At 40.4% G+C, this 142,486-nt stretch overlaps 8 protein-coding genes and 1 pseudogene across 13 annotated transcripts; 7 read left to right on the top strand and 2 right to left on the bottom strand.

Moving 5' to 3' along the window:
- Positions 1-179: 179 nt before the first annotated feature.
- On the bottom strand, positions 180-6,662 carry errfi1a (ERBB receptor feedback inhibitor 1a). The gene is made up of 4 exons (XM_030730485.1): positions 6,494-6,662; positions 3,533-3,738; positions 3,319-3,398; positions 180-3,091 (listed from the first exon to the last, which is right to left on the bottom strand). Exons 2-4 carry the CDS (start codon positions 3,682-3,684, stop codon positions 2,058-2,060), a joined length of 1,266 nt encoding a protein of 421 aa, XP_030586345.1. The 5' UTR covers positions 3,685-3,738; positions 6,494-6,662; the 3' UTR covers positions 180-2,057.
- A 30,698-nt stretch (positions 6,663-37,360) lies between these two features.
- On the top strand, positions 37,361-53,850 carry LOC115779954 (taste receptor type 1 member 3-like; annotated as a pseudogene).
- Positions 53,851-66,838: 12,988 nt separating this feature from the next.
- Positions 66,839-76,083, top strand: LOC115780785 (taste receptor type 1 member 3-like). Its single transcript, XM_030730186.1, has 8 exons — positions 66,839-67,041; positions 69,325-69,625; positions 69,843-70,199; positions 70,298-70,720; positions 70,838-71,041; positions 73,570-73,690; positions 73,862-74,232; positions 75,359-76,083. Exons 1-8 carry the CDS (start codon positions 66,839-66,841, stop codon positions 75,959-75,961), a joined length of 2,583 nt encoding a protein of 860 aa, XP_030586046.1. The 3' UTR covers positions 75,962-76,083.
- Positions 76,084-78,324: 2,241 nt separating this feature from the next.
- LOC115780818 (taste receptor type 1 member 3-like) lies at positions 78,325-86,027 on the top strand. The gene is made up of 8 exons (XM_030730234.1): positions 78,325-78,527; positions 81,517-81,817; positions 82,227-82,583; positions 82,682-83,104; positions 83,191-83,394; positions 83,765-83,885; positions 84,341-84,711; positions 85,425-86,027. The coding sequence occupies exons 1-8, from the start codon at positions 78,325-78,327 to the stop codon at positions 86,025-86,027; spliced, it is 2,583 nt and encodes an 860-aa protein (XP_030586094.1).
- A 7,273-nt stretch (positions 86,028-93,300) lies between these two features.
- LOC115780839 (taste receptor type 1 member 3-like) lies at positions 93,301-100,721 on the top strand. The gene is made up of 8 exons (XM_030730257.1): positions 93,301-93,503; positions 93,605-93,905; positions 94,187-94,543; positions 94,638-95,060; positions 96,464-96,667; positions 96,767-96,887; positions 97,552-97,922; positions 100,224-100,721. Exons 1-8 carry the CDS (start codon positions 93,301-93,303, stop codon positions 100,719-100,721), a joined length of 2,478 nt encoding a protein of 825 aa, XP_030586117.1.
- A 1,602-nt stretch (positions 100,722-102,323) lies between these two features.
- On the top strand, positions 102,324-108,777 carry odad1 (outer dynein arm docking complex subunit 1). 4 transcript variants are annotated; one of them, XR_004019987.1, is made up of 15 exons: positions 102,324-102,408; positions 102,931-103,022; positions 103,123-103,216; positions 103,310-103,499; positions 103,582-103,707; positions 103,818-103,931; positions 104,102-104,169; positions 104,257-104,444; positions 105,911-106,045; positions 106,198-106,280; positions 106,850-107,018; positions 107,349-107,512; positions 107,627-107,730; positions 107,940-108,071; positions 108,175-108,308. XR_004019987.1 is itself a non-coding variant. In XM_030730129.1 (15 exons), the coding sequence occupies exons 2-15, from the start codon at positions 102,956-102,958 to the stop codon at positions 108,296-108,298; spliced, it is 1,713 nt and encodes a 570-aa protein (XP_030585989.1). In that variant the 5' UTR covers positions 102,324-102,408; positions 102,931-102,955; the 3' UTR covers positions 108,299-108,777. The 4 variants fall into 4 exon arrangements, 3 of the variants coding, with proteins under 3 accessions (XP_030585989.1, XP_030585991.1, XP_030585990.1); XM_030730129.1 differs by having other exon boundaries at positions 107,981-108,067; positions 108,175-108,777; XM_030730131.1 differs by having other exon boundaries at positions 107,981-108,071; positions 108,175-108,777.
- A 9,206-nt stretch (positions 108,778-117,983) lies between these two features.
- On the bottom strand, positions 117,984-130,666 carry slc45a1 (solute carrier family 45 member 1). 3 transcript variants are annotated; one of them, XM_030729801.1, is made up of 10 exons: positions 130,525-130,666; positions 129,439-129,879; positions 129,231-129,323; positions 128,120-128,344; positions 127,103-127,995; positions 126,854-127,007; positions 126,558-126,734; positions 126,238-126,443; positions 124,641-124,866; positions 117,984-118,194 (listed from the first exon to the last, which is right to left on the bottom strand). In XM_030729801.1, exons 2-10 carry the CDS (start codon positions 129,857-129,859, stop codon positions 118,139-118,141), a joined length of 2,451 nt encoding a protein of 816 aa, XP_030585661.1. In that variant the 5' UTR covers positions 129,860-129,879; positions 130,525-130,666; the 3' UTR covers positions 117,984-118,138. The 3 variants fall into 3 exon arrangements, with proteins under 3 accessions (XP_030585661.1, XP_030585663.1, XP_030585662.1); XM_030729803.1 differs by lacking the exon at positions 117,984-118,194 and adding an exon at positions 122,732-123,440 and having other exon boundaries at positions 130,525-130,665; XM_030729802.1 differs by lacking the exon at positions 117,984-118,194 and having other exon boundaries at positions 122,732-124,866.
- Positions 119,718-122,420, top strand: LOC115780550 (prothymosin alpha-A). Its single transcript, XM_030729804.1, has 5 exons — positions 119,718-119,924; positions 120,515-120,586; positions 121,015-121,078; positions 121,304-121,377; positions 121,484-122,420. The coding sequence occupies exons 1-5, from the start codon at positions 119,874-119,876 to the stop codon at positions 121,553-121,555; spliced, it is 333 nt and encodes a 110-aa protein (XP_030585664.1). The 5' UTR covers positions 119,718-119,873; the 3' UTR covers positions 121,556-122,420.
- A 2,061-nt stretch (positions 130,667-132,727) lies between the features above and the next one.
- On the top strand, positions 132,728-138,942 carry prxl2b (peroxiredoxin like 2B). The gene is made up of 7 exons (XM_030729848.1): positions 132,728-132,945; positions 133,266-133,470; positions 133,721-133,772; positions 134,153-134,216; positions 134,288-134,363; positions 135,382-135,500; positions 138,770-138,942. Exons 1-7 carry the CDS (start codon positions 132,883-132,885, stop codon positions 138,794-138,796), a joined length of 606 nt encoding a protein of 201 aa, XP_030585708.1. The 5' UTR covers positions 132,728-132,882; the 3' UTR covers positions 138,797-138,942.
- Positions 138,943-142,486: the final 3,544 nt, after the last annotated feature.

Here is a 142,486-nt window from a genome sequence, read left to right as displayed (position 1 = left end):
CCAGGAAGAGGAAGGCATTCTACTGTACACCTGTCACTCTTCTTTCTCTGGATCGAGGCCAGTCACAATAAAGCACACCATGAGGGTGTGTGGGTGATAAAACAGGCCAAACAGCTGAGTTGAGAGTTCACTCGACAGATTCAAGACACAGAACGAAGCAAGCTCATAAATAAGTCACTTTATTATTGCTTTCTTTTAAAACACTATATACTTATAAACTATTCATAATAACAAATGAAGTTGTTAAATACTGTACACAGCATACTGAACTCTCCCAGTGCATGTTTTCACCACAGCAGTGTTATTTCTTGAGAAACTTGTCTTCATTCAGTTTTAATATTTCTAATAAGACATATGAATACCTTAAGATTAAATAGTTTTTTTTCGCATATGATGTAAACATTTTTCCAAACATTTAAGTCAAAAGCAACATTGTGTTGGTAAGATTTGTGAACAGGAGGAAGAGGAAAAGCATACTTCAATGACCGATTGACCTTAGCAGTTATTTGTTTCCCAAACTGAACACCGTGTTTGATACCAAGGGATACTTCAATACCTGTGCTACATTTTCTATATCATCATGACGCCACGTGAATAATGTACAACAATAAAATTCATACATTTTGTAGGCTGCCAGCAGCCAAAGTCTTTCAGACCACACCTACTGCAATCATGTAAAGCAGGAATGCATGTGCAGAACAGGAAAGTCTGTGTCGGGTAGGTAAACCCTGCACTGTCTTTGTAATGCATTTGTATTAACAGATTAGTCAAACATCTCTCATCAAAGATCTGTTTCATCTAAAATCTCCATATTAGGCTATCTGGTTAGAATGGACTTCGTTTTAATTCATTGTTTATGTGTTTGATCACATATGCGGCTGTTACCTCATCTTTTGTGGATTATAATTTAAAATAACAGGGCGCTTATAAAAATATAAAAATTAATATCAAAGTGAGGTAGTACTTGAGGCAAATTTGTTTCAAGCAATGACTCACAGCTTGACCAAAAATAAGCTTCAATTGGAAGAACAGCACACATTGACAGTCAACAGACCAATTCCTGTGCAACAAAACAGATCTGGAGACTGACAGAAATAAATCAAATGTGTGCACTTCTTAGAGGGCTGTACTAAGAAGCAGGCACTGCAAACAAGTGTTGCACAGTAACAAGCATTGCTGGCAATTCTTTCCTAATTGAAGACTTTTCTAACTGCTGTTCGCATGCACATATGCACAAACGCATCACCGCACATCCACACACAAATACACGCAGATGTTACACCAAAATCAGCTGCACTAGACATTCCAAAATAAACACGGTTAGCTACCAGTAATGAACTCACCTACTAGTACATGTACCATGACAATGTGCCATATGGGAAAAAGTTTTTTTTAAAAATCCCCACAAATTTACATTGATGTAGTTGGCCTGAACAAGACTAAAACTACATCAAGACAGGAAACCCATATCACTGTTGATATATAATAGCAAACAAAATCATGCTAGAATCCTTCATTTTCTTGTAAATTCAAATCGGGCTTATATTTAGACTTCATATATTAAGTGATACATGGTTTCATTACTGACCTTTTTGCCCCTCATGAAATGCACGAGCAGCGTCAAAAAGCCCCAGTGTATCTCACAAAATATCCACACTGTTTCAGACACGAAACACTGAGCACACAAGGTACAAGACCTGCTTGTACCTTCTGTACCGTCTGATTGTACCACATCATTACTAAAGAGAGCAAAATATTGAATGACAGAAAACAAAAATATATAAAAAATAAGCTAGACTGTTGAACTTTGCCCACAATGTTTAGTCAGATACAGTTTTCACAGAAAGTATCTTGGTTGTGACAGCTGTTTCAACATTACCAGTAACTGTATACAGTGCACAAATACCCCATGTGTTCAAAATGCATAAGGGTTTAAAAAAAAAAAAAAAAAAAGTAAAAGCAGCAGTTTAAAGATTCTTAGCGTCCAGTTTCACCATTTTGTCAAGTGGTTTTTGCTCATGTACAGTAGAGTCCTCTACTTCTTCCACAAAAACGTTTCAAACAAAATCCACCTGTGTTTTCTTTCCGGTGTGGCAGTCACAAGGCGAGCCTGCAAAAGGCAGAAGGTAGTAATGTGTGGTGCTGGCCTTCCTGCCGTTCTCCATAATAGGAAGGATGCATGGGGAGCCCTCACTGTTCTGTCTCTGTAAACTCCGACCGCTTACATAATTAGGATTTGGTGCAAAGCTTTGGGTTGGAGGCATGACACCATTACTGTATGTTGGGAGGCTCTTGGGGCTGGGAGTACGGGAGCTACCTCTGGACAAAGGGTCCCTTGGGGGCACTTTGGGTGGTTTGTCCTCATCACTGTAAGCCCCAGATGAGACCTCTGCTGACCAGCGCCTGCAGTCTCCTGTCTTGAGTGTACGTGGAGGTATAGGAGGGGGAACCTCTGGTTTATCCATACCATTGGGGTGCCTTCTCTGGCATGTGAATCGCAGCAGTGAGGGCTTGTGTAAAGATCCAGCTGGTCCAGAATGAGAGCGTCTTAGCTTCCTCTGAGCCTTGTCCTGCAGTCTCTGACAGGCCACTGGCTCAGGTTGTTCCTGTTGCTGCTGCTGCTGCTCATACTGTTCCTGTTCTTCCTGTGGAGGATTTGCTTGATGGTGCTGTTGGGGCTGCTGTGGGCTTTGTGGTCCTACTGGCCCTTCATAATAAGCATAGTTAATCTGCCCACAGTCCCTGAAGCTCCTTCTGCTTAAATTATTTCGAACAGATGATTTAGAATAGGGTTCAGGCACCAGGCAGCAGCTGTCATCTGAACTTGTAAAATATTCTACCTCACTGTCCATAGCCTGCTCATGGGAGATATCTGTCCGTGTGGGAAGAGGGGGAAGAGGCTTAGAACATCTGCTAGGTGTCTGTGGTGGGCTGTTCCCCTCTTGGAATGACAATTTCTTGAACGAGGGGACCACCTGGTCTTTGTCAGCAGAACTTGGGGTGCTAGGTTCAATGTTGTAGGACAGGGAAAGGTTGAAGGGCCAGGGTTTCTTTGGGGGTAATCTCTGTGAGTTGGGACTGTGTTTATGTCCTGCCAGAGAAATACATTTAAAAAATAACCATTAAATGAATGTTACAATTCAAGTTAATTAATGGCAATAAAAATCTAATGCTACAATACCACACTAACACAGATATTCTGATTACAACATTGTGTCCACTATGTGAAATAACAGATACTTCAAAGACAACTGATGCAATGCAGCATTTGTGTATTTCAGGACGCACATACTGTACAAAAAAAGGCAATGAACTCACTCTCATAACTCGGAGGTGGCCCCTTTTGCTGGGCACGATAGCTGTGATCTGAATTTGGAGCGTCCATACTGAAGTAGCAGCTGATAAAGAAGAAAAATTACATTTTAGATTAGTGGAACTTCAAATAAGCAATGTGACATTTCAATATTAACCAAATATGAAAAATCATTCTTTTTAAAAGTCTTCCTCTAATGAAATGCACCACAACACTCACTTGTCCAGCACATGGCGTTCACTCCAGGATGGTTTAGATCCAGCCATGCTGTAACAGTAGCTGCCCCGGAGAAAGGGGTTTTCTATGGGAAAAGAAATCTCCTGGGCAGTCAGGCCCACTGTGGACATACTCCAGGCACCCTCGGGTCGCATCAAAGCCAGGAAACACTCAGATCATCCGGCTGGCTGCCCCTGCTTCTGGTGTACCTATACAAAAAAAACAAAAAAAAAAACAGCCATGAACGACTTTTGGAAAAAGGCTAAAATCAAAAGCAGGGGAAGAGAAACAAAACATTATGTAGAACACACACACACACACACACACACACACACACACACACACACACACACACACACACACACACACACACACACACACACACACACACACACACACATACACACACACACAAAATTAAAAAGCAGAGCTAGCATCCTTTAGTGAACTGCAGAAAAAAAAAGAAAATCAGAATTATCATCTTTCTTGATGCTCAACGGGACAGATATTTTGTGATGGTTTTTGGGTGACAACAATTTCCTTTGGTAGTCCTTTAGCACACTGGTGTCCCAGCATACCTGGAGAACATGCCTTTCAAAATATTCTGTTCACAGTATTCTTCAATAAAAGCAATAGACTAGAGTGGTGAAAAAGGTCACTTCTGCTCATGTCTGCTTTTGTAGACCTGAGGTAACTAGGATGTAAACACACTAGCTATGGGTTTTTAGACTCAATGAAGACCCCCCCGGACACACACAAAAAAAAAAGATAAATTGAAATTGAAGGTAAACACAGGTGTTAACAAATGCTTTACCCTATTTGATCCTATTACTATTACCCTCCGTTTTTAAGAACATATACATGAGTTTTAAATGTGTTATTACAAAGGTGTAGATGTTTCAACTGAAAACAAAAAATACACCCATTGCTTTTTTCTGTAGACAAGTGACTGAGCTTTACATTTCACCTGTAGCTTGCAATCTCCAGGAGCCTGACTTCAGCATTGCATTCATGGGTGTGAACTCTGTAACCAACTTTCGAATTTCAATTTCTACAGACTGTGTCACTTAATAAGTTTGGTTTATTTTAAAACTTGACTGTGCTGCCTGGCCATGTTGCAATCCTGCTCATCTTGAATGGGAACGTAAGGGGCTTCTCCTGTTACCACAGATATACCTGATGTTGCAAGAACTTCCTACATCAAATGACTCGAATGTTCGTGTCATGTCGAGTATGCGTCAGGGCTGTGTAAACAATGTGTACATTATTCAAAGGGGGAGAAACCTGGCAGCAAATTTCTGGGTCAGACATACACTAAAAGCAAAATCTGATCTTACTTTGACCTCAAACTGAGTTTATATGTTAACTGTGTTGCAACCTTAGGAGGAGAACGCTCAGAAAGTCACACAAAAAATGTATAATAAATAAATAGATGACCCTTTACTTTAAAACAAGTGTAACATGGGTAAGTGCAGTTGCCTTTGTTGCACGTCTGAATTCACTTAGACACCATCTTATTGCATTACTGAAGCAAATTTTCAGACAGTAGTCTTTACAATTGAGCCTAGTTTTCAGAATTCACTCAAATACATGCAGGCATCATCCTCCAGATCATCTCTTCTTGAGATCACTAAAGAGGTGCATGCACAGCTAGAGACACACTGTCCTCCTGACAATGTAGGAGTGAGGACTGAAAAGAACACAACTCCCTCATTCCTGGTCTCTTATGAGCCATATTTATGTGCTGCCCTGACAGCTGGTGAGAAACAAAGCAGTAAAACAACAGGAAGCCTGAGCCATCAGTCTGAGCCAAACTGCCCAACAAGGCATGCAATCCCCCCGGCCAGGGTCATTGATTTGGTTCGGCGGGGACGGGAAGCAACATGATCCTTGCTAATGAACCCCCAGGGGCTTGTGCTTCCTCTTGCAACAGGTGCAAAGACAGTTCATCCTGGCAGTTAACCATATTAGCATTTACAGGCAACAGGATTAAACAAATGATGTAGTCATGCAGATCTTTAAGTCAGCTAATTCAGATAATCTGATCAGAGAATGTGGGCCTTTTTATGGTCAAATGTGACTTCTCTGTTTATACAATAAGAGCAGAGGCTCAGGGTGAGTGGGGGAGACAACTTAATGGCAGTGGGCTCTGGAAAGGAGGTCAGCTGAGGTTTCTAGTGATGTAGAACACCATCGGCTTGCCTTTAATTTGAGCTTGTAGTAATCACACTCAGACCTTGACAGAAGGAGTTCACACCCCGCTCATGACACCCCTGCAGCGGTTTCCGAGCAACCATACCCGCTCTACCTGTGCGGCAAGCAAACAGCGCGCACACCCCCTCACTTTACCGGATTGACATAATAATGGTTAAAAGCCCTCCAGCAGGCAGGTGACTCACGCCACAACACACAAGTCAGCTATTTGATGATATACAGTGAATTGTAGTTCCCTTTGTTGAAGAGGAAAAGACATATATTAATGCTGCAGCCCAAGAATTAAACCAGATTATAGGCGTGCAATAAGTCAAAAGTTATATAAGGGATAAAAAATATAAATTTTTTTTTTTTTAATTATCAATATAGACAGACATATATAGCTATTGATTCATACGTTTTCCCCCATTTTTTAAAAAAGATTATTACATACGAAGTTTTTCTTTGTTTTTGGGGGGTTTTTTTTGTTTTTTTTATATATCTTGCTTTGGACTAAAATGCACGTTGCTCCTCTTAGTGGCTCTGTCAGTCCAAAAAAAAAAACAAACAAACAAAATTAATAAAACAAAAAAAAAAAAAAAAAACAAAACAAAACTATACGACATAGAAATCAAAAATAACCCAAATAAGATCTGAAGTTGCACCAACCATTGGTGTCTGTAGTGCTGGCACCAACATACAAAACAACAGACAGACAAGGGTCCATACAGTTGCTCTAAACAGAAATTTCAATTTACTTTCTCAACTCACCTAAATCGCTTCGTAATTTTCTCCGCTGACGGACCCCTAAAGTCCTCTTTGGTAAAATACAGCGCCTCAATTTCTTTTAGGGCCTGATTTGATTCTGTAATCTTCAGATATCAGTTGCATCAGGAACAGGACGCCAGAGATTTGGCGACACGTAGGGATTACTGTGACACTTCTAGATAAGTCTACTAGTCTATTGTAGTGAGCTATGTCTTATAGGCTCTCTGCACTAGCTCCGCCTTGCGCACTTGTACTTAAAGGCACAGGCTTCCTTTTCACCAGTCTGCAGTGTGCATGAAGCACAGAAAACGGAGCGCATATGGAATGCAGTGCCAACCTTGAACGTGTTCAAAAGGCTTAATATAAGTTAACTTGTGTGATGTAATGAAAATCTGCAGGGCTCCATATATCTCTGGATAGAGCAGGTTTGAATTCAAGGACACAGTCAGCTGATAAATTGCACCACTGGGACACATATACATTCTGTTTCATAAACAGTAGACTGCAACAAAAGCAAGCAGTGCAAATCTGCAGGGAGACAGAGGCAGTAACAGGGATAGCTTAAGAGCAGATGACACAAACAGCAGGCAAAGAAACACAGGCAGAGCCCCTCTTATCTCTGCAGCACTCTGCTGCCAACTGAATGGAGCTCAGATGGTTTCGCTGTTCATTTATCAGATCACTCTGGGCATTTTCGTTTAGCAGGACCTGTTCTCTGTTTACCCGAGATTATGCTCACTTAACATGGAGTCACTGAGGAAAGGCAACAAGTTCAGTATACCAGTGTTTTTCTTATTATGGAAATGCATGAGTAATATGGAATATGCAGTCCCTCACACCTTCCATTAGCCTATTTAGACCTTAGGTGGCATTGCATTTACTGTATGACCTAACCTAACTAGGCTAAACAAAACCATGCACACTAACCAAACACAATGATACAATAGCTACAAACAACTTGCAAGTTGAGTTAATATGTGAGAGAAGCAGAGGTGTGTGCGTGCGTGCGTGTCAGGAGAGAGAACAGATTGTTCTTTTGCTTGGAATTGTGAATCCTTTACAGCTTGCTCTCAACCCGAGAGGCCCAAAAGGCTTATCATTACAGATTTGGCCCCTATATTGGATCAGAGCCTCCCTAATCCCCCTTTCAGAATTTTAGGCACATTTTTGGGATTCCACTGGGCCAGTTGTGGCCAGCAGGGCAAAGAGAAGATTTTGCAAAGTGAATAAAAGACCTAAGTGTCAGAGTTTGGATTAAAAGATCTAAATAACAAACTATAATTTTATAGATGATGTTGGAAATACTCATATGGAAAGATAAAACTAAAAATGAATACTTGAAAGATGTATAAATATAATCAAAGTTCAAAGGGTCTGCAAGTAATTCAGCTTGAATGCACTCAATCTCTCACCGCAAGTCTTTCCATGTTCCACAAAAGAGACACATTCACTGGGATAAATAGACTTCACCCAAAACTTCTCTCCTCCCACTTCAGCGCTCCTTCCTCGCTCTGCCTGTGAGCCACATCACGATGCCATCACTCACAGGAAGTTCCATATAAAGTTATAGAGGGAGCAGGGGGGGGGGGGGGGGGGGGGGGGGGGGGGGGGAATATAAGCCAGGGTGGAAGATAAGCAGGCAGAAGCAGCCCTGATGAGAGTTTGAGATGGCAGATGAAAGAACTTGTGTCATAGAGGATATACTTCCCAGGAAATATTACACCTCTTTTTCTTCAGTTCGGTCTCATGACTCACACTGAGTTCAATCCACGAAAATCAGTAATCTCCCCTTGCTTGTGGAAAGGAAAGGAATTTCCCTTTGTGCTTTGTCCAACACTAAGGAATACTTTAAAAATCAGTTATGATCCCTCAGCTGATTGCAGTGGCTCTCTCACCAACAGTAAGAGTGAAGTGTGGTTGGAGACAAGGCAAAAAAAAAAAAAAAAGCATGATTACTGTAAATGATTTATTCAGCATGGAGGTCACAGCATTGATTGCCCCTGCCTTCTGAGGTAATTCAATTATGTCTATATTCAGACTGAGTCCAAAGTTCACACTGATATATACACAGCAGCAAAAAGGTTTATTGTTGCAGTGACATCAACCTTGTAAACCTGTAGTAGATTCCAGGTTTTGCTCTAGACTGAAATTCAAAGTTGAACAAGCATTTAAAGCAGAGGCAACTTTTGACTTCTATGAAAACATTATTTGAGCCTTTAAAGCAAGACAGTTAAAGCAGATTACAGAGGTATTATTTTTTTGTCTTCTTGTTATTTTGTGTGTGTATGAGTTTGCCTATCCAGTCTACATGTGTTTTGTGGACTTGGAGAAAGCATTCGACCGGATTCCTCAGGGTATCCTGTGGGAGGTGCTGCGGGAGAATGGGGTGTCTGGCCCGTTGTTGCGGGCTATTCAGTCCCTGTACAACCGCAATGAGAGCTTGGTCCGTATTACCGGCAATGAATCAGATTCATTTCCTGTGGGTGTTGGACTTCGCCAGGGCTGCCCTTTGTCACTGATTCTGTTCAGAATTTATATGGACAGAATTTCTAGGCGTAGCCAAGTGGCGGAGGGCTTCCGTCTTGGGGGCCTCAGAATCTCATCTCTGCTCTTTGAGGATAATGCGGTCCTGTTCGCCTCATAAGGTGGTGCCTCCAACTCGCAGTGGAACGGTTCGCAGCCGAGTGTGAAGCGGCTGGCATGAGAATTAGCACCTCCAAGTCTGAGGTCATGGTCCTCAGCCGGAAAAGGGTGGAGTGCCCACTCCAACTCAGGGACGAGTTGCTGCCCCAGGTGGAGGAGTTCAAGTATCTCGGGGTCTTGTTCACAAGTGACGGGAGAAGGGAACGGGAGATTGACAGACGGGTTGGGGCTGCATCTGCACTGATGCGGACACTGCACCGGTCTGTCGTAGTGAAGAGGGAGCTGAGCGTGAAAGCGAAGCTGACGATTTTCCGGTCAATCTACGTCCCTACCCTCACCTATGGTCATGAGCTTTGGGTAGTGACCGAAAGAATGAGATCGCGAATACAAGCGGCAGAAAGGAGCTTCCTCTGAAGGGTGGCTGGCCTCTTACTTAGAGACAGGGTGAGGAGCGCAGCCAATTGAGAGGGGTTCAAAGTAGGGCTGCTGCTCTTCCACATCGAAAGGAGCCAGCTGAGGTGGTTCAGGCATCTGACTAGGATGCCTCCTGTGCGCCTCTTGGGTGAAGTGTTCCGGGCAGGTCCTACCGGGAGAGGGCCCCAAGGCACACCTGGGAGCACCTTGGGGTCCTCCCTGATGAGCTGGTAGAGGTGGCTGGGGAAAGGGAGGTTTGGGTTTCTCTGCTTAGGCTGCTGCCCTTGCGACCCGGCCTGGATAAGTGGAAGAAAATGGATGGATGATGGATGGATGGATGGGATATATATTTGTTTCATCTAATAAGATCGCTATCTCTATAGCTGACCACATGTCCCCAATACAGTTGAGATGCACTAATTTTGGTGCTCTAGTCACTCAAAGATGGCATTAAAAAACTAAACAGAACTGTGTAGTTCCAGACATGATAGATTACTGACATGTTTGTCAGAAAAAAAAAGAGCTTTTAGGTTTTGCATGGCTCTCATGGTCACATTTTTCAATGGAGATGGAGGCTTTAGCTTATTTCAGAATAACCAAAAGGAGTGAATTAAATGTTCTGGTGGTTCGTTTTGTTGCTGCCAACAAGCCTGTTTTTGCTTATTTTAATGAGATAAGTTAATGCTTAATTGTACACAAAGGAACAGAGTGCAAGGCCACTGGAAAAAAATGCACTTTTAATTTCAGCCTGACTGCATTCTCCCCTCACTCTTTACACTGGAGATGAGAAGTGCCTCCCGTCAGTGCAGCTGTGAGCACCACAGCCAAAGCTCATGGCTGACACATCACTGTGTATACTGCTGGATCGTAGTTTGGTCTGGCAGACTCACACACACTTGGCTCATGCCGTGGAAACAAAACACAAATCCCCAGGCAACGGACTGTCATTTCTCACTACAATGTAAATACCACCATATTATAGCACTTCTTCTTACTAACTGTACCAAACTTTGGAGAGTCATCCAGCTGCTTGAATTATTAATCACTTCCTGTATTGGTAATTCTGGGAAATAGAGGGATTTTAGTGTCAACTGAGTCACTCACAGGTATTTTCTATTTCAGAGAGCAGCGTAATCTAAAGCAGCAATAACAAGTCATCATTGCCTCACTCCTCAACATTGTTATGTTGAGTGGTTCAAGTGCACCCACAGCCTGCTGTTACTAATGGGTGGAGCGAGCCAGTCCGCCTCCTTGATGATGACAGGGTGTGTTTAGTCTCCAGGATTCAAGGATCAATTTAGACAGAGACTGGGGGAGTTACTGGCGAGCTCATCCTATGACTGAATCAAAGTCATGTTAGTAATTATTATTGTGGTAAATATACATACTGGGCAGTATGTGGGAACATACTTCGACTGCTTTCACACATAATCCCATTTGCAGAAACCCACACAAACAGCCTGATTTGTGTCTGATGTTCTGGGGAGAAGCTGTGAAAGCGACAGCTGTGGAGTGATGGAGGACGTCACGCTAGTTTGACTCGCTCTCCAGACGCTGAATCAAAGCCAACTTTTCTCACAGTCAGCTCCACTGGAATTTAATAGGACTGACTGACACAGATGGAAAGTGGCTTCTAATATGCCCCATTTTGTGTCTCACAACCAATATTCACTGTGCATCACCATTTCATTTTCTGTTCTGGCTGTAGTGGGCAATCTTTAAGGGCCTCATAAAAAATACATTACCAGTTTTGTGCAATCTAACACCTGTACTGTCTTTCAAACAGAAGTTTCTGGCATTAGGCCGACGAGTATCCCAGGTTTCCGGTGTTTCTGTAGAAAAGAATAAGTTTAAGCTTCACTTGGTATAGCAATCTATTAATCTTAAGTAATGACTGATAGCTGGGGGAGTTTTCTCTTTCCATGATTTCCTGCTTCAGCTTCACCCATGGGAGATATCGAAGCGCAGGACACAGTGGGACCTGAGGCTCCCTGATCTTCTGATAAAGATTTCAGATGTTGTCCACCAAGGAGATCAGAAGGCTTGCCATGAAGGTGGTGGGAAGGGGAGCGCACATCTAAGAGACATAAATCAATAGCCACTGGGTTAAGAAAGCGTTGCTCTCTAGGTATACCAAGAAGACAGAAAAACACATGTGTAATGAAGGACGCAGTCCACACATGAGCTACAGTCAGTGAACTCAACAAATCCTGTTTTCTCATTTGTGTGTGTGTCAGTGATTGTGTATGAATGTGTGCATAGCAGAGCTGGATGACAGGGACTGAGTCATCCAGGGCAGAGTATGTTCTTTGTGAGAGTGCCTTTTGTTCCATTCACATGTGGATTTAGGGTGCCTGATGAAATCAGCCAGACTACCTGAGCTGCTGTGGGCAGCAGCCGCATTAATTCCTCACAACAGCAAAGCTCTGGATCACTGCTCACACAAGCCTCTTAATGATTGGGTTCAGGAGAATAAAGTTGAGTTCAATGTCCCATTTTCCATACATTATAAGCTGGTTGGCTGTGCAGACGCATATGTTAGGGGCCAAATGTAGTGCTTCAGGGAGAGAACCCTGCCTGGTCCTTTGCTAAACTCAACAGTAAGGGCACAACAACAGCCTTGAGGCTACAAGGTGAAAACTAAGCCAAATTAATAACTAAACTGCTGTCTAATTTTAAGCACAGATTCAGTTGTTCCAGGATTACATTGGAAAATATTGGATTCTGGTCAGGTACAGCTTCATCGACACATTTTAACAGCTTCGTTAGGGTGCGTGAGAAATGGTCTACAAATGCTTCTTTTTCTATATTTTTACTATACAGTATATAAAATATATGTTTAGCAACCACAAGACAGCAGTGTCTGTCCCCTCTGGAAAAATGTGTTTTGCATGTTGTTTTGCTTTGTTTTCACTCACTATATGGCTGTTTAGTCACCAGAACTTGATTACATTAAAGGGAGCCTGTTATTCTTATTTCCAGTTCTATGTTTTTTTTTTAACTGGACTCTACCAGAGTAGTTTTGCATGATTCACATTTCAAATTTTTCTTATTTACCTTATACTGGGAATAAGAGAGCCATTTTAGCTCCTTTTCTGTTAAAGATACCATCCCTTTAAGCCAGCTTGCTTCTGATTGGCTGCCCCTCATAAAAAATAGGTTTGAACAGCAGGTGGAAGGAGCTACTATATATATATATATATGGAAGAAAACAAGGAAAGGTATAATAGCCCCCCTTTAAGGAAAAGAGTAGGGTTTGATTTAAAAAACAAACAAACTGCTTTGCACATTGAAGATTGATGCCTTGCACTGCATTTAAATGTAACACAAGGGGTTTCTTGCAAGAATCCTGTGATGAATTGAGTGTAAGAGCCTTCATACTATTACATATCACTTGACCAAAGAATACCTTGTGCATATAGAACAATCACAAAAACATATTTATTAAATGGCAGTCTGACATATTTCTGGGTCTGTGACAAAAGGCCAGTGATGCAATGAGGGAGTATAGAAATGCAAAACATTAAACAGTGACTGAGATGTGATGAATAAATGAAGGAAAATTGCAAATACAGCAGATTTTGTTTATATTCAGCCCATGTTAGTATGACACTGTATAGCATTATCATTATGTTTAATGTGAATATATTGACTTAACTAAATCTAGCATCTAGCTTTCACACATCCATATTATTTAAGTGTGTTTAATTAGTGTGTTTTTCCATACTGTACAGTAAAACCTGCTACATTGAAGTTGATACACCAAGTGTTATATCACTGTTCATGTCTTCATATTGAATATATACTCACTCCAAAAGCAATAAAAACAATGGAAAATAGGCTATTGTCCTCTATGATCCTAAGACTAATGCAAAATAAAGTCAAAATAGAGGCTTCAGTGGAGCCTCTTCACTGTGTTGCATATTTAACTCTGAATGAAAAGAACATTCAAAGCCAAGTTTAAATAAAGGCTGTAATTATCTCAGAGCCAGCCGATTATTATCAGCTCTGCAGAAAAATAATAGGTTATCCCTGCTGAACAACTTATTTTTAAATCATGTAACAAGTTAAACTGAAGTTTCTTGAAGTTGCCACAGCAGTGTAATAACAACCAGACTGATTTTGAGTCTCAAACATAGATGCTTTGTCCTGCAGTATTCCTGCATATAGTAGTCGAGTCACTAAAGCAGACAGCTTCTGTTTGAAGTGGGGCTGAAGTGTGAAATTAACGGTTGTTATGCCTTAACATTCAACAAAATCGTTTATGTCTTCTTTCTGCCTTCCGGCTAACCCTGGAGACGCCATCCTCCACGCACTGCTGTGGTCCCTGACAGGAAGTAAATCAGCCAAGAGTGGCCTCAGACCAAACACTGAAAAGGCCTCTGGAGCCTGAAGGCGTGTGGGAGGTGTGCGCCGAGCTCATGGGGCACACTGTGCTTGTTACTTCCTTGTGAAGAGAGTAAAAAAACAGATTTTGCTGTACGCACAGATGTAGACATAAACTCGCATTGACTCATGCATAAAAAATTATGCATAGATAGATATCTGCGCACACCCAAGTTTACACTTGGGCAACAGACATGCAGAAAGACACATTCTCATTTGGTGATTAACCAAAACATTTTCATATTTTTTCCATGCTCCAAACAAAACCTTGAGAGCAGCAATCTTTACTTGACACGCTTTACTGACAAATCTTCCACTAAAACTGTATTTACTGAGAAGCTCCTGACATGATTACGCCATCATTTGGAGTCCATCTTCTCTGAATTATCTTTACTGAGGTAAATGTTATGAAAGGTCCACAACACAGGAAGGTGGTATCATTTTACAGTTCTCTAAAGGATATCACAGTAAAAGATGTGTCCCTTTTGTCCTCAGACTGCCTTTGTTGAAGGACCTGCTTTAAATGGGGCCAGGTTAAAGTGGTTAAGACACATTGTGAGTATCTGCTTGTGTTAAAAAGTCTCATTCAGGCCCTTAATTTTTCTTTAGAAGTAATTTTTAATGATTTAATTTCTTTAGTTTTCTAAAAAAAAAAAAAAAAATTCTATTAGTTAATACATTATTTAAGTACACTTCTATGTGTTTGATCAGAGAGAGACTGTGAAAGCATCCTAAGCTCATACAAAGTTTCCATTGTGTGCTTCCTGCGGATTGGCTTTATTCAGTATGTCTCTCTATGACTAAATACAGCCTGATAATTAGTCTTCCCTAATTAAAAGCCTTTAATAACCTGTAATAACTCAGAATACGCTTGAGCAAAGAGCTTTAGACTACAATGTGCATAGTTTTCCATGAGCATGTGTGGCTTTGACTTCAGTGACATGAATCCCTGTGTCCTTCATTTGTAGGTGACAGCATCTGACCATCTAATTGACAGTCATGTTTCCTTGACAAGAATAAGCTCAGCTATTCTGGCTACCAGTGTCAGCCACGAAACCCTTTTCTCCTGAGCTCATTATTTATTTGTGTATAGTTCAGTAACCTTGTCTGCTGACAGGATGAGGAGGAAGAGGAGCTTAACGTTGACATTAGTCTCACAACAAACTTATGATTGTGTTTTTCCAAAGAATTGAGCCTCTATGGCCACTGTGGTGTAGTAAACAAGTAAGAAAAAAACATGCAGCGAGTAAAAAGCTAGACAGATGGGGAGACAGCTTGTCTTTATGTGATTACTCAGATTTGGGTTTGAATTGAAAGCTAGCATCCCAAAAATGGTTGTCATTGCTAACAAGTGATTATCTACTTTATGTTATCATAGTTTATATGAAAAAGCATGAACTTTAAAGCAGATAAAGACTATAGAAAATTACAGACTCATGTTTGTATAAAACAGCATGCGGCTGTACAATAAGAGTCCGCTTTGAGCTTATCCTTCATGAGTGCAGTATTTTTTGATGTGGGCTTGCAAAGAGTTCCCACCAGGACCCACTAATTAAGTTCATGCTCATTAAAGTGCTGAAAGTAGCTCCTTTGAAGACTGCCTGGAATGCTGCAAAGACCAAACAAATCCCAATTAAATCTTTCAGTCCATGTCTTTTCAGATTAAGAGTCAAACAAGTACTGGTTTAAATAAGTGTCTATAGTGTGTATGGTGAGAAAGTAGGACTGAATTCAGGATGTAAAGGTGTTTTCATGTGAGAGTCCAGTGAAGTGCAGCTATCTGTATATTTACTATTTGTACTAGAGAGGGGAAACACATTCTCCAAAACTCTTCTCAGCTCTGACTAGTGAATGCATACCAAACTCAGGCCAGATAAGATTGTGAGTCATTGAAACTGGGCCAAAACACCCAGCTCTTCCTCCCCTGTTCCAACAACTCCTTTCAGGGATATCTCTACTTGGCCTCTATCAGAACAGGAAGCACCCGGCTGAGAGAGACAAGAACAGCTCAGCTTCCTCCGGCTTTTTCCCGTGTTGGGAAACTTAGCTAAGAGGAAGTTAGGAAAATTTATAAATGTTGACTTTGTGTTTATGAGTTTTCACATGCGGGTACAGTATGTTCACATGGATTTGTCTTTGTTTCAGTGTAAGCAGACGAGTTGGACAAATAAAGTCATCATGGTATGAAGAGCAGAGCTCAGAGCACAGGCTGTTGGCACTCACCGTGAGAAGAAGCAGAAGTGACACTAGATGTGTTTTCCTAGTCCCCAGTTGACTGTTACTCACATCGACAACAGACACAGAAAAGGAATGGATTTTGTAATGGGAATGACTGAAGTCTGGTGGACCTACTGAACACCACTCCTTGCTGTCTGCTGGTCTTTTCTGTTTGCACAGGCATGTATCCACATGACATAATGCAGATCTCTCATATGGCACAGAAACAAGTTGTCAAACAGTGCTTGTGTCATGTTTTTCCAAAACTGATGTAGTATTAGTGATATTTGCACCTTGGTCATGGTCAGGAAGTGAAGTGGAATTTGTGGGGCTAAAATTCATCATCTCCATCCTAGGCTGGCTGGATGAATCATGCAGAAAGAGGGAGTTGCAGAGGAAGAGTGTGTGAGGGAGTATGAGAAAGATGGGTCAGGGAGTAGTCACAGGAGAGAAGCCACCCACACTTACCACAAAGTCTTGACTCATGAGGTTCCTTGGGCACACGGCTGTGTGACAGGGACCGGATCTCCTCGACAAGATGTCCTGCCTGACCCTGAGCCAGAGCAGAAGAGCACACTGGAACATCCAGATCTCTGACCTTGGAGCCATAGTAACTATTGACTGATTAGAGAACACAAAACTGTCTTTAATTATAACACATGACCCTGCAAAGACCATAATGCTACTCCAGTGAATATGTGCTCTGCAATACTTCTATTTCTAATCATTTTTGGATGCATCCTGCATCTAAAATGTGCCTTTAATATGAAAAAGGAATAAAAAAGGGACGAGTAATAAGATGTGCCTTTTTGTACAAAAAAGTTGGGGCAATATGTAAAATCTAAATAAAAGCAGAATGCAATGATTAATTGATTAATGATGATTAATAATTAATTAAAATAAATAAAAATAAGGTTATTTTGAAACTGACAGCAGCAACACGTTTCAAAAAAGTTGGGATATTCGCCACTTTGTAGCATCCTCTCTTCTTTTACCAACAGTCTGTAAATGTCTGGGAACTAAAGAGACCAGATGCTGGACATTTTGGGAGATGAATGTTGTCCCAAATATTGTCTGATATAGGATTCTGGCTGCTCAACAGTCCTAGTCCTAGATCTTCTTTGTTGTACTTTTTGTTTCATGATGTGCCCAATGTTTTCAGCTGGTAAAAGGTCTGGACTGCAGGCAGGCCCGTTCAGCAAACAAAATGGATGGTCCCTATCCTCTTTACTCCAAAGGTCCCAGCATTCATGTTTCCCAAAGAGAATTTCAAATTTTGATTGGTCTGACCACAGAGCAGTTTTGCACTTTGCTTCAGTCCATTTTAAATGAGTTTGGGCCCATAGAAGACATCTGTATTTCTGAATCATGTTGACATATGGTTTCTTCTTTGCATGATAGAGCTTTAACCTGCATTTGTGGATGTGATTTCCTTGACAGAATTATGTGAGTTTTTAATCTAGTGCTGCCTGAGGGCCGGAAGATCATCATGGGTATCCTAATATTGACTTTTGGCTTTGTCCCTTACACACAGAGATTTATTAGGGAATCTTTTGATGATTATATTATATACTGTATATGATAAGATATTCAAAGTTTGCACAATTTTACACTGAGGAACATTATTCTGAAATTGTCCTGCAATTTGCAGAAGCAGCTTTGTGCAGACTGGTGAACCTCTGTCCATCTTTGCTTCTGAAAAACTCTGCATCTCTAAGATGCTCTTTTTATACCCAGTCATGTTACTAGCCTGTTGCCAATTAATCTAATTAGTTGCAAAATGTTCCTCCAGCTGTTTCTCTTTCGTACCACTTACTTGTCCAACCTTCTCTCACCCCCCATCCCAACTTTTTTGAGCAGTGTTGCTGTCATCAATTTCCACATGAGACATCATGAAATCGCAAAATGTCTGCGTTTAAACATTTGGGCCCAGTTTCCCGTACAGGGATTATGTCTAATCCTGGACTAAATACATTTTTCCTATTGTGGTCTTCATTGACTTTTTCCTTTTAGTCTAGGACCATGCTTAATCCATGACTGGGAAACCGGCTGATGATGTTCTCTATGTTCTGTTTTGAAACGGTTTATGAAATTTTCAAATCATTGCATTCTGTATTTATTTACATTTTACATGACATCCCAACTATTTTGCAATTGGGGTTGTACTCTAGTTATATTGTAGTTGTATGCAGCTACTGCATAGTTTGTTTGGCACAATGTGTGCTTCTTATTATTCTTTTCCTGCAATCTCTCATTTTCATGTTGCATAACAGGGTCATTCATTTCGATGTGGTGGAAAAAAAAAGAGGGAGAGAGAAACATTCTTCCAGAAAGGGATATCACTTTTTTTCAAGGGCCAAGACTTCCGAGAGAGGATTTGAGCAAACTGTGGTGCAATCACAACGTGATGAGCCAACGTGACTGGTTGTGATCATACAGTACACAACACCTGATGTTTGATTTGTTTTTTCTAGCACCTGGCCTCTCTGTCCTGTTTTCATGTCACTGTGTCCCTGGGCATTCAGTGCACACTCTATCTCCCTCCAGTTTGTATTTCCAAGCTGATAAAACCCTCCCTCCTCTGTGAGATAAGAGCCAGTGATAATGACAGGTAGAATACTTACTCTGCACTCTTTATGTACATAACAGTGGTACGTGTAAACCTGTTATTACCGGCTCTCCTGGGCCTTAAGGGCGCTTCTTGATTTGATGTGGTCATTTTTGTTTATTTTTTGCCAAAGGAAGCCACACTGTGTCTCTGAGTGTAAAAACTTTCCTGGACTGCAGGCTGTTTGACACGATTTCTCAACAGCCTGGAGCTCAGCTGATGTTTGTCACCACGATATTGGAATAAGAGCAGATAAACGCTTTAGTATTCAGTTAGTTGGCCAGATTCCAGAAACTATAAAATCAACAAAAACTGTGCAGGAGGGTAATTTCACTTTAAACACCCATGCAAAACACTCCAAAGAATGGAAAGTTAAGACAGTTACTCTAATATCGTACAGATTTTATAATGCCAGGTCATTGTTCTGTGCCCCAAAAGCCTGGGAAAAGTTAAACATTTCAGAGCCAGCTCATCCTAGAGTCCAATCAGCTCCCCTTTGGAACGACCTCAGTGAGCAATGGATCTGAGCGTGCTGGCTTGTTGGAATAATGTTGTGGCAAACCCATGTGTTTACAGAGCTTCCCATTGTGGTAAACATGAATTTAAAAAAAAAAGTCAGACAGCTTTTAAACTCCCACCACCCACACTGTCTCATAAAGTCAGGACGTGGTTGAAAATACAGCTTGAGCAGGGCGCAGACCTTCTTCTGTTCCCACTAACTCCATTTTGTGTGGCTGACTGATCTGAGTCTAGTATTTCATACACATACAAAACCCACACATTGTTTGTTTTACTTGTTACCCTGGTGATAGTGGCATCTCTCAATAGTTGGCCTGAATAGATGCTGTGGGGGCAGCGTGGGGCACAGCTTTATTCACTTTGCTTCTGTAAACTTACGAGAATATGAATTAATCAGATATGTAGTCTGCTATAGAGATAAATTATGCTGGGTTTGTTTACTTTTGGAAGCCTAAGTGTACAGTGTCATCTTTGTTAAGCTTTACTGGCAGCTGCACATATACACTTTCAGAGCTGCTGTTGACAAAGCTTTATCTCCAGCAAGACCTTTCCCATAATTAAGGTCAAAATTAGGTCACTGTCAGTGCTGAGTGTTTCATTGGTAACTCTACCCAGTGTTGAGTGGATTATGGGAGCCTGTCTAACTAAAACACATAATTCTTGGCCAAATGGGGAGGGTGGTTACTAAATGCTGTTTGTTTCTCTTTCTCCTACATATGTGTGTATATGTATATATACATATATATATATATATATATATATATATATATATATATATATATATATATATATAATCCTATTTGATAGGTGGAGGGATATGGTACTGCCATATAATTGCTTTACAACCCACTGGCACCAGACCGTCTGCATCAGGTAAGATCCGCACCTGTGTGTTCAACAAGGCTGGCAGGACACAAGCACTAACTGCACACAGGTCTGGAGACAGTCTCCTAAGCTTCAAAGCTGTGTCTTCTGAGTCAGAGTAGCCAGGTACTTTATGAGTAAGTGCAAAGTGGGGGAACTGACTTCATCCAGACAATGCAGTCTCACCTTTAAAACAACTATAAGCTTGCTGATGAACATAAAGATTTGCAATGAAGTTAATTAAGAAATTATTATAATTAAATGTTCATTTTGAATTCTTAAACAATGACTCATGAATTCATCAGTCATGAAGTCATCTTATTACAGACTAATGAATCTAATTTGATTAAATTAAAACAAAATGAAGCCCTTGGACTGAAAAAAAAAATGTTAGTTGCATATCATGAAATCAAAGAGAATGACTCTTGCAGAGAAGTCAAACACTTTGCCAGATAATCGTGGAGCAACACTTCAGAAGGTTTGCCATCTGTGACTGGTTAGACCTGATCTGTCGCATGTATCTCTGTCCTCTTGTTGAGCAAAGAGGGTGGGGTTTACCCCTGGCCTGTCTGTGTAGAGGAGTTAAAAAAAGCAATTGCACTAAGCACCTCTGTCCATATAGTTGAAAAGTTTCTCTGCTTTTTCTGTCAAAGTAAATTGTTTTAAAAATAGATTAAGTTACTTAGATTCAGTGACCTAATCTACTCATACAGACTAACCAGTGAAATTATTTAGCTTCATATTTCATATGTCAATTGGCTGACTGTTCCCGTGATGCTTTGACAATACAGTGTTTAGTTTATTAAAAGTATCAGATGTATTTCTAATAGCTGTGGTACACTTTTTCTTTGCCATCTTTGATGCATGACTTCCCTACTGCACGCACTCACTGGAGGAAGAAAAAAACAGGTCAGCATATTGTGCAATCATTTGGCACCGAGACTGCTGTGTGTCGTGTCATGTAAGCAGTTGTGTGCAGAACCATGTGTAAAGAAATTGCACAGTGTATGCATGTACAGTTTGTGCATAACTGTTATGTCTTCACATATGTAAGATGTTTCACGTTTGTTTTTAGTGCAGATTTTGGAAAATGTATTAATGAGTCAAACTTGGCCTCTCTTTTTATGTTTTTAAAGAAAAGACCAAAAAAAAAAAGAAGCTTGAAACGTCAAACAGGAAAGTCAGGATTTATGAGAGCAGAAAAATGTGTGTCTGTAAGGTTAACCCAGTGTTGTACAAGATAAATTCAAGATAATAAATTCAAACTAAGCACACACACACACACACACACACACACACACATACACACACACACACACACACACACACACACCCCCGATCATTACCCTCCTTCTAACATGTGTACATGTATTTCCATCACCTGTGGGTCTGTGCATATGCAAGAAGTCTTGTGTGTGTGTGTCATATGGCCATGGTTTACAAACAAGGTCTCTCTCCCGTTACCAGACACCGGAGATATTCTGAACACCTCTTCCAATGCTCACCATCCCAGTGTCCGGTCTCCATGTGGAAGTCTGCAAGCCAAGGTCACCAGGTCGCATTCCTCCAGCTCTTTGGCATTCTGCCCCAGGGTTCAAGTAGTGTGGAAATCTGTGTGTGTGTGTGTGTGTGTGTGTGTGTGTGTGTGTGTGTGTGTGTGTGTGTGTGTGTGTGTGTGTGTGTGTGTGTGTGTGTGTGTGCGTGTGTGTGTGTGTGTGTGTGCATCTCTAACTGTCGCCAGTATAGAACTATGTGGCAACAGTTCTCCTCTAACAGAATGTAGTTTGTGGCATGAAAGACAAACAACTCTCTCTCACACACACACACACACACACACACACACACACACACACACACACACACACACACACATACACACACAGAGGTTGTGTGTGTGTGCATATGTGTGTGCACCTTACATTTGTAAAGCTCTGTATTTTACTGTATATGAAATACAATACAGAACTTTAAAAGAAGAAGTTACACAATAGCGTGATTAATGTGGCGCTGTCCGTATATACTGTCAACATGGCCGGTTGGCTGGGAAATAAGCACTATGACAAACTGCTGTTTGCTCGGGGGTGGACACTGATCCCTTGGGATTCATTGCAGATGGGCATATTTTAAGTGTATCTGGTTGATTTAGTCTCTTCGTACTTGACACTTGAGCACACCAGTGGAATTGAAGGCAGTCAGTACAGCACTGTAGTGTGATAAATTCAACACAGTTTGGCTGGTAAAAACAAACCCAGCTGAGCTCCACCAGAGGCAGAGACTGAAAGACTGCAGAAATCTCTGGAGCTTGATAAGGGCCACTGGATTTCTTTAAGTTTCTTTAAGTTTTCAAGAAACTCCAGTCGAAGAAGTCCAGTTGCCTTTTTCAAGCTCCAGAGACTGCTATGGCTTGGATGACTGAGACCATACTACAGAAATATGTGTTTTTACAGAGTGAATTTACAAAAAAAAATAATTTGACAAGACATTATTCATATTTTTTATTAGATTCAGATCATTGAATTTATTGCATTTAAAGTATCAAATAGCAGAAATGTGCAAGAATTCACAAGTAAAGTTCAACACAAGACTTAAGCAGGTGTACCAATAACTTGCTTCATTAATCCAGAAACTGCAAACGCAAATTTACATGAAAAGCTAACCAAACAGCTTCAAAGGCAACAGTGGATACACACATTGCATAAGAAAGGAATATTTCCTCCATGTTGTTTCTTTGAATAGACTAGTTTAGAGAGAGAACATAAGACCTTATGCTGGTTTTATCTTATTCCCTGACCAGCATGTAGAAATAGGGTGGCTCAGTCTGATCAGTGCACAGATGAAGACACAGGCATCAGATCTTTGTCTTCCTGGAAAGAGTGAAACCAGGGATCAGTGGGTCTATAACACACAGCCTTTCTCCTCTCCATCTGAGTACAATGGAACCAGCTGTGGTTAAAAGCATGTGCATGTTATCCATTAGTGCAGTGTTATCCATTAGTGACTTACATTTCACTTTGAACTTGTGAATTTGCATTGAAACTTTTAACATTTTGCACATTCAAGTATGACAGTTGCAGCTTTTTGATATTTCTTAAACTTAGTTGAAACAGGAGTCTTGACACCCAACTGATTCATTCACAGTCATAAACTCTCATTCAGTATATTGGTCATCTTAAAATAACAGCAGCCATACATTTGGGGGCTTGGGATTGCCTGTGGGGTGCTGAGATAGTAACAACATAAACAAACCAAAGAACTTGTTAAAAAGTGAAGCTCTGTTCTATTTATAAAGACAAGGACAGCCTAGTCACAGTGTTTCCATCATCACTTTGGAAATCATGTTTGTATGGAGCAGCTAGATTCTGTGCACTGATCTATTTTAATCAGTCTTATATCTCATACCCATAGTTTAAAACTATTTACCAGGATGCTGTCCAACAGTAAGAGACTCATAGCACCATTCTTAAAGTATTTTCCCATAAATAAAAACAACAGATATGTTGCATTTACAAAAGAATGGGAAAATCTAAATGCAAACAATTCCAATCTTCTACAAGTTCCTGGAATTCTGTTCCCTGAAATTCCAAGAGTCCTGCCGGAAATCCGACATGAGGCAACAGGCTGTCCCCCTGAAAGGGTCGCAGAGTGTGAATAAGTCCACAGAGCGAACGTGGCCGTGGCTGACAGACGGACTGAGTCAGCGCCACATTCCAGTGGAGTCAACCATCCACTTTACCCTCTACTCACAAATACATACACACACATACACACACACATATGTATCACCTTAATACGCTCTTTTTCTTTTTCCCCAACATACATAATGCACAGTGTATAGGTGTACCATCCACTACAACCTGGCAAAATAGCTTAACTTTATACTAATCCAAATCACATATTAAAGTCTGTCTGGCACTTCATTCACATCTCTTTGCAACCCTTTATAACAAACTTAATGCAAACATGTGAGGTTTGAACGCTTTTGGATGTGGAGGGCAGCCCATCCTGTCCCTTTTTTATATATCTGTATATCTTATCTCTGTCTGCTCAATCCAGGGACCAAGAAAGCTGTCTGATGGTAAATAGCTGGGTGGCTCACACTGTTATGCCCGTGCACCCTCATACCCTGACCAACACCAATCATGCAGCGGCAGGCAGAAGAGACCGGCCGGTCACCTCTGACTGACACCCAGGACTAATGTAAATGCATCTCTTTGTGCACATTAAAAGTACAGCAGACTCTATGTTGCTGCTGATAGATGTTTGAGTCCTGGAATGACCTGATTCATCTGCTCGCATGCTCAAGCTGTCAGTATGCTTCATCACGACAGCTTGCCATCGAATACCTTTCTGTCTATCTGGTGTTTTTTAATAACATGCATACCACAGATTTAATGGTATAGTGACGCTAATACTTTTAGTCATCATAAGCTTTAACGTTGCCATACCATTAAAGCCATATGGGTTTCTTATACACGCGGATATAGATATACGCGTATGTGGACATTTTGTTTCATGATCTTGGCCAATTAATGTGCAGCTGTAGCAGTCTTCACTCTTCCAGGAAGGCTTTTCACAGGATTTTGGAGCTCAGCTGTGGGGATTTGTTCAGTCACAAGACTATCTGTGAGGTCTTCCAAGCCCTGATGTTAGCTTATCAGAGCTGGAACACTAAAATATGTATATATAAAAAACAAGTGAAATGAAAATGTAGATAGTACTAGTCATTAAAGGTCTTTATCACCAAACCATGTGAAAAACTTTGGCGTTAAACTTTTTTGCGTAGAGTACACTGTCAGGTTTATTTTGAAGACTTCATGTCTCTGAAAATCAATCAACAGTGAGAAAAAAACATCACCTAATATCACCTCTCTTTCTCTTTCTCATCTCAATGCGTAACAGTGCAGGGCTGTTCTGCTGTGCCATAAAGGTGTGTGATCAACTCTGTGTGAGTCAGATGAAGGTGTTTTGCAATTAAAGGAAGGCCTCTAACACCACCCCCTTCCCCACGTTTTTTTTAAAGGTTATAGTTGTGAGACATCTTCACACGCAAGCTTGCTGTCACTCAGGAGGAGCCGCAGCACACAGGTTATCATTCATCACAGTGGAGACAGTCGGAGGGTCTGCAGCTGGAGCGTCTGTGTTTACACGGTGACAGATTTAGACCAGGCTAGGGAAATGACTGATCTCTCTCATGGGAGTTTGCACTTACTACAGTTGTGGATAACAGCCACATATAAAAGTTTAATTCAATTAGAGTCTCAGAGAGGTTAAATCAGGTCTTCAGATAAGATAAACAGAAGACACGAAGGTCTCTCTGAAGACTTACAGCACATTCTTCCTACTTTAGGCTGGGAGAGTTTAAACAGAGTCCAGGGGCTTCAGTCCAAACCAGAGCCCATCCCTGTATTACAGTGCTAGTTTGTCATTTAGACAGCTATTACCAGTGCATGATAATGGTGATGACTGGTATTGTCACTTGCCTGGAGTAATGCAATGTGGATTTTCCTGTAAGGTCACCAGAGTGACGCAAACGCCGTGTCTCAAGAGCACAAACTAAGTCATCTATCCACATAAAATGCATCATACATAACGTGAGTAAACCATGTCAGGTGTTTTTTTTTGTCGTTTTTTTCCTTGAATTTGAAACAGATTTGCATAAAACACAGTGTTCGCTGGTGTTCACGGCACAGCAGCGCTCTGTCGAACGGTTTTTAAACCCTGTTGTGTCCTGCCTTTTTTGCTTTGTAATATCATGGTTGTGCAGTGGCTTGCACTGTAACCTGCAGAGGAGGTCCTTCAAACACAAACCAGTTTGACATTTTTAAGAGGAGTTTGCATGCTCTCAGAATACGTGTTTCCAATTTTACTCCTGTGGGACAGATGAAATGATCCTGACTTTTTAGCAATATGCCAACTTTGTTTCGGAACAGGCTTTAAGAACGAGGTTGCTGTTTTGTATTAAAACAATGTAAACAAAATGATAAATTATTAACATTAATTATTAATAATAAATGTTGATAAGGAAGTGGCTCAGAAAAAACAAACACCATCTGTGCTTGGATTGGTTGCCTGTATACTTCACTTTCACTATGCTTTTCTGTTTGCCAGTTTACCTGGTAACTAGAGCCTTCCACAGTAGCAGAAATAGACAAATACTGGATCAACCTGTGTAACTTTGTAAACTCTACCTGGCAAAGAAAAAGAGTCTTCTTGTCAGAGTAGCCAAAAAAGTTTGAAAAGGGTGTGCGAAAAAAACTGAAAGTTAAACAAGAGTGAACCTTGTACTGGCTTTCATTGAATGGAGAGAGCTCTGAGACAAGACAGATTTAAAAAGAGTAAATAAAAAAGAGAGAGAAAAAAAAGAAATGTATCGTGATTATTTTTACTCTAAAAGGAATAACAAAACATACCTACTCACTCTCATGCAACTGGATGTTTTAAAACTGAAAACAACTGCAGTCACTTATAAAGCCTCATTGTTCTCATTATGTGCACAAAAGCATCCTCATGTTCAGTGTTTAAAGAAAAGCAAGAGGGTGCCTTACAGAGTCTCTTTGGTAACACTTCAGAAAGCAACCCAGGGACTTTCAAACTCAGATGACTTTACCTGTTTTAAGACATCCGCTTGTTTAGACAAACTTAATAAAAGAAAGCTGATCCAGTAAAGTGACAGTAATTAATATCATGCTATAATGATCATAGCATATGTCTGTATGTTATATGTTCTCTCTTAGATGAGAGGACCAATCTTGATGAAACTTTGCATAAACATTGCCTAGGGCACTGTGAGTACTAACATCAATATATGCATATACAAATAGTTTATAGAAATCCCACAGTCATATACATTTGTACATTTGACAGTTCAATTGAGCAACAAATGGAATGCCAGATTAGAATGGTGTGCCACAATATAATGTATCATAGCATCATAGTAGAATGATCATAGCATATGTAGGTATGTATGTTTGTATGTTCCCTGTCTCGCATGCATAACGCGGTGGTTTGATAGTTGTTATAACAGTGCTTAAAGGTGGACACACCTATACTGAATCCAAACTCTATTTTTGCTGGACAAATACTGTTTGCTAGCCAATTCCCTGAGATTTGCCAACTTAAATATGACTATTTGTCAGGATCTTAGTTGCATCCTCGTCCAACAGTGTAAAAGTAAAAACAAAACAAAACAAAAGAACAAAATTAAAAAAACAAATAAAAAAACTTAGAGGTAGAAGTCTGAGTAATAGAAGTGGCCCTCATAGCATACAGTAGGCTGATCTCTTTGATACAGTAAAGCTATCAACTGAGCATTGCTCCTATCTCACTCCTCTGTGTTCTCTTTCTTCTTGATCTGTTCTTTCTCACTCTTTCCTTTCATACACACAGCTGCCCCTGTGCTATCTGCACTAAAAATAATTGAAATAGTGACACAATGTCAGGTTGCCTTAATGAGCAGCTGAACTTACAGCCTTCATGTGCAGCTCATCAGTGATTGCTGGAAACATTTGGGCTGATGATGGAGGCTGCTGTTAAACAAAAATTTCCCAGATTAGTGCTACCTGCTAGGTAGCAGCAAACTTGCAGCCAGTGTTTTAATTCATTTCAAAAACAGATGCTGTTCCTTCATGTCTTGTAAAGAAAAAACTAAATATCAATTATGTTTAAATGACTGGAGAAAAGCATTCATTATCTCAAGCATGATTCTCTGAAAACAAATTAAATCAGTGCAAAAACACATTTTTTTTTTTTTTACTCTAATTCCTTCAGGTGTATGGCGGCATCCTTTTCCCTGTTAGAAAACTCACCTAAAACAATGGAAAAAGAGTGATTTACCAACAAATTACAATAAAAAGCACAAGCTCACTGACTCATGACACCGTGTCTCAGCACTTGCTGTGTGAAGCATGAGTTGAGACAGAGTCGGGTTCCCTGGAAATGAGTGAGCATGTGGTGTGGCTGCATGGGGCAGCTCCTAACCTGTGCTGAGGAAGACAGACACCCAGAGGGTCAGACTGTGGCAGCTGGCATGCTTCTAAAAACAGGCAACCCCCCTCCTTCTCACCCCTTCTGCCTCCTCCGTTCCTCATAGCAGATGCTGATCTCTGTCTGTCTTCAGAAGGAAGCAATTATTGAGTCAGAGGGAAAGACGCACCTCCTTTTAATAAAGCCACATCAAATCATCTGATGACTGACAACTTCAGTGCGTGACTCATATGTTGGATGGAAATGCAGAGTGAAAAGGTTCAACAATGACAGAGAGAAAACTGAATTAGAGGACTTAAGACCCGCAGATTCATGCAGTCAAGACAGGGCCTCAGGCACCAGACATCCCAAGCTTTCATCCCCCTTCATTTATCTCCTCATAAACACCATTTCCCTCCTGCATTTGAGCACTGGAGTCTGACACCATTACCTCCTATTATTTGCCTCTTATACCGCTCTCCTTTCTTTTTCTGTCTCTATCTGTCTGACTCAATGAATGACTGGTATCCTCTGTCAGATCAGCCGCTTACATAAGTTTGATCTGGTAAAATTCCATAGTACTCGCTTACGCCCTCCTTCCCTAACTTCCGAGTGTTTCATCCCAATTTCTTAGCATTCATACAGCCGCCTACTCGTAGGATGTGTTTCCAGCTGCTCACAAACAGGCTACCTCACTTCAAATGAGGCTTGAATGAAGGAGAAGCTTAACCTTTATGAGATTCCATCATCTGAAAACACTGTGTCATTGTTGAGTGGCTGTGCCTCCCGCCTGGAGTGTTGTTGTTTTTTTTTTTTTTCCTTTTAGGAAATGTTAAATGACGCTTGGTTAAACATGCACAAGGTGAATATCAGAACCTGTATTTGATTATGGCTGATACACTATATTTCAACAAATTTAACAATTTTCAGCAATATCCAGTTTTACTTAATGAAGGCTACATATTTTAGCTGTTTTTTTTTTTTGTTTTTTTTCATTTGTGGAGCAACAAAAAACAAAAAGCTGGCCATCTGATGAACTAAAGTTCAACATTCAGGCTATATAAAGCCTGTTCTGGGTTTACACCAATTTCTGAAGCCATTTTAGCTGCTAATTGCTCCATTGTGTTCACCGGCAATGACAGAGAAATTTGCTGTCAAGCAGGTAGTGAACACAGGTGGTAGCTGCTTTTCTAGGAATACATGCGCCTTTCTAAACAGTGACACTGACAACCAGACAGTTAGACAATGAGCTAAATGTTTACCATAATGTTCTATAAAGGCAGGTATTTGCATTCATATGATAATTCATCCTTCCATGTGCTCAAGTTGTTTTGAAATTGTCATTTGATACATGGGAATTATAAAAATATAAATATATGAGCACTTTAATATATCAGAACATTTTTATTCACAATCCAATACCATTCCACCACAAACCATTTTCAGTATTGAACTGCTTTGCAGAAAGTGACATGGCACAGACTCTCTGTTTGTCAGCAAGATATAAAAACTAGCAGGCCAAATTTTATGACTCTCGGTGGAGCTGTGGGATATGGGCAGTAAAATAAGCCACTGTGTTCTGGCACAGACCACGTTCCTTGACATTGCAACATAGGGCCTGTTTGTGTTCTTTTGCTCTCTGAGTGCACTTCTGGTTTTATTTTACTGTAGAAAATGGCTCACATCACCAGTTCCAGCAGGTACAAACCACACGAAGGAAGCAGAGAGATCGCGCAAAGATAATTCGTCAGATGAGTCACAGACTGTAGGATGACAGATTAGACCTATCACTTAGCTTTGGGATGTAACATGACACCGCAGAGACACACACAAAGTCTCACGCTGACACACACGCACACACACTCATAAACTTAAGCACACACAGTCAAACATGACAGACATGAAGTCAGATAATAAGTGCCTTCTGAGTTTGTATTTTTATTTGAAACCCATTGAGTGGAACATTAATAAAACACTTCCTGGATGCCCTGATGCACAAGAGAGCATGCTGTGCGAAGAACATTTTTTTTAAATAACATAGGCTGAGACACTTCTCAAACCAGTGTTGCATGTAATGTGCACGATAACATGTAAATAACAGTGTAAAAATGTCCTAACTTTTTTTTTCCCCCCTTTTTTTTTTTTTTTATTCAACAAATGCAATATGTCCATGTGGCCAGCTGTAGCTGTGCTCAGGTCTGGCATTGTTTGTACAACACTGGTTAGACAAACTGTACTGTTCTTCATTGCCTTGGTCCACAATGTCACTAGAGTTTACACAGCTGTGACAACACTGTGTATTTAGGCAAACAGAAAGCTGACCGAACAATCGTTCAGGTGATGTCTCCTCAATTTTCTGACCTGACAGTATTTCCAACACATGATATAGAAACTCTTCTTTTTGTGGGGTAGCTATACATATCAAGTGTCTGCCAATCCCTTTTCGTTTCATAACACCACATGGCGTTAACACTTTTTCCTCTGTACTCACGTTATTCAGCAAACTCATAAACTGCCTCAGCCCCAGCCCCAGGCTGTTGTGCATCAGTCATGATGTGGAGATGCATCCAAACACAGTTGTTCCGTACTTTAACTGGAAATGGCTTTCAGCACCAAGCACTAAAAGACCTTTTTGCCCTAACCTGAAGGTTAATCAGTTTAGAGTTCAAACACTGATGCTGCAGCATTGCATTCTAAACTTGGACAAGGCTAACCTAATTCTAAGAACTGAGTTAAAAATTTTTGCTGATTTTTATCAAACTTACTCCTGTGTATGTTGATAAATCTCCACAGAACAATGCGATAACTTTAAATATTTGCTTAATGAAACTGGGCAAAGCTTACAGTCAGTTGGCTGTAAGTATAATAAAACAGTCCATACTGATGTGTTTCATTGTTTATATACTGCATCTCTGCACATGTGGTTGTATGTACAAATACAAGTTGCAACACATTTGTGAGGTGCACACGCACACAGACACATACAGCCTAAAGACACGAAGTAGAACAAGTTTTACTGCTGAAATGGGGGAGGATCAATCCTTTACTTAACTCTTCAAGGTGAGGTAAAAACACTATCAGCGTGGGTTTAGATTGTGATAACATGGTCTGATTTTGAAAACTGTTACAACACTACATCTGGTTCAACCCTGACCTGACGCCCCACTCTGTAATACACTGGGGACAGTTCCCCCCACTTTTCATCCAACATCAGTGATCTGGGCAGTTGTTAAGTCCAGTTTAGTATTCTGCTGCCTGGCTGCATAGATGCACTGGTTGGATGGCCGGTTGTCCTCACTCTGCACAGAGAGTCTGGCTAATAATTTGTCAGCCCCTGTGGGGTATGAGGCTAGCATGTCAACAACGGGACCAGTGTTTCTCAAGCCAGCAATGGAGATTAAAGATTGAGGCTGCCACTCTGCAGGCATGGGGGGGAGCACTGTGAGGGAAGGAGGGAGAAAGGAAGCGAGGGAGAGCAAGTTGTATTCCCGACTTTCACTAAGGGAGGGAGTGCAGCTCAGATAGTGTTTTGCAACAGTCACAGTCATTTGGGACAGACACAAGGGGCACTATTGGCATATTATCACTGCCAGCCACACTACATTAACACTGGCAGAAACATGTACTCAAAAGTATTTCTTCACATCAGCATGTGACATGGAAATGTACAGACAACAGGAAATGTAGTTTCAGACTTCCAGGACAAAACACTTTTTTTCAGATTAAGAATTTAAACAGGTTGACTTCCTCAGCACCGTGCTACACAATGTATCTGCTGTTCACACAGCTGCTGATACTCCATCACCAGCAAAGCAATGCATCTTATTCTGCTTTTTATCAACTCAAGCGTCTAGTTTTATTTAATTTATTTATTTTAAATATAACATAATTATCCTGCATGTTTGAGTACAGTGGCAGATCTCTACTGGAAAGACCAACGGACAAGGCAGACCTTGTGTGCGTGTGTGTGTGTGTGTGTGTGTGTGAGGTGAGGTGAGGCCAATCGAATAGACACACCTGACATCTAGTGGCGGAGCAATGTAAATTCAGAAACAGTTTATATATAAATTATTCAGAGTCAAGGGGCTTTTCAGAGAGGCAGTGTGTGAAAAATACTCAGCCTAACCTCTGATGGTATCCAGCCATACAGAAAGTTTTGCCACTGCTTTGTAATGAGAACACTGTTGTAGCATTCATTTGAATCATTAGCAGAAAGTCGCTCCATCCAAAACAACTGACAGACATGAGACTTTTTATTTTTACATTTTCCTTCCATTTAATATTTTTTTTGTTTACTGCACTCGTTCAGTACTGTGTATGAAACAGAACAGACAACTCTTTGCATGCGTGTGATGTTGGCCCACATCATCAGTAAAGGTTTTCCTTAGCTACAAAACACAACAAGGTAGGAGGTTATTTCATGGTTGAGAAAGAAAGCCTTTCAAACATAAACAAGATGTTAATCTGCATGCACTGTATGCGCACAAGGACAGAAACACTGAACCTGCCCGCTCACAAGATCCAGTCAGAGACATGTAGGCATTTTACATGTTTCTGCAAATAAAGTGTTTTTGATCCTTCACAGGATGAATACAAGTTTGAATGCCAGCTTGTGTTGAAAGGGTGAGGGTTAGCAAGCAGGCTGTACTAAAAAGAAAATATTTCATCACTCCTCTTCTTACGTCAAGATGACAAACAAGATAGGCAGCAAAACTCCTCCTTCATGTTCCTGAACAAAGACTTCCTGTAACTGATATGTCTTCAGATCAGGCCTGCTCATATCAAAAGATAAGTATGCATGAGAAAAATGGTGTAAATAATGTATTAACTTAGTAGGGTTTTTTTTTTTTTTAACTAAGTACCTTAATTTCTTTATTGGTGCAAATATCAGTTAGCCAATTATTAAATGGAAATATGTCCATTGTGGTTTTAATGCCTTTAATCAGTCTCACAAGAGTTTTCACAATCTCATTTCTCATTTGCACCATTTTATACAAGAGTTCAAAGTAGTTACAAGTCTTTTATGGAATACATGCACATTAAAACAAAAATGGCTAGGTGGTTTTCATATATTGTTACCATATATTTCTAAAATATAAGTAATCATGGGCTGTAATAGTAAAAAAAAAAAAAGGCAAATGAATTATGAACAAAAACTTCAAAGCTGATGTAAAGCTGAATGCTTTTAAATGAACATTTAAAAGAGCTTATATGTGTGTCTGCTGTATATCTTTTGTGTAGCCCGGATGGAAAAATGGGGATTAAATAAGCTTAATTCCTTTGGACCTAAAAGCAAAGTTAACAGGAGTGTAATGTACTTTGCATATAATGTGTATTGTGTAATGGAAGAGGAATAATGTTATGTAAATATAATGTTTTCTTACAAAGTTGCTGAATGTAACAGAGCTAACACTCTTAGTTCGTATTTTCTGAGTGGTCAGTGAAGGTGGTCTGTGCATGTGTACCTGTTGTAATTGGCTGGGTGTGATGAGAGAGGAAGGAGAGGAGAACGAGAGAGAAACGGAGAACGGACGCCGCAGTGTTGGCTCGGAGCGCGCTAGCACACGATAAACTAACAGAAGAGAACTGACTAGTAAATACTACCCAGTGACTGTTAGTAGGAGGCGTTGGGAAACCGCCTGCCCGACAGCTGTGCAGCCGCAGACGACGGTGATTCAGAGCGAGGCATCAGCATCGGCGGCTAGCAGCTAACGGCTAGCAGGAGCTCGTCGCGGTGACGAGCGCCATCTTCTTTGCCCTGTCGGTGGCGAGTGGTGAGCGGAAACAGACTGCAGACAAGAACTGGTTGACTGTCGTCCGGAGGGGACGAGAGGATGAGCTGGTTCGCAACGCGGAACTGTAAGTCAGACGTTTCTGGTGCCGCTATCGGTGAGTGAAGAGGAGTTTCGCCGCTGTGCTGCAGCACGCAACAATCAGGCCTGCAACGTTTGTGTGAATGCGAGCGTGTGTGGGGGGCCCATGTATGAGTACTGTTAAGTGACTGGGTATATTTGAATGACGGAGTAGTCAGAATTAACCCTTATAAGCCTAATCCATTCGGACTGATTGGGAAAAGCTAAGGTTGAGTTCAATATTTTTACTGGTATTATAAGAATACAAGTGTTTTAGTGTTTCATTTGTGTCTTACATTTTGCATTTGAAAGTGTGGTTTTCTATCTTGCGTTCACGTTCAGTAAATGTTCAGTTTTGGAGTTAAAGAGTCGTCTGAGTCAGTGTTATTTTAAATAGTGTGTGATTTAAGTTTCTTAATAGTCATCACATAATTGTCCACAAGTGAACCTTCGTGGTATCCACTTTGCATCGAACCCACACCCCACCTAGTTTGGTCAATCCTGGGGTTCCCGGTCGGAACACAATATAAAGCGGTGGGGTGCTACATAAAATGGAGGCACCGCTGGGATAAATGCTAATATTAGCCTACCCTTGTTACTGGCTCAGACAACTCTTTAAGTAGAGATAATCTGAAATGAAAATAAGCTATAGGTAAACTCAGAGGAAACCAGTAAGCAAACTCTGTGTAATAGAAGGGAAATTGGTACACCAGAGGGATGGCACAGTTACGGCATTGGTGTAAAGGAGAGGGCTTAGACATCCTGCCGGAAGGTAGTAATGCACCATGGAGAATTGTTGGAAATTCAGAGGAGGAGGAAGGGTCAGCTGACCAAGTGCTCGCAGAGGACTTGCAGGTGCCACCAACAGAGTTAGGCCCTGTTCCACCACTTCAGGCCTCTACTCCGGAAGCTATCATCAGAGCTGTGGGAGACCTTCTGCAAAACACAGCCAAGCCGGTAAGTGATAACAGCAACTACAGGAGGCTACGAACCTTCTCAGGGATTGTCCCTACTCCCCCAGGAGAGGAGCCATTGGAGAACTGGATATTGCAAGCTCGTTTGATGATAGAGGAATATGATCGGCCTGACAAAGAAAAGAAAATGAGAATAATGGAAAGTGTAAAAGGTCCTGCTCTGGAGATATTGCAGGCCGTCCGCTTTAATAACCCAGAGGCCACACCCCAAGGGTACGTGGATGTGATTGAGAACACATTTGACACACCAGAGACAGGAGAGGAACTGTACTTCTCATTCAGAATGCTATGCCAGCATCCCGGTGAAAAACTTTGAGTTTCTGCGAAGGATGGAAAGATCCCTGACCAAAGTAGTGAAAAAAGGAGGGCTGTCCCCGACTTCCATAGACAAAGCCCGCCTTGATCAACTCATTAAAGGAGCCACAAGGTCTGACATGATGTTATTAAGTTTGCGTTTGAGAGAGCGAAGAGATAATCCACCTACTTTCTTGCAGCTGCTGAATGAGGTGCGCATTGAAGAAGAGTATGAAGCCTCCCGCCGTACACTTAACCCCACAAAAGCTGTGCATGTCAAAAGGGCTACTGTACCCACAGGGGCATATGTCCAGGATTTTAGAGCTGAGCTCCAAGAACTCAAAACCCAAGTCAGTGGGCTCACGGCTGCGTCAGGGGCTCCATGTGTCCTTTCCCTTGAGTCTCCACCCACGGATGAGGCAGAGCCCAACAGCTTGGAAGAGAACAACAACATTCAAGCTTTAAAGAAAGAAGTGGTGAAACTAAGAAAGCAGCTCTCAGTTATGTCTGTTAAACCCAGCAAAGAGCCCGTAGTATCACCGCTCCGTAACCAGACTTTTCCCGTGTGCATGCATCAGAGAGCTACGGCACTCAGATCCCAGTGACTTTTTCTGTTATCGCTGTGGCGAAGATAGGCACATTTCCACCAAATGTAAATCCCCAGAGAACTACCCAAAAGTGATACAGAAACTCCTTCATGCCCAACGGAAACTGAAAGCAAGCCAGAAAGCTCCTGGTACTGCAAAAGAACAAACTACCACAAATGTAGGGGTCAACCGGAGCGCTGTGAGTGTACACACAGCTGGTGTCCCAGAAGGACTTGTAGGGCCACCCTCCACTGCCTGTGTGAAGGTGGATGGCATAACCTGCACTGCCCTATTAGACAGCGGGTCTCAGGTAACGATAGTTTTCGACAGTTGGTATTCAAGGTACTTGCCTCATGTGCCTCTCCAACCTGTCAGTGGTTTAGATATTTGGGGCCTAAGTGAGTCAGAGACCAGCTACCCCTACCGAGGCTACATCCAAATTGAGTTGGAGTTGCCTGGAAAGACCTAAGGGAAGGTGGAGGCTGTCCCAGTTCTTGCTTTAGTGTGCCCAGATCCTCGTTGCTCAGATACCTGTTCTAGTTGGCACCAATGTTCACAAAATTAGACCTCTGTCTTCAACTCAGAAAGAGGGGAGCCCAAAAACTGTTCGCACCCGCAAGGTGAACGTTTCGCAGTCTCAGCCCTTACCTACCATTAAGTCCGAGTTCCCTACAGATGATGACTTTCCGGTAGCCGAAGTAAAGTGGACGGGTCCTGGACCACTGGTTATTCCGGCTGGGAAAAACCATATAGCCATCTGTAAAGTCAAAGAAACACACATGATCGAAGACAGTATCCTGATCACAGAACGTGCACCTTCACATGCTCTTCCCCCAAGTGTGTTAGTGCAGCCAACGGTGTTGTTCTCTAAGACCCTTGACAAAGACAAGTTCTTGGTTCTCATGCGCAATGAGTCCCTCAAAGACACTGCCATTCCAATGGGTACTGTGGTTGCACACTTGCATGTGGTGGATATAGTGACTGACATCCCTGGCACACACACAAGAGCTTCATCTCAGCTGGACCCATCACTGTTCGACTTTGGGGATTCCCCTGTACCAGCTGAATGGAAAGAGAGGCTGAAACAGAAACTTGCAGAGAGAAGTAATGTGTTTTCAACCGACGACTGGGATGTTGGATTGGCTAAAGGAGTGCACCATCATATACGACTAAATGACCACACCCCCTTCAGAGAACGGTCTCGCCGTGTGGCCCCTGCTGATCTGGATGATTTGCGCCGTCACCTTCAAGGACTACTGGCTGCAGGAGTAATAAAGGAATCAAGGAGTTCCTATGCTTCACCCATCGTATTGGCACGAAAGAAAACGGGGAAGTTGCGGATGTGCATGGACTATCGAACACTGAACCGCAGAACTATTCCTGATCAGTACACCGTTCCTCGAATTGACTAGGCCTTGGACTGTTTGTCTGGAAGCAGATGGTTTTCAGTCCTGGATCTGCGCAGCGGGTATTATCAAATCCCAATGGCAGAAGACGACAAGGAAAAAAACGCTTTCATATGCCCTTTGGGATTTTACCAATTCGAAAGGATGCCCCAAGGGATAACAGGAGCCCCAGCAACCTTCCAGAGAGTAATGGAAAAAGCGGTTGGGGACATGCACATGCTTGAGGTCATAGTGTATTTGGATGATTTAATAGTGTTTGGAAAAACCTTAGAAGAACATGAACAAAGACTGTTCAAGGTCCTTGACAGACTGGAAGAGACTGGACTGAAGTTGGCAATAGACAAATGTCAGTTCTGCAGACCTCAAGTGACATGTGGGACACATAGTGTCTGAAAATGGTATTGCCAATCCTGGGGTTCCCGGTCGGAACACAAGATAAAGCGGTGGGGTGCTACATTTGCATAACCTGCTCTTTTGTAGATAAGCAACATGACATGCAAATAAACATGCAAAGCCAACAGTGAAGTGAATAATAATTTCAAAAATTGTATAAAAAATGAACAAAAACAGACCATAATAGGAAGCTTATTATCAACATCACCACTACATTAAACACCTGCGAGTGCTTTCATGGCCTGTTAGACTTGTCAGTATACATTTTCACAAAAATAATCAATGGTAACCAACTTGCAAAAACAAATAGTCAACACGCAAGGTTTTCTAGTGATAACATCAGTAAGTAGGCACAATGGAATTTACTGTTTACTCATCTCAGACACAGAATGTTACACTATAAAGAAATACAATTCAAACCAAAAACAAATGCCATGACAATAGCCTGGAAAGATGAACACCACCGACACAGCATACACGCAAACATAGACACAAGATGCAAATAAAGTGAGTCTTCTAGCAACATGCTAATCAAAGGGACTATCTAACTGTTTGAAAAACATTAAGATCACTGAATAAAACTGCATCATTCCATCCTCACACATAATAGTCAGAATCTTTTAAACAGAATTGAAAAACAAAAATCTAATTCATATTAAAATGTTCATGTATAGTCATATACATACCTGTAAATTTGCTTTATTTTGTTTTGCTTATTATTTCTTCTTCCTGAAGTGTCAGGTTTGGATGGCCAAGAGAGGAAGGGCATTAGGTCTTACAGGTGAATTTGTATAAAACAACCTCTCATGATGCACTGACGTACAAATACACTGATGTCATTGCTGTGGCTTCAGTCTCCAGCACATTTCATTCTGCTGGCTTTGTGCTGTTTGTTTAGGCTGAGCTGCAGTGAAAGTTTCCCTAATTGGTTCAGCAACATTTCTACCAACCTCTTCAGTTTATCAGGGGACATTATGCTCGGAGGGCTCTTTCCCATTAACAACCTCTCCAACACCTTAGGTGAGATAATAGAGCCAAACAAAATAAGCTATATAAGGTAAGGATGGTTAAGAAAGACATTTTTTTAAAAATAATCTGAGGTTCTGAATCACTGTGTGCGCTAACCCTGGCTTAACAAGACTTCGACTTTTTTTTCTGTGTGGCTGAACAGTTTAAACAAACCTGTATTGGGATTTGCTATACCAATGAAATGTGCAGTGAATGAAATCAATGGAAACCAGACTCTCCTCCCTGGCATCAAGTTAGGTTATGAAATCTGTGACACATACAGACAATCTTCAATTATCATAAAAGCTACTCTGTCCTTTCTCACTGGAAAATCCAGCAAAGCACTATCTGTGCAGTGTAATTACACCGACTGTACTGTCCTGCCCCAACGCCTTGCCAGGGTCGACAGCTGGTTAACTCCTCTCCAACAAACCACACAAATGACAGGTTCCAGTTAACTCTTTATGGTAAGTTGAAGTAGGGTAAAACTGTGAAACAAAATACAATACCATTCAGAGGGCGATTTGACACTGCTATAGAAAATAGCTTAGAAGCTAGATTAGCTTAACCAACAATAACAAATATCGAACTCTACTAAAGGTTAGCAGGGCTCTAAACTAGGTGGATTAACATTGATCTTGTTTTATATGCATATAATTAATACAACATACCGACGATGCCTTCAAGGGCTGACTTGAGACTCAACAGACAGAAATCGCGCATCAAGCTTGTTTTCCCGCACAAACAATGTCCACTGCTCATGACGTCATCAGTCGATGCCGCAAGCATAAAAACACTACCCTTGTTCCCCAGTAGATGGCAGCAAAGGAACATGAAAAACTTATAAACACCAAATTTCTCAGCAAAGACAACAGGAAGACAACATCAAACAGAACACTCCCCGCCTGATACCCAGGGGGTTTCACACTTTTCTTTCCTTTACCTACGTTATGTTAAACATCAAAATAGGCTCAGTTATGCATTCATTTAACCTTAAGAAACCTTCTCTTTACTTAACACTTGAAACATTGCACACTTATTAATCTGGGGAAATCAGCAGGACCAGTTCATTAACAGGTCTGAGAAGCAGTTTGGTTCAGTCCTTCCTGACGATTCTCAGCTGAACCTTGCGTACTCGTCCATCTTTGCTGGGGTACACCTCTGTGATGATGCCAAGAGGCCAGTCATTCCTTTTGCAGTGAATGTCCTTGAGAAGCACTACACTTCCTTCTTTGAGATTGGGGTGGTCGGATGACCACTTCCTGCGGGGCTGTAGTGTCGCCAGGTACTGCTTGCGCCACCTGTCCCAGAAAGTGTTAGACAGGCTTTGAACTCTGCGCCACTGCTGCTTGTGTAAGTCCTTGTGGTCAAACTCGCCAGCTGGAGGTGGGCAGGGGCCTACCTTTTGAGTCAGCAGTGATGCGGGTGTGAGGATAAAAGGATCTGTTGGGTCAGTAGACACAGGCACAAGTGGGCGGTTATTCACAATGGCTGTGACCTCAGCCAAAAGGGTTGTGAGCACCTCGTGTGTGAGCTTAGATCTTATTTGCATGAGCATTGAATCCAAGATGCGGCGTGTGACACCGATCATTCTTTCCCACACCCCTCCCATATGAGAGGAGTGTGGGGCATTGAAGGTCCAACTGCAGCCCTGCTCAGAGAGGAATCTCTCCAGTGTCTTTTCATCAGCATTTGAAGGGATTTTGAGGTCTTTGGAGGCGCAGATGAAATTTGTGCCCCTGTCTGAGCGTAGGTGTTTCACTGGCCCCCGTATGGCCTGGAACCTTCTGAGTGCATTAATGAAGCTGGATGAATCTAAAGACTCGATGACCTCGATGTGAATGGCTCTGACAGATAAGCAAGTAAAGAGAACTGCCCACCTCTTGCTCTCAGCGTGTCCTCCCCTTGTGCGACGTGCAGCAACAGCCCAGGGCCCGAACACGTCCATGCCAACATTAGTAAAAGGTGGCTCAGTGCTGAGTCTGTCAGGTGGCAGGTCAGCCATCTTTTGAACTTCACATTTTCCTCTGAGTTTGCGGCAGACAAAGCATTCAAAAATTACTTTGTTTACGACTCTTTTGGCACCCAGTATCCAATAGCCAGCAGATCGGATGGCGCCCTCAGTAAAGTGGCGTCCTTGGTGTTGTGACTGTTCATGAAAGTGACGCACAATGAGGGTGGCTACATGGTGACCTCCAGGCAAGATCAGCGGTCTCTTCTCACTGGGTTCTAGATCGGCAGCTGTGAGACGTCCTCCGACTCTCAGCGAGCCTGCTTGGTCAAGAAAGGGATCCAAGGACCAGAGAAGACTGCCCTTTGGAATGTTTGTGTTGGATGAGAGGCACTCTAGTTCTCTCTCAAAGGTCTCCTGCTGGACTGTTCTAATGATGACTGTTGTGCTCTGGTTGAGAACATCCACTGTTGCAGGTGTGCAGCAAAGATGCCATCCCTGACACTGTTCGCTATTCTTGTCTTTCCTGAAACTCTGAAGGATGTGAATCAGCACACCAACAGCCCTTGTGAGAGAACTCCAGCGTGAAAAGCGACTGAAACGCTGTGAACCAAGAGTTTTGAACACTGTCGTAGACAGTGTGGTCACTTGCGGCCGGATTTCAGGATCTCGTTCTGGCTGTGAGAGTTCAAAGGACTGTTCAACAGGCAGCATGTCAACAGGCTGAGACAAGAATGCTGGTCCAGTAAACCACATTGTGTCTTTCAGGCGGTTTGCTGGAACCCACCGTGTTGCAATGTCTGCAGGATTGTGTTGAGTGTCTACATACCTCCACTGTTGTGGCAGTGTGCTTCGCCTGATGCGCTGAACTCGGTTGCTCACGTACACATAGAATCTTCTTTTCTCATTGAAAATGTACCCGAGTACAATTCTGCTGTCTGTGTAGAATGTGACTGCATCAAATTTGATGTCGATTTCAGACATGATGGCTTCAGCCAGATTCACTGCCATGACTGCTCCACACAGCTCCAAATGGGGTATGGTGTGTTCTGGGCGTGGCGCGAGTCTCGCTTTGCTTGCGATCAGTCCTGTACGGCATTGACCATCTGCACCTACAGTTCTTAAATAAGCAACTGCAGCAACTGCCCTTTCTGATGCGTCTGAAAAGACACAGAGCTCAATTCGTTCAGCTGCAGACAAGGATATGCGGGTGTAGGCTCTGGGAATTCTTAATTTTTCCAGTTCTTGAAGAGAATCTCTCCAGCTGTCCCACAATTTCTCCTTTTCTGCAGGCAGAGGAGCATCCCAATCAGGAGAGTCGGTGGCGAGTTCGCGAAGCAGAGCCTTTCCTTGAATTGTCACAGGAGAGACGAATCCAAGAGGGTCATATAAGCTGTTCACTGTGGAGAGGACTCCCCGTCGGGTGAATGGCTTCCTCTCATCCGCCACCCGGTAAGTGAAACAGTCTGAATCCAGGTCCCAGTGTAGACCAAGGCTCCTTTGCACTGGTAGACTGTCAGCAGCCAGGTCGAGGTCCTTTAAGTCAGTGGCACGATCTTCACAGGAGAAAGCCTGCATGACCTCTTTGTTGTTCGAGGCTAGCTTGTGCAGTCTGAGATTGGAGCCTGCCAGCATGCTTTGAGTCCTTTTAAGCAGACTGATCACCTGTTCAGCTGTAGGTAGGGATTTCAGTCCATCATCCACATAAAAATCTCTGCCCACAAACCGCTGTGCATCTTCTCCATATTCACTCTGACCTTCCAGAGCTGCACGCCTGAGACAGTAAATAGCCACAGCTGGGGAGGGGCTATTTCCAAACACATGAACGTTCATGCGGAATTCTGTGACCTCTTTCTCAGGGTCATTGTCCTTGAACCAAAGGAACCTGAGAAAGTTGCGGTCCTCGGGCCTGACCTTGAAGCAGTGGAACATCTGCTGTATGTCCACAGAGAAGGCGACATTCTCTTTTCTAAAACGAAGGAGAACGCCCACCAGGCTGTTGTTGAGATCTGGTCCGGTTAGGAGCACTTGGTTTAGAGACAGGCCATTGTGCTGTGCGCTGGAGTCAAACACGACTCTTATCTGAGAAGGCTTTTTCGGGTGATAAACTCCAAAGCACGGTAGGTACCAGTGTTCCTCTCCGGGTTTCGGTAGGGGAGCTTCTTCCGCGTGCCCGCTCTGAAAGATCCTTTCCATGAACGTAATGAACTGCTGTTTCATTTCAGGTCTCCTTTTGAATGAGCGCTGCAGCGAATTGAGGCGTTCCAGCGCCTGGGCACGGTTGTTGGGCAGCCGTGGTCGGGGAGCTCTGAAAGGAAGAGGAGCCACCCAGCTGTTTCCCTCGTCCTTGTAGACTCCATGGTCCATGATGCTCAGAAACTGCATGTCCTCTATGGACGGTGCCTCTGTGTCATCATCCTTTGTTGTCTGAAACGCATCACTGTCCAAAGTGTTCTGTATTGCCTTTGCATGACTGCCTCCATGCAGGATGAAGTGTGAGAAGGGTTCAGTGACACAGTATCTCTCCTTCACCGTGTAGCTGTTTGGGCATGGCTGAAAGAGAGAAGGGCGTCCGTTTCTCAGCACATTGGTGTAGTAGGAGTGGACAAGCGGCGGCTTGTGCATGTCCCCAATACACACATCACCCACAATCACCCAACCCAGATCCAGTTTTTGGGCGTAGGGTGCATTGTGTGGGCCGTTCACCTGTCTTCTCACCTTGTGGGCTCTGATTATGTCCCTGCCCAACAACAGCAAAATGGGGGCTTGTGGGTCGAGATTGGGGATGTGCTTTGCGAGATGTCTCAAATGGGTGTGGCTGGAGGCGACCTCGGGTGAGGGAATTTCCCTCCGATTGTTTGGGATTTCGTTGCATTCAATCAATGGTGGCAGTGACAGCACAATGCTGCCATCCACAGGTTCCACCATGAAGCCACATGCCTGTCTACCTTCAGTCTCTATTGTTCCCGCACATGTTTTCAGGGAGTATGGTGAGGGCTGTCCTGAAATATTGAAAATACTGAAAAACTCTGTTCGTACAAGTGATCGGTTACTTTGATCATCTAAGATGGCATACATACGGACTGCAGCATAAGAGTGGTTGGCTGGGTATACCTTTACCAGACATATTTTCGAACAGGAGCGCCCTGAGATGTCCTTTCCACACACCTTGGTGCATGTGGCCGAGACAGGAGTCTCCCCGCCATTCTCAGGTGCAGGGTTCTCTGAGCTGCTGCCTTTCAGTGCTGGGCCAGGGTGTAGCGCTGCAACATGCATGTTGCTTCCACATTCTGTGCAGCTTACCTCATCGTTGCAGTTTCTTGCCAAGTGTATGGCTTTGCAGCACTTGTAGCACACTCCATGTTTCTTTAAGAGTGCCTTTCTTTCCTCTATGGGCTTATCTCTAAATCCACGGCATTTGTGGAGAGGGTGGGGCTTGTTGTGCAAGAGACAACGTTTCGCTGGGTCCTCTCTGCTGGTGGACTTACTTGCAGATGGGGAGTCAGAAGGTGTTAGTGAGGTATCAGGAGACACTCCTGTCTTGAGAACAGCTACTGCCCTCTGGCTCTCTAACTTTGATGCAGGCTTGTGATAACCAGACTGTTCGTTGCTGGATGCTGCCAGCATGAAGCCAGGATCATTTCGCATCCTTGCCTGCAGGCACACAAAGTTCACAAAGAAGCTGAATGGGGGATAGGTGACCCTATGTTGTTCCTTATAATTAAAACCTAATGTGAGCCACTTCTCTTGCAGGTAGAATGGCAGTTTCTGCACAATAGGGTTAATCCCGCGGGGTGTGTCTAGATAACTGAGGCCGAACAGGTCCCCATCAGCCTTTGCTGCCTGTATTTCCATCAGTAAGTCCCCCAGCTCTCTTAGTTTGAGCTCATTCTTGTTCTGCACTTTGGGAAAGCTTTCCAGCCTTTTGAACAAGGAGTTTTCAATTACCTCAGGTGCACCATAGTACTCATTGAGCCGATTCCATACAGCCCTGAGTCCATGTTCTGGGTGATTCACGTGAACAGTTCTTATGCGTCTAGCATGTTCGGATGAGTCCTTGCCTAACCATTTTACAAGAAGGTCAAGCTGCTCACTAGCTGAGAGGCTGAGGTCTCTGATAGAATTCATAAAGGATGCTTTCCAAGCTCTAAAGCATTCAGGACGGTCATTAAACTGCACAAGCCCAGTGGAGATAAGCTCACGCCGGGCCATAAATCTGACAAGGTCTGATATTCCTCTGTTTTCATCAAACTGAGCATGTACAGGGCTTCTTTGTTGGTGAGCAACACTGGGTAGTAAGTGGGAATTGTCTAATGGTTGGTTATATGCAGTGTCACTGTAGTCATTTCCTAAAGGCTTCTGCATTATTTCAGGGCGAGGTGTCGTTTTAGGCACATAGTCAGTGTGCTGTGATTGTGGCATTATGTGGTTCTGCTGATGGGGTAATTCACTCGCGGTGTGGTAAGAGGCAATGGGATGGGCATATTCAGGGGTCTGAATGTCTGGGATGCTGGCGGGAGTGCTTTCTAATAGCTCTGCTGGAGAGTATTTATCTGCTCCCTCAACATAGTCCTTTGTGCGTACCTTTGAGTTCTCGGTTGGCACATCAATGTCGCTGAAAACCTGCTTGAATTCTTCTTGCACTGCTGCCTCTAGGACGTCTGCTTTGGCCGCTGTAGCTGCAGCTTGTTTTTCGAGGCGGACTCTATTCAGTGTCATTTCTAAACGCTTATTTTCTAATTCCAATTCTGCTTGCTTTAATTTCAGTTCATTCTCTTTTGCAGCAAATGCCACTTCAGTCCTTGCAGCCTCTGCTTCTGCCCGCGCCTGAGCAGCAGCTAACTTGCTAGCAGAGGAGCTTGAAGACCTTTTAGATGAGCAGGCTGCATCTGATCTGGTTTTTATGGATTGTGTGGTCGAAGCTTTTTCCGACATCTTGACGCTGATTTTAATCGTACTTGCTTGAAAAGACAATCCAGTTACTGTGATTCTGTCAGGTCCGTCACTCACACGGTGTCGTTCTGTCCTCCAGTTGCGAAAATCAGCCCGCCAGAAGACGTCGTTTTACTGTACTGTCCTGCCCCAACGCCTTGCCAGGGTCGACAGCTGGTTAACTCCTCTCCAACAAACCACACAAATGACAGGTTCCAGTTAACTCTTTATGGTAAGTTGAAGTAGGGTAAAACTGTGAAACAAAATACAATACCATTCAGAGGGCGATTTGACACTGCTATAGAAAATAGCTTAGAAGCTAGATTAGCTTAACCAACAATAACAAATATCGAACTCTACTAAAGGTTAGCAGGGCTCTAAACTAGGTGGATTAACATTGATCTTGTTTTATATGCATATAATTAATACATCATACCGACGATGCCTTCAAGGGCTGACTTGAGACTCAACAGACAGAAATCGCGCATCAAGCTTGTTTTCCCGCACAAACAATGTCCACTGCTCATGACGTCATCAGTCGATGCCGCAAGCATAAAAACACTACCCTTGTTCCCCAGTAGATGGCAGCAAAGGAACATGAAAAACTTATAAACACCAAATTTCTCAGCAAAGACAACAGGAAGACAACATCAAACAGAACACCGACTATGAGACCAATATGGCTGCAGTGATTGGTCTTTCTGTCTCAGAAATGGTGTCAGTCACTGGAAAACTCCTGGGATTCTTCCTGATGCTACAGGTTTGGTTACACATACATCTTACAATTTTCAGCAAATTCTTTCTTGATGCACAGATTTGACATATTGTGCAATAAATATTTGCAGAGTAAAGGTAAATCTTCAAAGTTAATCTAAATATTTTTGTCAGGTTGTACAACACAAGTGAACTTGTTATCTAATTATTGCCTGTTGTTTTACCATGCTAAAGATGTATTATGTCTTGTGTGTTAACAGGTGATTAACATCTGGTCTTTGTTTTTAATTCTCACATCAGATTAGCTATGGGGCCACCAGTGACAAATTCAGTGATAATCTTCTCTACCTATCGTTCTTTTGTATGGTTCCCAGTAGGGCTGCATAAAACGATTATTTTAGTAATCGAGTATTCTATCGATTATTCCATCGATTAATCGAGTAATCGGATAAGAAATACTTTTCTTATTAATGAACAATATTACGTATTTAAAAGAAGGGGAAAGGCTGGTCTCACAATGAACAACTCATTGATTTCCTTTTTAGAAAGTTTAATATTTTAATAGGTAAACTGGATACAGTATTTGAAAAGAACTGACCTTTTGGTCCATTTACATACTGTGTTAAATCTGTTTCTTTTTAAAGAACATTTGAACTTAAATCAATGCAAAAATAAATAACAAAACGAATGAAAAAATAATGTTAAATGAAGTTACACATACCAATAAAATAAGGTACAAATCAAAAACAGCCTCTCCTCTACTCTTCTTGTAAGGCCTTACTAGGTTACTTTGAGGTAAAAAAAAAAAAAAAACAGAACAATTGCACAGTGTGTGTTTTAGTGCATATTAGTGAGCATGTGTGTCTGTTTAAGTGTGTTAGTGAATGAGTGAGTATGTATGTTTCTATGGTTTTAAACAAACATGTAATGATTACAATGCAGAAATGTGAGCATATCTATGTGCTCAGAACTGAGGCTTGCCCTACGCTTTGATGCGATGTTTCCTGCTGCGGAAAACAAACGCTCTGATGGGGTAGATGTTGCTGGAACACACAGAAAGGACTTTGCCAGTGTTGCCAAGGTTGGATATCGCGTTGCATTTGTTTTCCACCATGACAGTGGATTCTCCTTCTTGGACAGAGGCTGCTCTCCAAAATACATCAAAGCTTCCTTCTGCACTATTTGATTTAGCCGCTGCTCTTCATCCTCTTCATCACTGGTGCTGGAGTCTGATGATGATCCAAGTATATTGTAGAGGAATGATGCTTCACCCTTAACATTCTTTGTTGGGCTGTCTTGTGCTTTGCCGGACGCTCCATTGTCATTTTCATTTGACTGCCTTCCTTTGCTTTTGGCAGCAAGTGCCATTTTTTTGTACTGTGCTTTGGACCTTAAATGCTTCATCAGATGGCAAGAACTTAAGTTTTCTAAATCTGGGATCCAAAGCAGCAGCAATTAGGACTGTGTTTGGCAATTCAGGTTTAAAAATAAATAGATCTTGCCATCTTGCTGTGATCTGTTCAGCCACATGAGCCTGGAAGGACTTTGCTGGTGTAGTCTCAAAAGTTGAACTCTGTATGGACTTCTTCAGGCTTTGCACAAGTTGTGGAAGCACAGAGAGTGTAACATATTGCTGCCCACTCAAGAACACTGTAGCCCCTTCAAATGGCTCAAGAGCTTGGCTCAGTTCCTCAATAACGTTCCACTGTTCAGGCTTGAGATCGAGAGAGTGGTGTTTTCCTTTTGAACCCACTGCTGGGTCAGACAATGTAGCCATCACGGGCCATCTTTGTTCGAGAAGCCTGGATAACATGTGATAAGTACTATTCCAACGAGTACTTACATCTTGAATCAGCATGTGCTGTGGTGTACCCATTTGCAGCTGCTTCTCTTTTAGCTTAGTGCATGCCAACTCACTCTTTTTAAAATGTTCGACAAGGCACCTGGAGGCAGCCACACACTTTGAGATAGAATGGTGGTTCTTCAGAGCACTCTGCACAACCAAATTGAGGGTTTGACCTGCACATCGCACTGATGCCCATCCATGCTTTTCTGCCAAAATCTTCCCTACTGCTACGACATTAGCACCATTGTCATGGACAACAGTTTTTACTTACTGTGGTGGAATGTTGAATTTAGCAATAACATCCTCAAGCCACGCTGCAATATTTGCTGCCGTGTGTCTCTCATCAAGAGGCATTGTTGTCAGGCTATGGGTTGTCATTTCCCAGTCTTCCCCAATAAAGTGACAAGTCACCCCCAGATATGCCTCTGTAGCAATACTTGTCCAAATGTCTGTTGTAAGTGCAATGCTGTCAGTCTGCTCAAGGATGGTCTTTAACTTTTCTTTGACGTCTTCATACTTTTTTTCCATCATATTTGTGAAGTAGGTTCTTGAAGGAAGTGTGTACCTGGGATTGAAAGTGGAAATCATCTTCTGAAAGCCTTCATCCTCCACCACAGACAGTGGGCGCATATCTTTGACAATCATGTTCAAAATGCTGTCAGTCAACTCAGCTGCTTGTTCAGTTGAATATGGTGCAGCTTTGCGAACAAAGTTGTCCATACGACTCTGGGATTTACTGAAAAAAAGAGTAACAAATAATTCAGTGTGCAACCTAACAGCCAGTGGCTCAGTTTTACTGGCCCAAGTTTATTTTTGCTTGCATGTGAAAAACAAATCTATTACTTGTATATCAATATAATTCATTATTATTATATAATAGAAATTTATCTGCATATACAGCTTTTATTTTAACTTCTGCAGCTTTCCTGTCGTTTTGTCGCTGTGTAAAACAAATGGCGATCAATGGAAAAATGTGAGACACTTTCTCCATATGTATCGTTGATTTGATTACGACCTCCAGTTTTAATAGATTACAGTAACAAGCTCTGCTGTTATGTACGCTAGAAAAATATTTTCTTTCACCCTGCTCTTCTGTGTGTGTGTCTGTAAATAAAGGCTTTGTCTCCACATTAAACTATAACAATGTCATCTTTACTCCTGTTGTGTGGAGGAGCTACTTTGGTATAATTTTGCATATATTTTTATTCACACTTTTACTTGCAATACTTCTCCACTGCAGGTTTATTTTTAGCCGCAAACGTGAATGAAATGTGCTAGCTTACCTTGTGCTAGTCCCGCTCTGTTGACTGGATGCGTAGACTGGGTGCTTTCTGCTGAGATGTTGAATCATTGCCGTTGTACTATTGTGGTAAGCTAATTCAGTTTTGCAGTAGACACACTGGACGGTTTTTTCGCTTAGCTTCTGTTTAAAATGGTCCCAAACTTTTGATACTTTTCGTCTTTTTCTTTGACTTCGCTCATCGCTTTCTTCTACGTCTTCCTCCATCACGCCATGAAACAAAGCTGCGTGCTATACGTGAACACGTGAAACGTAAGCACGCTGTGCGTCAGTACACATCCTCCGTGTGAAACATGATTACCACTGAGCAGTACATGGTTGTGCGGATTAAACGAAGCATCGACACAGTAAATTTGTGTCGATAATTTTTTAGAATCGATTTTATCGATTTAATCGATGAATCGTTGCAGCCCTAGTTCCCAGTGACAAATGGCAAGTGGATGATATCGTAAAGTTAATACAGGAATTTGGGTGGAACTGGGTGGCAATTGTAGGCAGTGATGAGGAGTATGGGCAACAAAGTGTGTGGATGTTCACCAAACTGGCAGAAAACATGTTTATTTAAGTGGCCTATCAGGGCCTGATTCCAGTGATCAAAACCATCATTGAAAATATCTAAGTGACCAATATCAAAGTGGTGGTGGTGTTTTCTCTCTTGGACCAAGCTGGAGTCTTTTTTTTTGAGAGAGGTTAGTGAAGCAGAGATTTAAAGCAATTCAAAAATGTATTGTTCCAGTCAGTGTTAATTTCATTGATGAAATATTTTCATCATAGTTTTAGTTAACGACCCCGTTTTTCATGACAATAACGATAAATTAATTGACACTTTCGTCAACGAATGAAAACGAGACGAAAATGCTTGGCGGGGACGACATCCATCAGAATTTATTTTGTGAAAGGGCGGGACAAGTTAGGAAAACATCCAATCATCGTACACTTGCACAAATTTGCTCTAAACCCGGGAAGACCAAACTAGCCTGTGATTTGTCTTTACTTCAAGAGAACTAAGTTATGTAAACAATGTCAGCAGGGAGAAAGCAAAGAGCTGATGTATGGACACATTTGTCCTTTGATACAAACAAAACAATATGTAAACCATGTGGGGCGACTATCTCACACACACACACACACACACACACACACACACACACACACACACACACACACACACACACACACACACAAATCTTAAATGACATCTGCAAACCAGTCACCCAGATCTCCATGTAAAGGTAAGCATTTCAATGTCATGCCGGGTAAAGTGTTTTTCCCAGTTTAGCGTTTGTGTTTAGAGAAAATCTCCACACCGCGGTGGATTAGCCTTTCCTAATCTTAGTCCTGAACACTGCCCTGTACCTGTCCTGCTGTAAAATGCTCTATTATCTCAGTAAAGTTGTGTTAATGATCAGGTGTGTGGGAAGCAGGTGAAACACTAATGTAAATAATATTAATAATATTTTGAAAAAGTGTGTATAATGACTAATTCAAGGGAACTGAAGAAAAAGTATTTATTTTACACCCTTTATATTTTAGTCGACTAAATCGACCATAGATTTAGTCACTATATTCTTACGACAATTCGTTAGCTAAAACTAAAACTATTGAGATGACTAAATTATGACTAAAATTAAATTACATTTTTGTCAAAAGACTGACTAAAACTAAATCAAAATTTGCTGTCAAAATTAACATTGGTTCCAGTCAACCAATCCAATTTATTACAGGTTATCAGGAGTAATTTAACAGCTGTGTGGATTGCCAGCAAAGCAATCAAGAATCAAGTGACTTCTCGGCCCAACACTGAAACAGTTGGTACAATCATTAGATTCCTTGAAAGCATAGACACCCTTGGTCTGTTCACTGACTATGCAGTGGAGCTCCTCAAGAAACTCAGTGATGAGAGGGCAAACACATCCACTCCAACCACAACATCCAATCTTGACTATCCCAACAGTTGCTGCCCACAGTGCTGGAACTTGTAACCAGATAACATTAGCTTAGTGGAAGCACCTGAAGTCCAGACTCTAGCTTTCAATGTGTTTGCTGCCATTTACAGTGTAGCATAGGCACTGCATAACCTGCTGGAGTACAGTTCAGCTTCCTGTAAGTGGATCTATCCCTGGAAGGTGATTTTATTTTAACAAAATAGCTTTAACATAATTTATCTGCTTAAAGTTTCCAGTTTCCAGTGGTTTTAGGTAATGACATTTATTTTTATTGGCATGTCTGCATAAAAATGGCGTGCTAGGCTTAATAAATAAAGCTTTCAAATAAATAGCATAGTATGGCCTAATATGGACTAGAAAGTACAAGTTACATTTGAAAGATAGTAGCGTAAAAGCAGAAAGTAGCGTAACATAGAAATGCTTAAGTAAAGTGAAAGTACTGTAAATTAAACATGTTCTTAAATAAAGTACTCTATTAAAAACAGGAAGTTACATTTCTATTGGTCCGATCCATGCTCTCACCCAGTGGTGTTACACAATGTAAGATTAACAGTAATTAAATGAGGTGGCACCAGCACCCCGTCCTCCCCAACCCCACCTCACCATTCCCACCAACACAGAAGCTTCATTGATTTTCTTGTCTATCTCTCTGCAAGCCCTTTCTGCAAATAGAATAAAAGTGAGGTTTACAGTTTAATATGACTGATAAACAGTGTGTCTTTTTTTTTTTTTTTCTAGTAAACTACATTTTTGTGCTTTCTCACTCAAAGATCCCATCCAGTGTAAAAAGTATCCCAATGATGGTCCCACAATCACAGCACAAACTGCACTGATCCCATCTTTCAGTTTTTCACCTGGGACAGCCAGGATGCCAAAATAATGATACTGGTTGATGTACTGCTGCTGGTATGTCAGGGGTCAGTGGGTGTCGTGTTCCTGATGCACCAAGGTGCTGCCCTGGTAATGGCCTTGGGGAGAGTCACAAGTTTTGTGGCTCTGATCGGCCTGATGGGACTCTGTCTTAGTCTGCCGCTCTTCCTGGGGGAACCAGAAGATGAGGTGTGTCGTCTGCAGCTGCCCTTCACTTCCATTTTCCATTATCCTATCTGTCTCACTGCAGGTGAGAAAAGACTGGTGAAATACTGCTCCATAGTGTCAGTGGGGTTGAACTTTCCCAGCTGGAAGACAGAATGCAAAGCAGACAAAAAAACCTCAATTTTATATCATCACTCAGCTTTTTGGTATTTAGCAGGTTTGGTTTAAGAAAATTGCAGGAATTGCAGATATTATACAAATGACTGTTTTATAAACATGAAGTTTGATCAGGGAATTCTGGCATTGTATAGAAATAAAACTTGAGCTACATTCCTGTTCTGTATGTTCTGTTATACTGAAATTAATATAAAGTATAATTTTACAATTGTAACTGTGTTCAAAATTGTAGCCAACCAATCACTTCGAATGTGCTTAAGTAAAAACATGAAACGGTAGCTTCTGAGGACTACCAAGCTAACTAACTTTAGAGAGAGTACATCATCTTTCTCCTCTTCATGACTGATATAGTTGCTCCCTTTTTTAGTTACGTAGCTTATTCATATCTTAACACCTAACTTTTACTTGATAGAATCCTCTGACATCAGTTATGTGACTGTTACCTATATAGGACAGAATAAATAATGTACTGTAGGATAAAATAAAAAGTACACATTATAATCATGATTCTAACCTTTCTTTTCAAACAGATACTCTGTGACAGAGTTCCCAGAGATGGCTGCCTCTCCTGCATACATTAAGAGGCCCAGCAAGCTGGCTGTTTATGCTGATCTGCTGCTCTGTGCAGGCTGGTCTCTGTGGTTGGTTTGTTCACGAAGGACCTGTGTTGGCTGAATATGTGGCAAATATGACCATAGACTTCTTAGAATCATTCCTCTTGTGCACTGTCACCTTCGATTGGTTCTGGCTACATGCAAGGTGTTGCAATGGCACAATGGCGCTTGTATCATTCATGTGCACCTTCATGGCATTGAAGCCCCTTCATCAGTATAACCTAGCCAAGGACATCCCCTTTTCCACCCTGATCTACTGTGTCATTTGGGTGATCTTTATTCTGATATACATGGACAACAGACCAAATAACAAGAACAGATCTATTGTCCATGTTTATTTCAGTCTAGCAAGCAACTTTGGGCTGCTGGCAGCTTACTACTTTCCAAAATGCTGAAAACCTGATGGGAACACACCAAAGCACTTCTGTATGCTCTTAGAGGGTGTCCCACCAACACAAATTGAGGAAGAGCCACAATCATAAGCACAGGAAGAGCAATAAATAATTGAACCTCACATAAAGAAAATCAAAGAATGATACATTCTGAAAAACTTGCTTACTTGCTTTCTACAAGAACAGGAAAGCATGTGTAGCATATACCATAGACCAGTCGACTATAAAATGCACTATTACGCTATGTGATGCGTTGTTTCTGAATTACTCTGCAATCATGTAGCACATATGGCACATAGCATAGAAAGAGTGCACTGTGATTAGTAAGATGCAGTCTACAACAGGTTTATACTTGTGATATTTTATGAGTGGATTGTTTCATAGGAATATTGTTTTGTTTGTATTAATGTTGGTACAAAAACATAAATTGAATGAAAAATAATGATGTAATTAAACATAGTGTACTCTGAGATGTTTTGATATTTTAATATATATATTTGCCATTTAGAAATCCACTGTTATTCATGCACCCACTACATTTGGTTATAAAGTATTCTCAGGCTAAACAAGCATAAAATTGCCATGGAGATGGTTCTGCTTCAGAATAATACATGTCACATTATTGGAATTTTATTAATGATTCACTGAGTTTGAGTTTAATCGTTTAACTGGTATAGGTGGACTTTATGGTCGTTTAGCTCATGGCTTTGTTTTTCTTTAATAACTGCCAGCTGTCAAATTAATGATTAGAGTATGAACTAAATTGTACACTATTTGCCTTTGAAAATATATTGAAGTAGGAGTCAAAAGTTGCATTTAAAATGCTCATGTAAAGTATGATAAAACTTGAGATCTGCATGTAAGTAAATGCACTACTTTGCAAACGTATCAAAAACTCTGGCTGCCATTTAAAAAAGTTGTGTAAAAATCACATTTTCCCAATCTGAAATGTGGTTCAGCAAAAAAATAGAACACAAATATTCATAATGTTGTATGTGAATAAATGTGGTTTTACTTACATTTCATGCACTGAACAGTTTCCTTCCATAGGTCTTGTAACAGTCCCAGAGGCTGTTAAATAAAGGCATTTCTTTTCTGTTTTTCTGTCATAAATTCATGTGTATTTAAGTTCATATATAAGCTATGAAATATATATAGCTATATATAGCTTATTTTAAATAAGCTATGAAACAGGTTATACTGATTTTAACAAATTGTCTAAAGTGTGCAATGGTAAAATATGTTTTGATGAAAATGTGCTCTTCAAGTAAGGTTTCATGGTCATGTGATCATTATGACCAGAGTTTAGTTGAGAGTATGATCATGGCACTGTGGGTCAGAACTCGTATGGATGCAGAGGAAAGACATATCTGCATGGGCTCCAAGAGGCGCACACTGTAATTGTCTTTATTTATTTATATTGTGTGTTCACATGCCTTTATGTGGAGAATGAAAAACATTTTCAGTGACTTCATTTGATTTGAGCACATTTTTATTGTGCCACAATGTTTGAGATTGTTGACAGACGTATGTAGGAGAGACTTTGAAAAGACTCAGAGCTTTGTGTCCTTTATTATTTTAGTTTTATGGTGTCAGAAGAAAAAAGGTGAAAGAGAAATAATTTTTAAAAAAGTCTTCAAAGACATCAGCATGTTGCGAAGCCATGCAAATGGTTATAGTTGTGGATATGTGGTGTATATGTTGTTCATCTCATACAAGGCTCAGTACAGGCAGGAGAAAGCAATGAAAGACTTTGGGCTTTACGATGCAAAGATGAAAGAACTGGAGGGTGCTATTGCACATCAGCAGGCAGGCGAGCATCAAATGTGACCCAGACAATGCAAGAGGCAGCCAATGAGTCGTTGCTAATTTTGCTGTTTTAACATAAATAATAATAAAGTAATGGCCAAGGTAATAATAACAAAAGAGCCACACCATTTTCAGATTATGCCTGATGACTGTTCAAAGACTGCTGCTGTACAGTATAGGACTGTATGTCACATGAGCAAAAGCTACAGAAAAAAAGCATCCATTCTACATGCAGCTCAAATTTAAGTACAACACAGTGAGTGATTCAAACAACAGAACACAAGAAAGGTTGACTAGTTTGTACTGAGGTAATCTGGTAGTCTGTAAAATAGAAAGGGATGTACAGGGGATCGGTGATTAACTGATTTAAAGCAGGTGTGGCAGAAAGCTTGTGGGAAAACTAACAAAAGGAGGAAATCAAACTGACAGTAATTCAAATTAAGGCCAGAAATTATAAAATAAAACAGTAATTGGCTTGATTACTAGAACATTTCCTCCCTTTGCCATACAAGTTACCTGCTGCTCAATTAGTTAAACTGCAGGAATGTCTTAAAGACATTAAGGCCTGGATGACCCCTAATTTTCTGCTTCTAAATTCAGATAAAACTGAAATTCTTATACTCTGCCCCACAAATCTTACGTACTCTGGATGACATTACTTTGGCCTCCAGTAACACTGTGAGAAATCATTTTTGACCAGGATATGTCCTTCAGTGCACATATATGTGTATTATATACATATTTATATAACAAATATGTAGGACCACTTTTTTGCATTTGTGCAATATTTCTAAAATTAGAAACATCCTTTCTCAGAGTGATGCTGAAAAGCTAATTCATGCATTTATTACTTCTAGGCTGGACTATTGTAATTCTTTATTATCAGGCTGTCCTAAAAACTCCCTGAAAAGCCTTCAGCTGATCCAAAATGCTGCAGCTAGAGTACTGACAGGGACTAGAAAGAGAGAGCGTATCTCTCCCATATTGGCTTCTCTTCAAATCTAGAACAGAATTTAAAATCCTTCTCCTCACATACAAGGTCTTGAATAATCAGGCCCCATGTTATAACAAAGACCTATCAGAATCAGAATCAGAATCTTTATTGTCATTGTACACAGAAGTTGCACAACGAAATTTAAAATGCATTCCTTTTAGGTGCCTCAGACAATAAATAATAAAATAATAAAAATATGAGTGATAAAAATGATTACTAAAATACAGTGCACAGTAGTAAATTAAGACGAATCTAGCCCCAATACACACACCAACGCACGCACACAGTCAGCACTACCACCCCACATCACTGTCCAAACCACACAGAGTTCAGTTCAATGATAGCCCTGGCATAAAAGCTGTTCCTCAGTCTGTTTGTTCAATTCAATTCAATTTTATTTATATAGCGCCAAATCACAACAAACTGTCGCCTCAAGGCGCTTTGTATTGTGGGTAAAGACCCTACAATAATACAGAGAAAACCCAACAGTCAAAACGACCCCCTATGAGCAAGCACTTGGCGACAGTGGAAAGGAAAAACTCCCTTTTAACAGGAAGAAACCTCCAGCAGAACCAGGCTCAGGGAGGGGCAGTCATCTGCCGCGACCGGTTGGGCTGAGGGAAGAGAACTGTGGAAGAGAGCCAGAGATTAATATCAATTAATGATTAAATGCAGAGTGGAGTATAAACAAAGTAAATAAGGTGAATGAGAAACAGTGCATTATGTGAACCCCCCCAGCAGACTAGGCCTATAGCAGCATAACTAAGGGATGGTTCAGGGTCACCTGATCCAGCCCTAACTATAAGCTTTATCATAAAGGAAAGTTTTAAGCCTAATCTTAAAAATAGAGAGGGTGTCTGTCTCCCGAATCCAAGCTGGAAGCTGGTTCCACAGAAGAGGGGCCTGAAAGCTGAAAGCTCTGCCTCCCATTCTACTCTTAAGTATCCTAGGAACCACAAGTAAGCCAGCAGTCTGAGAGCGAAGTGCTCTGTTGGGGTGATATGGTACTATGAGGTCTTTGAGATAAGATGGTGCCTGATTATTCAAGACCTTGTATGTGAGGAGAAGAATTTTAAATTCTATTCTAGATTTAACAGGGAGCCAATGAAGAGAAGCCAATATGGGAGAAATATGCTCTCTCTTTCTAGTCCCTGTCAGTACTCTAGCTGCAGCATTTTGGATCAGCTGAAGGCTTTTCAGAAAGCTTTTAGGACAGCCTGATAATAATGAATTACAATAATCCAGCCTAGAAGTAATAAATGCATGAATGAGCTTTTCAGCATCACTCTGAGAAAGGATGTTTCTAATTTTAGAAATATTGCGCAAATGCAAAAAAGCGGTCCTACATATTTGTTTAATATGTGCATTGAAGGACATATCCTGGTCAAAAATTACTCCAAGATTTCTCACAGTGTTACTGGAGGCCAAAGTAATGCCATCCAGAGTAAGTATCTGGTTAGACACCGTGTTTCTAAGATTTGTGGGGCCGAGAACAAGAATTTCAGTTTTATCTGAATTTAGAAGCAGGAAATTAGAGGTCATCCAGGCCTTAATATCTTTAAGACATTCCTGCAGTTTAACTAATTGATGTGTGTCATCTGGCTTCATTGATAGGTAAAGCTGAGTATCATCTGCATAACAATGAAAATTGATGCAGTGCTTTCTAATAATACTGCCTAAGGGAAGCATGTATAATGTAAATAAAATTGGTCCTAGCACAGAACCCTGTGGAACTCCATAATTAACCTTACTGTCTGAAGAAGACTCCCCATTTACATGAACAAATTGGAGTCTATGAGATAAATATGATTCAAACCACTGCAGGGCAGTACCTTTAATACCTATAGCAAGCTCTAATCTCTGTAATAAAATGTTATGGTCAACAGTATCAAAAGCTGCACTGAGGTCCAACAGGACAAGAACAGAGATGAGTCCACTGTCAGAGGCTCTAAGAAGATCATTTGTAACCTTCACTAATGCTGTTTCTGTACTGTGATGAATTCTGAAACCTGACTGAAACTCTTCAAATAAACCGTTCCTCTGCAGATGATCAGTTAGCTGTTTTACAACTACTCTTTCAAGAATCTTTGAGAGAAAAGGAAGGTTGGAGATTGGCCTATAATTAGCTAAGACAGCTGGGTCAAGTGATGGCTTTTTAAGCAGAGGTTTAATTACAGCCACCTTGAAGGTCTGTGGTACATAGCCAACTAATAAAGACTGATTGATCATTTTTAAGATTGAAGCATCAATAATTGGAAAGACTTCTTTGAACAGTCTAGTAGGAATGGGATCTAACAAACATGTTGCTGGTTTGGAGGAAGTAACTATTGAAGTTAACTCTGAAAGATCAACTGGAGCAAAAGAGTCTAAACAAATACCAGCAGTGCTGAAAGCAGCCGAACATGAAGAATAATCTTTGAGATGGTTATGAATAATTTTTTCTCGAATGTCTAAAATTTTATTTGTAAAGAAATCCATGAAGTCACTACTAGTTAACGTGAAAGGAATACTCGGCTCTACAGAGCTCTGACTCTTTGTCAGCCTGGCTACAGTGCTGAAAACAAACCTGGGGTTGTTCTTATTTTCTTCAATTAATGATGAATAGTAAGATGTCCTAGCTTTACGGAGGGCTTTTTTATAGAGCAACAAACTCTTTTTCCAGGCTAAATGAGCATCTTCTAATTTAGTGAGACGCCATTCCCTCTCCAGCTTTCGGGTTATCTGCTTTAAGCTGTGCGTTTGTGAATTATACCACGGAGTCAGGCACTTCTGATTTGAAGCTTTCCTTTTCAGAGGAGCCACAGTATCCAAAGTTATACGCAGTGAGGATGTAAAACTATTGACGAGATAATCAACCTCACTGGGAGCAGAGTTTAGGTAGCTGCTCTGCACTGTGTTGGCACATGGCACTGAAGAGCATAACAATGAAGGAATTAGATCCTTAAACTTAGTTACAGCACTTTCGGAAAGACTTCTACTGTAATTAAACTTATTCCCCACTGCTGTGTAATCCATTAAAGTAAATGTAAATGTTACTAAGAAATGATCAGACAGGAGGGGGCTTTCAGGGAATACTGTTAAGTCTTCAGTTTCTATGCCATATGTTAGGACAAGATCCAGAGTATGATTAAAGTGGTGGGTGGGCTCCTTTACATTTTGAGAGAAGCCAATTGAATCTAACAATAGATTAAATGCAGTGTTGAGGCTGTCATTCTCAGCATCTACATGGATGTTGAAATCACCCACTATAATTATTTTATCTGAACTGAGCACTAAATCAGATAAAAAGTCTGAGAAATCAGACAGAAACTCTGAGTAAGGACCAGGTGGACGATAGATAATAACAAATAAAACATGTTTTTGATTTTCCCAATTAGGATGGACAAGACTAAGAGTCAGGCTTTCAAAAGAATGAAAACTTTGTCTGGGTCTCTGATTAATTAATAAGCTGGAATTGAAGATTGCAGCTAATCCTCCTCCTCGACCTGTACTTCGAGCATTCTGACAGTTACTGTGACTCGGGGGTGTTGATTCATTTAAACTAACATATTCATCCTGCTGTAACCAGGTTTCTGTAAGGCAGAATAAATCAATACGTTGATCAATTATTAAATCATTTACTAATAGGGACTTGGAAGAGAGAGACCTAATGTTTAACAATCCACATTTAATTGTTTTATTCTTTGGTGCAGTTGATGAAGCTGTATTATTTATTGTTTTTGAATTTTTATGCTTAAATAGTTTTTTGCTGATTTTAGCTTTGGTTTTTGGTGGTCTGGGAGCAGGCACCGACTCTATGGGGATGGGGTTTTGGGGGGATGGCAGGAGGAGAGAAGCTGCAGAGAGGCGTGTAAGACTGCAACTCTGCTTCCTGGTCTCAACCCTGGGTAGTCAGTTTTTAGGAGGGTTAATAAATTTGGCCAGATTTCTAGAAATGAGAGCTGCTCCATCCAAAGTGGGATGGATGCCGTCTCTCCTAACAAGACCAGGTTTTCCCCAGAAACTTTGCCAATTATCTATGAAGCCCACGTCGTTTTTTGGACACCACTCAGACAGCCAGCGATTCAAGGAGAACATGCGGCTAAACATGTCGCTCCTGGTCTGATTGGGGAGGGGCCCAGAGAAAACTACAGAGTCCGACATCGTTCTTGCAAAGTTACACACCGAGTCAATATTAATTTTAGTGACCTCCGATTGGCGTAACCGGGTGTCATTACTGCCGACGTGAATAACGATCTTACCAAATCTACGATTAGCCTTAGCCAGCAGTTTCAAATTTCCATGAATGTCGCCTGCTCTGGCCCCTGGAAGACATTTGACTATGGTCGCCGGTGTCTCTAGCTTCACGTTTCTCAAAACAGAGTCACCAATAACCAGAGTTTGTTCCTCGGCGGGTGTGTCGCCGAGTGGAGAAAAACGGTTAGAGACGTGAATAGGTTGGTGGTGTACCCGGGGCTTCTGCTTAGGACTACGCTTCCTCCTCACCGTCACCCAGCTGGCCTGTTTTCCCTGCTGCTCGGGATCTGCTGGGGGGGAGCTAACGGCGGCTAAGCTACCATGGTCCGCACCCGCTACAGGGGCCTGGCTAGATGTAGGATTTTCCAGGGTGCGGAGCCGAGTCTCCAGTTCAGAAAGCCTGGCCCCCAGAGCTACAAACAGACTACATTTATTACAAGTACCGTTACTGCTAAAGGAGGCCGAGGAGTAACTAAACATGTGACACCCAGAGCAGGAAAGTGCAGGAGAGACAGGAGAAGAAGCCATGCTGGTAGTGAGTCGGCTAAGGGCTAAGCTACTAGCTAAGCTAAGCTAGCGAATTTCTAAAAACAAATAAAGTGAGTAATGTGAATACAGGTGATTCAGCAAAGAGTATGCTATTTAAAGTAGGTGAAGATTACACTAAAATATGTTATTATCCAGATAAATCTAGTTATACAGATATAACAGCTAACAGACAGCAAAACACTGTGCTCCGAAACAGGAACAGGAAGTGATACAATACCGCAGTGAGAGCCAACACCAAGTGACAGCGCCACCAGTATTGTTCTGGCCTTCATTGTCCTGAAACGTCTGCCTGATGGCAGTAGCTGAAACAAGGAGTGTCCAGGGTGTGAGGGGTCCTGGAGGATGTTCTGTGCCCTCCTCTGGCAGCGGGCATTGAACAGTTCCTGGAGGGAGGGCAGGGGACAGCCTATGATCTTTTGAGCCGTGTTGATGATTCGCTGGAGTGTTTTCCTGTCTGCTGCTGTGCAGCTGTTGAACCACACGCACAGACAGTAGGTCAGGATGCTCTCTACACAGCAACGGTAGAAGGACACCAGCAGATTCTGGGTCAGATAGTTGCTCCTAAGAACCCTCAGGAAATGCAGTCTCTGTTGGGCCTTCCTGACAATGCTGGTCGTATTGATACTCCAGGTCAAATCATCCTGCAGATGTACTCCCAGGAACCTAAAATCTGAAACCAGCTCCACTTCATCCCCCTCGATGAACAGAGGTTGAATGACATGTGTTGTCCTCCTAAAGTCTACTACCATCTCCTTTGTCTTAGTGGTGTTCAGGATCAAGTTATTCTCACTGCACCACCTTGACAGCCGCTGCACCTCGTCCCGGTATGCTGACTCATCCCCGCCTGATATGAGCCCCACCACAGTGGTGTCATCCGCAAACTTAATGATGCAGTTACTGGCATGTATGGAGGTGCAGTCATGTGTATATAGTACCGTATCACCCCAATAGAGCACTTTGCTCTCAGACTGCTGGCTTACTTGTGGTTCCTAGGATACTTAAGAGTAGAATGGGAGGCAGAGCCTTCAGCTTTCAGGTCCCTCTTCTGTGGAACCAGCTCCCAGCTTGGATTCGGGAGACAGACACCCTCTCTATTTTTAAGATTAGGCTTAAAACGTTCCTTTTTGATCAAGCTTATAGTTAGGGCTGGATCAGGTGACCCTGAACCACCCCTTAGTTATGCTGCTATAGGCCTAGGCTGCTGGGGGGTTGCCAAAATGCACTGTTTCTTTTCATTCACCTTATTTACTTTGTTTATACTCTACTCTGCATTTAATCATTAATTGTTATTAATCTCTGGCTCTCTTCCACAGCATGTCTTTTTTTTTTCTCCCCTCAGCCCAACTGGTCACAGCAGATGACTGCCCCTCCCTGAGCCTGGTTCTGCTGGAGGTTTCTTCCTGTTAAAAAGGGAGTTTTTCCTTCCCACTGTTGCCAAGTGCTTGCTCATAGGGGGGCGTTTTGACTGTTGGGTTTTCTCTGTATTATTGTAGGGTCTTTACCCACAATACAAAGCACCTTGAGGGGACTGTTGTGATTTGGTGCTATATAAATAAAATTGAATTGAATTGAATTGCTGCCCAAATACATGCTGCGACCTTCTGTACTCCATCGCGATCAAATCACTGCATCTCATTCTGAGTTTTATCAACTCAGGCTTCTAGTTTGGTTTTGGTTTTTTGTTTGTTTTTTAGGAACTCTATTATCCTGTTTGAGTACAGTGGAAGATCTCTACTGGTAACTTCCTACTGAAAGTCCAACTTACAAGACAGATTGTGAGTGTGTGGCGTGAAGCTAGTAGCATACACAAATCTGACATCTAGTGGCTGAGCTACGTAAATTCTGATCCAGCAAACAGTAGTAAACACAGTGGATAAAAGAACATATATTGTATGGTTCCATCCATCCATCCATCCATCCATTTTCTTCCGCTTATCCTTTTCAGGGTCATGGGGGGGCTGGAGCCTATCCTAGCTATCATAGGGCGAGAGGCACTGTACAGATTATATAGAAAATATCCATGGTCAAGGGACTTTCCCATGAGAAAGCTTCTTTTTGGTTGCTCCCTTATTTGCAAAGTGTGCCCCACACTGTTTGCAGATGTACCACAATGTTTTAAATTTTTAATGTATCTGTAACTCCATGTGGAAATAGGACTGTAATGCAACAGGTTTAACTGTCAGCTCGCAACAATGTCAAATGTGTGTATGCATGTATATCATTAAATTTTGGCTTGTTTCTAAGATTGTGTAGCAAGAATGGCAAGTTTGTATATATTAGTCAACTTCAACTGAACCAAGCTGCAACTCTGGGGCTTACAAGTTGATAAAGCAGTCCAAAAACTTAAGAAAAACTGCAGTCTCTGGAGTAGCCACTTGGCTAGCTCCAAAAGAAGGCAATGCCCATAAACTGTAGGTACTTTCAGCTGCTTCTTTACTTCTCAAGGGGTTGCTACAGCAGACTGGTGCTTCTTTTTTGGCACAGGTTTTACACTAGATGCCTTTGTTAATTTGTGTTTCCTCCTGATCTTGAACCAGGAGCACTGTCTTGGGCATACCCAATGTGTTAACCACTTCACTTTTCAGAGACACAGTGTGTATAAAGCTGCTCATCCTAACCTCTGGTGGAATCATGCCAAGCAAAAAGGTTTTGTGCTCCTTTGTTACAAGAACGCTATTTGCAGCATTCATAGAATCATTGGCAGAAAATTATCCCACCCGATGGCCATGGCAATGAGTTCTGAAGTCATATTTTTTGACTATTTTCTTTTTATTAGTACAACACTCATTTAGTACTGTGTATGAAACAGAACAGACAGCTCTTTGCATGTGTGGGATGTTAACCCACATCATCAGTGAAGGGTTTCCTTAGCTACAAAACATAACAAGGTAGGAGGCTATTTCATACTTGAGAAAGAAAGCTGCTCAAACATAAACAAGATGTTAATCTGCATGCACTGCATGCACAAACACTGAACCCGCCCGCTCACAAGATCCAGTCAGAAACATGTAAGCATCTTTAAATGTTTCTGCAAATAAAGAGATCCTGACCATTCACAGGGAGGATAAAACATTGCATGCCAGCTTCTGTTAAAAGGGTGAGGGTTAACAGACAGGAGCAGACAGGCTGCACTAAAGCATACCACTGAGCTTCAACACTGGTCTTCTTACGTCAAGATGACTAGATAGCAGAGCAACTCCTTTATTTCCATGAACAAACCTTTTCTGTAACTGATATGTCTTAGTCACGCTTACTCATATGAAAATATACTTTAGAGAAACAAAAGATGATGAAGTTTCATTCACTTATAATGCAAGAACCTGCAGTGGTGAACTCTAAATGTTTCTGTTTTTAATGTTGAACAAATGTGTATTTTGCAGGGAAAACATTTCATCAGTCACAACCAGATCTACACATTATTCAATTTATAATAGTTAATGTAATGATCAAGGCACTGAAGACCCAAATGTTGATGCTGAGACAGATCCGGTCCAAGGGTTTGATTTTACAAGACTGAAAAGTCCAACAGAGGAAAGGGGAAGACAGTGGGCAGGGGGGTGGGGGGGGTGAGTTCTTCCCCAGGTAAGAAGCCTTTCAGAAAAGTATTTCCCACAGGTAATGTTTCTGTGGTTGACAAAAAGCATACTGGAACAACAGAGGGGATATCTGAGGCAAACAGAGAGAGAACAAGTAGCGAGAGTAATTAAAATGAAAAGCATTTAAGGATGTTACTGCTTTGAAGGCTGTAACAATCTGGTGGCGAAAGGACAGAGAAGCAACTCTTTTATATGCAGGAAATGGCTTGATGAAGCATGAACTGGTTATTTTGTAGCAGGACACTCCTGTGGGCCGTCCCCACGGGAAGGTGAGCCAGCGAGAGAGAGACACACACACACACACACACACAGTCAGGGAAGTGAGGGAGAGGGAAAGCGTGAGGAAACTGAAGACTTAACAGTATTCCCTGAAAACTCCCTCCTGCCTGATCATTTCTTAATAACATTTACATTTACTTAAATTCAGTCGTTTACTGTGTACGACTCTGGATACTGTGGCTCCTTTGAAAAAGAAAGCTTCAAATCAGAAATGCCTGACTCCATGGTATAACTCATAAATGTGCAGCTTAAAGCAGATAACCCATAAGCTATAGAGGAAATGGCATCTCAGTAATATAAAAGATCTTCATTTAGCCTGGAAAAAGAGTTTGTTGCTCTATAAAAGAAGCCCTCCATAAAGCCAGGGCATCTTACTATTCATCAGTAATTGAAGAAAATAAGAACAACCCCAGGTTTCTTTTCAGCACTGTAGCCAGGCTGACAAAGAGTCAGAGCTCTGTAGAGCCGAGTATTCCTTTAACTTTAACAAGTAATGACTTCATGATTTTCTTTACAAATAAAATTTTAAACATTAGAAAAAAAAATTCATAACCATCTCACAAACGTATCTTTGTGTACAGTTACTTTCAGTACTGCTGGTATTTGTTTAGATTCTCTCTCTCTGATTGATCTTTCTGAGTTAACTTCAGTTTTTACTTCCTCCAAACCATCAACATGTCTATTAGACCGTATTGCTACAAGACTGCTCAAAGAAGTCCTACTATTAAATTATACTGCAGTCTTAAATATGATCAGTATATCTTTATTAATTGTCTATGTTCCACAAGCTTTTAAGGTGGCAGTAATTAAACCGTTACTTAAAAAGCCGTCACTTGACCCAGCTGCCTTACCTACTCACAGGCCAATCTCCAACCTTCCTTTTCTCTTAAAAATTCTTGAAAAAGTAGTTGTAAAACAGCTACCTGATCATCTGCAGGGGAATGGTTGGGTGTTTCAACAGGACAATGCTCCCAAACACACATCAAAATTGGAAGTGGAATGAATACAGCAGAAACATGATCAGTGTATGTCAACGTCTGACCACAACTGTAGATAACCTGTGCCTGTAACAGTAAAAGAAGACAAAAATTATGGACAAAAATTTTAAAGCTGGTCCCATGTAACAACATGGACATTTAATAGAGCTTACTTTTCTGCCCACCGCAGGATTACGCAGATGAAGTGTTAGGTAATATGTCAGTTGGCTTTTGTGGATGTGCAACATTGCATGCAAAAACATGCAAAGTATGCAAAATAGCATCAATAAGAGGAAAAACACGCAAAGTTGAGAAACTTGCAAAAGCTAACATCCGACACGCAAGGTTTTGGTCTCAGTAAGGCAGAAAGGAATGTGTGAGCATCTCATGACACAAAAGAAAAACAAATTTTAAACCACTAACAAATGTCAGGTAAATTCTCCGGAAAGATGAACACCTTCAACACAGCACACACAAACACACATGCAAAATGTGCAAAGTGAGTCTTTACTTCTAGTTACATGCTAATCAAATGCAATATCTTAACTATGTGAAAACCACTAAGTAAACATCTTTATTTATCCTTGTGTCATTCAGGCCTCGCACATAATAGTCAGATTTTTTTGATGATGATCAAAAAAAAAACATGATTCATAAAAGTTTTATTTAATAATTTTAAAAGAGTCATGATCATTCACACCACACATGTAAATCTTTTGTTTTGATTGCGATTTGCTCTCACTATAGTGTCAAGTTGGGTGGTCAGGAAAGGGAGGGCATTAGGACTGAATTTGCATTAAAACCATCTCTCATGATGCACTGACATATAAGCACACTGACACACTCTGGGTTGAGTCTCCAGCTTATTGGCGTCATGACTTCACATTTCATTCTGCTGGCTTTGTGCTGTTTGTTTAGGCTGAGCTGCAATGAAAGTTTGCCTGAATGGTTTAGCAACATTTCTACCAATCTCTTCAGTTTGTCTGGGGACATCATGCTCGGAGGGCTCTTTCCCATTAACGACCTCACCAGCAACCTCAGTGAGATAACGGAGCCCAACCAAATAAGCTGTAAACGGTAAGGATCGTTATGAAAGGTTCTCTTTTTTAAAACGACTACCAGCAACGTCATTGAGATCATACAGCCTAACGATATCAGCTGTAAAAGAGACAGTTTGTCACCAGTGATTCTAAAAATAAGATTCTGTAATGCTTGGTGACCTTGGTGTAACCTTTGACTCTGCATTCTCTTTAGATACCCACATCAAATCTCTGGTTCACTCTTGTTTCTATCATTTACGGAACCGTGCTAAGTTAAGTCCCATTGTGTCACATTCTGAACTTGAGATTGCTATTCATGCATTCATTTCCTCACGTCTGGATTATTGTAATGCTTTATTTACTTGTCTTAGCAAAAGCTCCCTGGAGCATCTCCAGGTTGTTCAGAATGCTGCTGCGAGGCTTCTGACAAAATCGTCTAAGTATTTGCACGTCACACCGTTACTCATCCAGCTGCACTGGCTCCCCATTAATTTCAGAGTTCAGTTTAAAATTCTGGTCCTGACTTATAGAGGTCTTCACGGTCAAGCCCCAACTTATATCAGTGAACTCTTGCATCCCTCGATTCCTACCAGGTCTCTGAGGTCATGTGATAAAGGCCTACTGGCCTTACATCACACAAGGCTGATAACTAGGGGAGATAGAGCTTTTGCAGCAGTGGCTCCCCAACTCTGGAACTCTATCCCGTTATGTATAAGAACTGCGGATTCGGTGGTGTCTTTTAAAAAACAGCTAAAAACTCATCTTTTTAGGCTTGCATTTGGTTAGTTTATTTTCTATTTTATTTTATCTTATTTTATTTTATTTTATATATATATATAAATATATTTTTGTCCTCCTTACTCCAATTGTAATTTGTTTTAATGTTGTGAAGCACCTTGTGATCTATGTCTTGAGAGGTGCTATATAAATAAAATTTTACTTATTTACTTTAATTTTTGGTTTTTTGGTTTTTTTAATTCAAAATCAAGACAAATAGTGGTGTGTGTGTGTGTGTGTGTGTGTAAGTACAAAAGCTCCACACCACCACCACCATCACCACCACAGCTGAAAACAAAGCCATAGACAGCTATCAGTCTGAAAATGGTTACAAAGCTTTGGGTGTGAGGCAGTGTGATGGTCTGGGGCTGCTTTGCTGTCTCAGGACCTGGACGTGAGCTATGAATTCTGCTCTCTACCAGAAAACCCTGAAGGAAAATGTCCAACCATCAGATCATGCCCTGAAGCTCAAGCGCACTTGAGTTATGAGGCAACACAATAATCTGAAACACACCAACAAGTCCACCTCTGAATAACTAAAATAAATAAATAAAGGGCCATTCATGCTTGGAAACCCTATACTGCGGCTGAATTAATTCTGCAAAGAAGAGTGGCCAAACAACAATACACAGTATATTTGCCAAACACCATGCAGTCTGCAGTGTGGCCCTTGCATTATTTTAGTGTGACAGAAGTGATGGAAGAATTTCCTGTTGGGGGCCATTATTTTGTCTGAAAATTCCATTCTGGTTAGAAGTGGACTTAATATATAAAAACATACAAATATATAACATATAAAGGTTTTGGAGAAACCATCATTGGTGTATCCATTACCTCTCAGACTCCTGTCTTACTCTTTTGCAGAGCTAATTGAATTGCTTCCACTTTTATTAGTTTTATGAGTTGTGCATTATGCTCAACATGTCACTTAGAGTAGATTTCATGTATTTATTTACTTTTTGCTTTCATTTAATTCTCTAATTTCTTATTTTTCAGTGTAATACTTTAATTTTTACCCCTTTATTTTAGAGATTATTGCTTAATCTTTTAACTTTAATGTGTATGCTAAAAGCATAGGTGTTTTTTGACTATTGTCATGAAATATTTGTCTTATATTTAAAAAAAAGCATTTTCTGTCATCAGATAGTAATATATTCACTTCATGTTACAGTTTTGGTTCCTCTTTAATTTCCTTTTCTGTCCCCTTTTGTTCCTTTTGCAGCACTGCCGGCTTTCCTTTTGCACATTTTGCACATTATTCCAATGTGCAAAATTGTATATAATACTATCTCTCCTCTGATTATTGCTTTTGCTGCCTCCTACAATAGGATATGCATTATTTCTCCATTGTCATTGTTCCAAATCTTTCTCTAATTTTATGGTTAATAATATTGAAGCATGATCTCTCAGATCTATTGAGTTAGTTCTATATTTCCTTACTCTTGTAATATCATTTAAAAAATGTCTAATCATGAATATCTCTCATTACCCTGACTTAACAAGATTTCTTTTTTTTTTTTTTTCCCTGCTTGTCACTGAACAGTTTAAATGAGCATGGACTGGGATTTGCAATAGCAATGAAATATGCAGTGGAAGAAATCAACGGAAACCGGACTCTCCTCCCTGGCATCAATTTAGGTTATGAAATCTATGACACGTGCGGACAATCTTCCATTATTGTAAAGCCTACTGTGTCCTTCTTCACTGGAAAATCCAACAAAGCAGTATCTGTGCAGTGTAATTACACCAACTATGAGACCAGTATAACTGCAGTGATTGGTCCTTATGCTTCGGAAATGGTGTCAGTAATTGGAAAACTCCTGGGATTCTTTCTGATGCCACAGGTTTGGTTACACATACTACTGTTTACAGAATATTTTTGCTTGTTGCACGGATTGGCACATAAAATAATCCAAATGTTTACGGTTATATCACAGAAAACTAATCTTGTTCTTTTATTATTGCCTGCTTTTAGCCTGATAAAGATATATTAGGTATTATAATGTCAACAGTAATTATATGTGAGTAACCCCAGTGCTTTGTTCTTAATTTTCACACCAGATTAGCTATGGGGCCACCAGCGACAAATTCAGCGATAGTCTTCTCTACCCATCTTTCTTTCGTACGGTGCCCAGTGACAAATTGCAAGTGGATGCTATCATAAAGCTGATCCAGGAATTTGGGTGGAACTGGGTGGCAATTGTAGGCAGTGATGAGGAGTATGGGCAACAAGGTGTACAGATGTTCACCAAACTGGCAGAAAGCACATCTGTCTGTGTGGCCCATCAGGGCCTGATTCCCATGTACAGTGACCCTGTACCAGTGGTGAAAACCATCATTCACAATATCCAAGTGACCAATGTCAAAGTGGTGGTGGTGTTTTCTCTCCCAGACCAGGCCAAAGTGCTTTTTAGAGAGGTTAGTAAAGCAGATACTAAACCAATTCAGAAATCTATTATTTTATATTAGTGGAGAGTTTTTGTTCAGTTCCAGTCAACCAATCCAATTTATTCCAGGTTATCAGCAGTAATTTAACAGCTGTGTGGATTGGCAGCACAAGTTGGGCCATCAACAGTCAAGTGACTTCTCTGCCCAACATTGAAACAGTTGGTACAATCATTGGCTTCCTTGACAGCATAGACACCCTCGGTCTGTTCAACAATTATGCAATGGAGCTCTTCAAGAAACTCAGTGATGAGAGGGCAAACACATCCACTCCAATCGCAGCATCCAATCCTGGCGATCCTAACAGTCGCTGCTCACAGTGCTGGAATTTGTCAACAGAAAACATTAGTCTGGTGGAAGCACCTGAAGTGCAAAGAACAGCTTTCAGCGTGTATGCTGCCATCTACAGTGTCGCACAGGCACTGCATAACATACTGGAGTGTAATTCAACTGTCTGTAAATTGGGATCCAGGAGCAAAATCTATCCCTGGAAGGTGATTTTATTTTACTTTTTTAATATATATATATATATTTCATATAGGGAACTGTACTGCAGACAATTTGGAATCAAGCTTGGCAGTAATATCAACAATCAATTAAATATTTTGCAGCTGTTGAAGGTTTTAAGCAACACTTCTTTTAACATAAATGGCACACAAATAGAGTTTGACAAAGATGGCAACCCAAACATAGGATATGATGTGATTCAGTGGGTCTGGAGAAACTCATCTCAACTGGACTTCAGAACTGTGGGAAAATATTCTGAACAACAGCTGAATATCCACAAGAACCACTTTGAATGGCATACTGGAGAGGTAACGTTTGTAAATCAGTAAAATATTCATTTCACTTTATATTACAGCTCGGTTATAAGATGTAATTATGAAGTAATAAGCTAGAAAAAGTAATAGCGAAGGAATATCTTGTATCAACAATGATAACAGCTGAGGAGTACTACAGTGAAACTGATATGACTGGGTAATAAGGAGCTCGAAGGTTTATATACTAACTTTAAAGTTGTAGTAACCTCATATTAATGTAATACCGGTGGGTGTTTTAACATTTTGGGATACTGTTTGGGGTACTGAATCAGTGCTACCTTGTGACCCCAACATTCTTCTTTGTTTGAAAGTAATGATGTGAATACTTTTTTTAGTGCTGTGGCTTAGTTCAGTTTTATTTATATAGTGCCAAATCATAACAAACAGTTGCCTCAAGGCACTTTACATTGTAAGGTAAAGACCCTACAATAATGACAATGATTACTTGGAAAACACCTGTGGTAGTTAATGTGTAATAACTAGAAATCAAATTATACATTTGTAATCATAGGACCAGAAAAAATATGTCTGTATTTTCTAAATGTGTTACATTATTATGTATCATGTATTACATGTATTCAGGCTGGGTATTTTCTACTACAACATTGGGACGTAAACAATTTATGCATAGTTACAGGCTGAGGAATGGTCAACCTCTTTGAATCATAGTTCACAAAATATTTACTAAGGAGAAAACACACACCGTAAGACTTTTTAAGGGGAACCAAAAAGGTTGCCATATTTGATCATGCTGACAATTTAACAGTTCAGCTTTCAACCTATTAATGACAAATTTTGTTTTTGTTTTACTGGGAAATCTAGTTAACTTGATATAAATGAATACGAATGCTTTAGTATGATTAAGTATGCTTAATATGTTTCCTTTCCTGCAAAAAAAAAAAAAGCTCCTTTTGTCTAGCATACAGGATTAACCCAAACACTGAATACTAACTAAATGTAAGACTAGACAGACAGGACTATTTTGATAGCTTACACTTAAAAACAGAACATCTGTGAGAAAGTAATGTTACTCAGTATTGTTCACAACATAAAAAAAATAGTTGCACTAGTTGAACTTTATTAAAAAAAATACAGGACAGTATATAGAAAATAGAATACAATAGAAAGCTTTTATTGACATCATATGTGGAGTATGGAGAAAATATAGCAGCTTCCTTTTCTTTGTAAAACCAAACCAAGAAGATAAGAAAAATTCTGTAAAACCAGTACCTATATGCCACAAAGCGCAGGAGTATAAATATCAAAGGAGGCAAGGACTTGCAGGGGAATGAATAAATGTAAAAAATAAATAAATTTTTTCATACCTAATAATGCACAAAACCAGTTATTGGACAGAGAGGAGTTATGTGCCAGATACATGAAATGTGTAAATATAACACAGGGTTGAGGGAAATAAATAAATTAACATGCCAGATATTCACAGTAAACAGTGGTTTGTGAGTGGTCATACACTGAGCAGTGTGCTGTGACCAGCGAGGTAGAAGAGGGTAGTGAATCACAGAGTAGTGAATCAGTGAAGCTATTGCTGTGTATTTATGTGTAGTGTTCAAGAGTGTGATGGTAGGTCAAAGTTCTGGGGGAGGCAGGCTTTGAGGTGCTATAGATCAAGACTTTCGAAACACTTCAGATGTACAGACGTCAGTTCCACTGGTCTGTAGACCAGATCTGGTACCGGGATACTGGTGGCTGCCTTTAGACAGGACGGTTCAGGTCAGAGTAGACCCAGTCTAAGGTGCGCTTGCCTCTAGATGGACAATGTACATACTGTACAAATCTACAGAGCACAGTCTTATGCAGGCTTTGTTTTAGTCCCCTGGGACATCAAAGCCTCCTTCTCAGTGGCGCTTCATCAGCTTGTTGATGTTATCGTGCAGGAGCGACAGTGACACCGGCAACACCTGGGCCCAATGTGTGCCAGTGCTCTATGTAAGTTCTAAAAGATCATTGATGTGGGACACTATTTCTTCACTCATGCACTCACTGGCACTCCTGACTCTACTGACTACACACATCATGATTAGTTCTGCTTCTGTTCCTTTAATTTAAAATTAACAGCCTTTTAATTGGCATTTGTGTGCATCTCCCTTTTATGTTATGGTCGTGCGGCCCAGTTTGTGACAGTAGGAATCAGTCCAGTGTTATAATATGTTAATCCTAAAAGTTTAAATCCATCCATCCATCCATCCATCCATTTTCTTCCGCTTATCCGGGGCCAGGTCGCGGGGGCAGAAGCCTAAGCAGAGAAGCCCAGGCTTCCCTCTCCCCAGCCACCTCCTCCAGCTCCAGGGAAAAGTTTAAATCATTTACCAATATTATCTTACTCAGCTAGAACCATTATTGGTAAAAGACATTACTTGGTAATTACTTGAATATTATTTTGATAATTAAGTGTTAAAAACTTCCTGATTCTTTAGTATTACATTCTTGTATCTATCTTATATGTCTCCAGTCTTTCTTTCTTTTTTTCTTTCTTTCTTTCTTTCTCACAACAACCTTTGCAGGTTCCTAAGTCCACCTGTTCGGCAAACTGTGACAAAGGGCAGGTCCGCAGAGTCAAAGGTTTCCATTCCTGCTGTTTTGACTGTATCGACTGTTTGGCAGGAACTTACCAGGCACATAAGGGTAAAGCGATTGTCCACTCTTGTCTCAGATATGTGACTAGAGACAAGAAAGTCTCCTTCACTGCAAAACAGCATAAACCTGTTGTTTTCATTATACATAACATGGGTTGATCAGATTTTGAATGCTACGTTTTTTCAATCAAACCAAATGTTTGTGCGTTCTCATTCACAGATGATATCTTGTGTACTAAGTGTCCCAAACGTCAATGGTCCCAGTATCGCAGTACAAACTGCACTGACCCCATCTTTAAGTTTTTCACCTGGAACAGCCGGGATGCTGTGATAATGATACTGGCCGGTGTGCTATTGCTGGTATGTCAGGGGTCAGTGGGTGTCGTGTTCCTGAAGCACCGAGGGACCCCCCTGGTAAAAGCCTCAGGGGGAGCCATGAGTTTTGTGGCCCTGCTCGGCCTGACGGGAGCTTGTCTCAGTCTGCTGCTCTTCCTGGGGGAGCCAGGAAATGTGGTGTGTCGTCTTCAGCTGCCCTTCACTTCCATTTTCCAAACGATCACCCTCTCCATTATCCTGTCCATCTCATTACAGGTGAGGAAAGATTGGTGAAATACTGCCCCTTAATGGCAGTGTGAAGAAACTACAGAATCAGTTATACAGAGAAAAGAGTTTGAACTTTTGCCTAGAAGGATAGCAACAAGAGTGAAAGGGAAGATTTACAACATGGTAGTGAGACCTGCTATCATGTATGGTTTTGAAATGGTGGCACTGGAAAAAAGATTGGAGGCTGAGCTGGTGGTCGCTGATGATGGTCTGCTGTGGCAAATTTGAGTTTTTGTCTGTCCAAGTACTATTAATATTTACAGTACACTGACATCAGTAAAAACTATACATTTTCAAATGAATACAAATTTTAAGAACTTTGTCCCTAATTGAAGAGAATATACTGATTCAAGTTTGGTGATCGGAGGTCAAGGGTCACTGTGATGTCATAAAACTTTTTATTAGTCAGAATTTTAGTAATCATTTGCTAAATTTGAAAAGAATGCAAATGTCTTACAAAATTATAAAAGGTGGACATTTCACATACACAAGCTCAAAGGTCAGCTTAATTGTGTCATCATAATTTTCTGCAAAAATGTTTTTCTGGACACTGTAATGTTAAACGCCATGTTTCAGAGACAGAAGAAGGAAGTGTGACCAGAATTCACATTTGGCCAGATGCTTCACAGTTAACATAACCTCTGGTGTCCACATTCACTGTCAAGATCTTCAGTAATGTGACTGAAGCATCCACACTTTATTATTATTTTTTTTTAAAGCATCCACACTTTAGAATTATTACCCTATTTGCAGCAACATCCATTTTTGAAACAAAGAGCCAACATGATTAAGTCAATGTTCTATCAGAATCAGCTTCGTTAGTCAAACATGTCTACATTTATTAGATTGTATTTTATTTCTTCAAAATATTTCCATCAGAGCTTGTGTGTGCTTGGACAGACAGACATAAACTTGACAGGGTTGTGGAGGCATTCAAGTGTGAGGTGATAATTCTAGTTTCAATTCTGCAAGAAAATCAAGTTGTTTTCAAGGAAAACTTCTCACAACCACTGTAGATGCTGAATTTAAGCTTTGTAGGACAGAATATATAATGTACTGTACAACAAAATAAGTGTACATTATAATCATGATGCAAACCTTGCTTTTCAAACAGATACTCTATGTGACAGAGTTCCCAGAGAGGGCTGCCTCTTGCCTGCATATATTAAGAGGCCCAGCGAGCTGGCTGTTTGTGCTGATCTGCTGCTCTGTGCAGGCTGGTCTCTGTGGTTGGTTTGTTCACGAAGGACCTGTGTTGGCTGAATATGTGGCAAATATGACCATAGACTTCTTAGAATCATTCCTCTCATGCCCTGTGTCACCTTTGATTGGATTTGCCTTGATGCAAGGTTTCAATGTTGGAATGGCGCTTGTATCATTCATGTGCACCTTCATGGCAGTGAAGCCTCTTCATCAGTATAACCTAGCCAGGGACATCACCTTTTCCACCCTGATCTACTGTGTCATTTGGGTGATCTTTATTCCGATATACATAGGCAACAACAGACCAAATAACAAGAACAGATCTATTGTCCATGTTTATTTCAGCCTGGCAAGCAACTTTGGGCTGCTGGCAGCTTACTACTTTCCAAAATGTTACTTGCTGTTAAGGAAACCTGACCTGAACACACCAAAGCACTTCTGTACCTTCTTAGAGGGCGTTCCACCAACACAAACTGAGGAGGACCCACAGCTACAAGCACAGAAAGAGCAATAAACAATTAATTTGCTTGCAAAGAAAATCAAAGAACCACACATTCTGAAACACCTACAGTAGAAGGGTGCTGTAGTATATACCATAGACCAGTAGATTATAAAATGTACAGTCACATCAGTCATTGTTTCTGAATTACTCTGCAATCATGTAACACATATGTAACATAACATAGAAAGAGTGAACTGTGTTAATTTTGTAATGTCTATAATAGGTTCATACTTGTAGCTGATTTTTGTGAAATGATTATTTCTCTGGAGTATTGTTTTGCTTGTATTAATATTGATACAAAAGCATGAACTGAATAAAAATAATGATTCAATTTTAATCATATTGTACTGTGTTATGTTTATTTCAATATCCACTGTTAGACATGCAAGTCATGCACTCTTATTATTCTTAGTACTAATTCACTGACTAAGTCTGAGTTTTAATCTTTTAACTGGTAAACACAGAGCTGTAACTTCATTGTTGTATATTATTACTGTATTAATAATTGCAAGCTGTCAAATTAATAATCAGAGTATGAACTTCATTCTACAATATTTGCTTTTAAAATCTATTGAAGTAAGAGTAAAAATGTTGCATTTAAAATGCTCATGCAAAGCATAATAAGCCTTCAGATCTGTATATAACTAAATACACTACTATGCAGATGTACAAAAAAACTGTAGCTGCCATAGTTAAAGAAGTCAGGTAAAATCAATCATTTTCAGCAAAAAATTAGAACACAAACATTCAAGTCTTATATGTGAATGAATGTAACTGTACTTACATTTCATATGCTGAACTGTTTTCTTACCTTATTCAGAAATATGTTTATGTCTAAAGGATGCTCCCATGTAGTAATTGTAAGTTGTACATGAAGGTGGAGGCTCAGTACATGAGTGAGAAGGCAATGAAAGACCTTGGCCTGTATAATCCATAGACAAAGAAACAGGAGGGGGTTATCATACATGAGTGTCAAGAGCAACAGAAAACCCAGAACTGGCTCTTCTGCCACTGGTATCCTGTTTTCTTCACAGATGAGAGCAGGTTCACACAATTTTTGTTTTCAAAGAAAGGCTGTCTGCCAACCTGTGGCTATAAGTATTCTTCTTCCCTTTTTTCATCTTTTACAGTGATTTATCTTAAAGAAGCATTTGATTAATTACATTTAAAAGAAAAAAATGAATAAGTAACTAAATGTGATCTCTACTATAATATTCACTGCTCAAAAAAAAAAAAAAAAATCAAACAAATACAGCAGATCTCAGTGGGAAAAGATCTCTGTACTGATGGAGTGGCTAATGTGTTAAGAATGAAATGATGCCACCATGTTCGATGGGAATCAAAATTACCAACCATCTATTCAAAGACACCGTGAAACTCAAAGTGAAAAATATGGATCAGGCTAGACCATTTTGCCAAAATTTCATTCCAGCAATTCAGAATTCACTGTCCTCCACTGACAGTCTGAGGTGCAATCTGGTGGAATTGAATGGACTGAAACATAATCTCCCAGAGGTGTTCCGTTGGATTAAGGCCAGGCAAGCGTGGGGACCAGTCAGTGGTATTAGTTCCTTCATCCTCCAGGAACTGCCTGCTTACTCTCTCCACATGCACCAGGAGGAACTCAGGACCCACTGCACCAGCAATCCCAATACCTAATGGCAGTCAGGGTGCCACTGCCTAGCCCGTAGAGGTCTCCATGCAAAGCCAAAAGTGAATGAAAACAGATTTTAACATGAAGGTTATTATAAGCATCACCACTCTTAGGATGAATAGCTAAAAGAGTCTTTTACTGTCTCAAAATAACATCAGTAACTGGAGAAAAAAAAACAGTATAAATTTTCACAAAACAAATTACCGAAGTGACAAAACTTTCAAAAGCTAACATTTGACATGCAAGGTTTTGTTTACACTAAGTAGGCAGAAAGAACTGTGTGCTCATTTCATGACAGACACCAAAGAGAAACAAATTTCAAACCACAAACAAATGTCAGGAAAATTGTCCGGAAAGAAGAACATCATCGACACAGGATGCACACAAAATATGCAAAATGAGTCTTCTAGTTACATACTAATCAAATGCATTAACTTAACTATGTGAAAACCATTAAGGTAATTAAAGGAAACTGCATCATTCAATCTTCACACACTTTTTGAAAACAAAAAATGAAAATAATTTTGAAAGGTTTTTACCTGTACAATGCGCACATGTAGATTTTTTGTTTTGTTTATTTGTTTGCTCTTACTGAAGTGTCAGGCTGGGTGGTCAGGAGAGGGAGGGCTTTAGGTGAATTTGCATAAAACCATCTCTCATGATGCACTGACATATAAGCACACTGACACACTCTGGGTTGAGTCTCCAGCTTATTGACGTCATGGCTTCACATTACATTCTGCTGGCTTTGTGCTGTTTGTTTAGGCTGAGCTGCAATGAAAGCTTGCCTGAATGGTTCAGTAACATTTCTACTAGCCTCTTCAGTTTGTCTGGGGACATTATGTTTGGAGGGCTCTTTCCCATTAACGACCTCACCAGCAACCTCAGTGAGATAACGGAGCCCAACCAAATAAGCTGTAAACGGTAAGGATCGTTATGAAAGAAGCTTTTATAAAAATGAAAAAGAAAAACAAAGAATCTGAGATACTCTAAAACTACATTTTTATTTGTATTTCTTTTTTGTTTTTCAACAGAAAGGTATAAAAGTTATATAAGCCACACACATGCAAAAAAAATATATCATCTGAATGAAAAAAAAGGGGAAAAAATAGGGATGACAGAGCATTATGCTAGATAAACTCTACACTGTGTATTTCTGTGCATTAAATATGTCCACATTTTTCCACATAACAGCAAGATTTACACACAACCCATTTCTTTTCAGACATGCTCTCCAGCATCAGTCACTTTGTTCGTAACTCTTCTGCTCACTTCTGTGTTTTTAGTTATTTTATTTGAATTAACCCTTTAAAAAAAATCATTATTTTGGGGGGGCCCGGGTGGCTTAATGGTAAAGCCGGCAACCACATACATACGTCGTATTGCGGTGCGGGCGGCGCAGGCTCGAGTCCTGGCCTGTCGGCAATTTGCCCACATGTCTTTCCTTGTATCTTTCCCCCACTTCCTGCCTCCCTCCACTGCCGATAAAAGCCGCCGTAGCCCAAAATGCAAAGAAAAAAAAAATCATAATTTTAAATTGATTTATTGCTTCTGTTACCTGATCTTTTAATTTGAAATATTTTATTTCAAATAGTTTGTCTAGACCTTTTTGGAATTATAATCCACATATACTTTAATTTTCTATATACATTGAAATCTATACTTAATCCATACTTACAATAACCCTTTTTTTTCACAAAAACAATTCTCAATTCAGTAGATGCTGAGTTATTGTTGATTATCTTTAGCTATAATTGCTATGAACAATTTGTTATCTCTGTTAAGCAGAAAAATCAGTTTATATGAACTGTGCTAGTCCTTGCTAGTCCTTGCTTTTTACTTTTAAAAAAAATTCAAGTGTGTTTTTGACTATTGCCGTAAAATATTTGCCTCGTATAAACAATTGCTTGTTATGTCATCAGGTCGTAATATATTCATTTTTAAAGTTCTTCTTTGATATTTTCCTTTCCTGTCTCCTTGTGCTCCTTTTTTAGCATTACCATCGTTTTTTTGTTGTATTTATTTCCTTTTGTGTAGTATTTCATTTCAAAAGTATATATAGGTGCTGGTCATAAAATTAGAATGACATGAAAAAGTTGATTTTTCAGTAATTCCATTCAAAAAGTGAAACTTGTATATTAGATTCATTCATTGCACACACACTGATATATTTCAAATGTTTATTTCTTTTAATTTTGATGATTATAACTGACAACTAATGAAAACCCCAAATTCAGAAAATTAAAATATTACTTAAGACCAATACAAAAAAAGATTTTTAGAAATGTTGTACAGCACTCAATACCTATTTGGGCTCCTTTTGCCTGGATTACTGCAGCATTGCAGCGTGGCATGGAGTCGATCAGTCTGTGGCACTGCTCAGGTATTATGAGAGCCCAGGTTGCTCTAATAGTGGCCTTCAACTCTTCTGAATTGCTGGGTCTGGCATATCGCAGCTTCCGCTTTACAATACCCCATAGATTTTCTATGGAGTTAAGGTCAGGCGAGTTTGCTGGCCAATTAAGAACAGGGGTACCATGGTCCTTAAAGCAGGTACTGGTAGCTTTGGCACTGTGTGCAGGTGCCAAGTCCTGTTAGAAAATGAAATCTGCATCTCCATAAAGTTGGTCAGCAGCAGGAAGCATGAAGTGCTCTAAAACTTCCTGGTAGACGGCTGCGTTGACCTTGGACCTCAGATAACACAGTGGACCAACACCAGCAGATGACATGGCGCCCCAAACCATCACTGACTGTGGAAACTTTACACTGGACCTCAAGCAACGTGGATTCTGTGCCTCTCCTCTCTTCCTCCAGACTCTGGGACCTTGATTTCCAAAGGAAGTGCAAAATTTACTTTGATCAGAGAACAAAACTTTGGAGCACTCAGCAGCAGTCCAGTCCTTTTTGTCTTTAGCCCAGGCGAGATGCTTCTGACACTGTCTGTTGTTCAAGAGTTGCTTGACACAAGGACTGTGACAGCTGAAACCCATGTCTGAATATGTCTGTGTGTGGTGGTTCTTGAAGCACTGACTCCAGCTGCAGTCCACTCTTTGTGAATCTCCCCCACATTTTTGAATGGGTTTTGTTTCACAATCCTCTCCAGGGTGCAGTTATTCCTACTGCTTGTACACTTTTTTCTACCACATCTTTTCCTTCCCTTCTCTATTAATGTGCTTGGACACAGAGCTCTGTGAACAGCCAGCCTCTTTAGCAATGACCTTTTGTGTCTTACCCTCCTTGTTCAAGGTGTCAATGGTCGTCTTTTGGACAACTGTCAAGTCAGCAGTCTTCCCCATGATTGTGTAGCCTACAGAACTAGACTGAGAGACAATTTAAAGGCCTTTGCAGGTGTTTTGAGTTAATTAGCTGATTAGAGTGTGGCACCAATATTCAATATTGAACCTTTTCACAATATTCTAATTTTCTGAGATACTGAATTTGGGCTTTTCATTAGTTGTCAGTTATAATCATCAAAATTAAAAGAAATAAACATTTGAAATCTATCAGTCTGCGTGTAATGAATGAATCTAATGTACAAGTTTCACTTTTTGAATGGAATTACTGAAATAGATCAACTTTTTCATGATATTCCAATTTTATGACCAGCACCTGTTTAATATTATCTCTCCTCTTATCATTGCTTTTGCTGCCTCCCATAATAGAATAGGTGTTATTTTCCTTATTGTCATTGTTCCAAAGATGAGCTCTAATTCTGCTGTTAATGCTGTTGAAGCATGATCTCCCAAATCGATTGCATTATTTATTAACTCTAATTTTCTCATTAAAAATAAATAAATACATTTAATTGTGAATATGTCTTATTGAATTCAAATCTGAGATTCTGAATCATTGTGCATCCTAACCCTGACTTAACAAGATATATCTTTTTTTTTTTCTGCTTGGGGCTGAACAGTTTAAATGTACGTGGACTGGGACATGCCATAGCAATGAAATATGCAGTGGAAGAAATCAATGGAAAACAGACTCTTCTCCCTGGCATCAATTTAGGTTATGAAATCTATGACACATGCAGACAATCTTCCATTATTGTAAAGCCAAGTGTGTTCTTCCTCACTGGAAAATCCAACAAAGCACTATCGGTGCAGTGTAATTACACCAGTTATGAGACCAATATGGCCGCAGTTATTGGTCCTTATACCTCAGAAATGGTGTCAGTCATTGGAAAACTCCTGGGATTCTTTCTGATGCCACAGGTTTGATTGCATGTGCAACTTAAAATTTGCTGCATATTTTCACTTGTTCTACAGATTCAACATGTGTGATGTGAATATTCCAGATGTAAATACAAATGCTTATGTCAGAGTATATCACAGAAAACTAATCTGTTCATTTATTAATGTCAGTTTTTAGCTTTATGAAGATATATCAACTGAATCATAATTGCATAATTGATCATTTGGCCAAATTGAGATATCTGCCTAACACCACTTTGCTACTGTGGATCCTTATATAAGCTGAGATATTTTTCTATTATAGATCCATTTTGGCAGATACCTCAGTTTGGTTAAGATATGACAGGCAGTTGTGCTATCAGGCTAATGATATGTCAACAGTGAGTAAAGGTTAGTAACACCAATTTTCTGTTTTCATTTTTCACACCAGATTAGCTATGGGGCCACCAGCAACAAATTCAGTGATAATCTTCTCTACCCATCGTTCTTTCGTACGGTGCCCAGTGACAAATGGCAAGTGGATGCTATCATAAAGCTGATCCAGGAATTTGGGTGGAACTGGGTGGCAATTGTAGGCAGTGACGAAGAGTATGGGCAACAAGGTGTACAGATGTTCACAAAAGTGGCAGAAAACACGTCTATCTGTGTGGCCTATCAGGGCCTGATTCCATTGTACGGTGATCCTGCACCAGTGGTAAAAACCATCATTCAAAATATCCAAGTGATCAGTGTCAACGTGGTGGTGGTGTTTTCTCTCTCAGACCAGGCCAAAGTGTTTTTTAGAGAGGTTAGTGAAGCAAATATTGAAGCAATTCAGAAATCTATTATTTTGTATTAGTGGAGAGATTTTGTTCAGTTCCAGTCAACTAATCAAATTTATTCCAGGTCATCAGCAGTAATTTAACAGCTGTGTGGATTGGCAGCACAAGTTGGGCCATCAACAGTCAAGTGACTTCTCTGCCCAACATTGAAACAGTTGGTACAATCATTGGCTTCCTTGACCACACAGACACCCTCGGTCTGTTCAACAACTATGCAATGGAGCTCCTCAAGAAACTCAGTGACGAGAGGGCAAACACATCCACTCCAACCACAACATCCAATCCTGGAGATCCTAACAGTCGCTGCTCTCAGTGCTGGAACTTGTCACCAGAAAACATTAGTCTATTGGAAGCACCTGCAGTGCAAAGAACAGTGTTCAGTGTGTATGCTGCCGTCTACACTGTGGCTCAGGCACTTCATAACTTGCTGGAGTGCAATTCAACTGCCTGTAACTGGGGATCCAGGAGCAAAATCTATCCCTGGAAGGTGAATTTCTTTCTTGTATATAGGTGGCTGTACACAATTTCCAATCAAGATCATCAATAATAAAAATAATTAATACAATTTTACAGCTGTTGGAGGTTTTAAGGAAGACTTCTGTTGACATAAATGGCACACATATAGAGTTTGATAAATATGGCAACCCAAACATAGGATATGATGTGATACAGTGGGTCTGGCCAGATCCAACCCAAGTGGACTTCAGAACTGTGGGAAAATACAGTGAACAAAAACTGAACATCTGCAAGAACCACTTAGTATGGCATACTGGAGAGGTAATTTTTGTAATTCAGAAAAATATTGACTGCACTTTATATTAAAGCTTGGTTATAAGGTGGTAATAATGGAGTAATAAGGTGGAAATGAGAAGGTAATAATGGAAAAAGCAAGTGTTTACAACTTAATTATCAAAGTGATATTCATGTGAAACCCAAAAAATATCTTGCATCAATGCTCAGCTGGTTACAGCTGAGCAATACCACACTGAAGTTTGGATTGCTGGGAAAACACAGGGTACACCCTGGACAGGTCTCCAGTCTGTCAGTCTTTTATATTAACTTGCATTTTGTTAAAACTTTGTTGTTCAGTTTAGCCTAATCATTATCAGATTTGATTTATTTATTATTTTTACTACAACCTTTGCAGGTTCCTGAATCCACCTGTTCAGCAAAATGTGGCAAAGGCCAGGTCCAGAGAGTCAAAGGCTTCCATTCCTGCTGTTTTGACTGTATTGACTGTTTACCAGGAACTTACCAGGCACATAAAGGTAACGTGATTGTCCACTCTTGTTTCTTGTTTTGTATCCTTGTCAAGAGTCTGATAAGAAGATTAATGTCAAGCTCATATTTTAATACATTAAGCCAGCAGGATAATTTAATTTAATTTAATTTAATTTAATTTAATTTAATTTAATTTAATTTAATTTAGAGTCACCGAACACAGCTAACACATAAAGTCCCTCTAAAAAATACAAACAGATGTTGTTTGTTCTTCATACAGGCTCTCCCCTTCGCAGCATTTATGCTAAGTTAACTTGATGGCTAATTAGATGTAACTCCAATTTAAAACACAAACTAGAATGACATGTTGAACTTCTTACCTATTTCGCTGCAAGACAGCATAAAAATGAGGTACATAATACATAAGATACAGCCATAGGTTGATTAGATTTTTAAATGGTGTGTTTATTTTTAATCAAACCAGTGCTTTTTTCACTCATAGATGACACCCGATGTACTACGTGTCCTGATCGTCAATGGTCTGAGCATCGCAGTACGAACTGCACAGATCCCATCTTTAAGTTTTTTACCTGGAACAGCCAGGATGCTGTGATAATGATACTGATTGGTGCACTGTTGCTGATGTGTCAAGGGTCAGTGAGTGTCGTGTTCCTGAAGCACCGAGGGACCCCCCTGGTAATGGCCTCAGGGGGCACCGTGAGTTTTGTGGCCCTGCTCGGCCTGATGGGAGCCTGTCTCAGTCTGCTGCTCTTCCTGGGGGAGCCAGGGAATGTGGTGTGTCGTCTTCAGCTACCCTTCACTTCGATTTTCCAAACCATCACCCTCTCCATTATCCTGTCCATCTCACTACAGGTGAGGAAAGACTCGTGAAATACTGCCTCTTAATGGCAATGTGCAGGAACTACAGAATCGGCTATACTGAGAAAGGTTTGAACTTGTACTGTGCTGCATGGAAGGCTGGCCACTAAAGAAGGAGTAAATGATTGTTTTGATTGGCTGGACAGAGCGGTTGAGCTGAAAAGAATGTGCAGCGGGTTAGGGTAAATAAAGGATACAAATGAAAATGTGGTAACTAGTGAAGATAGTGTGCTGAAAAGATGAAAAGAGTACTTTGAGAAGAAAGAGAATGGGTGGGGGAAAGCTAGTGAGGAATTAGGAAGAACGGAGGATTAGTAAGGAGGAGATGAGGCCAGCTGTGAGGAGGAAGGGTAGTTGGTCCAGCTGACATACCTGTGGAGGTATAGAGATGAACAGGAGAGAGAGCAGGGAACTTTTTAACCAGATTACTCAAAATAGAGTTAGAGAGTGAAAGGATCCCTGAACAGTGGAGGAAAAGTATAATAATAATAATAAGAAGAAGAAGAAGAAGAAAAAGAAGAAGAAGAAGAAAAAGAACAAGAAGAAGAAGAAGAAAATTTTAAAGTTATTTTCAGGGAAATTGCACATATCCTGTGTAGATGCTGAACTTATGATTTCTAGGCCAGGATACATAATGTACTGCCATTGTAATCAGAAAACAGAAAGTATGCATCATAATCACATTCCTAACCTTTCTTTTCAAACAGATACTCTGTGTGACAGAGTTCCCAGAGAGGGCTGCCTCTCGCCTGCATATATTAAGAGGCCCAGCGAGCTGGCTGTTTGTGCTGATCTGCGGTGCTGTGCAGGCTGGTCTCTGTGGCTGGTTTGTTCAAGGAGAACCTGTGTTGGCTGAATATGTGGCAAATATGACCATAGACTTCTTAGAATCATTCCTCTCATGCCCTGTGTCACCTTTGATTGGATTTGCCTTGATGCAAGGTTTCAATGTTGGAATGGCGCTTGTATCATTCATGTGCACCTTCATGGCAGTGAAGCCTCTTCATCAGTATAACCTAGCCAGGGACATCACCTTTTCCACCCTAATCTACTGTGTCATTTGGGTGATCTTTATTCCGATATACATAGGCAACAACAGACCAAATAACAAGAACAGATCTATTGTCCATGTTTATTTCAGCCTGGCAAGCAACTTTGGCCTGCTGGCAGCTTACTACTTTCCAAAATGTTACTTGCTGTTAAGGAAACCTGACCTGAACACACCAAAGCACTTCTGTACCTTCTTAGAGGGCGTTCCACCAACACAAACTGAGGAGGAGCCACAGCCACAAGCACAGGACGGACAATAAACAATTAAAATCCTCATAAAGAAAATCAAAGAATGATACATTCTGAAGAAACTTTTTTCTTTTTTGCTTTCTACCAGGACATGAATAGTTGTGTAATATATAGACCAGTAGATTATAAAATATACTATCACATTAGATTAAAAAAAGCATTGTTTCTGAATCAGACATAACATATAGAAAGAGTGCCCTATGCTTACCTGAGCTTTTATGAAAGGATTATTTTTCAGGAATATTGTTTTGTCTGTGTTAACATTGCCACAATAGCATGAACTGAATGAAAATAATGATGCAATTAAATGTATTGTGTGATAAAAGCCCACTGTGAGGTGTTTTATTTGAATATATAATATATATATATATAGTTCCAGTGTATAAATTCACTATTCAAAATACAAACTGTGTCATCAGTTCACCCATCCATCCATGGATCCATTTTGTGCCACTTATCCAGATACAGAAGCCCAGATCTCCTTCTCCCCGGCCACCTCCTCTAGCTCATCCAGGGGAACACCAAGGCATTCCCAGGGCAACCGAGAGATGTAATCTCTCCAGCATGTTCCGTGTCTTCCCCAGGGCTTCTTCCTAGTGGGACACGCCTGAAACACCTTGCCCAGGAGGCACCCAAGAAGCATCCCGTTAGTTGTCAAAACCACCTCAACTGGCTCCTCTCAGTGAGAGGAGAAACAGACCTCCTAAATGACTGAAAATTCTGACCCTACCATCCAAATAATGCAGCAGAAATATAGTCTAATCGAATCAGACAATGTTGTTCAATTCAACAGGTCCATGCAAACTCTAGGCCCAGTTTTCTGTTCTTAGCTGACAGTAGTAGCACACGGTGTGGTCTTCTGCTGCTGCAGTCCATTTACTTCAAGGTTCAGAGATGTTCTGTTGCATACCTTGGTTGTGATGAGTGATTATTAGAGTTACTGTTGGCTTCCTTTCAGTCTGACAATTTTTTGGCATCAACAAAGGATTTTCTTCCAGAGAACTGCTGCTCACTGGATATTTTCTCCTTTTTCAGACCATTCTCTGTAAACCATAGAGATGGTTGTGTGGGATTTTCCCACACAAAATCAGAAGTTTCTGAAAGACTCAGACCAACCCATCTGATGCCAACAACCATGCCAGATTCAAAGTCACTTGAATCACCTTTCTTTCCTATTCTGATGCTCAGTTTCAACTTCATCAGGTCATCTTGACGATGTCTTTATGCTTAAATACCGTAGCAAACTTCTTTGACTTTAATGATGATGAGTAAATAATGAATTAAGATGGTATTATCAGATGCATTATCGGAAGGCAGTATTTTTAACTCACTGCCTTATTGTTGGTTCTAATTTTACTAATTAAAATACATAATAAACAGAACAATGGCTAGCCTATTGGTTCATTTTTGTTTAATTTGAAAACAGACTCACTTTCTCTGAAAATTGAAGTAGGCATATCCAGTGGATGGAAAGTTTTTATGCTGTCATTTGGTGCAGATATTAGTCAGCCAGTTATCAACTGAAAATAGATCCATAGTGTTTAATACCTTTACGTAGGCTAACCAAATACAGTAGTTCAAAGTAGTTGCAAGTCCTCTACGGTCTAATAAACATTAAAATAAAAACAGCATCTGGTTATTAAACTAAGGTTACTAAAGATTTCAAAAATATAAGTAAACCTTACCAGTAAGAGTAAAAGAAAACAAAAAATATGAATAAAACCTTCAAAGCTTGTTTATAATGTGTTCAAAATGAACATTAAAAAGAGCTTGTACGTCTGCTGCAGGTTTATGCAAATATACTGGGAGGAAATATTTCAATTTGCTTTTGTGGATGAGCAACATTGCATAGAAAAAAAAACATGTAGAGCAACAGTGAAATAAATATAAAACATGATATTTAAAAAAATCTGCACAAAATCTGCACAAAAGCAGATCTTAATATAAAGGTTATTATCAGCATCACCACTATCAGGTGAAATACCTACCATGGCCTGATGGATTAAAAAAAATAGTATGTGTAAATTTTCACAAAAGTGACAAGCTGAGCAAAAATGATCACAACAAGTAAGCTGTTGCTGCAATAGCATCTCAGTAATTTGATACATGGAAATTTACTGTATGTATTTATCTCATTGTCACAGTTACAGTGTGGATTGTAGTGGGGAGGATCCAAATGCTGAACACTGCAGGCAGAACACAGAACAAAAGACAAGCCTTTATTGTGGTTCATTAAAGTTCTAGTGTCACAAGGAGGACTATGACCTCTAAACAAGATACACAGTGCTTTAAACTTAGGTGCATTGTGTGTGTGTTGCTGCAAAGTCAATCATGAAATCCTAAAGGGGTTTAATTAACAATGTTACTTTTCAAGATTCAAGATTTCTTTATTGCCATTGTGTATTAAATGAAACAGTTAAATTCTGTATGCTGCCTAAAAACAGAGCTCAGATTAACAAATTAATGCTTCAAAACAGGCTCATACAAAGTTCCAGACAATCACCAATGTCTCTCATCAGGTTACACAATAACCACAGGCAAACTGAAGTTTTTCTGTCAGGTGTGAATGCCTAAAAAAGTTGCTAACAAATCAGGGACCCAAGTTCATTGCACATTTTCACAGGTATATCCATCTACTATCATTCTCAAACAGATGGCTTAGTGGAGCACTTTAAATAGACTCTAAAAGGCATTGAGAAAGTTCGTTTCAAACACTGGAAAAGACTGGGACAAGTAGCTACCCTTCTTCCTGTTTGCCTGAAGTTCCTCAGGTCTCCACAGGGTTTTGACCTTTTGAGTTGCAATTTGTCCATCAAGTCAGAGGTCCACTGGCTGTACCTAGAAAGGTCTGGGAGGAGCCTGATAAGGTTAAGAACAGAAATATCAATAAAGAAATATGTCCTTGAAATCAGTGAGAAACCCATAAAGGCCATGGCCTTGGAAAGCAAGAACCTTCTTAAGTCACAAGTAAAGCAGAAGAATAACTGATCTGCATGACAGAGGAATTTGAAGTTGGAGAGGAAGTCCTGTTGCTTGTGCCAATATCAGAGAATACACTGTTGACAAAGTCTCTTCCAAATCAAACAGAAATATGGTGAGTAATCTACCAGAGCCATATGCCTGGGTGGAAATAGCTTCTCCAGACTTTTCAAGCTAACATGCTCAAGAAATGGTGCCCTCAAACTGCTATTCCACTACTACATGTGAATGAGGAGAAGGAGTCAGAGGAACAGTAGGGGAAAGTGGGGTGATTTGTGCCAGTGGGGAAGTTGTGCCACCCCCTGTTTCTAGGGAACCATAAAAGAAATTTGTCATGTGACCACACATTTTTGAAGAGTCAGTCATTTTACTCATCCTGTAAAGATGAGAGCCTCATTGCATGAGAAGTAAGCACATTTAACTTCAAAAAAATGTTTTTTGCCCTACAAAGTAAAATTTCTATGATCAAGGTTTTTTGATTGTTGTGTCTGAACAGTTATAGACAAGTTCAAAAACATTCTACAAATGTTTTACTGCTTTGGTATGCTACGCTATAAGTCTATACAGCTAGCATTATGTTAGCTAAAAAATGCTGGATGATGCATTTTTTCCAAAAAGTTCAGGTTGGGGTGATTTGTGCCAGAGGGCCTGGGTTAAGTTGTGCCAGTGGCAACTCCACTATTATTTATTGTAATTGTACACTGTTTTATTTTTTTTTATCACTAAAACTATGTGACATTCTTCATTTTAGACCAAAAATAGAAATAGATCATAATGCCACAGAATTATAAGAGGAAGACAGGCAGAGGTTCAACCAACTGCTCCACCAATTACCCAGTTCTGCTCATTTTGGACAACCATGAATCTCACATCTCACTGAAGGCGGTGACAACTCCTAAAGAAAATGGTGTTATGCTCACCCTGCCATCACACACAGCTTTCAACCTTTAGACAAAACTATTACTATTACTCAATGAAAACCTACTACAACAGTACAATGGATGGATGCGCAGGTGATGGATGCTGATTTTTTCTTCATTTTATAATTTTGAACTCAACTTTGTTCTGGTGTGTTCATAAAGCGCTAGACCTTGTTTAAGAAAACTGACCTTTGATGTGCTCATGTGGTGCAATAGGCTTATAGAAAAGTAGCCTTTGATGTTGTAAAATAACTTTAAATAAACCTTAAATGAGTCATTTTGTATTGTATTTGTCTAGCTTTTATAAAGCGTTACAGTTTCTGAGATCAAAATATTCTGTTTTACTTGAATAATCAATGGCACAATTTACCCCAGTGCATTATCTCCAAATGCACAACTTACCCCGCACCAGGGGCAAGTTGTGCCACAAGACCACTTTTTTCAGAAAGCTGTATTTCTTAAATACCATATTTCAGATCCAAAGTGATTGTTCCCAGGGATGCACCACATTCTGAAATATATATATATATTTTAGTTGGAAGCATTACTATCATGGTCTTGCTTTAAAGTAACTTTAAGTAAAAACTGGCACAACTCACCCCACTCTCCCCTACTTACCCGATCAAGGAGGAAGGAACCCAGCAGGAGTCTCAGTACTTGACTGTGGCACCAGGAAAAAGGTATGATCTTCCCTCAACTTAATAGAATTAAACAAAAAAGTCTTAACAAGAACCCAAACAAGAATCCAAACTCCAGCGCAACTCAAAATGCAACTCGTGACACTTATGAAATATAGTTAGAATAAAGAGAAACAAATTTCAAACCACAAACAAATGTCAGGAAATTACCCTAGATAGATCAAAACCCCAAGCACAGAATAACACAAATACACAATGTGCAAAGTGAGTCTTTGATTTGAGCTACATGCTAATTAAATGCAGCATGGTGGCGTAGTGGTTAGCACTGCTGCCTCACAGTTAGAATACCATCTGGAAGGCCTGGGTTCGATTCCACCTTGGCCCAGGCCTCTCCCTCTCTCTGTGTGGAGTTTGCATGTTCTCCCCGTGCTTGCGTGGGTTTCCTCCGGGTACTCCGGTTTCCTCCCACATTCCAAAGACATGCACTTACTGGGGTTAGGTTAATTGGCTAATCTAAATTGACCATAGGTGTGAATGAGAGCATGAATGTGAGTGTGAAAGGTCGTCTGTCCCTCTGTGTTGGCCCTGCAACAGGCTGGCGACCTGTTCAAGGTGTACCCTGCCTCTCACCCTATGACAGCTGGGATAGGCTCCAGCCCCCCCGCGACCCTTAACAGGATGTGCGGAAGCGAATGGATGGATGGACTAATTAAATACATTTCTTAGCCATGTGAAAACCATTACAGTATAGACTATATCATTAGATCCACACATATGATATTCCAACTTTTAAAATCTTTTTAATATGAATAAAAAAAAAGATTAATCATGTCAAAAGGGTCATGTCGGCTCATACCACACATATAAATTTGTTTTGTTTTGTTTATGATTTGCTCTTACCAAAGTTTCAGGTTTGGGTGGCCAGGAGAGGGATTTGTATAAAACAATCATTCAAGATACACTGACATATGAGTACAGTGATGTCATTGCTGTGGCTTCAGTCTCCTGTTTATTAGAGTCATGGCTTCACAATTAATTCTACTGGAGTTGTGCTGTTTGCTTGGGTATATAATAAGCATGGTTTCTGAATTGCTCTGCAATCATGTAACACATCTGGCACATAACATATGGAAAGAGTGCATTGTGTATACTTGCAGATTTTTTTTTTCACAACAGCATGAACTGAATTAAACATAATGTACTGTGAGATGGTTTGTTTGGATGGATGTTTGTGGTTTATCTTATTATTGAGTCACTGACCAAGTTTGGGTTTAATCTTTTAACTGGTAAACATTTATTGCATTAATACTTGCAGTGTGAACTGCAATAGCACAGTAGTGTACAATACGTTCTACACTACTGTACTTGCATTGTATGTATTTGCAGTGTATTGGCATTTTAAATATATTAAGTACAGTCAGTAATTTTTTTAGGTTATTTAATAGAAAAAAGATATTGATTGTATATATATATATATATATATATATATATATATATATATACACACAACCATTTAAAAGACCTCATTTGTACGTGCGCTTATTTCTAGGTTTATGCAAATATTATGGGAGGAAATATCTCAACTTGCTTTTGTGAATGATCAACACTGCATGCAAATAAACATGCAAAACCAACAGTGAGGTGAATGCAAAGCATGATATTGAAAACAGACAATAAATAGCTCTTAATATAAAAATATATAAAGTTTTCTCCATATATATGTTACCCCTGGGTTATGTTCTAAACAGCTTCATGGCATTGTTAAGCTGACGATACACAACTGTACAACCTCTCTTGCCTCAGTGAATGTTTCACTCTTATTACAAATTGGATGTCTTCAATTTTCCTTAATTTCAATGGCCCTCTAAGGAGGTCAGTCATTACACTGGTCCCCTCGCCACCAAATCATCTATTAAGAATCTTATTTTCTGTGAGTAGAAGAATACTGAACAAAAAGCAAGTCATGTAGCTGATTTAAACACAAAATCTCCCAAATATACCATAATCCAAAGAGCAAGGCATGATCAAGAAACACATGGAAGGAAGCTCAACAGATACTGCGACAAAGGGCACAAGGATGACTGCAGTATATACAGGCACAGCAAGCTGATGTGGGATAAGGGACAGCTGCAAAAATGAGACACAGGAGAAGACAATGAGGAGACTGAAAGGAAGCAAAACTCATCCAAAAAGCCACCAGCTGTCAAAGGAAAACAGGAAACAGCCAAAACAACACCAAACTAAACATGGCGATAAGAAGTCTTTCCCTAAACATGAAGACAGAGATGAGGGGATATTTTAATGAAATCCAAACAAGAATCAAAATCTTAACTGATCAATAATCAAAAACTTAAAGTACTAGAACAACAGTGAGAGTAAACTGAAAACTCTTAACAAGAACCCCAAAAATCCAAAGGAACTCAAAACTCAGAGACCCAAGCCAGGGATCATTACACTCGTGATGGGTAGTTAGACCAAATGCAAACAAATATCAAATCACAAACAAATGCCATGAAAATACCCCAGAAAGATAAACATCACCGATCACAGAAGTTCATACCACACCTGTAAATTTGTTTTGTTTTGTTTATGATTTGCTCTTCCTGAAATGTTGGGTTTGGATGGCCAGGAGAGGAAGGGCATTAGGTCTTACAGGTGAATTTGCATGAAGCAACTTCTCATGATGTGCTGATATACAAGTACACTGATGTTGCTGCTGTGGCTTCAGTCTCCAGCTTACTGGCGTCATGGCTTCTCAATTTATGCTGCTGGCTCTGTGCTGTTTGTTTAGGCTGAGCTGCAGTGAAAGTTTCCCTGAATGGTTCAGCAACATTTCTACCAACCTGTTCAGTTCACCAGGGGACATTGTGCTCGGAGGGCTCTTTCCCATTAACGACCTCACCAGCAACCTCAGTGAGATAACAGAGCCCAACCAAATAAGGTGTATAAGGTAAGGATGGTTAAGAAAGACTTTTTTAAAAAGTAATCTGAGATTCTAAATCAGTGTGTGTGCTGACACTTAAACGTTTTTTTCTTCTTGCGACTGAACAGTTTAAATGAGCATGGACTGGGACGCTCTATAGCAATGAAGTATGCGGTGGAAGAAATCAATGGAAACCGGACTCTCCTCCCTGGCATCAATTTAGGTTATGAAATCTATGACACATGCACACAATCTTCAGTTATCATAAAACCTACTCTGTCCTTTCTCACTGGAAAATCCAACAAAGCACTATCTGTGCAGTGTAATTACACTGACTATGAGACCAATATGGCTGCAGTGATTGGTCCTTCTGGCTCAGAAATGGTGTCAGTCACTGGAAAACTTCTGGGATTCTTCCTGATGCCACAGGTTTGGTTACACATACATCTTACAATTTTCAGCATATTTTCTCACATATTTGAGACAATGTGCAATAAATATTTTAATTGTAAAAGGTAAATCTTCAACGTGAAACCAGGTATTTGTGTTAGATTGTATCACAGAAAATTAACTTGTCCTTTTATTATTGCCTGTTGTTGAGTTAATTAGTTAACTTTTTTTTTAAACCCTAGTAGATATATTAGGTCTTATATGTCAACAGTAAGTAACGGTGAGTAACACCAATTTTCTGTTTTTAATTTTCTCACCAGGTTAGCTATGGGGCCACCAGCGACAAATTCAGCGATAATCTTCTCTACCCATCGTTCTTTCGTACGGTGCCCAGTGACAAATGGCAAGTGGATGCTATCATAAAGCTGATCCAGGAATTTGGGTGGAACTGGGTGGCAATTGTAGGCAGTGACGAGGAGTATGGGCAACAAGGTGTGCAGATGTTAACCAAATCAGCAGAAAATATGTCTATTTGTGTGGCCTATCAGGGCCTGATTCCTGTGTATGGTGACTCCAGCCTGGCAGTCAAAACCATCATTAGCAATATCCAAGAGACCAAGGTCAAAGTGGTGGTGGTGTTTACACTCTCAGAGCCAGCTGTGGCCTTTTTTAAAGAGGTCAGTGAAGCAGAGATTTAAGAAACTGAGAAATGTATTACTTTCAGTGGACAGTTTTTGTTCAGTACCAGTCAACCAATCCAATTTATTCCAGGTTATCAACAGTAATTTAACAGCTGTGTGGATTGGCAGCACAAGTTGGGCCATCAACAGTCAAGTGACTTCTCTGCACAGTATCGAAACAGTTGGTACAATCATTGGCTTCCTTGACCACACAGAAACCCTCGGTCTGTTCACCAATTATGCAAAGGAGCTCTTCAAGAAACTCAGTTATGAGAGGGCAAACACATCCACTCCAACCGCAGCATCCAATCCTGGAGATTCTAACAGTCGCTGCCCACAGTGCTGGAACTTGTCACTAAATAACATCAGCCTAGTGGAAGAACCTGCAGTGCAGAAATCAGTTTTCAGTGTGTATGCTGCCGTCTATAGTATAGCACAGGCACTTCATAACCTGCTGGAGTGCAATTCAACTGCCTGTAAGCGGGGATCCAGGAGCAAAATCTATCCCTGGAAGGTGATTTTATTTATTTTTTATTTTTTTCACTTTTTATTTTATTGCAATATACAGTTTGGTATTTAATTTGTTAGACAAAGACACTATTTTTTATTTTTTCTTCTGTGCTCAACTGAAATGGATTTTAAATCAAACAATCAAGATATAACTGAAGTGTAGACTTGCCAACTTTTATTCAGGGAGTTTCATAAAGAAATTTTCCTCACTCATTTAGAAATTAGATTAAATCCTAAACAGTTCCTTTTAATACACAGTTGCCTATTTTCAGAGGATCAAAAGTAATTTAAAAAAATTTTTAAAAGATTGCTTTTAATACTTGGATGAAAATCCAATGACTGCATCAAGTTCAGAACCCATGGACATCACTTGACATGCTTTGCTAGACCTTTACAGCTACAGTTGCTGCTTGTTTGTGCGTTTTTTGGGGGCTTCAGTTTTATACATATTGCATTGAATACAGTCTAATACCTTTTCATTTCCAGTGAATGCCATTCTTCAACCTAAAAACTAATTTTAAAAAAAATCAAATTAAACTTGGCTAGTTTTTACACATTTTGTTTAAATTCGCTCATTTGAGCGAGTATTGGCTTATGTTATTAGACTACAAAATTCTGTCAAGTTTTTTTTGAGACACCCTGTATTTCTTTGTCTTGAGCGGAGCTGTTTTTGCACTATGCTTTGGCTCATTCTCCATTTACTCTGTTCAGTCTGTTTTGTAGCATTTTGCTCAATCTGAGCAATAATATAATAGTGACCCGATTCCACTGGCAGCCGTGGAAACTGTAACATTGCCTCTGCCATGTTTGACAGATAATGGGATATGCTTAGAATCATCGCCTTCTCTTTCTCTCCTTATTCTCTTCTTCTCTTCTCATCATTCTTTTAGATGTTTTTCTGGTGAAGTCTAATTTTGCTTTCTTGTTCTTGAGTAAACCAGTGGTTTGCACTGTGTTCTCAACCCTCTGTATTTCTATTCATGAAAATTACAGTTAAGAGCTCTAAAATGCAAATTCAACATTTTGAAAGAATATCACATCTTCATTTGTCATGGGACATAAAGGGAACAGGTCTCACTTCACCATAAAACTATTTGTCAGTCAGTTTTTCAGTTTTTTTTTTTGTTTGTTTTTTTGAGCCTCTATATGTGGGGAACTATGCATAAACATGGGTGTAATTCACAAGCTGCTAAAGCTGCTAAAAAAATTGTCTAAAACCCTTTGAATTAAACCTGAAATTTTGCACTTCATTGATTGATTGATTGATTGAAGGTTCATGTGGTGTACAGAGGCAACACTATGAAAATTGTGTCTTTGTCTGACAAATGATGAACCTAGGTGTAGGTGACTGCACACAATTTGCAATCAAGCTTATCAAAAATAACAATAATGAATTTAATTTTCCAGCTGTTGGAGGTTTTAAGGAACACATCTATTAAGATAAATGCTACAAAAATAGAATTTGACAAAGATGGAAACCCAAACATAGGATATGTAATGATTCAGTGGGACTGGACAAACTCATCTAAAGTGGACTTTAGAATTGTGGGAAACTACACTGAACAAAAACTGTCCCTTGATAAGTCCCTCTTCAAATGGCATACTGCACAGGTAAACTTTGTTATTCAGGAAAAATATTAGAACTTAAATCATTTAGGTTTACAGTGCAATACAGCCTAATCCTGAACATTTTTACCATAACCTTTGCAGGTTCCTGAGTCCACCTGTTCAGCAGAGTGTGGCAAAGGCCAGGTCCACAGAGTCAAAGGCTTCCATTCCTGCTGTTTTGACTGTATTGACTGTTTGCCAGGAACTTACCAGGCAAATCAAGGTAATGTGGTTGTCCACTCCTGCCTCAGATATGTGACCTTGCTTATTTGCATCTTTGTCAAGAGATAAATAAGAAAATTCATGTTATGTTCATGTCTAAATATGATAAAGTGAGCAGGTTAATTTAATATAGCATAAAGACAAGTGAATATAGTGAGGCTTTCTCTGTCCAAATAAAAAAAGAAGAGATAGATATTTGCCAGCACCTCTAAAATTCTGAAAAATGCTAGTTTTAATCTGTGAAAAAAAATGAGATGGCATTTGATAGTTGTACAGGGATTATGTGTGAACCTTTTTGTGCAGATGGGTCACTGAAAGTCACTGCATGCAGGCCACAACTCACTAAATACAAAGTCCCTCTGAAAACCCTGAATTAGTGTTTGGGCTGCCAGTCCAGCAAACAACAAGCAATGTGCTTACCAGACAGACAGCTGTTTCTCCTCAGTATTTATGCTAAATTAACTGCCTGTAACTCCAGATTTAATACACAAACAAGACAGGTCTATGATTTTCTTACCTACTTCTCTGCAAGACAGCATGAAGGTGAGGTTTCCAGATTCAATAACAAACATACATACCAAACAGCCATGGTTTGATCTGATTTTAAATGGTATGTTTTTGGGTTTTTTTAACCACACCAATTTGTTATGCTTTCTCATTCACAGATGGCATCCGGTGTACTGAGTGTCCTGACCGTCAATGGTCCCAGCAGCGCAGTACGAACTGCACTGACCCCATCTTTAAGTTTTTCACCTGGAACAGCCAGGATGCTGTGATAATGATACTGGTTGGTGTGCTGTTGCTGTTGTGTCAGGGTTTGGTGGGTGTAGTATTCCTGATGCACCGAGGAACCCCCCTGGTAATGGCCTCAGGGGGCACCGTGAGTTTTGTGGCCCTGCTCGGCCTGATGGGAGCCTGTCTCAGTCTGCTGCTCTTCCTGGGGGAGCCAGGGAATGTGATTTGTCGTCTTCAGCTGCCCTTCACTTCCATTTTCCAAACGATCACCCTCTCCATTATCCTGTCCATTTCACTGCAGGTGAGAAAAGATTGGTAAAATACTGCCCCTTAATGGCAGTGTGAAGAAATTACAGAATCGGCTATACTGAAAGAAAATAGTTTGAACTTTCCAAGCACTGGCAGAATATAAAGCTGATAGAAAGGGTGAAGTGTTTATATTGTATGTCTTCGCTCAGCTTTCCTGCCTTGACTAAGTTTGTTTTTGAAAAATTCTCTTTAATCTGTTTCTTATTTATAACCCATTCTTATAGAGATGACATATTTTACACAACTGCATTTTGTGAAAATGCAGCAACTTGTAACTTGGCAAGATGGGGCAAATGTTCAGTATTACAGTATTTAGATATAAAATTTGAACATCCTTGCTTTCCTTGCTGGTATTACTATTAGTAATACTAATATTTAAAATAATGTGCAAAAGTATTTAGATACCCCTCATTTTCTAATATTTTGCTTCAAAAGAGCCACACTTTCAAGTAATTTTTTTTTGAGCAGTAATATTCCAAGCCTTCTGGAGGTTTTTCAGAGTTTTTCTTTGGGCATTGACTGCTTTTTCACTGATTTTTAGTCCAGCCCTTGTACCTGACCATTTTCAGAAAAACACTTTTTTTGTTGGTTGAGCCACTTAACACTGACCTATGACTCATTCAAGCATAAAAACAGCACCTAACTGAAGGAATGGACCAGTGTCGTCTCTCCACTAACAAACACCTTAGCAAATAAATTATTTTTAAATGGTATCTTAAGGCATGAATCTTGAATCTATGAAATATGCAAAAGATAACATAGTTTGAGAGTCATAATATAGTAATTTTGCACAAGCAAGGTGATTCCCAGACAGCTATCAGTCAAAAACATGGAATATCTCAGCATGGTGTGCAGGGTGTTCTAAAAAAAATTGAGGAAACTCGACAAGTGGAAGGCAAAAGAATGTTTTTTAAAAATCATAAGAATTAAGAAAAAAATCCAGCAAAGACCTGACAGGACCTGAGAGATGCAGCTTCCCTTTCAGTTTATCAATCTACTGTTTGCTGAAGCCTCATCAAAAATGGTCTCAGTGGAAGAGTGGCTGTCAAGAAGCCAGTGACAACAAGTCTTATGGTTCAAATTGTTGTCAGTATATATAGTGGAGATCAGGAGACAAGTACAACAGTGATTGTGAAGGTTTGTTGTGATTCTAGAAAATTATGGACCCAAATGCAGGACTCGGGAAACAAGAATTAAACTCAAAATTCAGCTTTAGTGCTGTTAACTCAAAGGTATACAGAAAATCTAGAAACATGTACAAAACAGGACCAGGGAATCCAAGTATCAGAAAACTTCAGAGAACACAAGAAGAGGAGACACACAACACTGAGAGATGACACAACAAGGCAAAGGGAAACTCAAACAATGTATATGCATACAAGATAACGAGGAGAGAGGTAACAAGTGAGAACACAGCTGACAAACACTAACATAATGAGACAAGAAGAAAAACTTCACACAAGACAGAGAATGACAATCACCAAAATAAAACAGGAAGAAAGACACAATTGAATTGAATCCTGAGACAAGATTAACTTGATACAACTAAACACAACTAAAAGAAAGACATACAGAGGAGCAGAATTGGAACACAAAAGAGAACTATCTAACAAACCTAAAGTCATAGAAAACTAAGAATAAAAGGCACAAATAACAAAATGATAAAGAACCAACACAAATCATCTGAAGATAACAAAAAGCACAAGACAACACTATTAACAATAAACTATAAATAATGCAGACCTCAAACATCTCGATACCAAATGAATAATAATTCACAGAAAACTCAAAACCCTGGGTCCAAGACCCTGTGTGAGTGTCTCCAGCCATCTGTAAAATATGGTGGAGGCTTTGTCCTGTTTTGGAGCTTCATTTCAGCCAGTTGTGTTGAGGATCTTGTTAAAATTTACAGAATTATGCACCTGAAAAAGTGCCATCAGATTTTGATCCAACATGCAAGAGCATCTGGTTGGCAACAGCTTCATTTTTCCACAAGACAATGATCCCAAACACAGATTATATTTTATTTCTTCAAAGTCTTTCCATCGAAACCGTGTGTGTGCGCTTGCACAGACAGATGTAAACTGCAACTTGACAGGGTTGTGGAGGCATACAGGTGTGAGGTGATAATTCCAGTTTAGATCTCTCATGAAATTTTAAAAATTGTTTTCATGAAAATTTGAGTGCATAGTGTGCAGATGATTAACTTAACCTGTGAATGACAAAATACGTAATATACTGTATGGCAAAAGTACACTCTGTAATCTTGATTCTAACCTTTCTTTTCAAACAGATACTCTATGTGACAGAGTTCCCAGAGAGGGCTGCCTCTCGCCTGCATATATTAAGAGGCCCAGCGAGCTGGCTGTTTGTGCTGATCTGCTGCTCTGTGCAGGCTGGTCTCTGTGGCTATTTTGTTCGAGAAGAACCTTTGTTGTCTGAATATGTGGCAAATATGTGCACCTTCATGGCAGTGAAGCCCCTTCATCAGTATAACCTAGCCAGGGACATCACCTTTTCCACCCTGATCTACTGTGTCATTTGGGTGATCTTTATTCCAATATACATAGGCCACAACAGACCAAATAACAAGAACAGATCTATTGTCCATGTTTATTTCAGCCTGGCAAGCAACTTTGGCCTGCTGGCAGCTTACTACTTTCCAAAATGTTACTTGCTGTTAAAGAAACCTGACCTGAACACACCAAAGCACTTCTGTACCTTCTTAGAGGGCGTTCCACCAACACAAACTGAGGAGGAACCGCAGCCACAAGCACAGGAAGGACAATAAACAATTAATTTTTTTGCAAAGAAAATCAAAGAATGAAAGAATATTCTCAAAAAACTTGCATTTATTTGCTTTCTACAAGAACAGGAATGGTTGTGTAATTTGTACAATAGGCCAGTAGACTATAAAATGTACTATCACATTAGATTATAATAAGCATTGTTTCTCAATTACTCTGTGACCATATAACATATAACACATAACATGTAAAAGAGTGCATTATATATATTTAGTAGCATGCAGTCTACAACATGTTCACACTTGCAGATGATTTTTTAAAGAAAGAATTATCTTTCAGGAATGTTTTGCTTCTCTTATAGATGATCACAACAGCAGTAACTGAATAAAAATGATGATGTAATTAAACATATTCTACTGTGTAATGTTTTGTTATCTATCTATCTATCTATCTATCTATCTATCTATCTATCTATCTATCTATCTATCTATCTATCTATCTATCTATCTATCTATCTATCTATCTATATGTGTGTGTGTGTGTGTGTGTGTGTGTGTGTGTGTGTGTGTGTGTGTGTGTGTGTGTGTGTGTGTGTGTGTGTGTGTGTGTGTGTGTGTGTGTGTGTGGTGTAGAAATCCACAATTAGAAATACAACTTGTATTTGGCTTTTAAATAGGTTTACTGTAAAGTAAGCCATAAGAAAAATTGTTGAAGGTTCTCTCTCTGGAAATAACATACATTACATGACTGGAATCTTATTACTGATTCACTGAATAGGTTTCTTTTAACTGCTAAACATGTACTTGTAACCTTACTTTTTGCTTTTTTTTTTTTTTTTTCTTGTTTGCATTAACATTTGCAAGGTGTCAAATGAATGTTGCTGATGACTAAATGTACTAGAATACAAATTTACCAAAAGCTGTAGCTACCTCAGGGGAATCAGAGGGGTAACAAACTGCAACAAAAAGATTCAAGTATGTGAAGCTAGCTAACATTGTATTTCAGTGAATGTAACTTTGGGGTGATTCTTCTGTGTGATAATTTTTGTGTCCCTGGCGTAAATAAGACAGACATAAACACAATTAAATATTTTTATTACTCTTTTGTGACACCAAAAGAAAAAGTACAAAAATTAAATCATAAATTACTCACTATTAATTTAATATACAAAAAGTGGATTTTTGCTTGTGGGTTTTGCAATATTTCCTTTGTCCCAGGGCCAAATTTGGAACATCCAATCTTGCTTGATTTTTATTTAATGATCCGATATTAACTTTATATTAAAATGACACATAATTGTCTATTTTAATTAAATAGGGGGTCATGGTCATTTCCATCAAACTGTGCAAAATGTAAAATCTAGGTGTTTTTCTGTTATGGAAATGACAATGCTGGTGTTATTAATGCGTTTCAGTTGAATTATAGTTGAAGAATTACCCTGTTATGAACGTAAGAAATAATTATTTATTTCATGTGTTCGTTTTTTTTTCTCCACAAATTAATGATTAATTTCTTAATGGTTTATTCATAAATTTATATTTGATAAATTTAGCTCTGTGGTTACTTACTGTATTCTAATACAGTTACTGTAGCGCCATAGACTGCTGCCTGAAAGACTGAGCGCAGGGAGTGCTTAACTCTTAGCAACGGTTACTAACAACTCAGGCTGCTGCTGCTACTAACTGCTGCCGAAGGTCTTGAAGAACTCCCTGGCCTTCAGACTTACAGCTGGTAAGATAACTTGTTATTTGCCATTAACAGCAAAATGCTCTTCAACATAACTTTCGTAGGCTACCTAACCGTATTTACAAAACAGCTGGCAAGAAACACGCTGGTTATTTTTGTGACCTGAGAGCTGGAGGAACAGCAAACTGCAGCAAGGTTTGCTAAGAGACATTTATTGTTCATTGTAAAACTGTTGTAACTGTATCATATAAAAGGGAACAATCACACGAAAAACAGTAAATAACAGTAAATAAATAATTGGGGAACAAAGCAAGGGACTGATGTCTCTGTAGCTTTTTTTTTTTTTTTTAAATAAAGCATCTCAAAACTAGTATTTTAATGACCTCTTCAGACTTGATGCAGACAAGCTTAAGATTCAGTATAAAGATGCTTAATGGCAGCAACTGAAAAATAGTTTTTCACTTATTTGAGCAAATATTCAGCCTTTAAGGTTGAAGGAAGGCAGAATATGAAACTTTAAATGTAATAGTCTGAAGACCATAACCTTTTTCTCTCATACAAAAACAGGGATCTTTTGAAGTCCATTGCAGCAATGCCTCGAGGACGATCGGCAACCAGTGCACGCTCAGACAACAGTGAGGTTGATAACGATAGGGCAGGTAACTTTTGCCGTGTTTGCGTTATTAACTGTCGTATGTCGATTTGCCAGTTGATTGAAACAGGTTTAACATCGCATGCACGCGATATTTTTTTGAGCAGAAAAGATAGCCAAACTTCAGAGACAGTTCAAGATCATGGGAAGAGATCTGCAGGCCTACAAAATACGGGCCCGGGAACAGATCCGCAAACAACAGTGAATAAAAACTACATCTATATCACATAGTTAGCAATCTATGTATTTTTTTTTCACTCCTTTTGAGCAATCACTTGTGTCATGTGGATGAAGGCAGGTGATAGACATGCTGCAGAAGGAGCAGGAGGAGCTGGATCAAAACCTTGGCGCCTGTAAGAGCTTGTTCCACCAACAGCAGGAAAAGAAGGACATCCAGACTCTTCAGGTCCTGCTTGAGCAGACAAAAATGCTAGATGAGGAGCTGGAGAAAGAGAAACAATGTCAACAAGAGCTACAAAAGGAGGTTAATTATGACTTTTCACATTATATGATACATCCCCTGGTATTGTTTCATGTTTAGCATGGTTTATAGCTGCTGTTTTTAGATATCGAGCATGGAGTTGAAACTGGCAGAGCTGAGAAATGGAGAAGTCAGTAGTAGTAACGCACAAAGATCTGCGGTGCGGCGAACCCAAAAGGCCATGCGCACTATGGAAGACAAACTGGACAGAGTGAGTCATGAAGCACATTATGACCAAATACAGAGTACAGACAGAATGCTAAATACCATGTTGAGTGTAATGTAAAATTATATTAAAGTTTGTATGTGTTCTTCGTCAAGGCCTTGACTCGCTTTAATAAGCAGCTGACCAAAAACAGCCGCCTCAGAGAGGAGCTGTATACTCTTCATAATGAGCGTGTTCGTTTCCAGAAACTACACAGCAGGCTTAAAAAGGTCAGAGGTCACATCACATATATGAGCTAGAAACAAGTTTTTTTGTTTGCTTGTTTGTTTGTTTTACCAGTTAGCTTTCTTGTTATTTAGCCGTTACTTAGTCAGGTTTTTACACTTGAATAGCAGGTGAGAACTGAAAACATGTCTCCGCATGAACACCTGTGTTGTAGGAACTGCAGGACGTCCGCGTGAAAATTGGGGAAGTTATCAACCAGACCTTTGCTACTTACAATGAAAGGTGAAATTTGAGATTCAGTTTCTAAATAATGTGAAACAATATCTGCATGTTACGCAGCTCATTCAGTAATTGTGACATGTACATAAGGGTGGAGACTCAGTCCAAAGTGAAAATGATAAGGGAGAAGGCAGTGAAGGACCTTGACCAGTACAATGCTGAGATGAAGGAACTGGAGAGGGTTATTGCACATGAGTCCAGCCTGAAAGCGTTCATGAGCATCAAGTGCAAGAACGCAGGGAGGCAGGAGGACGAGCATGAAATGGGACCCAGACAATGTAAGAGGCAACCAGTGTGTTGTGGTGACTATTGCTGTTATTAATAAGCAAGTAATAACAATGTTGATGATAATATTGGAACTATATCTCTTTAAGCTAATGCTTAACAAAAGTTCAGACAGACTAATACTGTGCAGTACAGTGTCGTATGTGACATGGGAAAAAGCTAGAAAAAGCCCATCCAGTCTACATGTAGCTCAAATGTAAATTTGTAAGTTGTAAGTGTAATTTTAAAGAAAGGCACAAGAAAGCTTGACAGTAGTTTATACTGAGGTAATGTGGGAAAGGGAAGAGTATGGAGGAAATTAAACTGAGAGGAATGTAAATTTTGACCATAAATTATAAAACAACATAGGAATTGGCTTGAACCATAAATATACCCAAAAGAGAAAACCATGAGAAGCCAATTAAGAAGTCATTTTAGGCTTCATTTTTACTCCTAAGTTGGAAACTGTGCACTAGCAACATATGTTACTTAAATATGAATATTTAGAACAACATGTTTCAAATTGTAAAATACACTATATGGGCAAAAGTACTGGGTCACCTACACATTACATCTGTGGAAGCTGCTCAGCCATGGAAATCCATACCATGAAGCTCCCAGTGCACAGTTTTTGTGCCGATGTTAATGCCAGAGGAGGTTTGGAGCTTTGCAGTTACTGAGTCAGCAGAGCGTCGATGAGTTTTACACAATATACCCCACAGCACTTTGTAATTTTACCATGTGTGCCACTTTGTGGTTAAGTTTGAGTGTGGCTGTGGTTCCTAAATGCTTCCAGTGAAACTGTAAAACCACTTAGAATATCTAGGAGAGAAGGAATTTCACAAACTGCCTTGTTGCAGTGGCATCCTATTACAGTACCAGACTCAAATTCAGTGAGCTCTTTGGAACAGCCCATTATTACTCAAATGTTTATAAAGGCACACTGCATGGCTAGGTGCTTGATTTCATACACCTGTGGCAGTGGGACTAAAAACACTTGCATTCAAAAATGAAGAAGTGCAGCCCAGTACATTTTTCCATGTAGTTTATGTTTATATGATATGCTCCATCTCCATTGCTCCAAGTTTAAACTCCGCCAAATCATAGGTGTTAATAGAAAATAATATATTTAAAACAGCATCAACACAGCAGAAAATTCAATAACATAAGCTTTGCTGTTGGCTTAAAAACAGTAAAAATTGGAAAGTACAGTCAGTCTTGCCAGTGTGTCCTTGGATGCTGTAATATAGCACTCAAAGCATCACTCTTGCACTTCTGATTAACTTGTCTCAGCTACTAGCAGCATAACTGTTCAAAATGGGGAAAAAAATCTTTGTAAACTACATGGGGACATTTACAGTGCAAGAGTGTTAAGTACAGATTGTCATTGTTGGTTCATTTGATTAAATGTGGACAGTCAGACTACTGAGGAAAGCGTTCTGTCCACACTAACAGGGTGGGAATGGGTACTGTGTTTCAGTGTCAGAGCCGAAAGAGCTGGGGAGGATGGACTCAGGAGAAGAATCACTGGATGCTTTACAGGAGGTGTTTGAGAAGATTAGGACTGCTACAGGGGAGGACAACCTGGACCTGCTGGTTACCAGGTTCATTCAGGGTAAATCTACCTACACAATCTGAAGATTACATGCTGAGCAGTAAAGCTCAGTATATACAAGATCCTGCTTTGATACTAAGAATAATTAGCCTCAGTGTTAAAGATTAATTTCAGAACCTTTAAATGTGTCTCACTGCTGTGGTGCTGTTTAGGTGAAGACCGGAACTTTGCACTTTTCAATTTTGTTAATGAGCAAACCAATGAGGCCGAGGTACTGAAGGAACAAATTAGCAAGGTGAGTGTGTTTCTCTTGTAAATCTCAAAAATGACATATCCCAGTGCAGTTATGCACGGTGCTTACACTTTTTATGATAAGCAAAAAAAAAAAAAATACAATCGCCAGTGTTCCTTTATCACTGTGGAAGATAACGTTTAGGAGGTGTTAAGAATATCTCCAGATAAAAACAGCATAAAATCAGCACAGCATGGGAAATCACCATCTCCAAATCTGATTATATTACATGATAATGGTGCGAGGTGATAGGAAACAAAAATGTTGTGCCTCATTTTCAGATTAACCCCTTCAGTGCTGAGTGGGCGATGCCCACTTTTGGGAGGCCTGAGCACTGAAGTACCTTTACCCCTTGATTATTTTGAATGTGAAAGATGATCCAGTGGTTTTGACAATTGTAAATGATGGCCCATATGATTTACCACATTTGGAGATGGCGATTTCCCAAACATGCGCTGATCTTATCTGGAGTTACTCTTAAGGTGTGCTGGGTGGGGAGAAGGTTTGTTCATTTATGTCTATAATATATATTGTATATTTATCAGTTTGTGCTGAAATGTGTCTCTCTGCAGTTCAAAAAAGACATGGAGCAGTTTCGGGTTGAAGGTTTCCAGCTGGAACAAGAGCACCAATCTTTGATTCAAGACACTAATGAGCAACTAAAGGAAGCTGAATCTCATGCAGAGGCCTATGAAAACCGAGCCAGCACCATAAGCGAAATCCTGGACGAGCTTGAAACAGGTTTGATTTATTTTACAAATCTATGATATCCAGTTACTGTTCAACTAATTGAAATGTTATAATTCCAAATTGTAAATTCTCATAAATTCATACCCCCTTTAGGCAATTGTAGCCTTTTGTGCAGAAAAGGTCTGATGATAATGCAAAAAAGCATAAAAAGCCTACAGGCAATGAAATAATTCAGTGCACATCAGGAAGACTGTTCAGATGGCTAATGTAGTAATACATATATTTAAATAAAAAAGTTTCAACATGCTGCAGCGTTTTCCTGGATATTTATAATAAACAAGAAAACACTGACAGTTTCATGGTTTGTTTTCTGTCTCACAGGTGTAAACAGGCTCTTCTGTAAAATAGAGTGCGGCCACTCAGTCATAGAAGATGTGCTGGGCTCCTCCACTGGGATCACTGAGAACAACATCATGTCCTACCTTGGCTTACTGGAGCAGAAGACCAATGAGCTTCTCACTGTGCAGGCTTTCCTCAATACTAAAGTAATCAGGCTGGCCTCTTAACATATATTCCTTATGTTGTATTTACAGTGTTTTTTGTTTGTTTGTTTGTTTTCCATTTCTGCCCTGTGGTTTCTATGTTTAAAACTCATACAGGACCTGGAAGAGGACTACAATCCAAAACCTGTGGCCAATTTACTGTTGGGTCAGAATCCACTACTACTTCGGCAGAATGTCAGCAACCAACTTGCAGTCAGCAGGTCAGCCGTTTATCTTTTCATTTTGAAAATTGTGCACCTTCTTCTTCTTTTTCTTCCTCTTCTTCAGCTTCTCCCTTTAGGGAGCAGATCATCTGCCTCCATCTCACCCTGTCCCTCACATCTTCTCTCAGCCAATCCTCTGCATGTCCTCCTTCACTACATCCATGAATCTTCCCTGTGGTCTTCCTCTTTTTCCCCTTGCCTGGCAGCTCTATATTCAGCCATGTGTGTGTGTCTCCCTTGGATCTAGTGTGGTGCGTGATGTAGAAGAGTCCCCAGTTACTGATGAGGATGAACGGCCACTTTCGCAAGGGGAGCTTCGCCAAAGAATAATAAAGTGGGTCAGTGCAGCAAAAAGTCCCAGTTCTACCCCGTCATGATAATTTGGGATTTATGCGCTGTTCATTTTTTTTTAAGATCTGATTTTCTGGAGTTGATTTCCAGGTTCTGGAGAAAGAGAGTTCTGCACAACAGACAGCACAACAGACAGACAGTCTGCAGTTCAGTGGCAGACAGCATTCATCAGAACAGGCAGAAATCTGAAACGCTGACCCGATCAGTCCAATAAAGAAGCGCATTTTAAAAACAGGATCCTTGTCATTTATTGTAATACAGGTCAGTGAAGGATGTTATATCTGATGGAAGCAGCTTGATTGCTGACATAGGCTTTTCTAGTTTGCACGTGTAACATTTCAGAGCCTAATTATGTTGTGTGTTTGTCACCTTTTATGATGAATCATTGGCATGGCCCGCTGTATTATATGTTGCTGTGATTTGTTTAGTTGGAACTAATTAGGTTAGGAGCCATAAAGTCTCTAGTAGCCAGCTGTCCTTTTGATGTGTTACTAGCCATCTGGCTTTGACTATACAATCCGGTTCCAGCACAGCCCTCCCTCACTGGCAGCGCTTTATTACATGATACTTGCTGCCATGCTCAAACAAAAAGGTGGGGGGCAGCAGAACCTTTTGTAATTCTAATTTGCATGCTGAGACCTTGATTTTGTTTCCAATAAGGTGATTTTTAGGAGCTTTTAGGGCTTTACTGTACTCGATGATTTTGAATAGATTTTTTTAAACAGATTAATAATGTTTATTTTCAGATTTTTGCATATATTATTATTATTATTATTATTATCTCTGTAAAAATGGTAACGTTTTAGCGTGTGTAGGTGTAAATGTCTATTCAAAACTTTGTAAACAGCATGTTTTTGTTTTCATCCATGCACACAAGAATTTGCCAATAACTGGATGTTTTTCTCTTAGTTGAAAAAACAAATTAGATAGAAATCAGTAGTTAAAGAAGAGGGCATGTCTAGGAGCTATTTTTAAATAAACTATCAGCTCTGACTTGTCCATTAGCTTTTTCTCTTTGTGCACATCACAACCATTTAACATCAGTCCCTATTTCCACTGTTTGGAAGGAAGGGATCCCAGTTACATTAACATATTATTTTCTTGCCAGCCAGTAATATCAGCAGCATCTAAAGCACCAGAGCGGCTTGTTATGAGTGCAGATAAAAAAAAAAAAAAATCTTTTTGATCATCAGGATTATGAAATGTCATCCAAACATCCTGCATCAAGTCTATGGGGGCAAATATGGCACTCGCTACGGAGAGCAACTTCCTCCAGCAGAAAAGAGCAAACCAGGATGGGGTGTTTATTTAAAGAAACATATTTTAACTCAGTGAAACAATTAACAAAGCATTTTGCTATATTTAGGTTTTAAAGGTCACACTGATGCCACTGTGCTTTTTTTACTTCACGGGCTGAACAAGGGAAGGGTGGTAACTAAAGAAAAGTACCTGTACAAACAAGAAGAAGACACAATCAGGTCATTATGCTAATTAGCATGAGTTTTTGTTGTTTTTTGTTTTTAAATTAGCCTCTCAGCTAAACTATTCTTTTCTAGTGTAATTTGACAGTAGCGATTTGGGGAAGTGAAACTGCTACTCTGTAAACATTAATGACTGATCGACCAATGACTTGGTTTGCTCAGGATAATCCCCCCCTAGTGTAGTCTCAACTGTGCAGCTATGAAAACAGATTATCAGAGATAAAAGGGTGCTGTGGCAAAGCAGAGGAGTGGTGGGAGATGAGATGGAGCAGGCTGCTTTCTTTGACATTCAACTCTCACTTAGCCCCCTCCACTGCCAGCAAATTCTCTGTGCACACGGCTCTCTGCATTGCCATAGAAACCTTCCTTTTAATCACAACAGAAACCTCATTTCCTGCTCCTGACAAAGAGTCCTCATTGCCTGCAGAGACCGCCCTGCATCAGCCATTTACAAAGCCCACCTCCTTCTACATGGCTCAACCTACCAGCAGCGGCAGCCCTCTCTTTTTTAAAACCCCTCCTCTCTTTATAAGCACATTTTCCACTTTTTCTTCTCCTTTAGCTTAACAGCCATTTTATAGGTCTTTTTGTTTCTTATCATCTCTTGTTGTTTGCAGCTCAGTTTTTTTTCTTACTTTTTTTGCACACTTTAGGTCAGGTGGGATTATTTTATTCAATTCAACTCATTCAGTTGAATTCAAAAATCTGTTCCTAGAAACACCTACACAGCCAGCCATGGAAACAAGGACATGCCGGCACATGTACTACGTCTCCAAAGTTGTGTCTGGCAGCTGCATGCTTTTAGGTCTTATGTGTCTGTGGCCCATTTATCTGTTCCTTGTCTGCAACAGCTGATGTCCTCTTATGGCTGTGATTGTGTTTCTCTCGGTTCCGTTTTAAAAACATTGTTTAAAGCAACATGGAATTTTAGTTCTTGTCAAAAGTTTCACCTCATAATAGAGTAACTTTGCAGAAAAAAAAAATCTGCTCTCCTTTCTGTCCTCACACTTGCCCTGGGAGCAAACTATGTTGGAACTACAATGCCTTGTTCCCGCTATGACAAGACTGTTATCTAGACCAGAAAATACTCCTGTACTCTGTCTCCGCGCTGTCCTCCACCTCCTTCTCCTCGCTCTTATTTGTTTATTTGGGAACTTTGCCAGGTATTTCCCCAGTCAGTCAGTCTGCCTGCACCCACAATGCTCCCTCCCCCTTGAAGCACCCTCCTCGCCCTCCCCTCCAACACTCCCTCCCTCCCACCCATGAGGGTTGCTAAGCAACCACCCACCATGAGAGCTGGTGCATTTTCTAGCCAATCAAATTACTGATCATATTTTTCAAAGTGTTGAGGAAGCAAAGATGATATCACCTTTTAAAATAAAGCCCTTCTTCATTCGTGAGGTTCACACGTTGCAGATACACTGCAGCTTCTTCTTACTGCGCATGCATGCCCCTGAGAAGTGAGCCTTTAAAACCTTTTTCAGTGCCGGTCCATCCTCCTGCAAATGCTGGCAGGCCACCGTTGGGTGGCAGCACGGCCAGTTCTCTGCTACCACACAGGCTGTGAGAATTTTTTTACTGCTGTTGCTAAGCAATCCTGATTCTCATGCCTTACCTGTGAAACATTTGTGATTTTTACAGATGTCCCTGACACCATTTTGTCTTTGTTATCACCATTTTGAAACGCATACCTTTTGCCGAACAGCACTTGGACGTGCTGTTCACGTCCGAGATGTTAACCTGATATTATTGCAGTTCAGATCCGTGCAGATAAACCCTGTGTGCTTTCTGGTGACATGGATGAGATACGGGTTCAGGTTAAATATTAGCCTTTGACAGTTTCAGTTGGCCTCATCTCATCATGCAGGAGGCAGGAAATGTGCTCTTGAGTGATTAGGCCCGCCGCTCTCGTCTTCCACTTCACCAGCAGTGGAGAGATCTGTGTACTCTCTGGGCTGACATGTTGTGCAGTTTCTTGTTCCCCTTGTGTACAAACCTCTAAGATGTTACTCTGGCTGTTTTGATGTTTTATACATCATGCAGCTGATCAAGCCTTTTTTTTTTTTTTTTTTGCGTTATCACTGCCTTTTATTACTCTCCAGGTCCCTGCCCCCCCTTTCTTGTCCCCCTGTGTGCAAGTCCCTCATCTCAGCTTTGGTTGCTGTGCAGATGGCTCTTTGTTGGTGCTTCACAATAGGTCTAAGGTCAGTGTGCCTCATGCCATCAACGCACTCAAAACTTCTTCACTCCAGCTGTCTCGTGGCTTTATTTGCAGTTTGTCCAAGCTGATTTTCTATCAAACATCAACATGTAAAACATTAAATTAAGTTCTTTAATAAAGAGAAAGCTATAAAACCACACATGTAGCATGGACATCCCAGCCTGTAAACACGTGAGCCCATATGATCTCATTTGCCATATCTACGCTACACCAAGATCCTCGATATAATCACTGTAATGTTCATCACACTTGATGAATCTTAAATGATGTGTCAGTTTTAGTCATGCTTTGGAGGATCTTTGAGACAAACCAGACACTAGGATACCAGAGCAGCCAGAGAAATAGAAATGCAAATCTACCATCTGCTCTGTGATCCCAAACTACCCCATATTCATCATTCAAGAGCTAATGTAATAGTTACACATAATTTTTACTAGAAACATTTATTTCAAAGGCAACATAATACTTTGCTTTCAGAACAGCAAACCAAGAAAGAGTGGGGCAAGCTCTCACATAAAGATAAGTGCAAATAATACCTTTTAAAAAGGTTTTTTTTTTTAACTGCTAATCTGCTAATCACTCAGAATAAAAAGGAGATTAAGCAGTCCAATCTTTGACATCTTTAGAGTAACACAAGCTATCTATCATGATAATGTGCCGCATTTTATTGGCCAGTGGTTACGCCAGAAATAAAACAAGAGTTTGTGTGAGAAATAGCCGAGTTGTTCAGTGGCACCACAAGGTTGAGCAACAGAGCCACAAGGTCTTGAGGCCAGTGTGAAGCAGGAAAGAGCAGGTAGAGTGAAAGGCGGGAAACTAGAAGGAGGAGGAGCATTGTTTGCAAAGCAGTAGGAATTACTGGAAATTTCCACTTTTCTCTGGCGACAGTTACATGGGTGGTGCTACAGAGGTGAAATAAAAAAGGTAGAAGAGCACAAGTTAAGCTCAAGTGGTGGGCTAAAGGACAGCATGTCTTCCACGCTCCACTTTTAGATATTAAATTTAGGAAACCCAAGGTGCTTTTTTTTTTTTTTTTTTAGATCTTCATATTATACCAGTGTTCTCAGTTGTTTTAACTTTACTTGTAGCACACTTTGCTGTTTTATGCGTAAAATCCTATAACAAACTATGTTTGATTTTCTTTTTCTTTTTTTTCTTTTTTGTTTACATCCATCTGATGTAACTAGACGGTTGCATTCTCTGTTATAATGCTTGTTCTGTCATGCATCCTTTCTGTGCAGTACTGCACTGTAAGAAAATGTGTCAGCATGTCCTGCTGCTTCTACCCTGGAATTATCATTTCTTGAAAATGGTTCATATGTTCAGTTTGTGATAATTATTTGGTAAGGAAAGCAACAGGAAACCCTGGAACATTACACAGCAAATACAGACAGTCCACAGACAGTTGGCTTACATGAAGAGTTCCTGATAAACAGAATACAGTGTCCTTGCCTTTGTACCATTATTACAGTACATTTGCACATCATATCAGTCAACTGACCATACATTTGTTCACTTATTGATTTTTTGAGTGCTTTTAGGAGTCAGATGCACACCATAACCATTACAGTACCCCAGGTGATCTTTTTTTTTGCCCATCAGCTTTCTTAGGCACGTTCACCAGCCATGCTAACTGGGAGATGTAGTTCTCTGCTCCTGTTTACTTTGGCCAGGCCATGTACACAAGAAAACTAGCTGGTTAGGTTTGGAAAAAGATCATGTTTTGGTTTACAGTTCACTCTTTTAACAATAGTAACCACCTCTTATAGAACTTATTTTACCCAAAGCTCTGATCACAGTCTTTCCTAATCTCATTCATTAGTAATGAGACTCTGAAACATTTAATACTCTCTGGGGTGGTTGTTTTCCCCTTTTCCCCTCACCTGGATTGGATAAGACACCTTTTACGGAAAAAAAAAATCTTAGCCTCAGTTTAGGAGAACCTAATTCTTATTCCATTTGGCTCACACCTTTTCATCAGATAAGTCAATTGTAACCTGAAATGTTTTTTCTGCTAACAGAACATGATTGCATTTTTATATCATAATCACCACAAACAAGGAAGAAGATATTCATTATCTGAGCTATGTTAAATTAATGACAATCACTGCTTGAGAGTACACGAGTACACAGAGCAAAAGAAAAAACTCTATGTCTGCCTTTTTTTAAATCCTTGAAGTCTTGACTGACTAATGCAACAGTAAAAAGATGCATCAAACCACAGCAACTCTGTGAAGATCCAGCTAAAGCTTTGGCTTTATCCTTGTCCCGGGCTTTTAGATTATTATTCTATAATTTGAACAAACTGATTTTAACCTCTTTTTTTTCCATATGTTTAAGATATTTATTAACACATACTGCACTGGATGTTAAGATATTGCTTATCGGAAGCTCTGTGGTTTGATTCCTGGCTCCTTCGATCTGCATGTCGACGTGTCCTTGAGCAAAGCACTGAACCCTGAGTTTCCTCTGATGCATCTGTGTGAGTGTGTGAATGTTAAAAGGCGCTTGTATGAATTGAGTAGAAAAATACTATGTAAGTACCAGTCCATAAATGAATCCTTTTTTTAATATATATATATATATATATATATATATATATATATATATATACTTTACAAATGGTCCTGATATGGCCACAGATTAATTCTACAACAATCACTGATTTTTAGGAATATAGTATCCTCCAAGAATTTGCATCATAGTTAAAATAAAGTTCAGAAGAATGTTTTTCTTCTTGCCTAAAAGCAATATTAATGTTTTCTTAAAAATAGATCAGAATTATTTTTACTGCACAACTTGTTATCCATGAGTAGAAAGGGTGAATGGGAAGGATACACTTTTGTCAATCTAGGGTCCAAATGTTATCATACAGGTTACACTCCTGCAACTGTGGCTTAGACAGTAGCTACTTTAGAAGGATCCCTGCAGTCTTTATTGGAAAATACAGAATGAAGTTTTTCCACCACATCCCTAGTCATGGTGTGGTGACTTGTGTGCTTCAATAACCCAGACAGCTATGCCAGAGGGAGCATTATCCCCTGGTAGAGACACCTATGCTGGACAGGTGAAAGGCTACAGAGGAGGGGAAGTGGTCCAGGCAAATTTGGACGAGCTCTCCCTGAGGCTAAGGGGTTGAGGCAGGGTCAGCACATCTAGACTGGAAAAATACTACTGTTACAGATATCTAAATAGACTTAGCCTCCTCTGTGTCAGAAGCTGCAAGTCTGACCCCCTTTCTGGCATCCAAGGCAGCCACCAAGATTGCCATTTGGAACATGTTATCCAGCGACCAGAGAGGATAACAATGAACAACTGTGGACAAGAACAAACCAGGAACCAACAGCCACACAGATCCCAAGAAGATTGTGGAGGTGGCTTGGCCACACCCACAGGAAGCCCACATCACTTGGCAGGCTTTGACATGGAGTGAGGGAAACATGCAGAGCGGACACCTCTGGAAGAATTTAGAGAAAATCACCCAGAGTTGAGTTTGCTGGAGGGGGGTTGTTGATGGCCTGTGCTCCATTGATGAGAGACAGCATGAGTTTCCAGAGCTCTTTTGGCAGAACTACAAGCATATAAGTTGTCATTTTTGTCAACAGTCAGTAATTTTTGTCTTCATTAAAGACCACACTTTCCCACACTCAGATACACTCACTAGGCCCTTGCACCCCAGTGAGAAGTCAACTTCATGTTGTCTCTATATTCTGCAAGACTTGCCTGAGAACTAGAAAACATCAGCCAGGCCATGCAGGATGTGAAACAAAAGAGCTCAGTTTGCCCCCACCAATTTCTCCAATTATTGAGACCCTTCCCCCTCCTGGTCCTGACCTCTGCTCCGTGATGGACCCCACTTTGTTCTTCTCTCAAGTGCTGACATTCCACAAGTCAGGTCGGTCCTTTGTCCACGAGAAATGAACCTGCACTACTTCCCATCTTATATCCTCCACCCCTGGCAGGTAACAGCCTAGCACTCAAGCGAGCGTTTCCATAGGCAGGACTGAACGGGTACAAAATATTTCATTTATTTTCAAACATGAGTCACTGTGAACACAAAGAGGCTTTTATAAAGTATTACTTTCTGTGGTCTCAATAATTTTCAGTGCCATAAAAAGTTTTCCTGTCCCTGTGGAAAGTGTGGTAAACATAGATTATGGCAAATAAGAATGTTATGAAAATCTCTGCATCTCTGTTTTAGTTTTATGCTTGAATGTCCCATTTGAGCTACAGCTTGATCTTTTCTTTTACCTGCAGAAAGCACAGGCTGCCCATAGATAGATTTTTTTTTCTCTCTCTAGCATATTGGTGGCGCATGGAAACACGTTGAGGTAGGCAAAAGAAAAAAAAAAAAAAAAAAAAAGACAGGAAATGATCTCACAAACACTCCCCCTCTCTCTGATTGCTCCCATTTTCCAGTTGCAGAAACAGAGTGAGTAATGCCTTCTGCTGCTTTTCAGTCTGCTCCACTGTTCCTGCCATGGATTCACACTAGCTTCTCCACACACTGAGCTCATTACATTGTGGATTCTTGCTTCAGTGCTCTGGATACTCTACATGGCCATTCATTTCCTAAATCCGAGGACGCTGGTGTGATGCCTTTCTTTTGCAGCTTTTAACATCAATTTTCAACCGCATCGTAAAAACTAACACTCTGTGAACAGAGTCATCCGATCCTTTGTTTAATATTCATATCGCTTCAATGTCCATATTTCACGCATTAAATCAGCAACATCCATACAGTTAGCAGATAATGTTATAGGACAACAAACAAATAAAAAAACAAAAAACCTTACATGGAACAGAAAATAAATCTTTAACTAGCAAGCTTGTAGACTGAAACACAACCCTTTGATCTCTCCCTGTATAATTACACTCTTCATAATTGTGTTTCAGCCGAATGTGAGGTGAATGACAACACAAAGCCTGGAGGCTTCTTTAGAATCAGCGGTTTTAACGCTGGCATGCATGGAGATGATAACCGAGGCAGCCTCGGATTTGATTTTGGAAGGTCTTAAAATTAGAGGGTGAGGAAATAGTTGTGTTGAGATATTCTGCTAGGGTGTGTTGGGACAAGTTCAAGATACAAACATTAGAAAGACTTGTTTGAAATCCAAATGCAATTTAGATCTTATGTGAAGAACATGCAAATATGGTTTGTGAAAGTGGAAATGACACTGTTTTGCTAACTATAGTTAAATGTAATATGAAAATCAACTCTGAATGGGGTGGCGAAGACTGTTCAAGCCTCAAAGATGAGGTGAGAGTGTAATGGCACAAATATGTAGATTTTACCTGAGATAAAAATATTTCCCTTTGTATTCAACTGACAGTGAGGCAGTGACCAGATGCAGTCTTAAATTACAGACTTCAGGGCCCACAAAGGGGTGCGTTACCACTTCCTTTGGTTTAACTGTTCAATGAGCAACTGCAGTGATGGCAAAGAAAGTTCATCTCAGTGATGTTCTGAAGTACAGCAGAAATAGTTTGGTTTGAGACTTCACACAACCTTTTATCAACAAAACCAATATTTATTTTCTCAATCAAGATTAAATGGAATTACATGTTTAAATCTTGCATTATCTGTTGCACCTCAAATATAAATTGCAGACAATACTATGGGAGTATTTGATGCCAAACACTATCCTATCAATCATTTAAGAATAAAAAGGCACATAACTCAAGGGATGTCTACACATAACATTGACAGACAACTTGCCAAAGATGACACAGTTTGACAGACATAAAATTTTATTTTTTCACCCAAGCAATTGGCATGACATATCTTGGCATGGTGTGCATGGTGTGTGTATCTTAAAAAAAATAGAGGAAAGTGGAAGACAAAAGAAGAAGTGGCAAGCCCAAAAAGTTATGTACAGCAGATAAACTGTATCTGAAAGTCATGACCTTAAGAAATAGGAAAGAATCCAGCAAAGAACAGAGACAGGACCTGAGAGATGCATCTGGCCTTTCAGTTGATCCATCTACTGTTTGCCGAAACCTCATCCGAAATGGTCTCAGGGAAGGGTGGCTGTCAAGAAGCCATTCTTAAGGAAGGGAAACAGGGAGAAAAGGCTGAGGTATGCCAATTACACAAGAACTGGACTGAACATCAGTGGCAACGGTTCTTATGGAGTGATTACTCAAATTTTTAAATTTTTGTTTCAAATCATCGTCAATACGTACACAGGTCAGGAGAGAGGTACAACAGTGAGTGTCTACTGCCATCTGTAAAACACGGTAGATGCTCTGTCATGGTTTGGAGCTGCATTTCAGGCAGTGGTGTTGGAGAAAAGTACCATCAGATTTTGATCTAGCATTCCATCTAGAAAATGTCTGTTTGGCAACAGTTTCATTTTTCAGCATGACAATGATCCCAGACACACTGCCAATGGAGTAAAAGCATACCTGGACAGAAAAGCACACAATGGAACACTATCAGTCATGGATTGGCCTCCCTGGAGCCCAGACTTCAACATTATTGAAGCAGTGTTGGATCATCATGACAGAGAACAGAATAAAAGGCAGCCAACATCCAAAGAAGACATTTGAATGACCTTCAAGAACCCTAGAGAACTATTCTTGAAAACTACTTAAAGAAATTACAAGAAAGCTTGACTAACAGGAGAATAAAAGTGGTCAAACCAAATATTTACTTTCAAGCTTGTTAGAATTGTACAAACTCTGTTTCTGTTTCTACACCGTATTTCCACATATGTTTGCACATTTCATTAAATCGTTGCACCTATCTCTCATTTTCCTAGCAAAAAAATAAAGAAATGAGGGCTGGCTTAAGACTTTTGCACAGTATTGTATATTTTACTGTACTCACAGCAGGAATGGCATAGTTTTTCATTCATTGAATATATAGCTCATGTCACAGTGATTATAGTAATACTGTGCAAGATCAACCTCAGGTGTTTTGTACTTACCCACAAAATAGGAAGTTTTTTAACTGTAATAAAAGTTACAACTTAATGTGAGCTACAAAGGCTTTCACACAACCGTAGGCACATACCACACCCTATTACTTTCTTTAATAAGCTCACAAATTGCAAAGCAGAAAGTTTATTGTTTAACTGATGTCATTTCCCAATTTTGCATCAACTATAGACACAATATAGAAAGACTGCAGTTTGTAATTTTTATTTTAAAACTATTAATTTTTTTTTTCTGTTTTCAGTAAGGAAAAAAAATATAAATGTAGTTATCTGAGGATGAGATATCTAATCACAATTAAAGACAACAAAAAATTCAAAGTCCAGAATCACAGCAACTACCAAAATAATTAACAATTCATTTTAAGATGGATGTTGGACTCTCAGGTTGTGCGGGCATAGTGTTGCCCTTTAAATTATAGTTGGGTTGTTAATTAAGATGCGTGCTGAAGTTCTTCCTGCCTAGGTGAGACTGATCAGGTCTTGTAAAGTGAAAAAAAAAAGTGAAATGAAGAGCACACTCAAGCATGAGCACATTTCGTTAAAAATGTTAAATATAGAAAGGAGGAGTGGCCGTCTGCTTTCACCCCGTCACATTATTCCTTTTTGCATGTAATTTGAAACCCCATCTCTGCAGAGAAAGAGCGCTGAGACAAAAGATATTGCCCCAGGGTATTCCTGTGTGTGTATAAACTTTTACAATACATCTGCTTAAACGAATATTAACATATAGTATATCCTTATTGATTATTATAACTTTCACAACATGCATTGTTCATATTTCAGTTAAAAAACCAAACGCAAACTGAAGGGTAGTAGAAAAGAAAAAAGAATTATGGTGTAGTGCAGCGCTTTAAAAAAAATGTACCAATCAGGGGTGAGATAGTCCGGAGGTGGGCCTCGTTTATAGGATTGACAAGACATTTATCCAATCAAACACCCCGGTGGTCGGTCTTGCCCAATCAGGTGTAAGATGGAGCCGCTGTATCCAACGAGAGTGGATTTTCAACGAGCTCGAGAGAAAAGCGGAGAAGGGCAGACATCGTTTCTCTCTCAGCGTCTTTGGGCTGTTCACACGGAGGCAAAGAGACGAGAGATTTTTTTTTTCAACAGAAACATAATTATCTAAATTAATACATAAAATTAGCCATGGCCGATACAGCTGTTGACACAACCGCCTCTGCAGAGGTTACAGCCAAGGTGTGTTTCATTCAGGTTTTTCTTTTTTCGGTTGAACCGTCGTGTTGAAAGGTTTGAGGAACTTGTATAAGTTGTTACAGTATTTATGTTTCTTTAGGTAGTTGTGGTTGAACAAGTGAGTATTTCGACGGCAGTAGCAAACGTTATAATCAATGTTACTTCATGTAAGTTAAATCAGTAACTTGTCTTAAATTTCACTTGACAAAAGCCATACTTCGCGGAGGCGATTTATTTAGCAATTTTCAGCGTCGACGACTAATTGCTGTGACTGGAAACTGAAATGTGTGTGATGTGGTTTGACTTAAAAATGTCTCGTTAAGCAGACAAAGCGGTACATACGGTACAGCTGGTGGAGCGGAGCTACTGCTGTGGGCGGGAAGCCACTGCTGTGTTACTGCGCGGCATGTGGCGAAAACGACCAGCATTGCCGCGAAGTATTTCTAAAATAATACGCCGTGAATTCTGTTTTCACCGTATTTTATTTTCTTTAACCGAGCTTGCGATTAAAATCCGATGTGGGACTAACGTTTGGCACTTGGGAATTAACTCTTTTCTGAACTCAACGTTGATTAAAGGCTCTTATTTTGTAGGAGCTGAAAGAGAAGAAAGAAGCAGAAGTGGAGGAAAAGAGCGATAACGGGGACGCACCTGCAAATGGCACAGTAAGTTGGAGCCGAGAACCAGCCTCATGGCCTTTTGTCTTAGCGCCCCTCATCATGCAGGTGTCCCTGCACCCGCCTCCCCCCTCCTGTTCAGCTGCTCGCCACACTGTGCTTTGTTTGGGTTGTGAAATGGCAGATGTTCGCTACCAAGCCTCTGGACGTCTACATTGGGGTGTTTTTTTTTTTTGTTTTTTTTTTCTTGTCTGAGGTTTCCCAGAGCTTGGTAGCTAATCCTCTAGGGGTGTAATAACAGCTCACTACACATTGCCTTTTTAAGTATCCCCAACGGAGTCTGTACATGCAAGTCTCTGGGAGGATAATTTCAAATATGCTTGGATTCCTTGTTGTTCTGCAAATAATTTGTTTACATAATTGAAGCCCAGTCGTGGCATACCTTACTAGACTGACGTTTCCTCTTCTTTATTCAGAACGGTGCTGAACACAGTGACAAAGTGGAAGAAACCACAGAGGAGGAGCACAAGAATGGGGAAGGTAAGTTAATATGAAGTACCACTAGTGTTTTTTGAAAGCCTGGAAATGCAACCATGTGTAAATTGTCTGTAGATTCTTCTGATTTGCCTCATAAATGTTTGTCTTGTGTTGCCTTGACCTGAAAAATTTGCCACTGACTTAATACAAGTGAATCTTGATATATATACAAAAAAATACACTGGAAGTGAAGGCTGTAATTTCTGAAGTGACAAACTGTCCTTATAGGGAATGCAGAGGAGGCGCCCCCTGCTGAGGAGACTGATGCACAGCCTGCAAAGCGTGCAGCTGAGGAGGAGGAGGTGGGTTGTCACCAGGCTTAGGTGTACAATTTTTAATGCTTCTTGGCTAATCTTGTGTCTTGGCCTTTGCTAATGTGAGTTTTTTTTTGTTTTTTTTTCCCATCAGGAAACGGTGGAGACAAAAAAGCAGAAGACAGAGGAAAACGGGGATTCAAAAGAAGCAGAAGTGGAGGCTTAGGTCTCTGCCCTGCTACTTGTTTGCAGCACTGTCTTACCAGCCTGGTCAACATCGTGTTGTAGAGCTTGTGCTTTCTGTATCTTTGGAGAGAAATTTCTTTTTGTTTGCTCCCATGTTATCACATTGCACTGGAGTCTTGAAACATAGTGGCCCTGCATACTTTTTTTTTTTTTTTTTTTTATGAAATGTTATTTATTGGTCTTTAAAATGAGCTTTTTTTTTTTCCTACTTGTACAAATCGGGCCACGCCACAAGATCAATTGTTTTTCAATTTCCTGAGGTTTAATATCAGTATGTTAGAAGCACAAACTCTATTATGTCAGTGCTGACCAGATGATTCATACATACAGGCAGCTGCTCACCTCCAAGGCTCATGTTGACCTCTCAGATACACTTAAAGGACCAAAGATAAGTTTTAAGCAGGGGATAATGGACAGTTGTTAGCATTATTAGTTAAAAGGCGTAATATTTTGTGTTGAGCTGCTACTTAATCCTGAGCTGCCCTGTTAACATAGTAGATGGTGCAAATGAATTAAAGGGGCTCTGTCTTGCACCTCCAAGATTAGATTGTTTGACACCCCCTTCTTCCCCCCCCAACTCCCCAGTTCTGTGGAGGCAGGATTTTGCAATGTTAATTAACCCCTCTTAAATCTTAAAGCTTTGGTCATTTGTTCTGTATGCATTCCACGCAAGTTTGTACCATTTATACCTTGTTTCTCTTACATTTTCAATGAGTGTTACGTTATGGTTGGGTAGCTCAGTTTTGTGTACATGACTGCCTTTTGCAGAACCAGAATGACATTCGGTTACTTCAGCCACTGCTTTGTATATTCTGATTAACAAAATAAAATGTCTTTTTACTTAAGAATGTCTCATCTTTTTGTTACCTGTTAATAATCATCATCATTGCCTTTTTAAAAACCATGGTTTTATAAGTGGATGATGTCACTTGACCCATTTTTTCCTTAACATGGAAAATGGCTGGCTTAGATGCAGGAAGGAACAGGAATAATTTCACTTGGTAATGGAAAAGGGTGAACAGAATCAATGGATTACTTTCTTGTGCACACTCACTCCCCCATGTGGTGTACCTAAGAAATTCAGCTCTATTAAGGAAGCCACAACAGATGTGGCCTGCAACAAAATAATTGACACAGGAGTCAAACGTGGCAAAAATGATCATTTTAGTTTGAACTTAACCCTGAATTAAAGTAGCTTTTACAGTAACACTGCTAATACTGAGCAATAGGTGGTACCATGTAACACAAAAACTGTGTTTTATTTCTCTCTAAAGCAAGCTGCAACAGCATGAGCCGCACATTTACCGTTTCCTCAGAAACGTTAGCGTGACGTGCATCTGGTCAGTCCAGGAGGCTTTGATAGTAGGCAATTACAGACATTCTTCTGGGGCAAGAGCATGTTGAAACCAACACAAAAAGTTTTAGGTTTACCTCTTGTTTGAGGCCCTGAAATCAGGCTCGGTGCCCGTGTTGAGGCAGAACAGATAAAGCATACCGCTTTGCCATGGCACAGCAGATGTAAAAAGTTAACTGTACCGTTTTAGTGGTGAAGATGGCTTCTTGAGGATGAAAAAGGTGTGAGATTTAAAACTTCCAGCTAACAGAAAGTCATCACTATACTGCACTGATGGATTGAGCATAGTGGAGTGGAAGCCTACTACCTTAAGCATGCGCCCTAATGATGACGATAAGCACTTGCCGCTTCAGGCTCTATGAACCCCCACAGTCTTTTTTTTTTTTAAATGCTGTCCACCTTCAGGGTTACCCATAGTTCACATGAGTCTTCTCTCTCTTTTCTCTTCTTCTGTTTTGTTCGGTTTCCGACTGATTGCTGATTCACACCCCAGTTTCAACTTCTCCTCTTCCTGATAATGACAAGAATCACTGTCATTATTACAATGGCATGGCCAGGAGTAGGGTGACAGCTCACAGGGCTGTCCATGGCTTAGTGTGGGCCCAGACAAGAATTAGCCACCAGCACACATTTCTCTGTGTTTTTCTGTATGAGTATGCGTGTCTCATCCTATTCGACACGGCTCTGTGATGATTAAGTACTTAGTTGGCATTGTACTCATATTTGGGACTTGATTAAGGGTTACCCAGCACCAAACTGTGAAATTTGGGGATAGCACACTGGTTAAGTCTCATAATGACTGGATAGTGTTGAAAGTGTTATTTGTATTTGTTAAAATGTGGACAATATGAAGCCCTTCAAGACTGTGATTAGGGATAGTTCGGCTTCACGTGAATATTAAGTGTTTGCTAAATTATGCAATGAGAGCTCTTGAATTAATAAAGAGGAATGAACAGTGAGCGTGAATGGCTACTGGCAGCACATTCAATTAGTCCGAAAATCCTGCCTAAGGTGTAGTATGCTAACTCAGAGAAACAGGCAGGTAGACATTCCCTTGGCCATATGACCAAAACAAAACGTTAACACAAGGCTTTAAGAGATTACACTGCAGCTCATGCAGACGTTAGGCAACTGATAAAAGGAAGAAAAAGAGGGGAAAGCTGTGGTTAGCCTGCATATACTGGTAAACACTTCTATCCTAAAACACCAACAAATGAGCAAGAAAAATGATGCAAGAGTTTGACAGCAAAGAATCAGACACAAGAACAGCTTATCTATACTCACAGGAGTCACTCAGAGTCTCTCTCACACTCACACACACACACACATTCAAAGAGGTCATACATTCATTTGCAAAAGTTAGGAAAAATGCATGGGCACACACACTATATGAACACGCTGGTCATGTATACACATATTAGAGCGGTGGCCAATGTCTGTCTGTCTGTCTGTCTAGCTCTGAGAGGAGCAGTGCTGATTGATGTAAAGCAATATGTGAATCTGTGCTGTACAGTGTGCGGCAGGATTTACAGTGCGCCTGTCACTATCAGTGCTGTGAAGGTCAACACAGCAGACACTAAGAGGCAGTACCGTTGAGTGAGTGAGTGAGTGAGTGAGTGAGTGGGTGTGTGTATGAGGTAAAAATAAATTTATAAGAGGCTTTTCTAAATGTGCACCAATAGTGGCTGGGTCTCGCTTTCGGGGGGCTCACCCTCAGGGGGGGGCAGCTGGTACACCACGCAGAGAGAGGAGTACAGGCAGCCCACGAATGACATCAGGCTTGCAAAGTACATCACTCCCTGGGCCCCACCTACTAGGGAGGTCAGAGGTCCCATCGCCACAGAGACCAGGATCTGAGCCAGGAAGTACTGGCAGCTGAGCAGAGAGATGTCCACCCCCATCCCTCGTCTGGTCCCTTCCTCTGATGAGCCACAAAACTGAAAGACACAGTTGGTTTCATTACAATATATGAACAGTCAGTGTACTGCAAGTAAGTACTCAGCAAGTATGGTTGTTGTTGTTTCCCCTGTCAAAAGTGGCCACGGAAAACTATACCAAAGATAGCCAGAAGGTGACATTCTTTCCATGCACAATAGTGGACCGGTCAAAACCCCGCATACAAAGCAAGAAATGTGGGTTATATTATAGCAGTGGAGAAATCAAATGCACTTGTCTTTGTTTTTTTAATATAATGACATTTGATTGGCATCTAATTTGTTTATTAAATGACTATGAACACAGCTACAGAACATCCACTCAATGTACAAAGAGTAGAAACTGGTTTTTTTATATATATAAAAAGCCCTTTTAAGCCACTTAAGTTTACATCCAATGGTGAACTTCCAAATGGATTGATTTTCCACCCCCCCCCCCCCCCCCCCAAAAAGGACAAGTCATCCTTGTGTTGTATTTTTTTTTTTTTTACTTTCTTACTCTTTTGATCGAAAATGTTTTCATTGTTTCATTTTGATCTAATCTATGAAAGGATAATACAAAACAATTCTTGAACACAAACACACATTAGGAAGCCCAACAAGGACATTTGGGTGGCGTCTAGGAAAGATGTCGAGCACAGTGAGTACTATTTTTCAAGGCAGCTGATCTTTATTCAGCATTGAAATACTTGCTGGGTACAGCTGTAAGAGAAGACTTTGATAGTTTGCCTATTTGTTCTCTTTATATTTCTATATTAATTATGAAGCTACAGCCAGCACAAAGCTAGCTTTGTTTCGTAAGGAGTACTATAGGAATGAGTCCTAAAACCTGAAAATGGGCCTTGTGTACTTATAGGTCCCTTATCTCGACGTTAGATACTTTAGAAGCTTTAGAAGTACAAAATACATACCCAAATACTCCACTTTTGTCTGTACCAGAGAAGGTGTTTGCTAAAATCTGGATAAATGAAACTCCAAAAGTTAACTTCATCACAGGAAACACAGGCGCTTAGTGGGGCAATGAGTTTACAGCAAAATCTGTGCATTTTACGGCTTAAAAAAAAAAAATCAAAAACTTTACATGAATTGGGAAAGATGATCTCACTGAACAAAATTTGTGTTCATTTCCCAGAGAGCCTATTTTCTGCAGTAATCTAAAAGGCCTAAAGAAAGATTCAGTTAGCTTTTTGATTACTGAACCAGGGTGATGCTAATGTCTGGCAAAAAGCACCTAGAAAGCACTCTACTGCAAACAAACAAACAAACATGATATTGCTAAGGTTTATGTTCATACAGGAAAAATTTCATCCAGCAACTATGATTAGGTAATTGACGCACATAAATATATAAATATATATATATATAGAAACTGACCTGAGGGCTCTGGTAGTATTCACACAGCAAAGAGTAAGGCAGCGTACATAAAGAGGAGAAGAGCACTCCGTAGGTGACACAGAGAGAAAGTACCACGTAGAGGTTGGTGGATAGCGTGGCAAGACCTGTGCCCAAACCAAATGCCAAGTAGGCAAAAAAATATAGAGTGCGAAGAGAGAAACGTTCCTCCAGTTTCTCCAATATGGCTGCAAGTTGAAGGAGAAAAGAAGAGAGACTTCAATGTAAGACGAACCAGTGCACAAGTCCAACCAGGGCCAGAAATCACATTTGCCAAATGTAATACGAGTGTGAGTACTTACCTGAGTAGAAAGCAGCACTAAATGCATAGATGCACATGCCCCAGCAGCCCATGCTGACACCGGCATTGTAGCGTTGGTAAGCCTCAGAGTCGTGGGGTGCTTTGGGGTCTCCTTCAAACACAACCTCCCCCATGAAGTCAGTGTAGAAGAGCAGCATCCCTTCAAAGGACAGCCAGCCTACAGCACAGATGGAAGCAAACTCACATTTTAATTAAATTATTAAATGAAAAACACTTATTTTTAAGGTGAGATGGATGTTTCAAAAGAGCTACATTGAAATGTTTTTTTTTCCTCACCTAAAAAATGATTAGTGCATAAACTTCGCAGAGAAGGAGGCATTCTGTAGATGGCTATACACAGCAGCTTCATTGACATCTGGGATTCTCCAGTTTCCGCATTCTCACTTAGATCGCTCTCGTAGCGCACTCCATTGAGCAAAATGTTTGCAACCTTCATCGGAGAAAAAACACAGACATCATGTTTAAAAAAAAAAATCCTGGGGTGGCTGCTCACAAAACAGCTCAGGTTCAAAATATGTGTCTGACCTGCTGGCTGAAAGTCACTGTTCTCCTGCGTCCATTCTCCAGCCCAACAATCTGGGTCGCCGTGGGCTCTTCCATCAGTGCGAGACTCTGAGGTCGCTTCAGGATGCCAGCAGTAGAGCCCCGATGTGACCCCGCACCAGGCTGAGTCCCAGCTGTAACCTGAGATGCTCCGTGAGATTGTGCATCTCCAGCAGGCCCTTCTACATCCTGAGCATCCCCAGCTGGATGAGACACCACATCAGCCTGGGTCTGTCCTACAGGATGGTTCCCCGGTCCCTGCGTGGGATCATCAGGGGGAGGGGAGTCACCTGGAGGCAGGGGTACAGTGGTAGAGCTAGGGGGCAAAGCCTGGGGAGTCTGCTGACCTGTGTAGCAGTCTATGAGCACACTGTCAATGTATGAGGTTCCTAATGAAGAGGCAAACTCATTGATGCCAGTGAGAGAGCTGTCCCTGCTAATAAAGCTGCCATATTTTGGAGTGAGAGGACTTAAGGGTGATATGGGGCTATTGAGGCCAGCACAAAGACGCGCACTTGCACTGCAAGAATGGGCCAAGGGGTCAGGATTACATGGGTGAGACTTTGAGAAATTGTAGCTGTAGAGACCGTCCTCGTCTTCCTCATCTAGTCCCAGACCCGGACCAGGGGGAACAGGTGGAGAGGGAGGAAGAGGGAGGCTAGGGCTTTTCAGGCTGTTTTTGCTGGAGTTTTTGTTTGGCTGGCTCTTTGGTAAGGGCCGTTCAGGGATGCTCATTAGAGTCATGGTTGTAGCAATCACCAATGTGACACTTGTAAACAAGTATATGACCCGGAGTTGACCTCCCATTGACCTTCCAAACTGTGTCTGGTCCCAGTTGATGCCACCAACAATGTAGCCAAATCCGCCTCCTAGTCCTGGGAAGAAAATAAAAGCACAAAATCTTTCCATTAGCAGCTAAATTCTTCCTCTGTTGCTCCAAAATTCTAATGATATGTTATAGCTCCCTGGTTCCCTGCGACTACAAAAGTATTTTCTTACCTGCCAGTAACGCGTGAATGTTCAGTCCCCGATCTTGGTCCTCTGGGCTGCACACATCCATCATATAGGCATGGCTCGGGTTGTCAGCTGAATCAGCACTGAAGTCCATTAGAACCACACCACACACTGTCAGAACAATTCCCCACTTGTGATTTGATGCTGTGTCAGCCAGGACACTCCCAATGTCCCGTCCATTAAGCACCAGAGTAAGACCAATCAGTGCCCCTACAAAGCAGAACATGATAACTATGAACATGAGCACTGAAGTTAACCATAAATTTTCTGTTCCTTTTTTGTGAGCCAGATGAGGGTGGAAAGCCTGAACTTTTTTTTGGAGCTACATGTCATGAACTCCAGGTTTTCCATTTTTTAATGTAGTGCATAACAAATAGTTAGTACTACTGATATTTCTACTGACTCTGTATATAATATTTGGCCAATTAAATACCATCAAAATGATGTGGCTATAAGTCAAATATAAAATCTCAGAGTAAACTTGGAAAAGGGATAAATAGAATTTGGGAGAAAGGTGCACTTAGTGGGTTGACAAAGTGTAAAGTGTCATCAAACATGCTAGTGCTATAGTCCTGTCTCCTGTGGAGGAACTGGGTGCTAATGCTGCTCTCACTAGCTCATGGGTGGACTACAGTATAGTAGTAATGATAGTGGTAGGGCAGCAATGTGAACACTTCCAGATCAGGCACAGAGGGATGATGGCTGAGAAAAAAGATGCCTGATTCTGGATTGCATTCAACACAGAGACACAGCCTGTTATTGTACAGCCATCAGATCTGAACTGTCTGGGAGTTGGACTTCTGCTATTTACTTTTTCTCCAAAGAAACCCAGTGTATTTGAGATGTTGGATGTCATACTGCAAGTAGGTGGATAGGCCTGTGGCAAGTTTGTGTTTATGGCCTTGGTTATGATATGCTACTGTATTTTTTTGAACATTCTTCAAAAATAATAGAAATAAGAAACACATTATAAAGTACTTTGTAAAACCGCTAAGGTTTTAGGGAAATGATCATTTACCATTTGATCAACCCTGTCACTTAAGTGCACGTAAGTGCAATTAAAAAATCACTGTGGTACTCTTTTAACATGTCTTACCTATTGCCAAGGCAAAAATAAAGGGTCTTCTTCGCCCAAACCGGGATGTACAACGATCACTCCACGCTCCTATGAGAGGCTGAACAAGGAATCCTTCAAGTCAAAACAAAATATAAAGTGAAAATACATAAAAAAATAGAACTGCAAGCAATTATACTTCACATATCCCTGTACACCAGCTAGTCTTCTACTTCTGCTCCTTACTTACCAAGAATGGGGCTAATAAACCACACCAAGCTGTAGAATTGATCAGGTAGGCCCATCTGTAAAAGCACTGGAGTCACATAAGCCGTTTCCATGGCATAGCTGAATTCAATACCAAACAGGATGCAGCCATTGAAGAGCAGCTCCTGGAAGGTACGTCTCGGGGGAAGCTCACTGAGGTCCAGCTGGTCCAGGGGACAGGGTGTGTTGGGTGGCGGAGGAGGTGAAGGTCTTATCAGCTTCCTCCGCTTTGGCTGTCTTTGGAAGTTGTTGGCTCTGTGACTGAGGTGCCGAGTGGTGGATGTCGGGAAGCTGGCAGTTTTGGGGAGTGAACTTCTCCAGATACCTTCCTGAGCTGTGGATAACCTCCCTCCTGGACTGGCCAAGAGGGGGTCACTGGGGGTGCACATTCCTGGAGATGACATCTCTCTCAAGCCAGCAGCAGCTGGAATATATTAAAAGGTGATGCCAATGATGAGTTAAAACTCAGACATGCTTAAAAGTTTGTTTTGACTTGATTCAAGATCAGCACAGTAAGCAAGTAATTAAAGTGGTGCAGCTAATGGTTATGTAGTGCGACCAAAAGGACACTGCAGTCATGAGCAGACACCGTCGGTGGACACGATGCACTGCAACCAGTGCGCATGCTGTGCGCAAAGCCCATGTGCTCGGTGTGGCTGACTACAGCAGTGTACTATGCGGCAGCGCTCATGACGCCTGTTTCCATTTTAATTTTTCATGTAGGAAGCTCAGACAGGACACAATGGAAGCTCTGTGGGTGACAATGACGGCTTTCAGGACAATCATAAGGATAGCTATCATTACCGCTGATATTTAAAGCAAATGCATGACAAATAGCCTGCAGATCCTGTGCTGACACACAGTATTAGATCGATTATTTCCTTTTCTTCTTCTTTTTTTTTTTTTTTTTGGTTTTGATTTTTTTAAATGATCCTCGCTATTTTCTTCTGTTGACATCAGTCTCTTAAGGTGACGATCAGGCAATCGACCTACTGTGTAAGAGGATGCAACAATAAATAAATAAAAATTTAAAAAGCGTGCAAATTGAGACGTGAAAGAGGATAATTACCTTTTCGGGGCGGCTCGTCATTTATTGCGGCATACTGTGTAGGTAAACACAGCAACCTTTGTGATGTATAGAAACCGTAGTATGAATTACAGGAGTCATGATTGTTTTTTTGTTTTCCTTTGATGCAGTCATCCCCCCGCTCTCTCCTTCGTCCCTTCTCCTTCCCCCTCTCCTCATCTCCCCCTTCGCATCTTCCTCCCGGTCTCTCCCGTGACGTCACGCCCCTCCCTTCAACATCAGCACTGAGGACCCATCTATCTGCATATAGCACTCGACTCCAGTATGAGCCTACATATTTACTGTAATTAAGATTACACTTAATATTTCTGCTCCAGTACCCTTCAGGCTGAAATACTGCGCTTCATTTTATTTAAGAGCTTAAACTCACGGATCCACGGTATGACAGTTAATACAAAATGCAATGAACAAGCACATTTTGATTCATCACTTAAATATTGAAAGTTTTTAAAATATTCCAAATGCAGGTAAAGAGTTAAATAAGATGCAATCTTTTTTTTCTTTTTTTTTTAGTTTTAGTTTTGTAGGAATGGTAATGCACCATTTTTACAGGGTATTTGGGTACTGGCATCTTTGTTTAATTGTGCGTACTTAAATTACTGTTTTTTGTCTTTCCTGCTTTTAGCTGAAACGCTAAAAAGTTTTGTCAACTTTGACTGTGACTTTTCTGAGAAAGTAGCAGGAAATCCTGATTTAACACATATTAATGCAGACAGCTCTGTTTTTGAAGTAGCTGTATTTATCCTGAATGTGCTTACATACTTTTTATTTTATGTCTGTGCTGATTGTGCAGATGTTTCACTTTTTTTTTTTTTTTTTAGTTAAACATTCAAACCAGAGTAGCAGTGAAATGTTGTAAAATGGTAGTGTGTTGCTTCCTGTCCCTATAGCATCTATCAGCTCCCACAGGTATAGTATAGCACATCAGGGTGTGGCCCATTGTGTGCGCTGCCTCTTTACTATGGCATATTTATGAAGGCTACACATTGCTGCTGACTGGGTAATGTGTGTGACACACCCACCACATGAGAGAAAACCTAGGCTACATCAAAGCCTGCTGCCCTTTCAGACTGTGCCTCTAGAACACGTCCTTCAGTCCAGTCCAGAAAACATGCAACAATGCCCCCCACCCCCGTTTCTTTATGAATGAGACCCTGTTGGTACAGTTAGGCCCCTCATTGGCAGGGAGTGAGAGGACTGCATTGAAGGAAAGGTGAGACAGCTGTAGACCCTTTTTGCAGGAGATGTGATGAGCTGTCATAACAGGAAACCTCAGGTCAACTGTAGCTGGCCTAAAATATAGCGCAAAGGCACATGTTTTTGTATTATGGCATTTCAAAATGCCTGCTTTGCAAAACAATCCTTGTTCTGCATGAGCACACCCATCTGCGTGTGATTGTCAGCAGTAACAGAGGGAAATAACAGCAGATGGAAGTTTCAGGTCAGTGTGGCTGCAAACGTAAGGCAACTCTCCAATCAGCAGGTGCATGCTTTCTTTAACTGCTCCTTCAAGATTTCAGGAGTCAACCAGCAACTGTTGCCCTTTATTTTAAATGGCAGCATGAAAGATAGCACTGGTCCCTGTAGAAATACTAAAGTGGTTTTAGGGCCACCTCTGATAACAGGCTCATTATGTCTAATTGACTTGTAGTAGGTTAATCTGGCCTGCAGGATAGCCACCTTGGTACATGAGAGATGGAAACACCCCCTTAGGTATAGTGTATTAAATTTATTGTGGCTAAGGTTGATATATTTTAATGAAATGGTTTCTGTTTGGGGAAATGGATAGGTTCAAGTCTGTTTTATTCGTGTAACACCACTTCCCAGCAACAGTTGTCTCGAGGTGCTATATATCGTAAGGGAGGAAACAGAGGCTATGCAATAAAATCCCACCTTTGAGCTCACCTGTGTTGCACGTTATGCAACATATTATGAAAATTTTTTCACATATTTAGGCACCAGCTTGGGTTCAGTTTAAAATTACTCATCCTGAATAGTGTGCGCAAATATAAATCATAATAAAAGAGCAATGCTGTGTTCAGACCCCCCCCCCCCCCAAAAAAAAGAAAGAAAAAAAAACAAAAGGTGTGGCCATTGTAGTACTCTCTGCACGTGCTAAAAGCTACCCGTAGCTCGCCCGGTGATTGGCTGAGTTTTCAGTACCATGTGGATGTGATTGGAGGCTCAGTGTTCAGTAGGCGTATACGGATGCAGTTGTTTTGCAACTGGTTGTTCGGGTGTAAAAGAAGTCGTTACTGTAAAATTATTCACTCTTGAAGCGTCTTGCATTGATTTGTGAACGCGGTGGTATTTTGGAGTCTTTAAACCAACTCGGAGAAAATGGCAACAGTCGACCTCGCTAAAGTTGGAAAAAACTTACTGAAGAGCGGTGAAAGCGAGGAGGTGAGTTACATAGATGGGCGGCTGCTCGGGGAATCTGCTCAAAGTTACAGGCGTGAGCTTTATTTATTTATTTTGAATGTATTTGGTTTGCGTTTAAAACGCTCCTTTTTGAACGATGCTGTGATATCAAGTAGATGTTTTCCACATAGAGGCCCGTTTCCCAGCACTGAACCAGCTGCTGCCTAAATGAAGCCTCTGGGGTGACATAATGATGATCTTCACCTGTGACATAACACTGCACTGATTGAATCTACGTATAAGAGACTGGGCCAGTTTTACCATATGTTTACTGTGCGTGTTTCTGTTGGATTGTCTTTCAGAAAGTAGAGCTCCAGTCTCTGTGGCAGGACCAGCCGGTGGTCATTTTCTTCCTGCGCAGATTTGGCTGCCAGGTGTGTCGGTGGACGGCATCAGAGATCAGCAAACTGGAGCCAGACCTGAAGGCCAACGGGATGGCTCTAGTGGGAGTCGGACCAGAAGAATTTGGGCTGCAGGAGTTCAAGCAGGGAGGTTTTTTTAAAGGATGTAAGCAGCACTTTATCATCAGGTTTAAGTGGAAAATATCATCTATAAGCTGGTACACTAAAAATTTTATTTATAAAGTCCTAGTTTCAGAGTTTCCGTTGACTGTTTAAGTTTAAAACTGGACTTGTATAACAGATTGGGCTTGGCCTGCTGAGAGCATACATAGCTGTCTGCAACCAGTCCCGTTGTGTGTTTGTGAATAATAATTAATCATCTTTTTTTTTTTTTTTTTTTTTTTTTTTTTTTTTAGCCCTTTATGTGGATGAGCAAAAGAAATGTTACAAAGATCTGCACTTCAAACGGTGAGTGCCCTAAATGTATTTTTATTGCACATAGAACTGGTGCCCGAGTGCTGCAGTAGTTAGAGCAGTGTTGCTTCACAGCAAAAAGGTTCTGGGTTTTACCCTTCTGGTTGTCTGGGGCATTTATGTGTGGAGTTTGCATGTTCTCCCTGGATCTGCATGGGTTCTCCCACAATCCAAAGACAGTAACATTAGTTTAAATGGCTATTCTAAATTGGCCAGGCACCCTGGACAGGTGAATGTCAAGATGAATGGTTTGTATGCCTATATGGTAGCCCTGTGATGGACTGGTGAACTGTCCAGAGTGTACACAGTCAATTGGAAATGCCAGAATCTTGGGATGATCTCTTAGAGAACAACTGTATTCTTTTCCCATTCAGATACACTGCTTTAAGTGTGGTTCCTGCCGCGTTGGGGAAGAAAGTACGGGATGTAGCTGCAAAGGTAGATATATCTTATGCCAAAAGGTAATGACTCATTGACTTTTTCAAACTGATTGTCTCTGCTGTCTTCAGGCCAGTGCTGAAGGAATCCAGGGAAATTTCTCAGGAGATCTGCTCCAGAGTGGAGGCATGCTCATTGTGGCCAAAGGTACATTGGGTGTACGCAGGATGGTGGGGGGGGTGCAAGGGTCTCTTTTTAAGAAGATGTGTAAGTGAATGGAAAGGAATTGATGGTTTAAAACACTTTATAAATCAGGGAATTTCCTACATATTGAACTTGTGGCATGACACTAATACGGAAAAGGTCTGCTGTCATTTTCAGTCACATTTTCGTGGTGCGTCCTCTAGAGGGCAATACAGCATCACATTGTGGCAGTGCAATCATCAACTGCTGAACTACTCACCTCTGTCAGTATTCCCCAGGTCTACTGACTATTCTCACTTTTGTTTATTTGCCACACAGTTAGAAGGATTCAGTTTTTTTTTTTCTGGTGTTTGGTTTTTTTTTTTTCATTGTTTATAATATGTTAAAGTTAAATTCCCAGATATAATTCAGTATAAAGGAGAGAAAATGCTCACCAAATAAAAAGGCACAGTCTTAAACACTTTATAGGTAGGAAAACTAAGAATATGTTAAAGGTTTTAACAGTGAGTTATAACCAAAATTCAAAGGTTATTCACTCTAATCTTCCCTCTGTAGTGTGCTTATGCTTTGCTGCGGTGTGGTAGGGCAGCTTGTCGTTATGAAAAGGGCATCTGGTAGAGAAAGTAGGTAATAGGTCCCTTTGTCTGTTGTGTCTCCCAGTGTTAAAATCTTGGCTCAACCAACAGTCCTCGAGCACCTACACTCTTGAAGGTTTATTTCCAAATCTGAATATTTTTGGAAACAGTTTAGCTGGACACTAAACAGAAGCTTTGTGTTAAACCAAACTGCACTATACAGTACATGTTTGAAATACTCTTCTTTGTGTGCTGTGGCATTTTTTTTTTTTTTTTAGTTTTCATGTATTTTTCTTTTAATATAGGATCTCTAGTAAGAAAGCTGTTCTTTATGGTGCCATTTTTGGTTAACCAAAGCAAAATTCTGTTATTGTATTGTAATAAACAAAGCCAGCTGTAGTTTACATAATGACAGTATCTAAATCCTTTGTTTATGCACTGCAAAGGTGGAGAAAAGGTCCTACTACACTTTATCCAGGATTCACCAGGAGACTATGTACGTTTGGAGGATATTTCCAAGGCTTTGGGTTTCTCAGCCACAGTAGAAGCAGGAGAAAGGCCAGTGGTAAGGCATACCATACATGTCCATATTATAATTAATGCTACCAAGCGAGTTCAAGCTGTAAAGCAAAGGGTTAATTTTAATAGAGCCCAGAGGTTTCATGGTTTCTGTCTGTCTGTCTGTCTGTCTGTGTGTGTGTGTGTGTGTGTGTGTGTGTGTGTGTGTGTGTGTGTGTGTGTGTGTGTGTGTGTGTGTGTGTGTGTGTGTGTGTGTGTGAGAAAACACTGGACTGATCTAATCATCAGTTTGTTTCAGCAGACTCTGTTTTACGTCAGAAGAGACAAATGCATCAGAGTATCCTTTTCACAGGCAATTTCACACTTATTACAGCATCTTCATGGTCTGTCAGTGTCTGTGTCAAAGGCCCCGAAACCTTTTAAACTTGACTGATGATGATCTCTGTACTTGAAAACACAGCAGTTATTTTACAAATCCATATCATATCAGTGGTGTAGTGCAAGCTGAAAAGCTGGCCCTGACAGGAAAGCTCTGCAACATGAAGTATCCACTATATCATGGAGGGATTCATATTTTTAACAAGTCCTTGACCATTACTGTTATTATGTTTATAAGGAACGTCTTCGCACTTGACAAATGATCATTTAGTGACAGATCTTAACAAGAATTTTGATATGTTTATTTTGTTTTTCTCTGTCTGTGTGTGTGTGTCTGTCTATTTTGTGCATTATTCATACAGCCCAGTAGAAATCGGGCATATGTAGTAAGAGGACACAGGAATGACTTTCAGTACCGGCTGCCAGTTGAATCAGTGACTGTTTCTGTTGAGGGCATTGTTATCTCATGTGGATTACACCCTAATCATTTTGCCCTGTTTGCATCCTTTTTTTTTTTTTTTTTTAAATCCTCTGGTAGAAGTGACACAGAATTTTCTTACCCAATGTGCACAGTGGGATTTTAAGAAGCTGGAGAGTCAGTGTTGTCATGACAGTGTTATAAATTGGTTACCAATGGGAGACAAATGATAAACAGTCTGCACCTCTGTAAGAGCAGAGATTTTGGCAGTTTGCTGGTCTGGAGCATTCAAGTCACACAATGTCACAGTCTTCTCAGGAGTGAACATCCCAGCAAATTCACCCCAAGGATGACGTGAACAATGCTCAGAGAAACTGCAAAAAGCCCAAGAGCTACATCTCAGACTCTACAGGATTCGGTTAGCATGTTAAATGTTAAAGTTCGTGACAGCCCAATTAGATAAGACTGGACTACTATGACTAGTTTGGAAGGGTCGCCAGGAGAAACCCTCTTCTCTCTAAAAAGAACATGACAGCACAATTTAGATTTGCAAAGTACCAGCTGAACAAACCACAAGAATTCTCGAGTAATGTCCTTTGGGCATACAAGACTAAAGTTGAGGGTTTTGGCCATAATGCACAGCTCCACATTTGGTGAAAACCAAGCACAGCATATGATATGATTATTTGGGTTTGTTTTACAGCCACAGGCCCTGGGTACCTTTCAGTCATTGAGTCGACCATGAACATTTCTGTATGCAAAAGTATTCTAGAGTCAAGTGTGAGGCCATGTTTCTGACAACTAAAGCTTGGCTGAAATTGAGTCATGCAACAAGACAATGATCCCAAGCACAATGTCTCAAAGTTCTGACCTCAATCCGATTGAAATGCTGTGGTCGGACCTTAAGAAAGCTGTGCATGAACAAATACCTGCAACCCTCAATGAACTGAAGCACCATTGTGAAGAAGAGTGGCTCAAAATTCCTCCAGTTATGTGAGAGGCTCAAGTCATGCAGTCAGGACTGCAATATGAAGCTACAACTAGGCTATAATTGACTTAATGAAACACAAAGACTGGGAACAGCTAGCGTTATCCAAAGTTTAAAGCTTATCCACATTTGCATTGATTATTCTAAGGTGATATTTGTTGTCCTTTGACAGAACCAGGCTAATCACTGTAAGCTAACCAGCTGCTGGCTTTGGTCTTGTATATAATAAACACCCATCAGAGTAGCAGTATTCTTCACATGTAACCCTTGTTAACAAAGAATAACCTCAGTGTCAATGTGTCAAATTATTCTATTTTAACAATTTGTTTGCAAAATCAGAGTGCATATCTTTAGTTTTAGGGGTTTTTTTAAGGAAATGGAAGCACTTATGCGTCATATTTCTCTTATTCAGGCTATAAAAGGGTGTTTTTAAGGTTAATTAAGTGCAGCAGTTTATATAAAAGGAGGCACTACATAGATCTCAGACAAAGTGTAGTGATTTTTTTTTTTCTCTATTTTCTCAAGCTGATAAAAGTTCACGCCCCACACCTGTCAGTTTTTATCAGTCATTAACAACAAAAAAGCTGGACTTTAGTGAAGTAAAGGTCAGCACAATTACATCAGCAAACTCTTGTTTATTTCCTCAACAACTCTTTTCATTCAGCTTAGTTTCACCTCATATTTAACCCCAGTAATCCATGTCCCAGTTACCGTAGCCCTGTGCCCCACCAGTGTAGCCTAAAACACATTTTGAGAAGTGATTTAGAAAATCCATGTTGATTGCTGTATTGGTATAATGGACAATAACATAAAAACTCACTTTAAAAAAATGAGCTCTGATTTAAAAATATGTTGGTGTATTTATAAAAATAAATTGCCCACAGATCATGGGCCTAATACTTTGGGTCCTGTGGGGTCTGTCCTGTGATCGTCAGGGCTTTCGACATGCCCATCGAATCCAGCACATGCTCCTCAACTACTTTTCCCCCTAGCTCTATTGCTTGCTTCCCACAGAACCCACCATGTCAAAGCTATTGCACCATGTCCCCATGATCTCTGACGATCAGCCGATGTCATTTCCCCAACCCACAACAGAATAGACCTTGTTGTCTCTGAGGGGCCAAAATGTATCGGGAACGGGTACAAGTCACAAGCTATCCGATGTGAATGTTTGGTTTGGAAAGGCCCGAAAAATGTTTCGTTAAAAGGGCGAGGTCACAGGCTGATCTGGATAAAACCAAGACCACAAATACTGTTAGAAGTAATGTCTCTGTTCAAACCTTTCCATTTACTTTGGAAGCTCTTTTATCTGTGCCCAGGTTTGGGAGCTCTCAAACTAGATTTCCCACAAGAAAGGCCCATGTTTCAACTTTAGCAAACAATCTGAAGGGACAACAAACAAGACGTGATGTTTAGACAAACAAGGCTTCATCCACATTGACTGTGAACTGCTTCTGCTGCTGCTTGTGAGTGACTGAAGCTCATTATTTATTGTTGTTATTGTTTAATTTAACTTTGTCATCTCTTCCAGTGCAATGATGATGTTTGTACCCGATGATGACGGAGCTGCACATCTCAACTCTTTTGAAGATTCATGAAGTGGAATACAATTTAAAATGTTAAAATGAAGTATTAAATCACTATTAATAATCCTGTGACACAATTTTTTTTTTTACCTATTTAAAAAAAATCACTGCTCATTTATGGTACAAGTAGTGCTCTATTTGTCATTAGAGCACTCTAATTTTTGTTTTTATATTTAATTTGCATTAAATTGCATTTACATCACGGTAATTGTCTTTCATTTTTTTAATACCCAGTTTATGAAGTACATGTATTCCTTTGTATGTGTCTAACAATAACTGCTCAATAAAACAAACCTTTAGCTTCATTGGAAGACTTTCAGAATGGGTCAGGAGGTATTTGACTTCTTAATATCACAGATATCCCAGCTTTATGTAAAAAGAATTGTTTTCATTAATAATTCAAAACTCTGCAGTGTTGTTTTAGCTCACTGGGTACAGCAGACAACCCAAATGCTGTAAAGCTAATGTCAAATCCTGGGTTCAAATCAGTTTACTAGTTGTCTTCCCCCTGGTCCTTCTTGGAACAAAACCTGGTTCTCCAATGTTAAAGACAGCGTGACCAACTACAGTAAACAAATCTTTAAATAAAAAAAGTTTATTTTGAAGTTGATCCATATAGAGGAAGAGTGCATCACCAGGATTCAACTCTAAGCTCTTACAGGCAAAGAAATTTAACTACACTGCCTGGCCAAAAAAAAAGATTTAACTAAGCAAATAGGTACGAGCCTCCTATTGGATAATTACTGCATGGCAATTGTCTTTCAGCTGGCAACAAGTTATTTAACCCCAACTGGTGCAATGAGTTGCTTCTCATTTCTAAAACAACCATGTCGAAAGACATATCTCGTGGTCGTGGAAAAGATTTAAGTCTGAGAAGGGTCAAATCATTGGCATGCATCAAGCAGAGAAAACATCTAAGGAGATTGCAGAAACTACTAAAATTGGGTTAAGAACTGTCCAACACATTATTCAAAACTGGAAGGATAGTGGGGACCCATCGTCTTCGAGGAAGAAATGTGGCCTGGAAAAAAATCCTGAATGATCGTGATCGGTGATCACTTAAAAATTTGGTGAAATCAAATCGAAGAAAAACAACAGTAGCACTCAGGGCTATGTTTAATAGTTAAAGTAAGAGCATTTCCACACGCACAATGTGACGGGAACTCAGAGGATTGGGACTGAACAGCTGTCTAGCCTTAAGAAAACCACTAATCAGTGAGGCTAACTGGAAAAAAATGCTTCAATTTGCTAGGGAGCATAAAGATTGGACTCTGGAGCAATAGAAGAAGGTCATGTGGTCTGATAAGTCCAGATTTACCCTGTTCCAGAGTGATGGGTGCATCAAGGTAAGAAGAGAGGCAGGTGAAGTGATGCACCCATCATACCTAGTGCCTACTGTACAAGCCTGTGGGGGCAGTGCTATGATCTGGGGTTGCTGCAGTTGGTCAGGTCTAGGTTCAGCAACATTATGTGCTCAAAGAATGAGGTCAGCTGACTACCTGAATATGCTGAATGACCAGGTTATTCCATCAATGGATTTTTTTCTTCCCTGATGGCATGGGCATAATCCAAGATGACAATGCCAGGATTCATCGGGCTCGAATTGTGAAAGAGTAGTTCTGGGAGAATGAGACATCATTTTCACACATGGATTGGCCACCATAGAGTCCAGACCTCAACCCCACTGAGAATCTTTGGAATGCGTTGGAGAAGCCTTTGCGCAGTGGTCAGAATCTGCCATTATCACTGCAAGATCTTGGTGAAAAATTAATGCAACACTGGATGGAAATAAATCTTGTGACATTGCAGAAGCTTATCAAAACAATGCCACAGCAAATGCATGCCGTAATCAAAGGCGGTCCGACGAAATATTAGTGTGTGACCTTTTTTTTTGGTGGTGACTTTTTTTTTGGCCAGGCAGTGTATAATACAAAAGGACTGCAGGCCCAATCTACACTATATTGTCAAAAGTATTCACTCGTCTGCCTTCACACGCATATGAACTTCAGTGACATCCCATTCTTATTCCATTGAGTTTAGTATGATGTCAGCCCACTCTTTGCAGCTGTAACAGCTTCAAGTCTTCTAGGAAGGCTTTCCACAAGGTTTAGAAATGTGTGAAGGTCACATGCAGTTTGGAGGTCTGTAGTGGTTTACTCTGCACAAAGTTGGTGACTATGCACTATGCACCTCAGCATCCACTGACCCCACTCTGTAATATTACGTCACCTACCACTTTGTGGCTGAGTTGCTCTCATTCCCAATCACTTCTGCTTTGTTATAGTACCACTAACAGTTACCTGTGGAATATTTAGTATCAAGGAAATTTCACAACTGGACTTGTACAGGTGGCATCCTATCACACTGGAATTCACTGAGCTCCTGAGGGGGACTCATTCTTTCATAAATGTTTGTAGAAGCAGTCTACATGCCTGGGTGCTTGATTTATACACCCGTGGCCATGGAAGTGAGTGGAACACCTGAATTCAATGATTTGGATGGGTGAGTGAATGCTCTTGACAATGTAGTGTATGTATGTGTTTCATTGATGCATGGTCTTACTGCTCAGACATAGTTCAGGAATAACGCTGCTGTGTCTGCTGACACGGTGAGTAATTATAATAACTGGGTTTTAAACATAGCTTGCAAGAAACTGAACTGGACTTCTAGACCAGATTTATTGGTCAAGAAGTATTGGTGAACTTGTGAACAAGACCCCGAGATACTTAAACTCCTCCACTTGGGGCAAGAACTCGTTCCTGAGCCGGAGAGGGCACTCCACCTTTTTCCGGCTGAGGACCATGGCCTCAGACTTAGAGGTGCTGATTCTCATGCCAGCCGCTTCACACTCGGCTGCGAACCGTTCCACTGTGAGCGGGAGGCCACCCCCTGATGAAGCCAACAGAACCGCATCATCTGCAAAAAGCAAAGATGAGACTCTTAGGTCACCAAGGAAGAAGCCTTCCGCCACCTGGCTACGCCTAGAAATTCTGTCCATAAAAATTATGAACAGAATCGGTGACAAAGGGCAGCCCTGACAGAGTCCAACACCCACAGGAAACGAATCCGACTTATTACCGGCTATACGGACCAAGCTCTCACTGCGGTTGTACAAAGACTGAATGGCCCGCAACAACGGGCCAGACACCCCATACTCCCGCAGGACCTCCCAAAGGACACCCTGAGGGACACGGTCGAATGCCTTCTCCAAGTCCACAAAGCACATGTAGACTGGTTGGGCAAACTCCCACGCACACTCGAATATCCTTGAGAGGATAAAGAGCTGGTCCAGCGTTCCGCGACCAGGACGAAAACCGCATTGTTCCTCCTGGATCTGAGGTTTGATTAACGGACGGACCCTCCTCTCCAGCACCCTGGCATAGACCTTACCAGGGAGGCTGAGGAGTGTGATCCCCCGAAAGTTGGAGCACACCCTCCGGTCTCCCTTCTTAAAGATGGGGACCACCACCCCGGTCTGGCAATCCAACGGCACTGCCCCAGATCTCCACATGATGTTGCAGAGGTGTGTCAACCAAGACAGCCCTACAACATCCAGAGCCTTCAGGAACTCAGGGCGAATCTCGTCCACCCCGGGGGCCCTGCCACCAAGGAGTTGTTTAACTGCCTCAGTGACCTCACCCCCAGTGATGGTCAAGTCATCT

Source organism: Archocentrus centrarchus, chromosome 5, assembly GCF_007364275.1.
Source record: "Archocentrus centrarchus isolate MPI-CPG fArcCen1 chromosome 5, fArcCen1, whole genome shotgun sequence".
In the NCBI taxonomy this organism is placed as follows: domain Eukaryota; kingdom Metazoa; phylum Chordata; class Actinopteri; order Cichliformes; family Cichlidae; genus Archocentrus; species Archocentrus centrarchus.
This window is presented reverse-complemented; position numbering and strand designations above follow the sequence as displayed.

What these genes read in the sequence shown, in the direction of transcription:
- odad1 (XM_030730129.1), top strand. Translation starts at nt 102,956, where the DNA reads ATGCCTCGAGGACGATCGGCAACCAGTGCACGCTCAGACAACAGTGAG. An exon ending in TACACAGCAGGCTTAAAAAG is followed by an intron (nt 103,932 to 104,101) that starts GTCAGAGGTCAC and finishes CCTGTGTTGTAG; the next exon opens with GAACTGCAGGACGTCCGCGT. An exon ending in CCTGGACGAGCTTGAAACAG is followed by an intron (nt 107,019 to 107,348) that starts GTTTGATTTATT and finishes TCTGTCTCACAG; the next exon opens with GTGTAAACAGGCTCTTCTGT.
- LOC115780839 (XM_030730257.1), top strand. Translation starts at nt 93,301, where the DNA reads ATGGCTTCTCAATTTATGCTGCTGGCTCTGTGCTGTTTGTTTAGGCTG. An exon ending in TCAAATGGCATACTGCACAG is followed by an intron (nt 96,668 to 96,766) that starts GTAAACTTTGTT and finishes TAACCTTTGCAG; the next exon opens with GTTCCTGAGTCCACCTGTTC. An exon ending in AACTTACCAGGCAAATCAAG is followed by an intron (nt 96,888 to 97,551) that starts GTAATGTGGTTG and finishes TCTCATTCACAG; the next exon opens with ATGGCATCCGGTGTACTGAG.
- LOC115780785 (XM_030730186.1), top strand. Translation starts at nt 66,839, where the DNA reads ATGACTTCACATTTCATTCTGCTGGCTTTGTGCTGTTTGTTTAGGCTG. An exon ending in GCAAAATCTATCCCTGGAAG is followed by an intron (nt 70,721 to 70,837) that starts GTGATTTTATTT and finishes AATATTTTGCAG; the next exon opens with CTGTTGAAGGTTTTAAGCAA. An exon ending in AACTTACCAGGCACATAAGG is followed by an intron (nt 73,691 to 73,861) that starts GTAAAGCGATTG and finishes TCTCATTCACAG; the next exon opens with ATGATATCTTGTGTACTAAG.
- LOC115780550 (XM_030729804.1), top strand. Translation starts at nt 119,874, where the DNA reads ATGGCCGATACAGCTGTTGACACAACCGCCTCTGCAGAGGTTACAGCC. An exon ending in ACGCACCTGCAAATGGCACA is followed by an intron (nt 120,587 to 121,014) that starts GTAAGTTGGAGC and finishes TTCTTTATTCAG; the next exon opens with AACGGTGCTGAACACAGTGA. An exon ending in GTGCAGCTGAGGAGGAGGAG is followed by an intron (nt 121,378 to 121,483) that starts GTGGGTTGTCAC and finishes TTTTCCCATCAG; the next exon opens with GAAACGGTGGAGACAAAAAA.
- slc45a1 (XM_030729801.1), bottom strand. Translation starts at nt 129,859, where the DNA reads ATGTCATCTCCAGGAATGTGCACCCCCAGTGACCCCCTCTTGGCCAGT. An exon ending in CATTCACGCGTTACTGGCAG is followed by an intron (nt 127,996 to 128,119) that starts GTAAGAAAATAC and finishes TTTTCTTCCCAG; the next exon opens with GACTAGGAGGCGGATTTGGC. An exon ending in CCAGCTGCCCCCCCCTGAGG is followed by an intron (nt 118,195 to 124,640) that starts GTGAGCCCCCCG and finishes TTTTCTGTCCAG; the next exon opens with GTATGCTTTTACTCCATTGG.
- prxl2b (XM_030729848.1), top strand. Translation starts at nt 132,883, where the DNA reads ATGGCAACAGTCGACCTCGCTAAAGTTGGAAAAAACTTACTGAAGAGC. An exon ending in TACGGGATGTAGCTGCAAAG is followed by an intron (nt 134,217 to 134,287) that starts GTAGATATATCT and finishes TGCTGTCTTCAG; the next exon opens with GCCAGTGCTGAAGGAATCCA. An exon ending in AAGCAGGAGAAAGGCCAGTG is followed by an intron (nt 135,501 to 138,769) that starts GTAAGGCATACC and finishes CATCTCTTCCAG; the next exon opens with TGCAATGATGATGTTTGTAC.
- LOC115780818 (XM_030730234.1), top strand. Translation starts at nt 78,325, where the DNA reads ATGGCTTCACATTACATTCTGCTGGCTTTGTGCTGTTTGTTTAGGCTG. An exon ending in AACCAAATAAGCTGTAAACG is followed by an intron (nt 78,528 to 81,516) that starts GTAAGGATCGTT and finishes GGGGCTGAACAG; the next exon opens with TTTAAATGTACGTGGACTGG. An exon ending in CCAAAGTGTTTTTTAGAGAG is followed by an intron (nt 82,584 to 82,681) that starts GTTAGTGAAGCA and finishes AATTTATTCCAG; the next exon opens with GTCATCAGCAGTAATTTAAC.
- errfi1a (XM_030730485.1), bottom strand. Translation starts at nt 3,684, where the DNA reads ATGCGACCCGAGGGTGCCTGGAGTATGTCCACAGTGGGCCTGACTGCC. An exon ending in GAACGCCATGTGCTGGACAA is followed by an intron (nt 3,399 to 3,532) that starts GTGAGTGTTGTG and finishes CTTCTTTATCAG; the next exon opens with CTGCTACTTCAGTATGGACG. An exon ending in GCCACCTCCGAGTTATGAGA is followed by an intron (nt 3,092 to 3,318) that starts GTGAGTTCATTG and finishes TTTCTCTGGCAG; the next exon opens with GACATAAACACAGTCCCAAC.